At 41.7% G+C, this 121,896-nt stretch overlaps 6 protein-coding genes and 1 long non-coding RNA gene across 15 annotated transcripts; 5 read left to right on the forward strand and 2 right to left on the reverse strand.

Annotated features, from left to right (window-relative positions):
* Positions 1-4,462: 4,462 nt before the first annotated feature.
* On the forward strand, positions 4,463-22,176 carry ZNF507 (zinc finger protein 507). 3 transcript variants are annotated; one of them, XM_039327521.1, is made up of 8 exons: positions 4,463-4,581; positions 6,777-7,017; positions 7,588-9,647; positions 11,407-11,515; positions 14,369-14,483; positions 15,357-15,461; positions 16,444-16,578; positions 17,284-22,176. In XM_039327521.1, the coding sequence occupies exons 3-8, from the start codon at positions 7,593-7,595 to the stop codon at positions 17,633-17,635; spliced, it is 2,871 nt and encodes a 956-aa protein (XP_039183455.1). In that variant the 5' UTR covers positions 4,463-4,581; positions 6,777-7,017; positions 7,588-7,592; the 3' UTR covers positions 17,636-22,176. The 3 variants fall into 3 exon arrangements, with proteins under 3 accessions (XP_039183455.1, XP_039183457.1, XP_039183456.1); XM_039327522.1 differs by lacking the exon at positions 4,463-4,581 and adding an exon at positions 4,806-4,860; XM_039327523.1 differs by lacking the exon at positions 6,777-7,017 and having other exon boundaries at positions 4,528-4,581.
* Positions 22,177-24,005: 1,829 nt separating this feature from the next.
* DPY19L3 (dpy-19 like C-mannosyltransferase 3) lies at positions 24,006-51,628 on the forward strand. 2 transcript variants are annotated; one of them, XM_039327577.1, is made up of 19 exons: positions 24,006-24,107; positions 27,303-27,444; positions 29,457-29,581; positions 32,340-32,430; positions 33,413-33,534; positions 34,337-34,482; positions 36,159-36,282; positions 37,480-37,614; positions 37,893-38,024; positions 39,097-39,198; positions 39,671-39,744; positions 39,858-40,016; positions 41,056-41,178; positions 41,901-42,012; positions 43,308-43,364; positions 44,043-44,125; positions 50,002-50,134; positions 50,905-51,063; positions 51,377-51,628. In XM_039327577.1, the coding sequence occupies exons 2-19, from the start codon at positions 27,342-27,344 to the stop codon at positions 51,545-51,547; spliced, it is 2,151 nt and encodes a 716-aa protein (XP_039183511.1). In that variant the 5' UTR covers positions 24,006-24,107; positions 27,303-27,341; the 3' UTR covers positions 51,548-51,628. The 2 variants fall into 2 exon arrangements, with proteins under 2 accessions (XP_039183511.1, XP_039183512.1); XM_039327578.1 differs by lacking the exon at positions 24,006-24,107 and adding an exon at positions 24,199-24,723.
* Positions 51,629-51,970: 342 nt separating this feature from the next.
* Positions 51,971-63,694, reverse strand: LOC120300979. 2 transcript variants are annotated; one of them, XR_005554792.1, is made up of 4 exons: positions 63,589-63,694; positions 60,525-60,622; positions 57,813-57,886; positions 51,971-52,968 (listed from the first exon to the last, which is right to left on the reverse strand). It is a non-coding gene; the product is annotated as an uncharacterized LOC120300979 (long non-coding RNA). The 2 variants fall into 2 exon arrangements; XR_005554793.1 differs by lacking the exon at positions 63,589-63,694 and adding an exon at positions 63,523-63,584.
* A 50-nt stretch (positions 63,695-63,744) lies between these two features.
* PDCD5 (programmed cell death 5) lies at positions 63,745-70,178 on the forward strand. The gene is made up of 6 exons (XM_039327580.1): positions 63,745-63,944; positions 65,229-65,269; positions 66,028-66,089; positions 67,336-67,427; positions 68,176-68,247; positions 68,953-70,178. The coding sequence occupies exons 1-6, from the start codon at positions 63,879-63,881 to the stop codon at positions 68,992-68,994; spliced, it is 375 nt and encodes a 124-aa protein (XP_039183514.1). The 5' UTR covers positions 63,745-63,878; the 3' UTR covers positions 68,995-70,178.
* Positions 70,179-70,575: 397 nt separating this feature from the next.
* ANKRD27 (ankyrin repeat domain 27) lies at positions 70,576-109,482 on the reverse strand. Of its 5 annotated transcripts, none has more exons than XM_039327572.1 (29): positions 109,395-109,482; positions 105,176-105,310; positions 103,750-103,860; positions 102,636-102,792; positions 101,942-102,096; positions 101,225-101,284; positions 101,076-101,129; positions 100,918-100,983; positions 100,117-100,193; positions 99,392-99,513; positions 98,084-98,162; positions 96,092-96,224; positions 90,896-90,988; positions 89,467-89,594; positions 88,800-88,882; positions 87,061-87,176; positions 85,123-85,215; positions 84,148-84,345; positions 82,843-82,902; positions 82,613-82,735; positions 81,629-81,673; positions 79,386-79,508; positions 77,720-77,917; positions 77,101-77,220; positions 76,275-76,436; positions 75,296-75,395; positions 73,658-73,739; positions 72,626-72,698; positions 70,576-71,994 (listed from the first exon to the last, which is right to left on the reverse strand). In XM_039327572.1, the coding sequence occupies exons 2-29, from the start codon at positions 105,275-105,277 to the stop codon at positions 71,737-71,739; spliced, it is 3,171 nt and encodes a 1,056-aa protein (XP_039183506.1). In that variant the 5' UTR covers positions 105,278-105,310; positions 109,395-109,482; the 3' UTR covers positions 70,576-71,736. The 5 variants fall into 5 exon arrangements, with proteins under 5 accessions (XP_039183506.1, XP_039183505.1, XP_039183507.1 ...); XM_039327571.1 differs by lacking the exon at positions 109,395-109,482 and adding an exon at positions 109,241-109,328; XM_039327573.1 differs by lacking the exon at positions 109,395-109,482 and adding an exon at positions 105,699-108,860.
* Positions 109,483-109,503: 21 nt separating this feature from the next.
* Positions 109,504-110,642, forward strand: LOC120300977 (regulator of G protein signaling 9 binding protein). Its single transcript, XM_039327579.1, has one exon. The coding sequence runs from the start codon at positions 109,912-109,914 to the stop codon at positions 110,623-110,625; it is 714 nt and encodes a 237-aa protein (XP_039183513.1). The 5' UTR covers positions 109,504-109,911; the 3' UTR covers positions 110,626-110,642.
* A 6,346-nt stretch (positions 110,643-116,988) lies between these two features.
* On the forward strand, positions 116,989-120,183 carry NUDT19 (nudix hydrolase 19). Its single transcript, XM_039327539.1, has 3 exons — positions 116,989-117,645; positions 118,410-118,617; positions 119,231-120,183. The coding sequence occupies exons 1-3, from the start codon at positions 116,989-116,991 to the stop codon at positions 119,434-119,436; spliced, it is 1,071 nt and encodes a 356-aa protein (XP_039183473.1). The 3' UTR covers positions 119,437-120,183.
* The last annotated feature ends 1,713 nt before the right edge of the window (positions 120,184-121,896 follow it).

Below are 121,896 nucleotides of genomic sequence, written 5' to 3' on the forward strand. Positions count from 1 at the left end.
ACACTTTATTTTCACTTGCTTCTACCCAGCTCATTTTAGTGACACGATCAAGTGCACGTGGAGAGGCCTTGTGAAAATATCTTGCCTTAAAAAATGTCAAAGCGATTCTGCATGTCTGCTCAAAAAGATGGGCTTATTTTATAAAAAGCACCGTCCTGACTGCTGGAGAATGGATTCTAGGAGTTAAGATAGCAAAAAGGAAAATATATTTAAATTAACCAGAAAAATGAGGTAAGATCTTTTTTAAAATCAGTTGGAGACGTGTAGTGAGTTGCAATAAATTCTAGGAAATTAAACCTAGACTGCTAGTAAAGTCCAAGGTTTCTTTTCTCAGAGGCTGCTAATAAGTCACAAACAGCTAATGAAAGCAATTAGGGATAAATAAAGAAGAGATGGTGACAGTATTTCTGCACCTATTTGCAAAACTATTTCACTGCAGGAACATTGTGCTAATAGTGTATGAGGAATACTCGGCACAGTGTTAGGAAGTTTTTTTTTTCTCCAGTAAAATATTTGAAACAAAAAACAAATCTTCCTTTATGCATGCGTTCATATATACATACAGATGCACCTGTACTTTTTTAAATAGCATTTCTGAATTGTTTTTTTTTTTTTGCTGCAGGAGAGTTTAAAATGCTGTTCTTGTTTTTATTTTTCTAGTACGCATCGGAGAGATGCACCCACCTCCCCTCCAGCTGCTCAGGACTCCTGATCTGAAAACAATCCATAGAATGAGTTACAATGTCTTCAAGAATTTCCTTCTAAAAGAAAAGCGAGATGCCACTAAAGTGGCAGAACCTCAGATTGTTATGTAATTAAAAAAGGCAACACAGGTGCATGGAAATTTTGGCCACTTGGTAACTAAAATTAATGCAAAGCCTCCTACATCCATAAGGTTCTTGTTAATTCTATATCGTTTTCCTAAAGGATCGTTTCTGTTCAATTAAAATGGATGGTAGAGAAGAACTGGAAAAAGGGACATGTTTGGAGCAATGCCAGTGAACCTCAAAAATCCTAGAATTAAAGCTGAGTTATCCTCACTCTGAGTCCAATCTCTGCAAGAAAAGAAGGAACAGGTAATCCTTGACTTACAACCTTTCATTTAGTGACTGTTCAAAGTTACCATGGCAGTGAAAGAAAGTAACTTATAACCCTTTTTCAAACTTAAAACCATTGCAGCATGCATCCCTGTGGTCACATGATCAAAATTCAAATGCTGGCAACTGGCGTGTATTTATGACGGTTGCAGTTTCCCGGAGTCATGTGAAGCAAAGTCAATGGGGAAGTCAGATTCATTTAACAACCATGTTACTAACTTAACAGCGGCAATGGCAAGAAAGGTTGTAAAGTGGGGCAAGATTCACTTAACAGCTATCTTGCTTAGCAATGGAAATTTTAGGTTCAGTTGTGGTCATAAGTCAAGGACCACCTGCATTACCCCAGTTGTGTTGGGTGCATGGCATTCAGCCTTTATCTGATGGGCCTGATCCTCTAAATACTAACTAAGCCCTGGAAGTGTTTCAAACATCCTAGCACCAGCTCAATTAGGGCCACTGCACTGCAGCAAGCTATGTAATATGCCACGAAACAAATTTATGTTTGTTGGGATGCCAATTAGATGTTCCATTTAAAATAAAGAACCTGTAATTAAAAGGCTGGAGGGGTTCCAATGCACTCACATTCCCACTACACAAAATGTGTAGACTGGGAAAATTTACAACCCAAATGCTACATAAAATATTCTGCATCCTTTATGCTTCTTGAGGAATTCACCACTACTTATCTCATTAATAACACAAAGACAACCCATTCTTTTTAATCATTGAAAAATATTTTGAACCTGAGCTACAAAGAATAAGTAGAAGACTGGACCACTGTGGGGTCAACAATTCCAGAGGTCTTAAATGCATTTGAGAGCTTACGGAAAGATTTACGATCATGTTCCTGAGAGGCCATTCTTTTTGTAAAAAAAAAAAATTAAAACGTAAGTAACAGCATTTTAAAAAACAATTACATCATCTACTCTTTTTCATGCCTTCAAAGCTTATTTTGCGAGCAGTTAGGTTGATATTGCTGTTTTGAACCTAAGGTTATTGTTGTTACATAAATGAATCTATAGCTCAGAATCGTTTCCATCAGCAATTGCAGCTCAGTACAAAAAGTGAAAATTGTAGCTATGTTGATTACTGAGGGGGGGGGGGAGAATCCAAAAGACCTTCCCTCTGGTAGCTAACTTGAAGAGTTTGTAAAATAATTACAAGGTAAGAAATCTTTATTAGATAAAATGAAGAAAAAAAGACATTCATACAGATGATGATAATGATGATAATAATAACATTGGAAGGGACCTTAGAGGTCATCTAGTCCAACCCCCTGCTCAGGCAGGAAACCCTATACCATTTCGGACAAATGGCTGACCAGTCCCTTCTTAAACACTTCCAGTGTTGGAGCATTCACCGCTTCTGGAGGCAGGTTGTTCCACTGGTTAATTGTTCTAACTGTCAGGAAGTTTCTCCTTAGTTCTAGGTTGCTTCTCTCCTTGATTAGTTTCCATCCGTTGCTTCTTGTCCTGCCTTCAGGCGCTTTGGAGAATAGCTTGACTCCCTCTTCTTTGGGCAGCCCCTGAGATATGGGAACACTGCTATCCTGTCCCCCCTCGTCCTTCTCTTCCTTAAACTAGACATACCCAATTCCAGCAACCGATCCTTGTATGTTTCATCCTCCAGTCCCCTGATCATCTTTGTTGCTCTTCTCTGTACTTTCTAGAGTCTCAACATCTTTTTTACATCGTGGTGACCAAAACTGGATGCAGTATTCCAAGTGTGGCCTTACCAAGGCCTTGTAAAGTGGTATTAACACTTCATGTGATCTTGATTCCGTCCCTCTGTTAATGCAGTCTTCTTCCTTTGCACTGATTGGACTCAGAGTGAAATGTGAGGATAAACTAGGAAACTGAGAGTTCTAGGCCTGCCTTAGACTTGAAGACCACCTTGGCCCGTCCCTCTCTTTCAACCCAACCCACCTGACAAGGCTGTTGTTGTAGGGATCACGGGAGGCCGGAGTAAAATCAGTCTTTCCAAGAGAAGAGAGAGTATCTATCATTCAGGGCTGAACGGTGGAGTGCTTGTTGCTCTCTTGGTTGTTTCATTGCCCAGTCAGACGTTTCATTACCCAGTAAGGCAGGGGGTCTTCAAACGTGGCCCTTTTAGGACTTGTGGACTTCAACTCCCAGAATTCCTCAGCCAGCGTTTGGGAGTTGAAGTCCACAAGTCATAAAAGGGCCAAGTTTGAAGACCCCTGGCCTATACTGTAAACCAAAAACCTCAGGTGTCTGGGATGTGCCTGCTGAGAATTCTGGGAGTTGAAGTCCACAAGTCATAAAAAGGGCCACGTTTGAAGACCCCCTGCAATAAGGTAACATCATCAGTACCCTGTCTTCTTGTTCAAGCAGGACCACGTAGCCCCAGCCTCGAAAACAGCACACTGGTTGCACTAATGATGTTATCGAGGTGGGGAAATGAAACATCTGCAAGCCAGCAACCGAAGTCAGAGAACCCCAAGACCTCCACAGTATTAGATGTATTAGCTTCATATATAGTTTCATATGATATATAAATGTAGTACATAGAATGATAGGAAGGGACTTTGGAGGTCTTCTAGTCCAACCCCCTGCTCAAACAGGTGTGTAATGTGTGTGTGTGATATGTGTGTATACATATATATATACACATATGCATATATAATATATATAACTTTTATACACATGCACAGAGGCAAAGTGTAAAAATATAACAAATATATAAAACAAAACAGTAATTGCAGCCCCATATGTCTGCAGGCTGCTAAACTGAGGATCACCTCTCCAGGGACAGGAAACGGTAGCTTAAAAGGGGACATATTTGTTTATTTTACGTACTGATTTATTCCACTGATATGGGCCGCCCATCTCCTCGGGGCAGAATGGAAATAAAATGGAAACAATGACAAAACTTACAACGCAGTACAAAGCGGCTCAGTGATCCGCACCGTACAAACAAGCGCAAAGAAGCAGCGGCGGCCAGATACACGCGCCGCCCCTCTTGAGGTGCCGCAAATGGACGCGGGGAGAGGCAGTTCACACGACCCAGCTGACCGCGGGTCGCTTGCGGGAAAACCTGACTCTCCCCCTCCGCCCTCCCCCCGGGCGCCAGGCTCGGATAGCTTTTAAACCGGGTCCGTCTTATGCTTCGGGCTACCGCCCTCGGCTTACGGTACCACAGAAGCGGCTAAGCTCGCTCCCGGAGCGGGTTAAGAAGGTCGCGCCAACTCCCTTAGAGAGAGCGAGAGAGCGAGAGCGAGAGCGAGAGAGAGCGCACGCGCGCGCACGCGCTTTCCGCTCGGCCGGCCGGCCTGGCGCCTTCCGATCTCTATGGTAACAGGTGGGGCGGGGAGGGCGGGGGAAGAAAAGAGAAGAAAGTCAGACGGAACTTTCACTCCCCGGTCACCTGACCCGGCCCCGCCGGGGTCACGTGACCGCCTTTCCATCGTCGCCATTTTGAAGCGGGGGGCTACCGCAGAGAAGAAGGAGGAAGGAGAGCCGGGGTAGGAGAGGGAAGGGCAGGGCAGGGCAGGGGGCGGCGGCGAGGACGGGGCGTGGAGGGACGGCCAGCGGGGCCGGGTGGGGGGCAGCCGGGAAGAAGAGGCAGCTGGGGGGAGAGAGAGAGAGCGAGCAAGGCGTTGCGGGTGGGGGGGGGGAAGCTCGAAAACCGCTCGCCTCTCTCCGCGGCTCAACCGGAGGGACCCACCAGAGGAAGGGCTGCCGTTTTGCGGGAAGGATCGGCGCTTTGGGGTCTCCCTGGAGCCCGTTTCGCCCGGCAGAAGGTGATCCTCTCCACCACCATCACACACACACACACACACACCCGAGGGCGCTTGGCGTGTTTCCCCGCGGCTTCCTCTCCCTCGGGGTGAACCCCCGAGGTTGGGCTCGCTGCAGGCAGGGCAGAGACCCAGAAAAGGGGCATATTCACTCCTGCGGGCAAGGGCGTCGTGGGAACCGACGGGTCGTGGGTGAGGGGGGGGGCTCTGAACGGTCCCATCCCGACGTGCGTTTTTCCCTTCTTTATTCACCTTTCTCTCCGCCCGCCATAAGTGGACGTGTAGAATAGTACTTTTCCATTCAAACCTTTTGAATGAAGGGTTTTCGACCTGTTTACTCGATATGACACGTCTCCAGATAGCGGAGATTACCGCTTCCTAGAATTCCCAACCAATAGAAGCGCCTGGCTGGGAATGTTTGGATTTGTAGTCTAAATCCATCTGGAGGTGCGGGGGGGGGGGAAAGAGAGGGAGACTGGTCGAGCCTGTCAAACTCCTTCCTTAATGGTCAGTTGTGAAGATTCTGTTAGGCGTTTTTTCCCACCCACCCCCCAACCTTTTGGTGGGCAAATGCACCTGGTCTCCAAGACTTTTTCTTGTTTTATAGGGTTTTTTTCCACAAAAATCCTCCCAATTAGTTTGCAATTGATGGGTAAAGATGTTGTGTGAGCAAGTGATAACTGCCACGCTAATAGAAGATTTTGAATTAAATTGGTATTCCATATTAAAAAAAAAAGAATTAAAAGCTACTGCTTTACAAGTCTGTGTTTGAACCTAACTTCAGAGACATTTTTTATAGTTCCATAAAAGGATTTTAGTTGGCTTCAGCTTCTCATGCATTTTGCATACATCCTATATTTGCCCTTCCTTGTCCTCTTTTGCCTTGAAAGCAAAACATTACTTTATTAGTAAATTAGTAATTTATTAGCCCATTATTAGCCTCAATTGAATTGTTACATATAAAAGGCTAGTATGAAAATACCTAGTTAGATTTAGGATATCTCGGGCTATAAAATTCTAATGGAGGAACTGGAAACCCAGGATTCTCCACTCTGTTGTCCAAATTTTTATTTTATTATTTTTTGACATAAGAAGTCATTACTACCACATTCCAATCCCATTTAGATTCTTTGAGTGAAGTATTATTAGAATCTTACCCTAGATGGATCAAAATATTATTTATTTGATTTATATTCTGCCTTGCATTTAGTAGTTCAAGGCAATAGACACAGCATTCCCTCTACCTATTTTTTCTGGGGGGTAGGTTGGGCTGAGAGAAAGTGACTTCCCCGAGTCTCCTAGTGATTGGCTGAAAGTGACTCGAATCTAGATTTCCCTGCTCCTGGTCCAATATATCAATGATTATGTTATGCTACCTCTTTAAGCTGCAGACAATCTATAAATTGCAGCTGGCCGTGAATGGTGGCATGGATAATGATATTGTTAGAGTTTAAACAGACTGCTGCTTACTGATTGCTTTCTGAGCTAATTCAAGATGATCAATTTGATGTGCAAAACTTTCTGTCATAGCTGAAGGCCCTATAGGTAATTTGCCCTAAATTATAGAAGACTTTGTGAACCAAAACACCCAAACCAGGATACCTTTCTAGTTCTGCTTTAGGCTCAAAGCCAGCTGGATAATCTTGGACCAGTCACCCTCAGCCATTGGAAGAAGATACTGATTGTCAAAGCCACCTCTGAACATGTGGCCAGTAAAACAGCAGGGTCTCATCCAGGCCGTTGCCAAGAATCAAGACTGATTTGAAAACGAATATAATAATAAGCTTTATGCACTCCTCGGTCTTTAGTAGATTACATTTTGTTTCTAAAATAAAATAATGTTGCATGATGCTGTAGAAAAGATGGATTTCTTTCCTCTCTTCTAAAGAGATACTTAATCAACTATATTTTTGTCCCAGATTACGGCCATGAATTCTGTCAGTTAGCATGAGGAGAGAATCCACAAGGAAGATGCAAAGGCTCAACTGACAGCTGTTCTGATGAACGATGCTGTGCACTGGCACGTGGGAATATCAGCAATAATCACCTGTAATAATAGAGCAAAAGAGCAGCTAAGAAGAGAGTGGCGGCTGGCAAGACAAAAAAATTGTCTCTGAACCCTTTCCCTTTTAAACCATCTGTTAGACTGGCAAGAACCTGGTAAGCTCATCATGTGAAGATGATGGTGATGATGATGTCCATTCAGTCATGTCCGACTCTTAGCGATTCTTTCGGCCAGGTCTCTCCACATCTTCCAATCTTGCACTATTTCTTTGAGTTCTGTGTGGTTTTCTGTGGCCTGGTTTCCTTTGACTGCTAACTCTTCCAAATGCAATTGCTTTCTCCAGTGAATGACATGGCCAAAGTAAGTGAGATGCAGCTTTGTGATTTTGCCTTCTAGTGATAGGTCTGGTGTTATGCGCTCCAGTACTTGTTAGTTAGTCCTCTCTGCTGTCCAAAGAATACGCAGGAGCCTTCTCCCAGCATCACATGAGAAAGATCATTTTTTAATTAAAGAAGCATCCTGTTCTTGTAGCTAATCGCACATACTTCAGCTTGCTGATGATGAAAGAGGCCATCTCATGCATCATCATAGCCAGTAAAATGAAAAAATACATATTTACAGTCCCCAAATATAAATCTTTTTCTTCTCTGTACTTCACAAGCTGGAAGTTCCAATCTGTAGACCCCTGCATGAATTTATTGTTTGTTTGTTTATTGCCATTTTAGGTATTATGGAAGAAGGCAGTAACATCATTGCCCTAATCTCAAATCTGAGGGAACAGGAAGCCGTCCTGATTTCCGAAGCCATCGTAAACTCATCCGCAGAGAACGCCGATGATCCGCTGAAGTGTAAACCTGATCCTCTCATCCAGGTCATTCAGAAGCTGAGCAAAATTGTCGAAAGTGAAAAGTCGCAGAAATGTGTTTTAATTGGGAAAAAACGCTTGTACCCTGACACCACCAACCTCCCAGAACTCCCATCCAAAGCCCTGGAATTGCCTGCTTTGGGCACAATCAATATAGAAGACTATTACACGATGGACAGTCCTCCGCTGAGTAAAAAGAAGGTCCTTTGCTACCAATGTAGTCTCTGCAAATCCGTGTCGCCCACCCTTGCTCTCTTAAAGGAGCACATCAAGCAACACGGTCAGCAGAACGAGGTCGTGCTTATGTGTTCCATGTGCAGTTTCACCACCCGGAGCGTAGAAGATTTTGAAAGTCACGTTCGAAGTCACCCAGAGAACAACAGCAAAATCCACACCACGTTGAAGGAACCGCATTGCACCACCGGCCTGTCGAGTACCGTTTTGCCTGAGCCAGTAGAAAAAATCACAATCGGCACAGATCAAGGGACGTCACCACCCCAAGTGCCCGAGAAGGGGAGGCGGAAATGGTACACTTACGAGCAGTATGGCATGTACCGATGCCTGATTTGTAGCTACACTTGCGGACAGCAAAGAATGTTGAAAACGCACGCTTGGAAGCACGCGGGAGAAGTGAATTGCTCGTATCCCATATTTGAGGAGGAAAAAGAACAAGCCACCTTGCCGGATTCTGCCACGTTGGACACCGTCGTCCTTTCCCTAGAAAACAACGAGCAGGGACTAAGCAACAACCAGCCTGTTCAACTTCGCATTTGTAGCCCCGAGCCGGTGGCCTTCAAAACTGAAGAACCTGTCAAGGAAGAATCAGCCCTAAGTCAGGCAGCTGCGCTTTCACCTGCAGACAAATTCCTAGAGGAGCCAAGGTCGCATGAAGATCTGGACCAAGACCATTCGGGGGCCGACAGCTTGCTTTCTTCAGCCCAGAAAATCATTAACTGCAGCCCAAACAAAAAGGGCCACGTTAACGTCATTGTGGAACGCCTGCCCAGCGCCAGAGAGCCCGTTTTGCAGAACGAAGCCATGGATAACGTCTTGCATTATTCCGTGGATGCCGCCCCTGAACACCCTCCGGCTGGACGGGATGTGTCGGGCGACATTTATCACATGGATAAGAATTCGATTGAAATTGAAGAAGTTATCATTGGGTGGAGCAGCGCGGAAAAGGCAGAAGACAACCTGAATCCCAGCCGAGCTAAAACGGCCAATGAAAATGCGCCAGCCGCCCGGAGGAGAACCAATTCGGAGTCTCTGAGGCTGCACTCGCTAGCTGCCGAAGCCCTGGTTACCATGCCAATCAGAGCCGCGGAGCTTGCCCGATCCAGCTTCCGGGCTTTCGCCGATGTAAATCCTTTAAGTTCGGAGGCTGGGCCGAGGCTTCCTGAGGGTAGCTACTTAGGCCATTCGAAACGGCTTGCCTCCCTGAAGACGGAGGAATTGAGTAGCCTGAACCAAGAGGAGCAAGCTTTCGTGGAACTGCAGAAGGACAAACCGGAGATCTCCGAAGGCCCCATCAAAATGGGCATCAGCATGTCACTGCTGACAGTGATTGAGAAACTGAAAGAGAGGACGGACCAAAATGCCTCCGACGAGGACATTTTGAAGGAGCTGCAGGATAACGTTCAGTGCCAACCTTCAGGGGATGCCAGCGTGTTGGGAAGTAGTCTGGTGGAATATATCCCCGACGCGGATCGGCCTTTCCGGTGTCGCTTATGCCACTACAGCAGCGGCAACAAGGGCTACATCAAGCAGCACTTGAGGGTCCACCGGCAGCGGCAGCCTTATCAGTGTCCGATTTGCGAGCACGTCGCCGACCACAGCAAGGATCTAGAAAGTCACATGATCAACCACTGCAAAACCCGAATGTACCAGTGTAAACAGTGCGAGGATTCTTTTCATTACAAGGTGAACAGCTGCGCCTTGGGTTAGTCAAATGCTGGGCCCAAATGGCCAGCTTGAGTGCTTAGAATTAGGCGAAAGGGGGGGGGTGGCACACTGGAGTCCTCTGCCCATTTTGTGCAGCCACAGCTTTGGTTTCTGATTGTGGTTCTGCTTGTATACAAAACACAGAAGCTTAGAATACGGGTAGTCCTTGACTTACAGGAGTCCATTTAGTGACTGTTTGAAAGTTACAACCGCAGGGAAAAAAGGGACCTATGACACGGCTGTTGCAGCATCCCCACAGTCACATGAGAAAAATTCAGATGCTTAACAACTGACTCACACTTATGATGGTTGCAGCATTCCGGGGTCACGTAATCAACTTTTGTGACCTGACAATGAGGGGAAGCTAGATTCACTTAGCCACCATGTTATTGGCTGAACAGTTGCAGTGGTTCACTTAACAATGTGGCCAAGAAAAGTTGTAAAATGGGGCAAAACTCACTTAACAAATTTCTCACTTGGCAAGATAAATTTTGGGCTCAGTTGCGGTCATAAGCCGAGGACTACCCATAACAGGGTTGGAAGGGATCTTGGAGATCTAGTTCAGGGGTAAGCAACCTTGGCTCTTTTATGACTAGTGGACTTCAACTCCCAGAATTCCTGAGCCAGCCATGCTGAGGGGAAAGGGAGAAGTTTCCAAGCTGAGCCATGCTGGCTCAGGAATTCTGGGAATTGAAGTCCACGAGTCAAAAAAGAGCCAAGGTTGCCTACCCCCGGCCCTAGTAGAAACCAGGGTTGAAGGGGAACAAATGTCAGGAAATTCCTCCTTCGTTCCAGGTGGGATCTCCCTCTGATGGGCTTCTACCTATTGCTTCTTGCTCTGCCTTCAGGTGCTTTGAGAATAGGTTGATCCCTTCTTCTCTATAAGAGCCCCTCAAGCACTGGAAGACTCCTATCAGATCATCCCTAGTTCTTCTCTTCATTAGGCTAGACATACCCAGGGCCTGCAACCATTCACTGTAAGGTTTACACTTGGTGTAGCTTGGCAGAGTAATGGAGCAGGGAGCAGGCAGTACTGCAAACAGACTTTATTCAGGTTGTCAAAGAATTGATGTCTTCATTAGATTTCTGTATGAGTGCAGTCATAAAATTGGTGTTCTTACGTTTTATTGACTATACCACAATTGCCTAAGTTCCCAAATGCACTGAGTCAAGCAAATATAGTTCATTTAGATCAGTGATTTCCAGATTTGGCAACTTAAAAGTTGTGTGGACTTCAACTCCCAGGATTCAGGGAATTGGCTGGGGGAACTCGGCATGCTAAGTTGAGGTCTGGGATGTTGGTTGGAAAATTCTGGGATATGACGTCTATACATTATAACAGTTGCCAGGTTTGAAAAACACTAGCTTAGATTGAAGATGATCTCCAATTATCTCATAGGATTTCCTACAATCCATCTCACGATATGCAATAATTGCGCCCACATTCTCTCCTGACTAGGTGTTGACCTAGGTTTACACACTGGCACCTCATGCTGTGTGAACTGAGCTGTTTTGACTTTTAAACCATGACTGACAACCCTAGCAAGATGGAAGAACCCAACCAATTTGGGTTTAGTTATCGAACTGCTGTTCAGTTGTGGCTTTGAGTCATGCATTGACATGATCAGCTCACTCACTGTCATTAATGCTCATGGAATTAAAGAATGCCCAACTGGACAAACTTAACAACATTGTTTTAACGTGACGGTAACACTTATGCAATTGTTTTGTATTCCAGAGTCAGCTGCGCAGTCACGAAAGAGAGCAGCACAGTCTCCCCGATACGTGTGCAACCCCGACGTTTGACGGGGCCTTAGTGGCCTGCAGTGAAGCAGATGAAAGAGTTGGTACTGTCTATCTCGTTGGCTAGTTTTGTGGATTGGATTGGGTTCCCCTTGCACGCCATGGCTCTCAGCTGGGTGATTGTGAGAATGGCCAGGGTGCACCTTCCCTCTCTCTCCTGGCGCCCTACTCAACTACTTGGCTCTGCTGGCTGGCAGTTTCAGGCATTATAACCTGGTAGATCCAGAGCAAGGGTCTTCAAACTTGGCCCTTTTATGACTTGTGGCCTTCAACTCCCAGAATTCCTCAGCCAGCGTGCCTGGCTGAGGAATTCTGGGAGTTGAAGTCCACAAGTCATAAAAGGGCCAAGTTTGAAGGCCCCTGATCTAGAGCAACATTTCTCAATCTCAGTTGACTTTAAGAGCTGTGGACTTCAACTCCCAGAATTCCACAAGTCTTAAAAGTTGCTGAGATTGAGAAGCATTGGTCTGAAGCACAGGGCTCTCCCAACTTGGCAGCTTTAAGACTTGTGGAGTTCAACTCCCACAATGAATTCCCATTCAACTCTCAGGCTGGCTGGGGAATTCTGGGCGTTGAAGTCCACAAGTCCTAAAGTTGCCAAGCTTGGAGACCCCCCTGCTCTAAAGGGTGCCAGGTTGCAAGTAGGCCATTGTAAACTCATCCTTTGCTCCCCCAGTTGCAAATAGAATCTGAATTCTCTTTGGAGAATTGAGAGAGAGGGCAACGTTTCTCAGCTATCCCTGTTTAAGGCCTCTTGTCATTTAATAATGATGATTTATTTGAAGATGCAACCCTGGGTAGAGATTCTCTTCGCTAATTCCTTCATCTGGGTGCAGAGATCAGGGTTTGTCTGCCTTGTTTCTTGATTGCTGGTTGCTCAAAAAAAAAAAGGAGGGGGCGTTTCCTGCCCTGCCTCGTATCTTAAAGTATCTTTTTATCTGAAAACCTCATGTTAGAAGCCTGCCTTCACTTGATACCATTTCCTGTTTAATTGTATTCATTAAATGAGAATGCTAGCTTTCCGAAGCATTTTGAAAGCCCTTTGCAATCAAATTAAGGTACAATTGCAGGAAGGAAGCCCTCTTGTCAAACAGATGCCACCTCTATAAAACCCCCAAAGTTTATGGCGCAGCATCTGCTTGCCTGTCAGTTGCTTGAGCAGGAACATACCTTCCCTGCTTAGAAAAATCATCAGTGTTCCTGTTCACCATGGCTGTACTTGTAACATTAAAGGGATCCCCAGCGCCCAGGATCAGAGGGGAAAATGTTGGGTTGCTACGGAAAAAAAAACCGCAGCTAAACCGAGATTGTCATACTTTCTTCCCCTTCTGAGACGTGTATGCATGAAAGCAGGCCCTAAACCCACTAGCTCAACTAAATCATTTAGTAAAAGGGAATGGGTGTGTAGCGCTTTGTCAAATTAACAAATTTAATCGGAGAGTTTTGTAGTGCACAATGCTGGTGGGGGGGGGGGAGTAGTGACTACAGACACCAGCATCAAGCAGAAGTAACCAGGAGTAGGAGTTTAGTTCAAAGCACTTCAAGTTTATTACCTCTTACCTATACACAAGAATCTGATCCACTCAAGGTCAAGGCAAATTTGCCCTCCATAGGAGTCAAGAGAATTCAAGGGAGGCTGGACTTAGGTCTGTTATGGGAGCACAGCGACTTCAAACTGATGACATGTTTGATCCTGCCCCCTGAGGGCTCAGCCTGGTCATCTCCTACCTCCAGTCAATGATACATCCTTTGCCAGGCTTCTTCTTCTTCTTCTTCTTCTTCTTCTTCTTCTTCTTCTTCTTCTTCTTCTTCTTCTTCTTCTTCTTCTTCTTCTTCTTCTTCTTCTTCTTCTTCTTCTTCTTCTTCTTCTTCTTCTTCTTCTCTTCTTCTTCTTCTTCTTCTTCTTCTTCTTCTTCTTCTTCTTCTTCTTCTTCTTCTCTTCTTCCTTCTTCTTCTTCTCTTCTCCTCTTCTCTTCTCCTTCTCCTTCTCCTCCTCCTCCTTCCTCCCTCCTCTCCTCCTCCTCCTCCTCCTCCTCCTCCTCCTCCTCCTCCTCCTCCTCCTCCTCCTCCTCCTCCTCCTCCTCCTTCTTCTTCTTCTTCTTCTTCTGGAATGATTTATACTCCTTGCAGTCATCTGATCGTTAGCACTCTTTCTGAGAGTCGTTGAGGCCACTTGGAGGTTTATCTGTGCCCTTGGGGGTCCCCTGAATAGTGCAAATGGGTCCGTGTGTGTATATTACATTGATATATCCTACCCTCCGGTTACACAAAGGGTGACTGTGACCACAAACGGTAGTACAAAATGTGTCCAGTTTTGATCACAGCAATTCAGAAATGGTATTGTGATCTAGAAACATCTAAGGACAGGAGCCCAAATTAGCCCTCTTTTTTTAAAAAAAAACACTGGAGAAGGAACGGTGATTCGAAACAATTGAAATGCAGCATCCCTTAAAAGTTGTGGTGTGAACGCTGCCAATCTTCGTGATTGGAAAGGGCGAAGAGGCAAATACCGGAGGATAAGGTTTCCAAGGCCAGCCAGAGTTTCTCTCGATAGCAAGATAGGCAGCATATAAATTTAATAAATAGATAAGTGGCTGGTCGTCAGCATGGTTCAGCTTGTCTTCCATAGTAGGAAAGTTATGATGCCTTCCCTGTGTTTTATTTACAATTTAGAGCAGTGTTTCTCAACCTTGACCATTTTAAGACATGTGGACTTCAACTCCCAGAATTCCACAGCCAGCATTGCTGGCTGTGGAATTCTGGGAGTTGAAGTCCACATGCCTTAAAATGGTCAAGGTTGAGAAACACTGGCTTAGAGGGTTCTCAAGGATATCTAATTAGCCCTAGTAGAAACCAGATTGAAGGGGAACAAATGTTTTCTGGTGTTCTTATTATAGGGGACAAGATCTCAATTCAGAAACTTTACCGTTGCGACATTTGCGACTACACAAGTACAACGTATGTTGGAGTGAGGAATCACAGACGGATTCACAACTCGGATAAGCCCTACAGGTGAATATATCTGCATTTTGATTATCCATGGAATTTAAGCCGATTTTGTTTTGTTTGTGTTTGTTTTCACGGCTCCTTTGCAGCAGCCAGTGGGCCATTTGAAATATTCTGATTTTGAAGGAGGGCATAAACGATCAGGGGTTTGCTCTTGAAATGTACTTGGAATCCTCCAGCCTGTTTCCTACGCTTCTGCTTGCCATAAATATAATCTCTTTTCATTGGCAGAATTCAAACTTAAATTTTTACCCACTAAATTATCAAAGCGAGTGGATTAAGCCCAGGGTTTTAGAGAGTGACGGTTGCCAGCCCAAAGTCACTTTGAGGAACATTTTGGAGATTGCATTCCAAAGTAATGCAAGGGTTGAAATATAAATAAATTTATAACTGTTTTTTTAAATAAACTGTTAAATTCAGTTACAGGGCTACAGTCCATATTTAATATAACATATATTTAATATTTTCCCCATTCTGTCATCTTAAACAATTTAGCGATATTTTTGCAAAGGCTGTGGGGTTTTCAGTGTCCGGTAGTCATCTGTCTCTCTGCTTCCTTGTTTGAGTAGGTTACCAACATCTGGAAAGGTCTTTTGACTTGTGACTTTGCTATTTTAATGGCAGCCATCTTTTGATAAACTTGACCAGCCTTTTGCCGATGGTCACTTCCAGAACTCCCCAACCAGAATTTTCCTTGTATCCCAGCAAAAAATGAGTTTGGAAGTCAAGGAGGTCCATGTTTGACTATTGGATTGCAAGTGATCAAACCTAGAAGCATTGCGAATGTTCCGAAACATTTTTATTTTAATTCTGGGGCATTAAAATACCAAGGGGACACCAAGACTTCCGGAGTCAACCCTTCCTTTGTTTTTTGTTCAGATGCCGCGTCTGTGACTTCGCCACAACGAGTATGAATAGCTTGAAGTGTCATATGAGACGCCATCCACAGGAGCATCAGGCAGTGCAGTTAATGGAGCAGTTCAAGTAGGTAACAAATAGCTCAGCAAGACAGTAGCACCGACAGCAATCTTGTTCCCTGGCTAAATAACGGAGTTACAGTTTTCAAGGTTTCTTTAGATCTGTTCTTATTGCTTGGTCTGTCCGCCTTTTTAGTCTTTATTCTGCGTTGCCATCAGCTACCTAAGAAGCATTTTGTTTGGGATGGCTTGAGTGGAGCTGCTGAGATTTGCAGTGTAGCTATATTTGGAAGACCACTCATCCTTTTTTAATCAACCATTGCATTCCAAAGTCCCTCCTTGAGAGAATGTCTCAGTCCCTTTTAACTGGAGTGCCATGCAGTTTCTGCTATTGAACTGTTCATTTGTTTCGCCGAATAATCTTTTGAAGGATTAGGAATCAGGTTTTTTTTCAATTGATAAGTTATCTGGTATGTAGTACAGATAGTCCTTGGTTTACAACAATACAACAGTTTTCTGACTGAAACGGCACTAAAAAAATAGTATTAGTAGCAGTAATAGCAGTAATAATAATAAATAATAGTAACAACAACAACAATAATAATAATAATAATAAAGTTGGAAGGGACCTTGGAGGTCATCTAGTCGACCCCCCTGCTCAGGCAGGAAACCCTATACCATTTCAGACAAATGGCTGTCCAGTCTCACTTCCAGTGTTGGAGCATTCACCACTTCTGGTTGTTCTAACTGTCAGGAAGTTTCTCCTTAGTTCTAGATTGCTTTTCTCCTTGATTAGTTTCCATCCGTTGCTTCTTGTACAATTTCTGCATCCTTAAAAATCCATTTAACTAGCTAATCTTAGATAGGAGTGTATATTTGCCCAGAGACAGACTTACTGTTAGGGAAGGTGCCCTGTAGAGATTCTTTAAAATGTTACTTAAACTGCAATTCCAGATAAGCCAAGTTTAACTGAAAATGGAGTTACAGGTCTGCTTTGCTGTCGTATGTTTTTCACTTGCAATAACTTTTGCATCCTCTTGTTGTTTCAGATGTTCTCTCTGCGGATATGTGTGCAGCCACCCGCCTTCCCTAAAGTCTCACATGTGGAAGCATGCAAGTGATGAAAATTATAATTATGAACAAGTGAATAAAGCGATTAACGATGCAATTTCACAAAGCAGCAGGTGCGTGCGTTCAGCAGTCCCTGTTTAGGTTTGTGACACCAGACTCCATTGAACACCACCACTGAAAAGATTTTAATCCTCTGGGTTTAGAAAAGAAACATCATTGTGCTGGACCAGCCTGTTAGCTTAAGAACTGTATGTTAGAACGTTTAGCATTTAAAGGGTTAAACGCTGTTTCCTTAAGAGATGGCTTATGGGTAATGTAGTTTTAGCTGTTCAGTGAATCCTATACTTACCTAGTCAGTGGGAGGTGCCACAAAGTTCATCACAGGATATCCTGGCTACCAGCCAGCTTGTAAAGAAAGCCTTTGTCTAACCCACCATGCTGCACGCATGGAGATCGTCCGTAACCACGCTAAGCTGATATGGAGAAAATACTGCCTTTTACCTACTCAAAATGGACAAATATATACAACTGGACGCATCTTCAGAATAGTAAGTTTCTGCTAAGAATTCTTGGAATAAATATTTGTTTTAAAACCATTTTCGTTGAGTTTATGTTGTCTGGATAGAATTACAAGGCATCTTAGTTCAGGTTCCAGAATAACCATCCAAAATAGGGGATGGATGGAGAATGAAAACGGATGCCTTTGCTAGCTGGCCACTTATTTTACTTTTGATTTTATTTATTTATTTATTAAATTTATATAACGGCGCAAAGAAAACTCTTCTTATGCCAAACTTCTCTTTATCTTTATCTTGTAGGCTACTGGGTCAGCTGCCTGGGAAGAAAGTAACCAAAACTTTGGACGATGATGCCAGTAGCTCCGAAGGCTTGTCTTTTTCAACTTCTCCTAAGCCGATGGAGAATAAAATAATGGGTTCAGACAACCATCAGGATCCAGCTTCTACCACCAATACCTCAAGCAGTTCAGAGAAGGCTCCAGGCCAGTCCCACCTTGGCTCAGAATACTGTGTTCTGCTCTTCTGCTGCTGTATCTGTGGATTTGAGTCCACCAGCAAAGAGAATTTGTTGGACCATATGAAAGAACACGAAGGGGAAATCATCAACATCATTCTCAATAAGGACCAGGCAGCAGCTCAAGGTATAAATTAAATCAAGGTTTCTCCATTTTGTTAACTTGAAGGATGCGTGGACTTCAACTCCCAGAGTTCTCCAGAAAGCCCTGCTGGCTAAGGATTTCTGGGAGTTGACGTCCGCGCATCTTCAAATTTGTCAAAGTGGGAAAACACTGAGCTAGACAAAGTTCCTTTCACTCCGGACCTCCAACTTGGCCTGAAAGACTTGCTAAATCAAAGAACTTAGGAACAAGCCTGTATGTATGTGTACATATTTATTTGCTCAAAGTGCAAGTCCCTCGTTCCTTCCTCCATCTGAAGCCCTCTGTCATTTTACAAGCTTTCGAAGAAACCGTAACGTGAATAATGCTGCGTTTACCGTAAAAATCCAGAAGTTGTCTTCTGCCCACAGAACTATTTTTTAACGCCTATTATTAACCCAAATGATAGTGACAGAGAGAATTGACCGTGAGGAATTAACAAAAAGGGATTTAATCTTTCTGCCTAGAAATGCATCTAGACAGCATAAAATCTGCTTCAGGTGAGTTTTAAAGAAAACCACCTTGCTACGACCAGCAAGCAGCCATTTCTGAGGATGGAAGCCTTTGTTCGTTCTTAGGCTTCCCGTCGCAACCGATTGTTTTCTGGGCAAAATTCTAGCTGCATCAAGCAACATAAAATAAGTTCTGCCTCTGGGTAAAATATTTGGCTGCTTAATTCTTTCCTTTGATGCGATAGAAAAGTAAGTATGTCCTCGGGCCCTCTTTAGCAAAGTTTTTCAGTTCTACCTGTACATAGGATAAGCAGATATTGATTAGTATTTCATTTCAGCATGCATAATTTTAGAAGGGTCACAAGAGACAAGGTAAACTGTTAATCTAACTCTGAAGCAGTGCAATGAAAGGGATCTCTCCCCTATGTCTGTCTGTCTGTCTCTTTCTCCCTCTCCGCCTCTTCCTCTCATCAAATAACATTTCAAAATCTCTATACAAAAATCCATTGCGACTCCAATGAAAACCCTGGTAAATTTAGCCCCCGAAAACAAACCGGTCCCTTCCAGTCTCAGGCAGCTTTTAATTTGTTCCATCAAAACGAGAGCAAAGGCTAATTTCTTTTCGCCGCTTGCCCCTCCTTGCTGATCTCTGGAAAAAAAAAAAATCTCAGGAAGATAAAAGACATCCCTTGGTTTTGTGCGTACTGTCTAACACCTTGTGACATTACCCTATTAGGATTTGGCAGGTGTTAACAACTTTCATCTCTTAGCCCAGGGCTCTCCATACTTGCTAACTTTAAGACTTAGGGATCCCCACTCCCAGAATTCCTCAGCCAGCCATTCTGGCTGGGGAATTCTGGGAGTTGAAGTCCACGAGTCTTGAAAGTTGCCAAGTTTGGAGATCCCTGCTTTATGCCTGGATTTCTTTCTTTGGTTGTAACCGCCAGTGGGTTTCCATGCTAATTACACAGCCTCTTCTCAATTCTACGCAGCCAGTGTTCTCTGTACGAAATGCAGTTGATGCTTCCTTTTAGCAGTTCTCTCTCAGCTCATGTCACCCCCCCCCCCCATTGTATTTTCTTTCGAGTAGCTCATTACTTATAGTGGCTTCATACGCAGTTTTGAATTATTTTGCCAGACATGCAAGGTATGTTCCTTGTCTATTTATTAATCTATTTATATTTGTATTTTAGCAAAGTTAAGTTAAAACCTCACAGTTTTTTACGGTGCTACTTGAGTTGGGCGTCTCCTTCCCCTCCTTCAACTTCGTGTAAATCATTTTCAAACTTTAAAGGCTGAATGCAGAACGGTTCTTGAAAGCATTTCATATTACCCAATGTAGAATTCCTCCTTTTTGCATTGTTTAATCCTGTGTATTGTTTCCTTCTAAATTATATGCAGCATTATATGAAAAGAGAGTATTGTAATAGTCTGGGGGGCGGTCCCCAAATTTGCCGACTTTTAAGACTTACGGACTTCAACTCCCAGAATTTCCCAGCCAGCGTGGTTGGCTGAGGAATTCTGGGAGTTGAACTCCAGAAGTCTTAAAATTGCCAAGTTCGGAGGCCCTTGTATAGTACAAATTTGAGAAAAGCCTACTGCCCACAGTTTCCTGGTACCCATTCTTGCCAAAAGAAAAAGAAAAATCAGAAATAAAAATGGCAGCTCTTTCCCTTGCCCAACTTTTTACTTTTAAATGAGATATAATCTTCTGCCAAGTTACCCATTCTTGATTTACAGAAATATGTCAGGTTAGAATTACGGTTAGATAGGATGTAGAATGTCAAGTTATCCTTTAAGGCAGCGTTTCTCAACCACAATAACTTTTAAGATGCATAGATTTCAACTTCCAGAATTTGGGGGATTCTGGGAGAAGAAATCCATGCATCTTAAAAGTTCCTGAGGTGGAGAAACTTTTTTTTAAGGAACAGAACATCTAAGACTTTAAGACTGGCTGGCGGGGGGATTCTGGGAGTTGAAGTCCACAAGTCTTCAAGTTGTCAAGGCTGGACACTCATCTAAGGGGAAACTGAGGGAATGTGTCCATTTCAGGTTGCTGTACAGTATTTGATTTTCCCAGTCAAGAAAATGGAAATGAGACTGGTTAGAATGGGTTTTAAGATAATGTCTTGATATTCATTTTTCTATTGACATTTCATCCTCCTCATGCATTTCTGATGTGCTTGCAAAGAGGAAATTTTTGGGTACTTCTTTAAGTATCTGCACTCATACTAAAAAGATCATTATTTCATCCCCTTTTGTTAGAATAAACGATCTGTTTATTGTAACCTGATTAGGCTCCGTTATAAATTACCTAGGTTAAAATTTCATTTTTAATTTTCCTTTTCAAGCCAGGGTGGCTGTTCTTTGTAAATTTTCATTCTTCATAATAGATCATGCCTCTTTAGTACACTACAAGAAAATTGTCAAAATATAAGCTTACAGTATATAACAGCAGTGAAGTTCCTATTGAAGTTAGCTATTAATTTTTAGGCATGTAATTTTTTTTAAGAAAGCACAAGGAATAAATAAGTATATTTTCTGCATGTAATCTTTAACTCACACTGTTAAGTCCCAAAAAATTAAAAAAAAAAAATTAAGTGACTAGTCCGTACTAAAAGAGTGACATTACCTTTATTTGCACAAAAAGCCAACCAATTTTAAACTGACATTCATCAATCTTGAGTCTGAAAGGAGTTTATTGATCATGTTACTTGGCTTAAGGGGGAAAAATGTTGAGGTGTACCCTATTTGGATGTCAGTCATTTCCTTTTTTTTTTTAATCAAAAAGCACTTTTCAGATATATAGCATGTCTTCATTTTTTAGATATTGGTAAGATGATGCTTAGACTCGCTAATTATACTGTATGTTTTAATTTATGTAGGAGCTGAATTCAGGGCTCTGAATTAAAAAGTCAGCTTTAGTTTCCAGTTCTTGCGGATACAGTTCCCGTTTATATTCCAAGCTGCAGTTATTTATATACCCTTGTTAGGGAGCAGAGTTAGAAAACCACCTTATTCCTTGGTAGCCTCCAGCTGTATTCAATGTATTGTATTGAATACATACTATGCTAAAAAAAAAATCAGCATGCTTCAATTCTTGTTGGAGCTAATCAGCTGAACCACCCAGATGTAAAACCCTGCCAACAACAGAGTAGAAGAATATGAGAGTGGTTGAAATCACATTTGCACTCACTGGATATTTGTGCACGACACGTAGTATTTAGGTAAGGCGCACATAAAACCCCTGTAGAAAGCAAGCCCGAATTTGCATTTTTTTCTAGTCTTTATACATGCAGATATTATGCAAACGTGGCTTGAACCTTAGTGGATGCGGAAGTAAACCAGACATCTAGGATATGGGAAGCACCAGTGCAATTCACTCTTTGCTTTCCTGTCTGAGTAGACTAAAACCTTAAGTCTGAGCTCATTCCATATGATTGCATTAAACAGCTTACCTGGAAACAGAATATTATATTTAATAGGGGCCTGCTTCCACAATTAAGTATGGCATTAACAGCTTGGACAATAGAGGCTATTTTACAGCTTCACATCGTATCCTTCCCTTGAGAGACAGTGAAGTTACTGCCAGTTTCTGAATTTTAAAGCTCTTATTTAATCACTAAATAAATGAATAAAATGTACAGTCGGTGCTCAAAGTAATGTTAAAATATATTTAATAGACTTTTGCATTTGATATTCATGAGCATGGATACATTTATATTTTTTTAAGAAAAAGAATTGTAATACGATGGCACTGTTTTTTATAGCCAAAGTATAAAACGTATCGAAAACTGACATGTAGAAAACCGCAGATCTTGGGGGGGTTTTTTCTCTCTCTCTCTCTCTCTTGCTATATCTTACTGATAGGATGGCTTATTTTGTAAGATCCGCACATTAAACTGCATGCCTTAAGCTCTCTTTAGAATTGTCTTGTTTAGAAATGATGGGCGCAGGCTTTGTAGAGCTACTTTGACTACCTTACGAGATACCGAACAACGTTAGAATAATTTATTTTACTTTTACAGAAGTTTTGTCATGTATTGACTAATTGTATTTTGGTAAATAAACTCCTTTGTTGAATACCTCGGTAACGTGCTCTTGATTTACTCTTAGATGGACCACTTTAAAAGCAAACAGAGCAAAGTGGCGAAATTCGATTTTCTGTTGATTTAAAAAAAAAATACACAGCCTTCAATCTTGTTAATCTCTGAGAACAAAAATAGATGATTTTGCTTTGTTTTATACGGAAACCTTTTCCAGCTCTTGCAACCTGAAAGGCATTCTATGAAGAAAAATGAATTGGTCACGGAAGATTAAAAGTACAAAGGAAACCGGATCCACCATCCGTTGTTAGTTCTGCATCTGGAGCCAAGTTGCACGTAGAAACCTTACAACGGTTCTACCTACTTAAGAGAAATTATGAACTCTGGCAGTTTAGTTCAACATGGGACGTCCATGCCAACCCCTGGCTGAATCACAGGTGGTTCCATAAATCACAACTAGGTAGGTTCATTCTAATCCTAAACTGAAGCACCTATTTAGTACTAGTTAATAATGGTTCCGGGAAACTGGGTTCAGTGGTGGGATTCAGCTGGTTCGCACCAGTTCGGCAGAACAGGTAGCTAATTTTTTAATGGACTTCCGGAAGCGGCATCCACACAGAGAACCAGTTGTTCACATATTTGAATCCCACCACTGACTGTGTTCGCACATCCTTCTTAATCCAGATTAGGATGTTTCACTCCTCTTTCTGTCTAGGGTGGACCTTTGGACAGCTGTCTATTGGTTTGGATATGTCTTTTTGGCAAGTCCAGCTAAGAGGTAGCACCTAAGGGCCAGTTTGGTGCAGGGGTGAAGGCATCGGGCTAAAAACCAGGAGGTTGTGAATTCTAGACCTGCTTTGGGCACAAAGCCGGCAGGGTGACCTTGGACCAGGCACTTTCTCTCAGCCCCAGGAAGGAGGCAATGGCCAACCCCTTCTGAAAGCCTTGTGTTGCTAGGCAATCTCCGAAAACTGGACAGGATTGACCAGAAGTGGGTGAAAAGGTAGTATACCTAATTCAGTGTTTCTCAACCTTGACCATTTTAAGGCATGTGGACTTCAACTCCCAGAATTCCACAGCCAGCATTGCTGGCTGTGGAATTCTGGGAGTTGAAGTCCACATGCCTTAAAATGGTCAAGATTGAGAAACACTGATCTAATTGATCTTGAGAGAGCTGATCCCAGTTGGACCTGGCTAGCATCTGCAGAGGAGACCGCCACAAATCGGCTGTGCAGATAGGCCTCGACTTACGACCCCAACGGAGCCCAACATTTCTGTTGCCAAGTGAGACATTTGTCACGTGAATTCTGCCCCATTTTACGACTTTTCCTGCCACAGGTGTTAAAGCGAATCTCTGCTGGCCGCTTTTATCAGTTAGTAACACCGCGGTTCAGCGCAGCTGACTTTCCCCTTGGCTTTGCTTGTTCAGAATGTCGCAAAAGGGGTTCCCGTGAACCCGGGACACTGCAACCGTCATAAATCCGAGTCAGTCGCCAAGGGTGTGAATTTTGATCGGGCGACCAGGGGGAGGCCGCAAGGGTCGTTAAGTGTGGAGAAGGGACCTGAGTCTCATTTTGGAGCGCCGTCGCAATGACGCAGGGTCACTAAACGAACTGTTGTAAAGCGAGGACTACCTGTACGGGAAGCTCCACCTTCCCCGGCGCAAAGGCAGCGGCCGATGCCCTCCTGGCGGATGCCGAGAAAGCACCGAGGATGCGCCCAAGAAGCCTCTGGCGGGCGCGGCGCCCCTCCACGCGTGTGCGCGACCGCCTGTTGCATCGGCCCGTCCTTTGCATCCAGCCGGCCATCCCGAGCCCAGCCCGGCTGGCTCCTCCTCTCGCTCCGGCCGCGCTCCCGCCCAGCCGCCCGCCCGCCCGCCTCCCTTCCTCCGGCGCCCAAGCAGCCGAGGCCGCCTCGCCCGGAGCTCCGCCAGCCCTGCGCCGCCGCTGCGCCCCAGCCGCCGCCGGCAGGTAGGTGGATCCCGGCGCTCGGAGGCTCCCCGGTCGGGGAAGGCGGCGGGGCGGCGGCGGCGGCCAGGAGGCGCTGCGGGGCCGGGGCCGGCCGGGCTAGGCTGGCTGCGAGAGGAGCCCGAGAAGCAGCTGGCTCGGGCCCTGGTTCGCGGATGCCGAGCCGTCTCTGCTGCTGCTGCTGCTGCTGCTGCTAAACATACGTGCGGGGATGCTGCTCGTGTGAATGCAGGCACCGGTGCCAGGGTGAATGGGTGTCCCTGTGCATGAGGCCGGCTCCGTGCAAAGGAGCAGATGCGGATCTACGTGATCCAAACGCACCAATTCTTGGGGAGGGGATAAAGCGGGGAGCCCCAGAAGACCTGGTCTCTGGGATGGGAGCCTTGGGGGATCTTCTGGGGAGTCCCTTTCGTCCCCTCCCCGAGAATCAGGGCAGAGTTCACCTAGATCCGGATCTGCCCCTTTGCACGGAGCCGGCCTCCTGCACACAGACCTGATTCACCCACCCACCCTGGCATTCACACACGCACCCTTTGTCATTGGCATCGCTCCAGACCCATCCTCACGCACGCCCAAGCTGGATTGGCACGACTGGGCTGCAAAAAGGAGAAGGATCTTGGTTGGTAGCTCAGTAGGCCCTGTGTGGGGGCAGTTTAGGGGTTCAGGCACCCCTCGATTAATTCCGTTAACCCTGGGTTCATTTAGCTACGGTGCCCTATGAGCACAGACAGGTGCATGACACAGACTAGGGAGTTTTCTATGAGAAGGTGTTAGCCACTCCACCTTCATCTTTAATTCCCCTCTTCTTTTTTTAAAGTATGTCCCTTCATTTTTAAAGAGTTTATTTTAATGTTAACTATAAGAACGTGTATATCGCATACATGCCTCTTTAGAAAAAGTAACAGGAAGGATATAAAAGAAACTGACCATATTGCCTAATATTGATAAGCACCAGTTATATTATGTATAGTATGTAATATATCTGCAGCGTACATAAAAATACGATAAAAAGTGGATCATTTCTAGATCTTTTTCTCCCCTTCTCACCTTTCCTTTAAAAAAAACCCATCTCTATATTTTTGAAATGTACATATGGTATAGGTGGCTTAAATAGCCCTTTCTGGGGAATTCTGGGAGTTGAAATCCACAAGTCAAAAAAGGGCCAAGTTTGAAGACCCCTGTCTTAAATTTAACAAACAAAATGGAGGCTGGCTAAGGAATTCTGGGGGTTGATATCCACAAGTCATAAAAGGGCCAAGTTTGAAGACCCAGTTCGATACTAGCTGGCGAATTCTGGGAGTTGAAGTCCACACATGATATAAAGGTTCCCGACATCAGTCTGCAGTTTATGTGCCCATAGCAGTTTCATGAGTTATAATAATTATTATTAATAATAATAATAATAATAATAACAATAATAATAGTTGGAAGGGATCTTGGAGGTCATCTAGTCCAACCCCCTGCTCAGGCAAGAAACCCTATACCATTTCAGACAAATGGCTGTCCAGTTTCTTCTTTAAAACTTCCAGTGTTGGAGCATTCACCACTTCTGGAGGCAGGTTGTTCCACTGGTTAATTGTTCTAACTGTCAGGAAGTTTCTCCTTAGTTCCAGATTGCTTCTCTCCTTGATTAGTTTCCACCCGTTGCTTCTCGTCCTGCCTTTGGGCGCTTTGGAGAATAGCTTGACTCCCTCTTCTTTGGGGCAGTCCCTGATCCCACTTCTGCCTGGCAAAATGCATCTTTATCCCCCAAACATTCCTGTTGTGCCCTGGACACAACTTTTACAGAGGAAGTCTAGAGCAGAAGCTTCCTTCTCTCGATCAATAATATTTATAGGACAATACTTCCCTCTCCCTTTCTATTGCACGTGCTTATTTCAACATTGAGTGGAACTTAGACCCTGGTGACTCTGTGGTCACGTCCTGTGGATTGTTTTGGCAACAGCGCAGAAGCCTGCATGATGGTTTTTGAGACTTCCCAATTTGGCCCACAGATCAGCCCTGACTGGATTTTTAAAAATCAGCCAGCTAAGCTGCTACTAGTATTGCTGAAGCCTATCTAAGAAACTGTGTAGTAGACAGGATGGTGGAAGAGGCAGTGACTGACCCAAAATAAGTTTTCTCCATGATGTTGGTCCTGCCTGTAGAACAGAACACTTTTTGGGGTGTTTTTGGAAGGTAATTTTGGTTGTTAGTCCTTGCCGTTGTAGATCCAGGCACTCATGTGACCAGACTAAATTTTTCTATCGTTTTTATGGCAGCCCGTAAGCATATCATGCAATCATGAGTTAGAATCGTGCTACCATTAAGCGGATCGTTTAGTCGTTAAGCAGATCCATTTTCTCTAATCACTGTTTTTTTAATGAAAACAAATACAAATGCTGGGAACCAGCAAAAAAACCTGAGCAAACTGTGGTCATGTGACTATAGAACTTTAGACTATTGATTATCTCTCCTTTGAAGATTAAGCCAGGCAGGAAATAATTATTTTATTTCCTTACTTGATATTAACATTTTATTTGATGTAACTTACTTATGATAATTTGGTATTTAAAAAGTCTTCATAGAATTGAAAATCCCATTTGGAAGTTTATCTTGATACACTAGTCCTATCCTGTTAAAAAAAAAATTTAGTTCCTACAGATCTAAAATATTTTTTAGCAGAAAAGAACTCATATATCAAGATAAAATTCCAAATAGTAGAAATTTACATGTTATGGATCCTACTGTTGTACCAAGCCTCAAGGAAGGAAAGAAGGAAGGGAGGGAGGGAGGGAGGGAGGGAGGGAAAGAAAGAAAGAAAGAAAGAAAGAAAGAAAGAAAGAAAGAAAGAAAGAAAGAAAGAAAGAAAGAAAGAAAGGAAAGATAGATCAAAATAATTTGCTTTTATTTTATCTGCTTTGTGCCCTGGCTGACAGATCTGAAATCTCAAATGAACTAATGTGTTTGATGATCGTGTTTATTTTTCTAATTTATTTGTGACAGGAATAAGCCAACGAGATGATTAATTGCTCTGCAGGAAAAAATATATACTTCTGTAGTGTTAATGTTCAAACCCTGCCATTCTCTGTAGTGTGAATTTTTACTTCCTGGTATACAATTTAAAAGGGAGGAGGAAAAGAAAAAAAGATTGATTGATTGTTAAATGGATGTTTAATTAACACCTTTAGTACTTTGTGTTTATAAATATGCCTATAGGAACCAGATGAAGTGTAATGTGTGAATGTTACTGACATCATGACAAGTTTTAGACAGAGAAGGGGAATAAAAAGCACCAATGTTCCACAAGATTGTCTATCACAGGACAAAAACTGGAAACTTAATGAGAAGAACATAGCTGGTAAGTCACAGTTACGTGAAAGAAACACTAAAATAACTTTTGGGTTACTATTTAACATTTTTCCCCTTTGATATCCTCTTCTTCTTTTTTTTAATCTTTTCTGTTTTTGTTACTTTGCATTTTGTCTTTCTTTGAAACTTAATGAAGTTGGGTTTTTTTTAAAAAAAAATTAACTTATAATAAGCATGTAGAGTTTCCCAAAAGTCTCAGTGCAGTTTTAAGCTTTTAAAGTTTTAAATTGCACTAAAGCTCCTGGGATACCCTGTATAAACATATTGTTCTCATTGTGCCCTTTTGTCATTATTTTATTATTCTATTATTCTACTTGGTTTTGCATTCCTTTCCTTTTGCTCCTTATTATTGTAAGCCCCATGGAGAGATAGGCAGCAAATAAATGTAACAAAGAAATAAAACATAAATGACATAAAGGTATTCTGCTTTCATCTCTCCAAATCCAAAGATTTTTTGTAAAAGACAGGCTTGAAAATAGCTGAACTCTCCTGATAAAAGATGCATCAAAGAATTTCCAGATGCAAGATGTTGGTTGTGAAAATAATGTTGAGCTTATAAAGCCTGCCATTATTGAGTCAAGAATGCTTTTTTAGCACTAGCAATAGCACCTACACTTATATACCACCCCATAGTGCTTTACAGCCCTCTCTAAGTGGTCTACAGAGTCAGCCTATTGCCCCCAGCAATCTGGGTCCTCATTTTACCAACCTTGGAAGGATGGAATGCTGAGTCCACCTTGAGCCAGTCAGGATCAAACTGCTGGCAGTGGGCAGAATTAGCCTGCAATACCGCATTCTAACCACTCAACACCATGGCTGAAATAGAAATAGCACTTTACAGAATTTACAGAGTCAGCATATTGCCCTCAGCAATCTGGGTCCCCATTTTACCGACTTCGGAAGGGTAGAGTCAACCTTGAGCCATTCAGGATCGAACTCCTGGCAGTGGGCAGAGTACTGCATTCTAACTACTGTGCCACTAGGGCTCCTTATTTTTGAACAACAAACAAAACAAGAAATGAATTATTCCATGCATAAGTAGCAGTTTAAAGAAAAAGCCATTAGTTATTCTTTTTTTCAGTATTCTGTTACATTAAGCCACATGGTTCCCCAACAACCAAGCTCAGAGGGCACAAGAATTTCCACCTAAATGAAGATCTCTTTGGTCCAGTTTTGCAAAGAACATCTCTGATTTCAGTTTGCCTCTAGCATGCAATACAGGTGATCCTTGACTTATGACCAATAACTTACTGACCGTTCAAAGTTATGAAGGACCACTGCAAAACAGGGCCTAAAATCAGGTTGGTTCCATGGATGACCTGCTTTATGACCGTCGGCATTCAAACCGGTCAGTCCTAGAAGAGATCAACCTCGACTGCTCTTTAGAAGGCCAGATCCTGAAGTTGAAACTCAAATACTTTGGCTACCTAATGAGAAGGAAGGACTCACTGGAGAAGAGCCTAATGCTGGGAAAGATTGAGGGCAATAGAAGAAGGGGACGACAGAGAATGAGGTGGCTGGATGGCGTCACTGAAGCAGTAGGCGTGAGCTTCAATGGACTCCAGAAGATGGTAGAGGACAGGAAGGCCTGGAGGAACGTTGTCCATGGGGTCGCAATGGATCGGACACGACTTTGCAATTAACAACAAACAACAACAACATCAGGATAAAACAACCACAATCTTCAGCTGACCTCAGTAGTTTTAGCACAGCTTTTGTTACAGGTCTCCATTTTCTATGCTGTGTTGGAAAGAAAGAAAACAGTCTATGTGTATATGATAAATTGGTATTATTTATGTTTTTTATTATTAAAATGTTATGCCCACCATCTCCCCTATAAGATGACTCTGGGCGGCTTACATGTTATAATGTAAGTAAAAAAAATAATAATTAAAATATTAAAGCGTTAAAACTACACAGATTTATGGATGGAGCATGGACAATAACTGGAGAAGATGATTGACTTTGATTCAACCCTTTTAAATTTAAACTTTTAACTAGGTGCAAAACTATGGAAGAAAGTTTCACTTGTCGCTGGTGGAATTGTGGGCCTTTCCTTGGGGATACTCACATCGGTTTACATCTCCACGCTCCATGAAAACGATCTGTGGTTTTCAAACATCAAGGTAGACATCGTCGTTGCATTGTGAAAGTTTTGGTCTGTTCCTATTTTACTGTTCTTCATCATAAATGTGTTGTCCATGCTGGCTGGGGAATTCTGGATGTTGAAATCCGCCCTTCTTAAAATTGCCAGGGTTGAGAAACACATTGTCTTCCTTGCCAACGTAGCCTTGAAGCTATTAAATATGTATACCAGCTGAATATTTAACTCCCCGACTGTAGCCATATGTGTAGCTGCTAACTCCCCGACTGTAGCCATTGTGTAGCTGCTGTAATATTTTGTGATACATCAGATTGTTTTCATCTGGCAAAGTCCTGATAACGGCTAAATTGATCTTGCCGCAAATTCAATTGCAATCTCTTTGTTCACCCTTGTGGGATAAATTAGGTCCTGAGAGTGATTGAAAATCTACCCCCCAAAAGTGAGAATTGTTCCAGTAACTCAGCAGTTTGAACATAAGATTCTTCCTACCGTGAAACAAACAGCTCATATAGGATAAGAATAGAAATCTCCTATTAATGTTATTAATTATCTATTTACTCCAGATTCAATCCCAAGACTCTTAAGGAGCTGCAGTAATTAGCAGCAACACAAGCAATTGAATGATATGTCCACATTTTACATACTGATGCTTATAAAATAGATACCTTCTCTTCTATTAATATTAGTGTTACTAGTAAGGAAGAATCTACTTTATTTACATACTAGTGTTAATATGGCCAGAATGGATTTTACTAGTAAATTGTTATGCTCTGGCCACAATTGATGAGAGTCTAGAAAAAGTAGAAATTGTTACAGAACTGGCAAATAAGGAAAGCAGATGTTAGCTGAGTATAAAACAGATGTAAAACAGTAATGTTTACCTCATAAAGTATGGCACTTGGTAGAATACAGCTGGTACCCAGCTTACAAATTAATTATGTTTGATGCATTCTTGCTAATTGGATCCCTGTACCCAGAATGTTTCAAAAAAAATATGTTAGATGATAATGTACATTATATACAATTTTTTCCCAAATGCCTAGCAAATGTGGAGACATCAGTCAAATTAACCTACAATCTTTGTCGCTGATTGAATTTAGGGTAGAATAGTCCTATCCAAACAATTAAAGGTGCTTCGTCTCCTGCTTCCAAAAATGGTGAGACCTATCTTCAGGAATTGATTTTTGGCTGGCTAGCTGGGGAATTCTGGGAGTTAAAGTCCATATTCTACCGTATGGAATTGATTTTTTGGCTGTGGATTCAGTCCACCCTTCTTAAGGTTGCCAAGGTTGGGAAACACTGTCCTTTGTGATTGGACTGTCACTAACGTCATTAAAGTAAACATCTAGCCTTGAAGTTTTTAGTGTGGTATAAAATTTGTATCCCCACAACCACAGCAATGGGACATCACACACCACTGGCCTGAAATAGGTCCTTTGTGCCAATTGCGACCCGCTCAAATAATTTGTGTCAGTTGCACGCCGATGTCACATTGGATATTAGTCCTTCTCACCCCCATAGATATCCTTGCTAACAACATGATAAGCCTTGAATATCAGCAAGATAATAAAACAGACAAATACAGCAGATAAAACAGCTTTAAAACAAGCAGAGTCTCTTAAGTCTAAGCAACTCAGGAGATTAAAAGCTTACCGGCATAAAAGCATGTTGCAGAAGACAAGATTATTTTAAATAGAAGGACTCTATCCGATTCAAATTGGGATCAGAAATGGGATGTAATGACAGGGTGATGGCTGTAACGTACAAATGACTTTAGAAAAGACAAAAGAGCATAGAAAAGATGTTCATAAAATTTCCATTGGGTTCAATCCAGATTAGAGCAAGCTAATTGATTTTGGTGGATTATTCTAAGTGTGTGTAGTTCATCCAACTTTAGTGGGGGGGGGGCGTTCTTTCCCATGTAGGAGTAAGAATGAAAAAAAGAGAGAAAGAAAGTCCAGCTACCAATTTTAAATTTAAATTTAGCCCAAGAGTGCTTCTGTTCTTAAACATAAGGCTCATCAGTTAAGACATTTTGTTTGTTAGCGTAAAATCACAAGAATTACTGCATCCATAGAAATAACATTCAAAAAATAAAGATAGATTAAGGTTGTTTTTTTTCCTTGATTACAGCTTCTATGTGGTTATGTGAAATGTGGGTTATAGTTCCTTGCATTTCTCCAGGAATTGATATTTTGGTCAACAGACAAAATTGTCTGGAATATGTGGATGTTAGTAAGAAGAGCTTTAAGCTTTGCTGTGTCATCAACTCATAAAATGATCTTGATTAATCTTTCAACCTCAATTTCACACTGCTTGAGCTAGAAAAGTTAGTGATCTATGGCCTGGAGTAACTGTATTGAGAAATGAGATAAGTATTACAAACGGCTTTGCCTGTTTAATATATGGGTTGCATCTCGACTTAATCATGCAAAGTGATTACTTGAAGTCAGTAAGCGTGGATTTAGCCCATACATTTAAAAAGTTGTATTGTATGAATTCTTCTCGATCTTCGCTTTTAACTCTATTCTACTTAAGACTAAGTTGAAACATTGAGGTCAGACTGAATGGGATAGCTTTGGTTTTAGCGTAGACTTTGCAATATGTCAGATGTAGCTACAGTGGAGATTGTAGGCTGTTCAACAAATCAGAGTTAAACATGACCTTCGTGTGATGTGTGAACCCTGCCCGGGTGCATTAAACAGGTCAAGGTCAAGCAAAATTAATGGATTCATAGTTTAAGGTTCTTCTTGCATCTCAACTGATTTGCTTCCTCGTAGGAAGTGGAACGGGAGATTTCCTTCAGAACAGAATGCGGCTTGTATTACTCTTATTACAAACAGATGCTGGCCGCTCCATCAATTCAACAAGGTATAGTAGAGTTACTGCTTTCAGTGTTATTTTTCTGCATCAGATGCTGGCTCAGATAGGACTCAATTGTTCTGTACCTAGAACCCAATTATCCAACATTGCCTTCTGCAGTAATCCTTGACTTTTGACCGCAATTGAGATTAGAACGTACGTTGTTAAGAAGAGTGGTTCTTAAGTCACACCCAATTTCACAACATTTTTGTCATGACTGTTAAGCGAATCAATGCAGTTCTTAAGCAAATACGGTCTTTAGGCAAATCGGCTTTCCCCATTGAATTTGTAAATCCAGCTCGTAGGCCACATGCCGCCCTGGACACCTATTAATACAGTCCCACAAGATTATAATAAAAAATATTAAAAAATAAAGGTGGCTTGTTACCGTAAATGCTGGCGTATAAGGCGACTTCCGCGAGCGCTGAAATCGGCACCAAAGACGGGGGTCGTCTTATACGCTGAGTCGTCTTATACGCCAGAAATACTGGTAGTTTCCGGCGTATAAGATGATGTTCTAGGAATGCGGCCCGGCTATAAAGACGGGGGTCGTCTTATATGCCGGGTCGCCTTGTACGCCGGCATTTACGGTATTTATGCACATAAATTATGTTATATATTTTATATGCAGTGCAAGACAATTCCTCCTCATTCACTGTGGCCCAAGCAAGCCAAAAAGTTGGACACCCATGCTCTAAACCAGGGGTAGGCAACCTTGGCTCTTTTATGACTCATGGACTTCAACTCTCAGAATTCCTGGCTCAGGAATTCTGGGAGTTGAAGTCCATGATCCTAAAAGAGCCAAGGTTGCCTACCCCTGCTCTAAACCAAGAAGATAAAGTCACTTGGTTGAGATGGGTAATTATAGAAAATGAATGAATTTCAGGGTTTTTTTTTTTCTTTGTAACTTCACTTTAGCAGACGCCTTTAACATTCTCATCGGTTTTTATAGGTGGTGATGTCATGTTTTCCCTTCTTTTTCGTGGTACAGGTTTACACAGCTTGATCTATGACAATAAAACCGAATCCATGAGAACAATTAATATACTTGGAAGGATGAATGTTTATCAAGAAGTATTTCTCAGCATTCTATATACAGTGCTTCATTTGAAAGTAAGTTGTAATGAAAAATTCCTGGCAAATGCTCAGAAAAGTCTCACACACAAACACATACACACACACACACACACACACACACACAGGGCCTGAAATATAATTCAGAGCCACTTTGGTGCAGTCGTTAAGACATTGGGCAAGAGACTGGGAGATTTGGAGTTCTAGTCCCACCGTAGACACAAAACCAGCAGAGTGATGTTAGGCCTGTCACTCTTTATCAGCCCTGGAAAGGAGAACAAGACAAGCCACCTCTGAAATCTTGCCAAGTAAACTGCAGGAACCTGTTCATGTAGTTGTCAGGAATCAAGACTGACTCAAAGGTATATTTCTTTTGAGAGTTGGTTTGGTATAGTGGTTAAAGTCCTGGATTGGGAATTATGGAAACTTGAGTCCTGCCTTAGGAATGGAAACCGGCTGGGTGACTTGGTGCCAACCATTTTTATCCAACCAAGATTTTGGCTGGCAAAAACCCTCCTCTAAAAATCTTGCCTACAAAAAATGCAAAGATTGATCCTTATAATCCAAGAGTCAAGATTGACTTAAACAATATATATATATATTTGCTCAGATGTAAATATTACTGTGTTCAATGAGGCCAACTGCCCCTCCCCCCAAGGGTACACGTAGACTTAAAGAATCATAGGGCGTTTTACTTGAACGATGAAGTCATATGTCAAATTTCAAAAGGGCTCCCTAATAAGCAGGATGAGTTTTACAGAAATGCTTTTGGATATGAACAGTTGATATGCTCGAAATGAATTGTGACCACTTCACTAATTGATTTATCCTTCTTTTGCAGAAATTTTTAGAACCCGTTTATTTTTACATCTATACACTGTTTAGCCTTCAAGCCGTATATGTCATTGCTCTATATGCAACTAGTTGGCTTCTTAGCGGAACGTGGCTTTCGGGTGTATTAGCTGCTGCCTGGTATATAGTCAACAGGTGAGGTTGTCTTCTCCTACATCATAAAGACTTTTTTCCCATGGGGAAAGTTTTACCTGGAAGGATCAGAATGCTTCCATTAGAAGAGCTATCTTGAGGTAAACTAGGTGTGCAAAATGTTTGGATGTATAAAGATTGTGGGAATACAGTTCTAGTCTGTGATAGTTGGGGCTGATGGTAAGTGGAATGTAACCACAATGGAAGGATCAGCCCTTCAAGACAGATCAGACTAAGAAAGCAATGTCATGCAAGCTAGTGCTAATTTTACGGTAAAGTCGTATTGTAAATAATCTTGAAACTCGGAAGGCACTTCCACCCACCCTCCTTCCTTTATCTTTGTGCAAATTAGGGAAGGACTTGACTGAGGTGCTTGTACACATTACATTCTTGTTCTGGACTCAGGTTCTTTTTATCTAACTGATGGTCCTGCCACCTATCCCTCAAGATCATTTCTTCTGCTCTCCAGAAAGGGTTATAGGTTTTCCATCCTTGCTTGGATCTCTACCATTGCTAAGAATTTGTATGTGAAAAAGACCTTGGGGAAGGAATGTAAGAACTGCTAGGACAATGGTGGCGAACCTATGGCATGCGTGCCAGAGGCGGCACTCAGGCCCTCTCTGTGGGCACGCGTGCCGTCTCTCTCCGCACACCCTCCTCACCACAGCCCTCTGGAGGAGAGTCGCCCCCGGGCATGGCCCGCATGAAGCAGTGCAGCCAAGCACATGGCAGCCGGACAGCAGGGTCAAAACTCTGCCCTTGCGCCCTGTCGCATGCAGATGATGCTGTGGGGCATGGGCAAAGGGAGTGGCCGCCATGGCACTGCAGGGCTGCCTGGGCAATTGGCGGGCCATGGTGGGGGTGGGGCAGGGGCGGGGTGGGTTGGGGGTGGGGCATATTTTGGGCACTCGGTCTCTAAAAGGTTCGCCATCACTGTGCTGGGAGAAGAGAACAGCAACTCCGTCCTGGGGAAGTAGGAAGGGTTAGAAAGGGACTCAAAATAATTTCACCTTGATTCTGTTTGGTATAAGGTAGGGCAAGGAAAAACTGTTGCAGGCTTTCAGGATTCTGTTGTTATACCCTGCAGCAATAAAGTAGCATTCCCAGAACGCTTGCAGTATCTGTCTCCTGATCTGGCCTATCAAAGGGCTGGCTGGCCTCAAGTTTGGAAAGCATTTTTAGCATATAATGTTTACACGACACTATGAACTTACAGAAAGCCAGTTTGGCATTCTGTAGTGGTTAAGGCATCAGGCTAGAAACCAAGAAACCATCAGTTCTAGCCTCACCTTTGGCATAAAAACCAAAGGGTGATCTTGTGCCAGCTACTCTCTCTTAGCCCTAGGAAGCAGGCAATGGCAAATTGCCTCTGAAATCTTGCCAAGAAAACTGTCCAGGCAGTCGCCAGGTGTCAGCATCGACTCAAAGGCAAAAGCAAAACAAAAATGAACATACTACCTAAATCTAGATCAGAAATTTCATAATTTCACCAAATTCCTCTCTGTTTGAAACTGAAAAAAAAAAACCACCTTTTAAACATTCATCTGATTAGCCTGTAACCTTTTTGCCGTATTTCACAGTTGGCAAAGAGTATCCCAAGTATGTTTTAATTCCCCCCCCCCGATTGAGGAGTTTCCCCATCTTAGCCCAGAACTAACATTTGCTTCTGATGTCCACAGAGTAGATACAACACGAGTGGAATTCACCATCCCGCTAAGAGAAAACTGGGCACTGCCATTCTTTGCCGTCCAACTCGCTGCAATTACTGTCCTTCTCAGACCACATTTGCGACCGGCTCACGAAGTAAGTCTCGGTTTCCCTGTCCAAAAGAAATCACCTATAAAACGCATTTATTTAATGATTTAATGTACGTGCTCTCCGTCTCACTATCCAAAGTGACTCTGGAGGGTTAAAACTAAAAAGCGGTTAAAACCAGTAGCACTTTTGCGCCATTAGGACCGCTGAGAAGATCAGAGGAAGCCCGTTATTCCGGACGCTGCTTAAAAGCGCTGCGTGCTTAGAGCTCCAGGCATTGTTAGAAACCCCCCACGCCCACTTCGTAGTCTGTTTCTGTTGCTCCCCTTTGGGAGGACGTCTCAAAGTATTTCCATCAGACTACCAGATTCTGCAGCAGTGTTGCACCCTACACCATCCGTCTGGTAAACTTGCAAGATTCGTTTTTCTCGCCATGTATATGTATACATCCGAACTAGACTGTTGTTGTTTCTCTGGGTCATATATATGTGTGTGTATGTGGGTATATGCATAATTATTTATTTGGCATGTTTATGCCACCTTGGAGGTGGTTACCCTCTGAGAGCTGTATGCAACAAAATCCCATTTTAGTGTATGCTGATTGAGGTGCATTTAAAGTGACAATAAAGTTATTATTCTGTTCTATTCGTTTTAGATGGGAAATACCCCGTGAAGTGTAAGCTCCCAAGCCACAGGTGGCTGTTTTTTGTTTTTTTTTAAAAAAAAAATCCTTCTGCTAGCTCTACAAAGGCTACCCCACCTACATATCCAATGAGGCACCATCGTCTTGGCAGCCCTAGACCCCTCCCCAGATAGTTATTCAGCTTTATAAACTGTAACGTTGTTTGTTTGCTATAATGCTATAATGTGAGGTATGATTGGATTGCTCAATGGTATATGTGAACCCTGCTATTTTGTCTTGTTAAAAAAAGTGCGTTTAAAACCCTGGATTAGTATTAGGAGGAACTGTCCCCATGGAGACACACAACTAGGTTGTTCCAGACTGGGTAACCTGTTTGTTCCTTTGCCTTTCTTTTTTTATTTATTTATTTATGGTATTCTTTCAAACAAAGCTTCTGACAATATGTGCTCTGGTGGATTAAAGAGAGAATATTTTTGTAGATGCTAAGAGTTGGATGGTTTATTGCTATATGGAAAAGTCCAATCTTTTCTTTTTTTAGCTATTATGATCTTTCCCAATGTTTTTGTTTTTCATTTAATTGTTTTTCTTCTTGCCTCTTGCAGAAGTTGACACTTCTAGCCGTGTTTATTGCAACCTTCCTCTTAAGTTTGACTTGGCAATTTAATCAGTTCATCCTGTTGATCCAAGCAATGGCTTTGTTCACCCTCGACTGCCTTGACATGATTCCTAAAGGGAAAGTAAGTTAATTTATTGGATGGGACACTCATTGATGCAGACTTAAGCCATGTTGAAATAATAAGAGACTCTTGTCTCGCAGTTGGCGGTGCCTGATACTGTCCCACTCTGCACAATATACCACCTGAAAGGGGTGGGGTTATTAAAAAAAATAATGGATTTAAACCGGGCTGGATGTAAAGCAAAATGAGTCATGTTAATTTAAGTCTCTTTCATCCAAACATTAATATCGAAAAAACTATAAGCTGTGTCTGGCAACATTTCTCAATCATTTTTGCAGGTTATCTGGCTCTATATCATACAGATGGGCAGTCTGCTGATGGTTTACATCTTACAGTTCTTTAATCCCATGATAATTGGGTCGTTGCTTGTAAGCTTTAATATGTCAGTCTTGTTAGCAGGAAAACTTCAGGTACGTATTCCATTTTTGCTGTACCGAAATAATTAGTTAATGTGAAAGCTGTTGTTTACCTGCTCTTCCATCAGTTTGATACCATTTTAAAGGGTAGAGAGCAAGCACAAATAAATATTATTTAAACCACATTTCTTCCTCTTCTCCTCTCTGTCCTTATGGTTTACCATTTTAATTAGAACTCAAATATAACATTTCCATGGATGTTGCTTTCCCTGTCTTTTTCAATTTACTGGTACAGTTAATCTTTAACTTACAACCACTCTTTTCGTGACTTATGACCGTTGCAACATCCTCCTGGTCATGTGATCAAAATTCAGACTCATACTTACGACCGTTGCAGCATCCCGGGCTCATGCGATGCCATTTCACGTCCTTCTGCCAAGCAAAGTCAATGGAGGAAGCCCAATTCACTTAACAGCTGCAGTGATTAGCTTAACCACTGGCAAAAAAGGTCGTAAAATGGGGCAAAAGCTCTCTTTAGCACCTGTCTCGCTTAGCAACAGAAATGTTACGCTCAATCATCGCGAGTCGAGGGCTATCTGCAATCCTCGACTTACGACTGTAACTGGGCCTGGAATCTCAGTCGTTGAATGAAACAGTCGATAAGGAAGATGCTCACGTGACCACTTTGCTCGGCAATCCTGGCACTTCTAATGGTGACGTTAAGCAGTCTCCCTGGTCGTTAAGTGGAGTAAGCAAGAGAGCTACCTATGTGTCTAAACCCTCCTAGCAGGAAAGCCCTTCCACTTTCCAACGTTCCTGCAGTCCACGGAAGGACTTAAGCTCCCCAGTGTCCAGTGGTTCATAAATGCACAGACACCTGGTGATAAGTGTCACTCTCTTCAGTGCTGTTGCGGTTTCGAACGGCTCCTAAAAGGCGGCTTGTAAGCTGAGGACTACATGTATGAAGCCGAAAACGTCCTTTCTTTGACAGCCGTCAATGGTTAATGTGATTCGTACAACTTTTCATTAATTGATATTATTAATTAATAATCCAGCAATGCCAAACAATGTAATTTGTATTTTCACGGATGTGTTTTAAGTACAGTTAACTGCTTGTGTTTTCCAGAACAACTTGAAAACCGGCGGCTTCTTTAGCAAAATTGGGAAACTTGTTCTCCACGTGCTTCTAGTGCTGTGCTTGACATTCCTTATGAATAATTTTATTAAGGTGGGTAAGGTTTTTCCCCATCGATATAGCATCAATTTAAGGTGAACATGGGACGTTCCTTATAAATAATTTTATTAAGGTGGGTAAGGTTTTTCCCCATCTATATAGCATCCCTTTAAGATGAATATGGGAGATTTAAGCCTCCATTATAGAGGACTATACCTATTTATCTAGAAGAAAACCTCTACAGCTCCACAGCTCCAATTTCTCTTCTGGTGGCTCCTCCACACTTCTGGAACAAATTTTGGGGTTCACGGAAATCTAGAAGGAAAAGAAAACCTTTTTCTCTTCTCCTTCTTTAGAGTACTTTTCTTCTAGATTTGAGTCATATGGAATACTGCACTGCTGTAAAGAATACTCATGTAATCATTCATGTGTCAGGAAGACAGGAGGAGTGGCAGGAAGAGACTAGTTGTACAGTCCTTTCCAAAGAATATAAATGCTGTGATTTTTTTTCCCGCTTTTTCCATAGAGAATTTTAAATCTGGAATCAGATGAGCACATCTTTAAATTTCTGAAAGCAAAGTTCGGATTCGGAGCAACGAGGTATGGAAAGGATTGTTTTCCTAAAGTATTTGCTTAGAAGGAAGATCTTTCCACGTATCAGGTGGAGTCGAGTTCTATTAAATAAATAAACACTTTTCTTCTTATTTCTCTAGAGATTTCGATGCTAACCTGTACTTGTGCGAAGAAGCTTTTGGTCTTTTGCCTTTGAACACTTTCACAAGACTTTCAGATACACTCGTTTTTTGCGCTTACTTATTTGTATTGTTGATCACAGCCACAACAGCTGCTGTTGTCTCTTTTCAAAACCTCAGGTACGTCTGTTTCTAAACTGTTGAGTTTTGTTCTGGTGGTGAGGATATTTCTTTTTCCCTCCTGACTAAAAGCAGGAACAGATTTAAAAAAAAAACCTGGCTCTATATATATGCCACTGATTGGAGATACGTATCTGAAGCATTGTTGCAAAATTACTGGGTTTACCTCCCCACCCATCTTTGTGATACACACAGTCCTCAACTTACAACTGTAACGAAGTCTGCCCATTAAAACCTTAAACTCAGGAGAGCAGTAAAGCAGGTCATCCAGATGACCGACACAGTTGTATGACCTCTTTGGCAGTGGTTATTAACAAAGGCCACTGTGGTTAAACGAACCAATTCTTCTCTAGGGAGCCATTTTGCTGAAAACTGGAAGTAAATGCCAGTTTTTACCCAAAATGTTGTAAAAATGTCATACGACTGTGGGACGCTGCAAACTGTCGTCAGTGCGAGCCAGTTGCAAAGCACCTGAAATGCAGTCATGTGACGGGGGGGGGGAGAGCAGAACTTCAGAATCTTCAGGTTTGTAAGTACTCATGTGGGGGACCGGGGTGTCTGTCATAATGTCAAATGGTCATTTAAGCAGCCGATTATAAATTGAGGACTATTTGCAGTCCCTGTCTAAAGATACTGCAGTCCCTGAATATCCGTGCTTCCCACTGGATATGAAAAAAACATCTACATGTCTTCCAAAGAAACTGGTCAGGTAAATATTTATTTGCACAGCGGTACATACTGCCCCCCTTGTCTGCCAAATTATCTCCTGCAAATTAAAAAAGGAATGCTTCTATATGTTTGACCTAGTATTGTATTGTGTAAAAGTGAAAAATCTCACACGGGAACATTTAGCACATTCAACCCATAGAATCCATTACGGTTGCATTAAAATGCTTGATTGTCTCTCTCAATAAAGCGTCAGTAAGTAAGAGGATGCTCTGAGCTGCCTACAAATGTCCTCTTTTTAAAATAACTTTAAAGTCTTCTTGCTGGCCATAGTATAACCAACTTCTTATTTCCTCCTCCTTCATTTACTCAGTGGTCATGCAACTATCAAACCCGTGGAAAAACAACCCACGTCCCCCACCGTGTTCAAACCTTACGTGGCTTACCACTTGATGCACACCATTTCATTCGGGCTCCTGGCTTTAAGCACCATGAGGTACATTTTATCTAGTGTATCTGTCGTGAAAACCGCAAAAAAAAAACCCAGTCCATAAAGAAGAAACAAAGAACCAATCAGGCAGACGCGAAGTGATTCTGCTGATCGTTCTCCCTTGTTCACAAGCTGCATAAACTCGCGGCATTGTCCTTCTATAAAACCTCTGGCACATTAGAGGCTGCTCATTTATGCTTTTTTCCTGATGAGCGGTCAGCTGTGGCTTTTCTTTAACTGCCTGGAAAGCTGCTTTTAAATAATTTCATGGCCAGCAACAATATAAAAACTATTAGGAAACCACTTCTGGATTTTGTGCTTGAGGTGGGAAAAAACGGAAGCCTTGACTTTGGGTTTTGCTGATTGGATGAGTTCGGGATTATAGAAATGGCTAGGACATACTAAGTATATAAAAGTAAAAAAAGTTGAGACTGTGATGTTACTTATTCTGGTGTGCTAAAAGGAGGCAGAAGTCAATGCTTCTCTTTTCATTTTTTTTCCCCTTTCCCCTGCATTTCTTTTTCTTCCCTTTTTCCCCCTCTCCCATTTTATCACTATTTTCACTTTCTTTTGCGTGTTACACTTCGATAAGTTTAATTTAAAAAAAAAAGTACGAATTAAAAAAAATACAAGAGCTATGTTTCGCTTTCTAGGGGTGAACAGATAATAGAAATGGCTTTTTTTAATTTTCCTTTTTCCTTTTTTTTTTTTTTTTTAAATTCCTGCAGGATGAAATATCTCTGGACTTCCCACGTTTGTATGTTTGCAGCTTCTGGCCTGTGTAGTGATGATATTTGGGGGCTGATTTTGAAATGTGTTCATCTTCACACTCCCAAACGGGTTAGAGATTTTTTGGTTTATTTAGTTATGTAAGAGAGGTATACAAATAGTCCTCAACTTAAAACCGGTCACTTAATGATCAAGTTAAAGTTCTGACACACATGAAAAAAATTTACTTACAACTCACTTTCAAAGTTATGACTGTTGTACCCATCCTCTGTGATCACAGGACCACATTTTGGGAATGTGGCAGCTGGCTCACATTTATGACCAGTTGTGCCATCCCACGGTCACATGATCACATTTTGCAATGGTTTTTTTTTTTCATTTTCAAGCAAAAAAGTCACCCATCGGATAGGATGGATTCAGACTTCTGATCACATCATTCGCTTAACTGAAAGTGACTCATTTAATGACTTTGTAAAAAGTGTCGTAAAATTGAATCCGGTCATGTGTAACTCAACTTATAACCACAACAACGTGTGACCAAAATTCTGTCTTCAATTGTAATTGGAAATTGAGGATATCTCTATGGACACCCAACTCATAAAGTTGGAATACTGGATGGCATAAAAAATAAACAGACCAGTACATTTAAAGACAACAGCAAAAATTAATAAGCGATTAAGAACTTAGATTCAAATTACCCCCTTCCATGCAGGAATTTAAATCATTACATTTTGATCTTATTTCAATAAATTCTGGTTTAGTTTTCATGATCTAAGCAGATTTATGATATGGGTGGATGAAAATAGATTGAATACAATTTAATTAGGTATTTGGGAGGGATTGCATGTTTTATTTCTAACTTTTTTGAGCTCAAAACTCATAAAATATTCTGTTTTCAGTACAAAACCTCAGCTCTCAATGCTGTTTTTAAGCATTTTAATGTATTTTAAAAAGCTTCCAACACTTCTCAAAATGTCAATTTTCTGCTTCAAATAGCCATTTGCATCGAAGTAGAATGTTTACAATGTTTAGAACTCAAAATGTCATAATAAAACATTGACACATTCCTAGTAGTCTGTTTAGAATGCATTTAGAAGCATACTTCTTTTGAAAATGAATGCTATTTAAGTCCACTAGATGGTGATGTAGTAGAAGCTATGAAAAGCATAAACAAGGTAATGATTTTCATGAATTGTGATTGCTCAGGTACAGCACACTAGAATTCAGTACAATTCACAAAAACCTAATGCATAGTCTACGCTTAATATTCTTAATAGAAACACTTCCAAAGAAAGTCATTCTGTGACTTCAAAGCATGCAATATTTGTGTGATAAATTTCTTATGAATTTGGTTTAAATTGGGTTTTCTTCTTTCTGTACATAAAATTGTGCCTTTTTCCTTATAGGTATCTGTGATTAGATATTTAACACCAATCCTCATACTGCTTTATCTGTGTTACAAGGTAAGATCATTTTTAGGCTTCTTAAATTTGGTTTTTTTTTTCTCTTTTCTTAGAATAGAAAACTTTTCTATCAAAGATTTACCTGTTTGAATTAAAAATAATTCAAGCTTTAATTGACACCTTATTTGCCCTGGTCAGTTCCTTGATTAAATTGTTGTTATATCAACTACCAAAAAGAAAACAACAGTCCGAGCACTAAAATTGATAATGTTATCTAGTTGGGTAATGTAATGTCTGCAAAAAAAACCAACCAAACTCAGAGTACCAAGGAACCCATAAACAACAAACCTACGCAGCAGCCTTTTCACAACAGGTAAAACAAAAGTTGCAGCTTTACTAATGAAGCCCAAACCATTTACATGCACATCTTGACGCAAACACATGCACAAAAAGAGGCAAGGCTTGAATTGTGATAACTGTGGCTGCCACCTCAGATGTACACCCATCTTAAGTGGTACCTTTCACCAATCTCTTGTTCTGGATTTTATCCTGGTCCATGTTTTTCCTGGTATATGTTTTAAAATGAGAACTCGCCATTGCAGGTGGGAGCCACAAAAAAATCCAGCAGAAATATCTGCTGCTAACTTTGCTGCCCAAGCTTTATAAACAATGGCTGAAGAGCTGAGCTCCTTTGGGTGTCTATCCTGATTTATTTTGCTGTGTTTCTTTTCTTCTTAGTTCCTGCCTGGAATAATGGCAGAGCTATCAGAGCTGAGAGAATTTTACGACCCCGATACGGTGGAGCTCATGAACTGGATTAAGTAAGAGGAGCTTTATTCTTTTCAAATCACATGCTAGAAAGGGTGAATCAATGTCTTTTGTGACGTTACTTAAAAAATTTTAAATCTAAAAAGTGAGCTAGGTAACTGGGTTTAATACGAGCACTAAGATCAATGCCCAGTGCCAGTTTTTCAGTTCTATAGCCTTCAGATGAGTTGGGACTTCACTCAGTTTTGGCATGGCAGTCACAACAGAACAGTTGGGAAGAGATAAAGACTCTTCTTGAAGCACCTACTTAGACATTTTTCTTCCATCGAACCAGCAGCTGAAATTTCGTCATTTCTTACCCTGGTTTGACAACTTTGAAGACGTCCTACACCAGTATGTCTCAACCTCAGTCACTTGAAGATAAATGGACTTCACCTCCCAGAATTCCCCCGCCAGCTTGCAGTGTTTCTCAACCTCAGCCACTTCAAGATGGATGAACTTCAACTCCGAGAGCTGGGAGAATTCTGGGAGTTTGAAGTCCACCCATCTTCAAGCGTGACTGAGGTTGAGAAACACTGTCTACACCAGTGATGCAACAGCCCAGGTTTGAAACAAGTGAGAGAAAAAAAGCATAAACAAACTATTACAAATATTTTACAAAATGGCATACAAATTTAGCATGTCACAGACTGGTGTGTGTGTGTGTGTGTGTGCGTGTGTGTGTGTGTGTGCGCGCACATATCTTGAGGATCCAGAAGGTGTTACCTTTTTATCTTCTTTCTTAAACTATTGTCTTTATCATTCTTAAGAAGCTTTGGCTAGTTGGCTAGTATGGGCCCATTCAACATGTCCTCATTGGCGTAGGTCTCCACAGTTGAAGAAATATAGGTAGTCCTCGAATTACGACACACACAGACACACACACACAAAATATTACTTACTGTTCCAAAGTTCCAACAGATTTTGGGCGCTTGGCAACCATAGCCACACTTTATAACATCTTTGCCAAAAGCCGATGTCTACTTCTGGTTTTTGGCAAAAAAAAAAAAAAAAAGTTTAGTCTAGTGGATAAGACACCAGGTGGAAACTGGGAGACTGTGAGTTTAAATCCCGCCTTAGGCGTGAAAGCCAGCTGAGTGACCTTGGGCCAATCACTCTCTCTTCAACCCAAGTCCTCTTACAAGGTTGTTGTGGAGAAAACAGGAAGAGGAAGGAATATTAGATACGCTTGCTGTCTTAAGCTATTTATAAAAATGATGGAGGTGAAATACAAATAAATGTAAAAATACCCCATAGGAAACAATAGGTTCACTTAATGGCAGCAGGGTTCGTTTAATGACTGTGGGGATCACTTTATGCTGGCTGGGGAATTCTGGGAGTTGAAGTCCACAGATCTTAAAGTTACCAAGGTCGGATATCCCTGATTTAGGTGTTCTCTAGGGATTAGTAGCATAACATTTGTTCTTTTTACTACTTCATTCTAATGTCTCTCTTTCTGGAAATAATAATGAATAGTGTAATTATTCATGAGTAAAGAGGTAATATATGTCACTGACAGCGTCCTGGAAGCCAACTAAAGTGATCTCCATCCCTCTGCTTCCTTATTGACATATCCCCATGATAAATCTTCGCCAGCAGAGGCCTTTAAAACCACTTCTATATTAAGAGATGCTAAATGTTTGATAAACCTGGTCTCCCGAGTGCAATATGCAGTGTTTTATATATAGATTTAAATATAAAATATGGGTTCAGCCACGAGCTGGATTTGATCGGTTGTAACGAGCACCACTTTTCAACCCAATTCTAGGCTGGAGAATGCAGAAGTGTGGCTTAGCCTCTTCCTTTTAAATCAGCTTTTTGTTGTGATTTGTTAGGTGGGATTTATGGGCGTGGAGGGGGAACATTGTGCATGGAAGAAGTTAATTACTTTTGCAGAAACAGCAGTTGGCAACCAATTTATGCCTCTTACCTGAAGTTGGGAGTCAGACTTAACAAGATCTCAGTAATTCAGTGGGACAGATAGTTCGAGAGAGAGCCAGCCCGTTATAGTGGTAATTCATGACGGTCGTAAAAAAATTTTTTTGCCGGCAGTCATTAAGCGAAGGCAGCGGTTGCTGGCCACTGTGGTCGTAAAACAAAACAGCTGTGGTCATAAAGCAAAGCCATGGTTCCCAACAACGGGGGGGGGGCGTTTTGCTAAAACCAGGAAGTAAGTGGTGGCTTATAAAACATGATCAGGTGACTTTATAGACATTGCAAATGGCCGTAAACGAAGCCATGTTGCCAAGCGCTAAGAGTTCAGTCATGTGATCACAGAATGATCCAGGCCATGGGAACTTTATAACCAGGTTTAAGTAGTGTCCATGTAGATCTGTCATGACTTTGAACAGTCATTAATCGACCCGATTGTAAGTTGAGGACTACCAGTATTTCATGCAATCCTTCTGAACAGCTTGCCTTCAGAAGTTGTAGGTGCTTTATCACTGGAAGTTTTTAGGAAGAGAATGGACAGCCACTTGTCTGAAATGGCATAGGGTCTCCTGCTCGAGCCGTGGGTTGGACTAGAAGATCTCCAAGGTCCCATTCCAGCTCTGTTCTGATTAATATAAGTTCCAGTCAGACTTTGCCTTGTCTCATTCAGCATTTCTGTATACAATCCTTTTGACTTTCAATGAGCAGTTTTTTCTATCTTTCCAGCTGTGTTTTTCCTTTTTTTTTTTTTTTTAATCAAAAGCTTAAGCTTCTTAAAAAAGATTTTTTTTTCTGTTCGGTATATCCTGACTAATCTGCATATACAGCATATTTTGTTCTTTCAAGCACCATCAGGAAACATTCCATCTATGTCAAGGTAATGCCAAATTTAGGAGAATTTAGGATCGCAGTTACTTACATTAGTAACACTGGCGATTGAAGTTTGCCAGATGTGCACAGAAATATGACTTCTTTCCTCTAATTTTGAAATGAATCTTTATTTTTGCCAAGATCAAAAGGAAGGGAAAGCTCTGTCTTTTCCCCCAAATTCCTGTAATTCCCATTGAGGCTTTCTCTTTCAACTGAGCTCTTTTGCAATAATCCTATAATACTGGAAAGCCTACATAAAGCAGAGGTTCCCATTTTATACTATAGTGCACTCCGCTTACCCCATTAGTTTAACAGTAATTAACTTGTTGAAGCTTGGAGCTTCCAAAATAAATGAGATTATTTGTTCATAAATGCCATCAGGTCTGCTTGGAGTGACATTTAAATTACATAATGTAAATCAGTTTGACCTCTGAGTCCTTGTCATTATTTAGTGGCATTTCTTGCAGAATAAATTGCGTGAGGGTTGAGCAGCCTGGATATGAAGCTTGGCAGGAACCTATAAAAACAAATTATCCTTTCATTTTATACATCATTTATCCAGACATTTGTAAAAATTGCTTCGTCTTTCTGTAATGGGAAACTGCCGTTTGGTCGTTTGAAGCACATTAGCTGAGGAAGACTCCAGTTGAGCATTCAGGGGGCTGCCTCAGGGAGAAAGATCTGAGGAGAGAGAGGCAACTTCTGTCAGGAATGCTTGATCTGATTCCCCCCCCCCTCCCTTCTAGTGGCCATCGTGCCTTGAGGCAATTTTATTTATTGGATTATTTCTATCCCTCCTCTACATACGAACACAATCAAGCCCAACATTTCCATGGCTAAGTGAGACAGTTGTGAAGTGAAATTTTGCCACATTTTGTGACCTTTCTTGCTTTAGTTGTGAAGTGAATCACTGCATTGTTAAGCTAGTAACACGGTTGTTAAGCGAATCGGGCTTCCCCGTTGACTTTGCGTGACAGAAGGTCGCCAAAGGGGATCGCGTGACCCCCCCCCCGGGGACGCTGCAACCGTCAGAAATATGAGTTGGTTGTCAAGGGTCTGAATTTTGATGACGTGACCATGAAGATGCAGCAATGGTTCTAAGTGTGAAAAACAGTCATAGGTCATTTTTTTAAATTGCTGTTGTATCTTCAGATGAATGAATTGTTGTAAGTCGAGGATTGCCTGTATTAATTTTAGAAATAACTCAAGGAGGCAAACATGTAATAATAATAATAATAATAACAACAACAACAACAACAACAATTGTCGATAAAGACAAAAAAGTCTGGATAGTGGACGTGGCAGTGCCTGGAGAAAGCAGAATAGAAGAGAAAGAACTGGAGAAGATAACAAAATACAAAGACCTACAAATAGAAATAGAAAGACTGTGGCAAAAGCAAGCAAGGGTAGTACCAATAGTCATAGGCTCCTTGGGTGCAATCCCAAAACAACTGGAGCACCACTTGAACACCATTGGCATTGACAAATTCGCTATTAGTCAATTGCAAAAGGCGGCCTTATTAGGAACTGCTTCCATCCTGCGACGATATCTGTAATACCATCAAACATCCACATCTGCCTATCCCAGGTCCTGGGTAAGGACTCGATAGGTAGACAAAATGCCAAATCCAGTCTGAACATCTGGCTGACTGTGCGATGATCCAAAGTAATAATAATAATAATAAAGTTGGAAGGGACCTTGGAGGTCCAACACACCTTCCCCCTCCTTTCTCCATAACAATCACCCTGTGAGGTTGAGCTGGGCTGAGAGAGAGTGACTGGCCCAACGTCAGCAGTTGGCTTTCATGGCTAAGGTGGGACTTGAACCCATGGTTTCTTGCTTTCTAGCCTGGTGCCTTAACCACTAGACCACACTGGTTCTCTATTGCTCCACTGCTTCTGGTACAGGTACTTACTTACGACCGCAGTTGACTTACAGCCACAATTGGTGGCTAAGCAAGAGAGTGGCTAACTGAGTCACACCTGATTTTACTACCTTTTTGCTGCAGTTGTTAAATGAATCACACAATCGTTAAACAAATTCAGCTTCCCCCGTTGACTTTCTTTGTCAGAAACTGACCGGGAAGGTTTCAAATGGCGGACCCCAGAATGCTGCAATCATCATTAACTACATCCCAGTTGCCAAGTGCCTGAATTTTTATTATTTGATTGTGGGGCTGCTGTGACGGTTAGAAGTGTGAGGAATAGTCGTACATCCCTTATTTCAGTGCCACGATAACTTCAAATGGCCACGGAACGAGTGGCTGCAAATCAATGACTTAACCACAGTTGTTCATAACAAATTCATATATCAGGAAGTTCCAAAGCGAAATGAAAAGGAATTCTTCAAGAGAGGTGTTTTTGTTGTGTGTGTGTTTTTAAAAAACGTGTATCCTTGAAACATCTGCTGAGCCAGATGACTGGCAGAATATATGTGGGTGTGTGCTTCATTTTACTGTGCCTGGTTATTTGGCAAGATTGTCCTTTGGGAATTACCCCAGATCAGACAGAATTTTGCAAGGATTTCTCTCTTATTTTTTCTACGTGCAAAAAGCTTGGAGGAGACAAAACGGCGAACAGATGGCCAGGTGCTACGTCTGTCTTTCAAGTGCATTTTTTTCCCTTGAAGGAAGAACACGAAGACAAAATAATAGCCCTTTTCACTGATATTCATTTATATAAGAATCTCTCTCTCCTGCTTCTCTATAGATTTCCAGACCAACTGAATTTAATTAACGGTCGTAGAAGTGACATCATGAGATCTGATCATTGCAAGTGAACACTGATATTTTTATTTTAATCATTTGATTTTTGCCTGAAAAACTTGCCAGCTCTTGCTGTAAGCTATCTAGTGACCTGAATTTCCTTGAACCAACTTGGGAAGTAGGCGTAAAACCTTCTGGATTCTGCAGGTTTCGGATCTCCTTCATGATTGCAGCTTTCGTAGGTTGTACTGGTGAAGACAATAGTGAGCCCAAAATGCAATGTTACACCATTATTCACTCCTGGACTGTAAGCTGGTAAAAGTAGCAGTGAAGGGAATAGTATCAATGTGCCCTTCATGAAGTAAATCTAAATATTCCTTCAGGTCCAACACTCCAGAGAAAGCAGTAATTGCCGGAAGTATGCAGCTCTTAGCCGGGGTTAAGCTTTGCACTGGAAGGATTTTAACAAACCATCCCCACTATGAAGATAAGAGTCTGCGAGAAAGAACAAAGGAGGTAAAAGGATCTGATTTTCTCCAGCTAGGTTGGTCTTGATTTTAGCAGTGGTGCATAAGTTGTTGTTTTTTTTCGCTCCTCCCTCAAATTAAACAAATATCACACACATGCATATCCTTTCTTTCATGTTCATTGTGATGAACACAAATTGTATAATACAAAAGCTGTTAACACTAGTACATTGACCGGGGTGTTAGAAACATTTGGGTCCCTAAAATCCAGAGTCAATACAATCGGAGGCGTTTTCTAAAACCGATGAAGCACTGACTTCTTTTTTTATATTCTTTGCCTTTTTTTTTTTCAATTATCCAGCATGCATCCGCAATAACGTCCCATCTTCCTTGGCCTTTTCTGGAAGCCACCTTGAACATCGGGCATTGCTTCCCCCCCCCCCCATGTAGGGCTATAATCTGGATTGGCTGATCCTAAACAGTATTTTTCTAGCAAGTGATATTAAGGCTATTGATCAGGGGTGGACAGTTAATTTTCTCATGAGGCCATATGAGATATTGGGACTGTTCGGGAGAGTCGACGCCCTACCCCCCCAGCCACTGACGCTGTGCCGTTGTCCCGCCCTCTGCAATGCCACTTTGCCCCCTCCGCTGACGCCACATCGATGCCCCGGTCCCATAAGACTGTTGTGACTAATCATCATGGCTGATCTCTGTTAGTGTGTATGTATAGCTTGTTCCTTTCCTTTCACCCGCCTTCATTCCCACGTTTAATTAATTAATAAGGCAATTAAATCCAGTTCATTCACTCATTTGCAGGTTTATCAGGTGTATGCCAAAAGATCGCCTGAAGACGTTCATAGGGTCCTCAGATCTTTTGGCACTGACTTTGTGATCTTGGAGGACAGCATTTGTTATGAAAGAAGGCATAACAGAGGTTGTCGGTTGCGCGACCTTCTGGATATTGCCAACGGCCACGTAAGTCTTCCCAAAACCGGTTTTCAGGCCCAAGGAACCAAGAACGACAGGGAGAAATATCTCAGAGTATTTTCTTTATTGTTGCTCACCTGTAGACAGGAATGTTGCCAGACTAAAGCACTTAATTATTAAATATACCCAGTGAATTCTAATCAATCAATCAATTTCTCTCTCTCTCTCTCTCTCTCTCTCTCTCTCTCTCTCTCTCTCTCTCTCCCTCTCTCTCCCCCTCCCTCCCTCCCTCTACCAATAAATAAAATAAAAATAAAGCAGTTTCAAAATAATTAAAACAGCCTTGCATTTTCCGTTACAGGTGATGGATGGTCCTGGAGAAAACGATCCCCATCTAAAACCTTCACCATTCCCTCGCTTCTGTGAGGAAATCAAAAGAAATCTGCCCTCGTACACCATGTATTTCACTAAAGTCTTTCACAACAAAACATTCCATGTTTACAAACTGGCTCAACATCAAAACGTCACATAGCTTTGCTACAGCAGTAGCAGAAAGTGTTGGTTTATAAAAATGGCTCTTTTTTTTTTTAAAGGTGAAATTGTTTTACATCAAGTGAAAGTGTTTAGTTTTTTAATTACTCTGACATTTCAAGAATGGTCACTTTTATAACATTTTACACATCCCATAATGCAGTGATGGCGAATCTTTTAGAGACCGAGTGCCCAAACTGCAACCCAAAACCCACTTATGCATCGTCGAGTCGGTGGGTGTGGCCCATTGGCGGGGTGTGGCCCATTGGGTGGGCGTGGCTGGGATGGTAATGGCAGACTGGGTGGGACTAAAAAGTTTAATCAATCAATTCCAACTTTGCAAGATCTTTTTTTTCCCACGAGAAGTTGAAATTGATTGATTGAACTTTTTTTTTTTTTTTTGCACACGGCGGCGGAGGCCTAAAGCAAAAAGGGTTTATAAAACCCAGCTGAAGGCCTAGGACTGGGGCGACGACGCACGTGTCCACAGAGAGGGCTCTGAGTGCCGCCCCTGGCACCCGTGCCATAGGTTCGCCACCACTGCCATAATATATGTAAGTTATCAAAAACTAGTTGACAAGAGGCTGCTCGTGAAAAGCAAATATTTCATAAGTTCTATCCCAATATTCTATGATTTTTATAAAAGATCTAAAGATAGGGGAAAGGTCTTTTATGCCGTCTACTACTCATCTACATCCTATGCACCAAGGGTCTCTGGGGGTCTTCTCTTCCCATTTAGTCTGTCAGAGTTTGGTATAATCATGGGCCTTATAAGTTGGAAATCTTTTTGACATTTTATGGTTCCCTATCTTCGTTAAGGACTGAGAATAGGACTGGACTATTTAGAGCAGTGTTTCTCAAATTGGCAACTTTTAAGATATGTATACTTCAACTCTCAGAATTCCCCTGGCTGACTGGGAGTTGAAGTCCGCATGTTTTAAAGTGGCACGGTTGGGAAAGACTATTATACAGGAAAGTTCATTTTTCAACTGTCAGTTCCTTGGTCTTCAGTATCCGCTGCAGTGTGGTCCATTTTCATCAAAGTTTTAGTAGGGGAGGTGTTATTAACAATTAAGCTCCCGATCCGGCAAAAAAAAATCAGGGACACCCAAGTGCTTGTGGTCACTGCACTCCTACCCACTTTCTGTGGTTTTTCAAACCATCGTTACTGCCAAGGCTTTTTACACAGTATTTCAATTCCATTAGTAGCAATTTGCTTTCTTTCCTTCCATGCTTAATTGTTGCTTTGTCTGTGCATAGAATGTTGTAATTGAGATTTGGTAGAGTGCAGTAAAGCTCAACGAGCTGTATTTCAAGGCGTTAAAAGAAGTGTTGACATGAAAATGTTTCCCAATTGCTCTGATGTGAAACCATGTTCAGTTTCTGTGGTTTGCTTCCGCCTCATTTTGAGTGTGTAACGTCCTAAGGAGGAGAAAGAATACCATAAAGAATTCTCCTAAAAAGGCCAGATACTTGGTTTTTAATGGAAAATATAATTTCAGCATTCCCAAAACTCTTCCTACCTTGTCCAGAACAGACCCTTTGTAAATCATGTGCCTTACATGGATGTATGAGTTCACATTTGTGCATATTTTGAAGTTTTGTGAGGACAATAAATTTGGGGTCCTTGGTGCTCTCCGAGCTTCGCTGTTTTCCTGCAGATGTTTCATTACCCAACTAGGTAACGTCATCAGTGCTTATGGGAATGGGTTCTGCTTTCTGTTTATATACAGATGGCTTGCTCTGTCAGTGTGAGTGTGTTCTTGGTGGTTCCTCTTTTACTGTTTGTTTGTCTCAGCTGGTAGTTCCTTGGCTGGGATATTGTTACTTAGTTGGGTAATGAAATATCTATAAGAAAATAAGAGTGCAGCAAGGACCCCACCATGCAACCCTGAGCTACAAATATTCTATTTGCACCATTAACTTTGTAATGCCTTGTTTTTTAAAAAAAGTCCTAGTGGATAATCACTTAAATATAAGCCAGCCGTATACTGCAGCTGCCAAAAAGGCCAACACAGTGCTGGGCTGCATTAACAGAGGGATAGAATCAAGATCACGTGAAGTATTAATACCACTTTACAAGGCCTCGGTAAGGCCACCCTTGGAATACTGCATCCAGTTTTGGTCACGATGTAAAAAGATGTTGAGACTCTAGAAAAAGTACAGAGAAGAGCAACAAAGATGATTAGGAAACTGGAGGCTAAAGCATATAAGGAAAGGCTGCTGGAATTGGGTATCTCTAGTTTAACGAAGAGAAGGACGAGAGGGGACATGATAGCAGCGTTCCAATATCTCAGGGGCTGCCACAAAGAAGAGGGAATCAAGCTATTCTCCAAAGCGCCTGAAAGCAGGACAAGAAGCAACAGATAGAAACTAATCAAGGAGAGAAGCAACCTAGAACTAAGGAGAAACTTCCTGACAGAACAATTAACCAGTGGAACAACCTGCCTCCAGAAGCGGTGAATGCTCCAACACTGGAAGTTTTTAAGAAGAGACTGGACAGCCATTTGTCTGGTATAGGGTTTCCTGCCTGAGCTGGCAGTTGGACTAGATGACCTCCAAGGTCCCTTCCAACTTTATTATTATTAGTATTATTATTATATAATGGACTAATACCACTCTATAAAGTGAGAGTGCTATTAGTCCATTATTAGTAAGACCACACGTCGAATACTGCAAACAATTTTGGTCTCCACACTATAAAAAAGATGTTGAGGCTCTAGAAAAAAAAAAGTGCAGAGAAGAGCAACAAAGATGATTAGGGGACTGGAGGCTAAAACATGAAGAACAGTTGCAGGAACTGGGCATGGCTAGTCTAGTGAAGAGAAGGACCAGGGGAGACATGATAGCAGTCTTCCAATATTTGAGGGGCTGTCGCAGTGAGGAGGGGGTCAACCTATTTTCCAAAGCACCCGAAGGCCAGACAAGGAATAACGGATGGAAACCGATCAAGGAGAGATTCAACCTAGAAATAAGGAGAAATTTTCTGACAGAACAATCAACCAGTGGAACAGAAGTTTGCCTTCAGAAGTTGTGGGAGCTTCATCACTGAAAACTTTCAAGAAGAGACTGGACTACCATCTGTCAGAAATGGTGTAGCTGTGGCGTCTTCTGCTTTGGGGGGGGGGGTTTAGACTATATGACCTACAAGGTCCCTTCCAACTCTGCAATTCTAATTCTAAGAACGAAATTATTGCTAATTTGAACATTGTTTACAGAACTGAAGAAAAGTTTGCTTGGTGCAGAACTTCTCCACGTTTTGAGTAGTCGCCCAACCGCTTTGGGCACAACCTCTCTTAGAATGTCCTCTTAACACAAACCCCACTGACATAGATGGAAAGTAAAGGAAATGGTCTCTGTCTTCCTGATTTAAGCACTAAAAGTAACTCCCAGTGGAATGCAGCCGGTGTTACAAATTGTGGTGGCAGCTACGTGCTTCTGGAAAGCCATCAAAGGATCCTTAGGGGTATCTTTGGCTGATTCAAGTAATGCACGTAAGAAAATTGTTACCATTAATTTCTAAACACAAGAAGCGGGGCTTCGACTAGCACTTCCCAAATTTAATTAAATCAAGATGGGTAAATGAGATGAAAGCTCCCCAACAGAGTTCTCTTCCATTTCCCAATTAATGAAAAGACTTTCTCCCTGGGAATACTGCTGCAGGGATCCTTGAGGTTCTGTCAACCACCCATCAAATAATTTCACATTCAGGTAGGCAGGATTTCCTGCAATCAAAAACAACAGGGTGTCCTTTAAGTCAAACCTGGATCTGGACCGTGTTTTCTGTGCTAAGGGTGCAAAAGTCCCTCAATAATTTGGTTTCCCTTAATGAGGTTGGAGTCCCTTGCCAGTTCAGCAGAATTCAATAATAAAGTGTTTCAGTTAAGTTCTAAAAGTTTAATTAAGCCTGTAGGGATGCATGCTTGATCTGGCCAAGAAGACGGGTCTCTAGATCGGTCAAATTTAATTCATGCTAAGTTGAACGGCTGACTCGGTGATGCCTACATTTCTCTCCCAAAATACAGGTCAGCTCGGCAGGGTTCACCTAATACATTTAACCCTGCTTATTAATAAACCCATTTCCCAGCTTCTTAAGAGAGAACATCATTTCGATCAGTGTATGGTACCTTAGCCCAGAGGTCCCCAACCTTGGCAATTTTGAGATCTGTGGATTTCAACCCCCAGAATTCCCCAGCCAGCCCTGCTGAAGTCTACAGGTCTTAAAGATGCCAAGATTGGGGACCCCTGCCTTAGCCAGTGCTTCTCAAGAGGAGTGGATAAAACAAGAGTCCCAAGGGGGCTTGGGGACCCCTGCCTTAGCCAGTGCTTCTCAAGAGTGGATAAAACAGATTCCCAGGGGGGGCTTAAAAGCAAGCCACTTCGGCTTTTTAACATCAGACACAACTGACTTAACATGCTTGATAACTGCAAAGCATGGATACAGATAGTCCTCGACTTAAAATCATACATCAGCGACTGTTCATAGTTAAAGCAGCATTCATAAAAATGACTTGTAACCACTCCTCACACTTGAGACCAGTGCAGTATCCCCGCGGTCCCATTTAAAGGTCTGGGCACTTGGCAACTAGCATGTATTTATAATGGTTGCGGTGCCCCAGTGTCACGTGATCACCATTTGTGACTTTCCATCCGACTTCCGACCAAGTTAATAGGGGAAGCCGGATTTGCTTAACAATCACACAATTCACTTAACAACTGCAAGATCCATGGCAAAAAGGATAAAATTGGGTGGTGGGACTCACTTAGCAATGGAAATGCAGAGGGTACCTAATTTTTGTTAAGCCAGAGCCAAAATTTCTTTTTTTTAAAAAAAAAAAGTAGCATGGTCCTCAAAAAGAAGTGAGCGAGGCCTGGGCAAAAACTAAATTTAATTTCAGCCCAATTGCAGTTCATTAAAATGTAGAGTTACTTCGATGAACTTCCAGTCACGGGTTTAATAGTTTCCTCCCTACTGTACAGCTAAATACTACAATTGATTAAAAACATATTTGGAAGTCTCTGACCTTCCGCAAGCCTTTTGCGGTGGCGGCAAGAATATTTTTAACTACTTCATGTCTGCTGACATTGATCAAAAGTGATGGTGTGTTTTGTTTTTGAGAGGAAAAGAACCAGGGCTGGAATATTGCTTAATTAAAAGCAGGCATTAAAACATGGAATTGTCGTGGGAAAAAAAACATTTCCCCCGATTGACTAACATGGGAACGTGAAGAAAATCCCCTTCAGAAAACATCCCCTTAAATCCTTGAGCAGCGACTTTAACTGACAATGCAGAGGAATTGAAGAAGGCAAATTTCATATCCAGATTTTTATCTGCATTGGGGAGGAAGGCATACAGAATTTGTGTAATAGCTGTGCCAAATGTGAAAGAAACCTCTGTGCCAAATGTGAAAGAAAGCTCTGCGTTGCTACAATCAATCCTGTCTCAAACCTTGAGAGGCAATTGTAATGTAAACACAGCGGCAAAAACTAGCTACTATGGTGAAACACCACTGATTGTTGAGCCTAGAGCACATAATGAATTGAAAATAAAAATTTAAAAAGAAACCCCAACTGCAATCCCATCTTTGTACATATAACACAAACAAGAAAGGGTTTTTGTTTTGTTTTTTAAAAAAACAATTACAGACACATAAATACTAACTATTACTCCAGTTGACACCAATATATTCCTTATTTGTGCATTATGTTTCTTTCCAAGGCAAATGTTTTATTGTCCCAGACATATCCTGATCAGGCGCAAACGCTTCTGCAAGCACCGCTGGGGACCGTTTTTTCTGCTAAAATAAATGATACTAAATCTGCATTAATTTCTCTCCTTTTTCCAAAGAGCTTTATATTCTGCAGGATTTATCGCCACCCTTATCCTTTTTACTGTGGCTTAGCGTTTCTCAAAGGTTATAATCCAAGCCGTTTTCAGCAACGCTGCAAGAAATCCCTGCTTTTTTTTTTTTAACCAAAGTAGAGATAAAGTTGAGTTCACTAATGCCATGTACAGAATTGCCTTAAATAAAGGCAAATAGCTACGCCCATGATTTATTTGAGAAATTCAGCCTCAAGAAAAGATGACTTCTGCAGCCTGAATATGTTACTGAAGATGAGAAGAAGTGCCAGCATTTTCTAATCTTGTCTGGATTTTTTTTTTCCAGTCTTCCAATAAAACTTGCAATTCCCATGTTCGTACATCAATATCTGATGTCTCCAATTAAAAAGAATCTTACACAGCAGATGTTAGGAAAGATACCTACGTGATCTCTAGACAGATGCTCCAAGTTTCAGGAGATCCTCCTGTCAACGTGTTTGCTTCCTCTCCATTGTTTTCCTAAGATATTATTTTTAAAAAGAAAAAAAATACAAATGGAATTAAAGACGGGGAAGGTGGGGTAGGAAAAGGAAAGGGAAAAGAGATGTGAAGGGAAGAAAAAAAAAGAGATAAAGGCCGTAACTTCCAACTTTTTTCAGTACAGTAAATTACAAAGTAAAATTATTACTTTTGTATAATTCGTAGCTACTAGCCATTTCTATAACAAAAAGCTAATCTCATCATCAAAACCCAAAATCAAGGTTAGTGGGATAAATGTCCTTGATTAAGACTGGTACTTTTGCCATTCCTGACAATTCCACCGTTTTTCCCTATCTGTGGTGCAAACTGACAGATCTTTCCATTTTTGCACATATAAAATCCTCGCTGCACATAGTTTTCCTACGATTTTAGGCGACTGCATGGACTGAGCTGAAAGGATTCTTACGAGCCTTTCTTAAGTCTGTGGGGATATTTTAGTTTCTCTTACATAGATCAATGGGAATTGGAGGAATTCTACAAGATCTTTTCTGTAATTCTCCTGTAACAGCTCAAAGTTCTCCTCTGTCTTCTCCAAGTCAAATGAACATTATAGCACAAATGTCTTACTATTCTTTAGCTGACCATATCCAGTAACTGAGGAGTGAAGATTGGGACCTCATACACTTCTTCTCTTACATTCCATCATATTTAATAAGTGCAAAAGTTATTCACCACAGAGAATGACATAACCCTCCCATAACTCTTCCATTGTCTGTCAGAACCCAACAGGCTTGGGTCTATTTGATTATCAGATAGGAATATTTGTTATTTAATATAATATTCTTATTAAATAGGGATGGGAAAGCTTATAACTATTTGTAGACCTGTTATGTAAAGGGGAGGAGAATTCATCATCTTTTTTCTTTTTTTCAACATCCAGCAGAGGTGGATTCTATATGTTTAATGTTAAATTAATTTATACTGGGGTCATATTTTTTTTCTTTGTTGTTGTTGTTGTTAGTGCTGGATATATTTTTTATTGTTGTTTTTCTGTTTTCTATTTTTGTTTATAAAACAAAATAAATATATATTTAAAAGAGACTCGTGAATCGGGAAGATGACCCCGGTTTCTATTTCAGCTTCAAAGACTCCTCCAATGTTTTCAGTTATTAGGTAGAACTTTGACTTTATGTTGATTGTTAGAACTGGGGAAATGGGAAAAATATATTTTATACATGGCCAATGTTGTTACTATACTGCTACCTGTGTTAGAGATTTGTCAGGATACGCAGAAGCAAACAATGTCAAGTGGAAAAGGAGATGAATCTGATTATTATTAATCAATATAATTATGATTAGTACTTATAATCAACCATCTACATTAATTCAACCAATACATTTCTATACTTATGAAAGCACCTGTCTATAGTAATGAAGTTTTATTTCATTTGCAAAGATGTATTGATTGGCTGCCAGAAGGTCATAACAGATCTGCTAATAGTGGGCTACATTTATTGATCTACTTAACTATTCAATAAACGTATGTGCTAACCCATCCAGGTACTGTCGCTCTCCGCTGCCCACAAAAATGCAGAAACACAATAAATGAGTTAACCTTAATCAGTATAGAGGTGGGCAACCTAGAGCCCCTTTAATGCTTCCATTTTTCCATCAAATTTTAAGGTAGTTTATTATTGAATTATATTAAGAGAGAGAAGCTGCCCAACTCAAAATCTGCTTAAGACATAGCTTGTATAAATCAGAGGGGACTATGCAGGTAGTCCTTGACTTATGACTGTAATGGTTGTAAGTCATGACAGTCGTAAAGCAGGTCACCCACCTGACCGATCCAATTTTACAGTCTTTTTTGCAATTGACATTAAGCAAACATAGTGGTCCCTAAGTGGAACCATTGTTCGTTCTGGGGTGCTTTTGGCAAAACCTGCCAAAACCTAGAAACATTTGCAAGTTTTCAGAAAAAAAAAACCAAATTGTAAATCCCGGTCACATGACTGCAGAACATTGCAAATTGTTTTAAACGCTGGCTTGGTTGTCAAGCACTCAAAAATACAGTCATATGACCAAGGGGGTGGGGGCATCTGTTGTAATTTTTGGAACCAGGTTGTATCTTTTGTGTGTGAGGGGGGGGGTGTCCATCGTAACTTCAACTAGTCCCTAAATGAGCAGTCATAAATCAAGGACCATCGCATATGACAAAAAGACAAGACAGGGCAACCGAGTCAAAAATTCTACCTATTTTTATGAGCATCGCGATTGGTGCAAATAAAGTCCACCCACCTTTTACATTAAAAAAAAATGGGCGGAGCTTCAACTGCACTGTAGCGGTTGGCATCTTGGCTTTTTTTTTACCCACCCACCCTGTAAGCCTCCCCCCCCCCAGTTAGAAAAACCTATGGTTCTCCTCTGTAAGCCCTCACAGGCCTCTTATGAAATCAATACTTATAAGCTGTCAGGCGGAAGGGAGAGAAATGCTTTTAGATAAAAACGGAGACAGGAAAGCATCGTTTTTTCTCTCCTTCCCGACGCTCTTAAAATATGATCTTCTGAACTCTTGAAAAATTATTTCATTAATATTTCAAATGGCGCTCTCGGGGACACGAAAGCATTCCTTTTCTCTTCATCATTAACCCTGACAGCCACCAACAATAAAAGCTACCTCTTATTCCTCATTCTGATCGGCAGAGGAGATGCTTGTCCCCAGACACATCAGCTGTCATTGCCCTGGCTGATAAAAAGATGCTCGGGGGCCGCCATCTAGAGAGAGACAAGGAACACGAGATTAAAATACTTGTGTGTGGAACTTCTGTCGGCTGTAATTCCTTAAACTGTCTTCTTGCCCATTAAACGAAGACGAATAACTCAGGTAATAGCAAAACAAACCCTTTGGCTTACGAGCCATTTATAATACTAACATCACTCAAAAGAGAAAGAAAAAAAAAACCTTCTAACCGTTTTTGATATCAAGTCAATGTCACATTAAATTTGTTCAAGCAGATAATATCTGAATAACAGATGCCCAATGCGGCTGCGGTACAGTTGGGTGTAACTTTACTATCTCATTCTTCCTTTCCAGGGCTTGAGCTGGTAGCTAAAGCTGGTGACTTGAAGGATGGCTTGGGGAAAAAAAAATCAGTTCTTCGAGGAGTGGAAGGGATTAAATTGATATAGAGAGACGTAAGGCCAAAGTTTGTTATTTTATTAGAACTATTCCAGGTATGTCTAGTTTAACGAAGAGAAGGACGAGGGGGGACATGATAGCAGTGTTCCAATATCTCAGGGGCTGCCCCAAAGAAGAGGAAATCAAGCTACTCTCCAAAGCACCAGAAGGCAGGACAAGAAGCCATGAATGCAAACTAACCAAGGAGAGAAGCAACCTAGAACTAAGGAGAAACTTCCTGAGTTAGAACAATTAACCAGTGGAACAACCTGCCTCCAGAAACGGTGAATGCTCCAACACTGGAAGTCTTTAAGAAGAGACTGGACAGCCATTTGTTTCAAATGGTGTAGGTTTTCCTGCCTGAGCAGGGGGTTGGACTAGATGATCTCCAAGGTCTCTTCCAGCTTTATTATTATTATTATTATTGTTGTTGTTGTTGGTTGTTATGGATCATTGCAGTCAGCCAGATGTTCAGACTGGATTTGCCACTTTGTCTACCTATTGAGTCCTTACCAAGGACCTGGGATAGGCAGATGTGGATGTTTGATGGTATTACAGATCTCGTCGCAGGATGATGATGATGATGATGATGATTATGTCACTTTTTTCAGTGTTGCAACTTTGGACATTCACCCACAGAACAGTTTGTAAGTCAAGGACCTCCACTCCATTACCTTTAGCAACTGGCCATTCTTTCTCACCTCCACCTCACCTCCCACCCCTCACGCGCGCCCCTCCTGCATTTCAGCTTCCATCTTTCCCCTCTACCTGCCCTCTCCAGGATCTGGCCCGCCTAGCCAGCTGCGCTGTCCCTATCAGGTGCCTCCAGAACGCCAGAAGAGCTGGAACGGCGCAGGGTCCGCATGGAGAGGGCAAGGGCCACCCGAGACGCGCAGGCGACAGGATCGCGGGCACAAAGCCCAACGCTGATTTTGGGGCAGAGCAGCGCAGCGAGGATCGCGCCTTGGCCAAAGGGCGCTCAGCGCCAGCATCCTGAACGCCCTTGCAGCGCCTGGCCGGGCACAGCTGGAGCTCCGAGCGGCGCTGGATTTCCCTGGGGGCATCGAGGCTCTGGGCTCAGGATGCTGAAGCCGCTAGCCCCTCGAAGGCAATTTTTCCGGGAGGGGGTGGCGAAAAGACAGCCAGTCGCCCCGCTTCCATCCTTGCCAGCAGCCGCAAGAGAAGATGCGCCGCCTCCGCAGAATCCTGAACGGAGCTGGACCAGAAGACGGCCCTGGGGGGGCGGGGGGAGATCGCTGGGGCGGGGCGTCGGGAGGGAGATTGACCAATCAGCGGCGAGGCGGGCGGCTTCAATGACTGCGCACGTGGCTCACCGCGGCCATTCATGAAAACTGTGGCCGGACTAAACACGGTTTTTAAAGCATTTCTCAACTTACTGCAACAGACCCTGCTGCCTTAAGTCTCGGCCAAAGCTTATTTTTCTGGCTCTCCAAATGGAGAACGTTCCTGTCTTTGCAATGCGTCGCCTCGCATGTATTTCCAAGATTCTCAAACACAGTCAGTTTGTGATGAATTATTCCCGGGCAGGAAAAGAGCTAGCATTTTTTTCTCAACCTTGACAATTTTAAGGCATGTGGACTTCAACTCCCAGAATTCCACAGCTTCTGGGAGTTGAAGTCCACATGCCTTAAAATTGTCAAGGTTGAGAAACACTGAGCTAAACGATAGGATAAAAGAGCTTAGGTTTATTTCAAGGATGAGTGGCTGTGCTAACTCTATAATTTTATTTACAAGCAAAATGAATCTCAACCGTACACAGATTTGCAGGGTGGGCACCTTGTGTCCCAGGTGAAGTTTTGTTTTAAAACCTGCATCTGTTATGTCCTGACTATATCACGGGGATTCCTACGGTAACCGTAAGACGGGAGCTCCATAAAGTGTTTGCAACAGAGGCAGGTGTTGATCTCCATTCTTCTATAAATCCTGCATAACAGAAACGTGCTAGGTTCTTTAAAATATGGAAGAAGCCTCAATAGCACTGAACGAGACGCGAAGCTATACTTCTGAAATAAAATACCAAGAGAAACTGCTGCGTGTTCAGGGAGAGCCGGAGCACATGGCCACATAAGGAAGCATAGGTTTACAGCCTCACAAATGTATGCTACCGATGCAAACTGCTGCCTAACAGCACAAAAACCCGAAAAACTGCATTCGTTCCTTCCTGTCCCACAGCAGAAAAATAATAATTTTGGATAGAGCCGGCGCTCCCTCTGGTGGTCGCAACCCAGCCGTTTCACCAGATGGGTTATAAAATAGGGGGGGGGTCGTCTCTACCAGAACCAAACAATACAATTTTTATTTCTGGGGCCACTCCGCAATCCTACACCCGTCTCCCATCCATCCGTTCTGCTTGAAGGTTACAGCTGACGTGGCAAATGATTAGCAATCCATTTCAGGGGCAAGAAAACCCGTTAGCTCGCCAGTTGCAACAGTACTACAAAACCCATCCTTGCGCGTATTACAAAGTCCATCCTACCTGGCCCTCAAGCCTGCTTCCCTTCCCAAGATCAGCCAAGCGCGCCCACCTGCCACCCTATCTCACCTTCCTTCCTTCCAGGATCCTGGTGATCGGCGCTCAACTCCTTAGGCCTGGCAAGCGGAGTCCATCGAGAGACGCGGCCGGAGGGCCCGTGGCGCGTGCGTTCGCTCGCTCGCTCGCTCGGCACTCGACTCCCTCAGCCGAGCAGGAGGCGGCCCCGCGCATGCGCAAAGAAGGCGGCCCGAAAGAGGCGTGAGAGACGCGGCGGGCGCGGTCGGGGCTGCTGCTGCTGCTTGTCCGTCTCCCTCACGCGCGGCGGGGCTGCTCCGGCCCGTCTCCCGGCCTGCGAGGCGATGGCGGACGAGGAGCTGGAGGCGCTACGCAAGCAGAAGCTGGCCGAGCTGCAGGCCAAACATGGGGTGAGGCGGGCAGCACCCTCCCGACACGCGTGTTGGCTGGCTTCTCACGACGCCCCCCCCCTCAGCCCCGCTTGATGGGCCCGCGCGTCTCGTCAGAACGGGGCCCCGCAGCTCCCCAAGAGGGAAGGAGGGAGAGGGAAGCCAACACACCTAATTGTGGTACCTTTTCCACGCCTCAACAACACTGTGAGGTGCATTATTAGACTGAGAAAGAGTGACTGGCCCAAAGTCACCTAGCTGGCATTTAAGAAAAAAAATCTTTATTCTGCCTTTATTTTTTAATCAATAACTCAAGGACCCAGATTGTTGGGGGCAATGTAAATATATATATACACATTGCTTACTGGTGTACACCGCTTAGAGAGTGCTTGCACTTAAAGCGGTATATAAGTCTCATAAAATAAAAATAAATAAAAATAAAGGTGGCGAACATATCTAGCACGCCTTCCTCCTCCCGTTTTCTCCACAACAGTCCTGTGGGGTAGGTAGGGCTGAAAGAATGGGAAGGGCCTAAGTTACCTAGTTGGCTTTCATGCCAGAGCAAGGACCAGAACTCACCGTCTCCTAGTTTCTAGGCCAGTGTTTCCCAAACTTGACCATTTTAAGGCATGAGGACTTCAACTCCCAGAATTCCACAGCCAGCGTTGCTGGCTGTGGAATTCTGGGAGTTGAAGTCCTCATGCCTTAAAATGGTCAAGTTTGGGAAACACTGTTCTAGGCCAACGTCTTCACCACTACGCCAAACTGGCTATTACTTAATGAAGATACTGCCCTTTGTTTTCCAATGGAAGAGATTTGAGTTGGCTAGTTTATTTTTCCATTTCTGTGTAGGAAGCGCCAGCATTTCTTCTCTGGGCTACCCCACTTCAGAGAAGTACCAAAGTAGAGGATTTTCCAGTTGGAAAGCATATTTGCAGATAAGCTGAGAACTGGGTATATACAGCAGTTTTGTTTCTGTAGACAATATGAAACAGTATGCTTTTGACATAGGAAGCACTGAAGATTGTATATATTTGCAATTTACGTATTCTAAAAGGGTGAGAGGCTGGGCAGTTCAAAACACCCAAATAAAATGTTCCTGTGACCCTTAAGTTCTCTTTTACTAAGACACCGTAATAGTTGTGCGTATAACAGCCATTTGATGTTGAGCAGTTCTGCCCTTGAAACCCTTGTAATGTTAAGGTGACAGCATGCATAATTTAGCATTTCGCCAATCAGACCTCAGAAGAAACATCTTCAGTTTATTCTTCAGTTACAATAACCTGATTATTTCTAACTTTTTAGGATCCTTCCAGTGAAATTGCACAACAAGAATCAAAACAGAGGTATTGCGGTGTTAGTTAAGAATTTGTTACTGGAACTTTTCTTTTTTTTTTTTCTAAGAGCAGTGAGGCACATCCCAAACCTAGCACATTCGATAGCTTATGAACATTCAGTTTCGTATCTTTTGGCTTTAAGAATATTTAGATCATATAAATATGATTTTATGTGCTTTTGAAATCATTCATTTCATGGTATATATTTTCTTTCAAAAACATGCATTGCAACATTTTAAATAGAATATTATTAAATATTTGATAACCCTTTCGAAAGTTCCACCTTTCAAAAGAGAAAGCTGTAATAATTAGTGTGCACTAACTTTTGCTACTATATTTTAGTAGCAACGGTTATAATTGATCAGTATTCTGTTCAATGCTGGAAGATTGATATGATCAATAAAGTGGTAAAATAAATGGATTTTAGATTTTTTCAATTAATTTTTTATTAGGATACAAGCTTTCTGGGATAATTTGTAATCTGTCATCCTGATTAAAAAATTTGCCCTGGCAATTATTTATAGATGTAAAACTGATTTGATTTTCAGTTTTTGGAAAACTGTAGAAATTAAACTGTAGAAATGCTAATGTTAAGAAATTAATATGCTGGAATAATTAATAAAAGAAATACCAAAATATGATACATAATTAAGTCATGCATTGAATTATAAAATTAACAGATATTATAATTAGCGTTTTAGCAGAAAGGTTAACATTTTGGGACCAATTTTTATTTTCTGCTATGTAAAATTATTTCATCATTACAGGGAAGCTGAAATGAGAAATAATATTTTGGCTCAGGTTTTGGATCAAGCAGCACGTGCCAGATGTAAGTATTTATTGTTTGATTTATATGATCACTCAATTTGCAAAAAGCAATTTGGGGAAAATAGAATACAATAAACTTCTTGAATGGAAATCAACAGAGCAACAAAACTAACAGATTCACAGGCCAAGCACTGCTTATCTCTTTCAAGATTTTTCAGTCAAGATGCGTTCATCCAACATTCAGGCCTAATGCCCAAAGAAGAACCAGGTTTTCAAGGGTCTTACAGAAAGACAGAGGTTGTTGTTGTTAATTGCGAAGTCATGTCCAACCCATCGCAACCCCATGGACAACGTTCCTCCAGGCCTTCCTGTCCTTTGCCATCTTCTGGAGTCCATTTAAGCTCACGCCTGCTGCTTCAGTGACTCCATCCAGCCACCTCATTCTCTGTCGTCCCCTTCTTCTATTGCCCTAAATCTTTCCCAGCATTAGGCTGTTCTCCAGTGAGTCCTTCTCATTAGGTGGCCAAAGTACTTGAGTTTCAAAAAGACAGGGGAGTCTTGGCATTAACCTCTAGATAAAAGTCTTACTTAATTGCAGGGAAGCATGTCATAGGGTGTAATACTATCCATGCCTAAATGGCACTGACATTGTACACATACTCAGAATTTCATTGGTCAGCAGTCCTCCACCTCATCAGTTTTGAATTGCTGTATCTTATTGGTATCATCCATCCAAAAGCATGAGAGTATGCTATATTTAGTATCCTTAATTATAGCAATATTTATATATTACCTGTAGGTATTTGATTTTGTCTTGATTATAGCATCCTGAATATTCACAACAATTACTTCATCTCGTTACTTGAAAAAGTGGTGCACGCATAACCTAAAGCAATCATTGTACTAAGATCAGTTAGAATACAAACCATTCCTTAAACTTTTGTACCGTTCTCCAGTTGGTCAGTTTTTACAAACGTTTTTATTTAAACACGAGTACGTATACGGGTTGCTTTTCTTAATTCAGTATTAAGGTCTGGGATAGATGTAATAATTTTTTTGTTCTTGAATATAAAATTGTGGGAAGCAGCTTGGTGTTTAAAGTATTGGACTAGGGTTGGAGAGATAATCAGCCTTGGAAATTTATTTGGTGATTTTGGGCCTTTCTCCCACCCAGCCAAGGCCAGTTTTGCTGTGGTGTTAAAATGAAGGGAGATTGCCTTGTAGTCTTGAGCTCTTGAAAGAGCAGCCCAGATATATCTCTTAACGAATTATATTTAATTAACCAAATATTTGTTTTCCTCTTGCAGTAAGCAATTTAGCACTTGTAAAGCCAGAAAAGGCAAAGGCAGTTGAAAATTACCTTATACAGATGGCAAGATTTGGACAGCTAGGTGGAAAAGTAAGTTTCTTTTCTTGTTCTTAGTTCCCTGCAATATTGCTCTCTAGCGAAGTATTCAGAAGTGTGGAGCAAAGTATTCAGAGGTGTGGTTTCCCAAAGTACATTTGGTTGGCTATTATTTGAAAAGGGAATAAAAATCTGGTGGTTTTTTTTTTTCCTTGTTTGGAATTCGGATGGTGTAACAGCCTGGCAAAAACTTGTAAAATGTTCACTGCAATTAGAATGGTCCTTTATCTCTCTCCTTGGATAACTTCCTCTCTGGTTTCAGAGAACCAAGAAACTGTTTTATATAAAGGAGAGTATGGATGGACCCTTAAAGAACCACCTGCTCCAAAAGAACTTCCACTGGCGATGTTGCTAAGCAGGAGTGTTTCCTGCCTTTTTAAGAACTTGCTTCAGTGGGGGAAGAAGCAGCCTGTCTCCCAAGCCCTCTGAGCATTCTGGATATTAGTGACTTGAACAATTAATATAGCTAGCAAAGCAAGCAGTTAGCTATTCATAATATTTTAACTGTTTTCCCATCTTTGTTTCTGCTTTTGTTCTTTGCTACTGTGCTACTGTATGTGGAGGACACAATCACAAGTATAGTTCGAACAGTGGATTGTTGCTATTTGTATCTTAATAAATCAGGTACCAGTAATTCAACATGAGAACTGTAAATATTTTAAAACCCTGCGTTTTTCAGCTAGAGCTCTGTGTACCATTCTACCAAGTAAATATTCTTTCTATTCTCCTCCTGACTACTTAGATATCAGAACAAGGGTTGATAGAAATACTTGAAAAAGTGAGTCAGCAAACAGACAAAAAAACAACAGTAAAGGTAAGATATCTTAAAACTAATTTAAATTAATGAAATCTGGTTTGTAAAGAAAGGAAGAAAAGTAGACACAGCATAGTTGGCAGTGAGTATTTGATGTAGCTCTTCAAGTAGAATAGAGCAAATTACATCACTGAAACTGGCAGCAGATAATTTATGGATGTGAAAGGCTTCCTATTTATTTAATATTATCTGCTCAGTACCTTGCATTTTTTTATTAGCCCCTTTTAATGTTTTGCCCCTTCACTTTTTTATCTTTGAACTGTTCCCACTCTTTTAATATTCCACAAACTGTTCTTTCAAGCTTAGGGTTAGGATGGCTATTGAACCCATTTGTGTGTTTTGTTTTTGCTATTTGGTTCTTTGGATTTTGACCTTAGTCAGTTGTCTTCTTCTTCTTGATATGCCTTATTTTCTTTTAATTTTATCTGTAAACTGTGCAGATTCTTTCTTCTACCTCCCTCCCCCCCCCATAGATGCTACAGACTTTAAGTATATAGGTTTTAAGAGTACAGTTTCACTTTGTGCACCTTCAAAATTGTATAGGAAGACTACCTAGCAATAATATGGGATTACACATCAGTGCTAGAATTGCTGTACATGTGTGTGTCTCATAAACATTTGATATTGTTATTATAAATCAACTACTGACAATTTAGCCTCAAACTATTTTAAGCCTGATTCACCTGTATTCTATCATTCTTCTAGTTCAATAGAAGAAAAGTGTTGGATTCCGATGAGGAAGATTAATTAATGAAATATGAAAACAGTTGCCAACTGCTAATTGTCTGGAATATGTCAAGGAAAGTATGTTCTATCATAGATGAAAGTTTACACAATGTTCTCTACACATTTTTATAAAAAGTAAAACGGATAAGCTTGCCTTCTGTATAATTAAGTGAAATTGTTTTCTTAGATAGGTTTTATATGAGCTTGAGAAATAAGGATTCATTCTCCATTTCTTAGGTTTCAGCTTTCCTTTGACACTGTGTAGTTAAATTTACTGTGCAAGTGGCAGATGTAAAAAGCCCTGACTCTTCTATAGGTACTTCATGTCCCATAAGAAATGAAATTCTACCTTACCAACAAATACCAATTTGTCTACAGGCTAAATTTTCATTTTTATATTTAAGTGGGGGGGACATACAATATACCCATAAAGTATTCATTTCTTATCCATGAGTAAAAGTTGAGGAGCCATCGAGTTTATTCTCTCCCCCATGTAAAAATTCTCACCTCATTTTCAATTATCTTAGCTGTGATTAATGCCAAACAAAATTCCCTGATGGCTATGTTTTTGAAATTGGCTTTGAAGCCTGATTAGCATTACTACGGTTTCAAAGGATCAGAAATACTAAGTGTCAGAACACTTCCTGGAGTTTGATAAATCTGGTTTGGAACCAAGCAAGGCAGGCTGGTTCACACAAATATGGCTGCATAATGTATTGTTGACTGATTTGCTGATTGCAAATTCAGGATGCTTTGCTTAGAACATCATGAAATTTAATTAAAGTCTGCTTGGGAAAAGAAAACCTTCAGTACGTTGTTTTTATACAGAAGCGGATTAATAAATGCTTCAATGTTTGAACATAATTTAGCCAAAGTATAATTTTAAGGTTCTTTTTAAAAAGAAGATTTTAATGTTTGCTAAAATCAATTACAGGCTAGTTTCTGTATTTTGTCTTGGTGTAATTCACCACCACATAAATACATTCTATTCTACTGAAATTATTTCCCAATTTCAGAGTTGTAAAGCAGCTCAAAGACCACCTTTCATGCATGATGCCACTGTAAACAATATGCCTTTTTGTTACTGAACATAAGTGTTTGATCCATGCGTACAATCTATCCTATGTAAGTCAGTGTTAAAAGACAAGATCTTTTTCTGGCTTGTATGGGCTCTGAAATGTATTAAAACCTTTCCATTAAGCAAAGTTAGCCGTGACCAATTCTTGTCTATTCCTATTCCACAAAGTATTTTTTTCTTAATATACATTTTGTACAACACTGGAAGTCTTCTCTCTCTCTTTAGGATAGTGGCTGTAAATAGTTTTGAGGACCACAGAACTGTCTTCATTGTCTTGAGACAATTGAATTAGATTGTTGAATAAGCACTATAGCTGGGTTTATATAACACATTAAACTGAACCCAAGCATAACCAGGCAGGTGGGGTTTTCATCCTCTGTTCAGGTATCTAATTGATCCTCAAGAAATATCTTGTGTTCCCAAAATATGGGTTTCAGCAACACTCTGAACATTTTAGGAAACTGCTTTGATGCTCACAGATTAGCTTACAAATTGTGATTTAAATTAAAGAGTCGGACATTAAGAACACATAACTGTTAATTTTACTACTTTAGTTTACATTATTTGGCACAAGTCCAAGGCACATATGAAAATTAGGTGAATTACTTAGTAGAAAAATAAACTTTTTCAGCAGCAAACTAAAGCTCAGTTTTTAAACCGTAATATTAATGTACAGAGAAATTCTAAGACAACCTTACTACCTAAAACAAGTTATTAAGACATATTAAACCAATTTAAAAAGCAGTTTTGTATACAAACATTACATAAACACAAAATATGAAATGAAAGTATTGCGCTATTCACCATAATTGACTTGGAATGTTCACCTAAAGTTGACATTCTGTTTCTAAAAGTGCACAACAGACCAGTTGGAAGTGCCTTTGAAAGTAAGGGCAATGAAGCTGCTTTTCGAAAATTGCAACTTAAATCAGATGTGCTCTGCTTAAGTAGGCCTGTTTTGTGTGCCACAGATACATATTTAAAATAGCTAATGTGGTTGGGCTGCTCAGTTATGTGGGCAGTTCATATAATACAAACATACTGAATAGAAGTTTCAACTTTGCTCGGAGGGAATTCTTTTTTAATGAGGGTCTACTCTACTCTCTTCTGCAGGATGCAATGTGTCTTTTGTTAAAAGCCATTACTCTTAATTTCCCTGTTCCAGCCTCCACTGCAGTCAATTTGGTGAGCATTAAATGAGCTACACAATTTGGCCTCTTTAAACTTTTAAACACACCTCATACTGTTGGGAGGGCTGTAAGCATTCCGGCCATCAGCAGTTCACCAACTAAAACCACTGCATTTTCAGAATAAAAATAGAACAATCCTTCAAAATGCCATAAAAGGTTTTTTTCTCACACATATCTATTATTATTAAAATTGATTAGAGAGTGCAATACTATATAGATTCTGAGATCTCGATATATTTCTAGGTTTTTTTTTTTAAATATAGATCTACTATATGGGATTTTAATGATTTATTCAAAAATAAAGAGTAGTGTCCGTCTCCGGCAGTGCAAACTCCATGCCAAGTCAGAGGGGGAAGCTTCTCTTCCTGCTGAACGTCCAATGTAATTTTGAAAACTTTGATCCCACGTAGCCTCTTCAATGTTGAACCACTCTACCTGAATCTCGTGTTCCTTACACAAGACACCCAGATTTCTTATTCATTTTGTTTTAGAGCATCAATTCTCAGGACAGTTGTCAGTAGGAGCAGCATTTGCATCTCTGGGTAAACTGTAGAAGTCACTGATATCTGTCGTTGAAAGTCCCACACTAATAGTGTGACTCCGATGTACTTCTCTTTTTCTAAAAGGCGCTATCCCTGCATCGCCTTCAGCGGTTACAGGTCCATCACAGCTATTGGCATCAAGATTATGAGTCTGGATTTGCTCTAACACATCCACTGGATTCTGCTTGTTATTAAAGCTCTTGATAGGTAGCTTAGAGAAGAAAGGAGGGAAGAATGCTAGTTTTTATCCTGTTGAAATGCAAAGAAGTCCATCTCAAAAAAAATATATATCCTTTCTGACTGTTCCACTTCTTCCAAAACAGTGTTCACTTTGTACTCGTTTTATGGATTTCCAACCCACTTCTCCTCTTTAAAGAGTTTTGTTTCAAATTGCTCTTGTTTCTTACGGCTAAAATCTTTGAAAAAGTGTCACATTGTGTTCCAAGCTTGAAATAAGTGTATACCCTAATCAGAGATACATTTAGAATCTCTGGTTGGAGACTATCAAAATGCCTTGATAAGGTTTTGCAAGGCTGACATTAAAATTTCACACTGAAAGAGAATTCAGTCTTCCCTGCTGATGCTAGCCACCGTTCATTTCCCCTTTTTTTTTTCTACAGCAAAGAGAAAATTGGCAAATCTTGCTCTAGGTCCTGGCAGCCACATAGGTTTCTGCCTTCACTATTCAAATCTCGTTTCCTTTCTACTTTTTCCTCTCCTCCTTTTTCTGCCCCAAATGTTCATGTTTTTATTCTATAAAAAAAATAGCTAAAAGTTTTACCTCGTGCAGAATTTATTTGTGTTTTAAAAAAACAAACAAAAGTGCATTACTGTATACCTACCTGGCGCAATAATTCTTCATCAAAGTTAGGCACACTTTTATCTTTTGTTATTGCTTTGCGCAAGTCTCTTGATCTAAGAGAACGCAAGAGGGAAAACTAAGTTACTCCAGTCTATGTCACTTGGTTCCTCAGCCCAGCCACCAGAGGGCAATATTTCAACTGAGAAAGGACTAGTTCAATGGCCAGGATATCCCCTTTGAAGTTTGTTAAATTTAAAGCTCTGAAACCAAACCATTTAAAGGTATTCTCCGGACTATAAACCATTCTTCCAAATGTCTAAATTAGAAATGGCTTCTCATGGGTGTGTCTATAATCATGCATGTACATTTGTAACGTGTCCTTTCCTGGTTTGGATGGATTATCTCAAATTCAAGATATCTTTCTTCTGAGTTAAATTCAGTAATCTTGAAATGCATAGACACCCAGCAGTCCTTCTATTTTTAGAACAGCCAATATAAAACATTGATAATACCGATTACAGATAGTCCTCAGCTTACAACCATTCGTTTAACGACCAAAATTATGGCGGTGCTGAAAAAAAGGTGACGTCCGACCAGTCTTAATACATATGGCTGTCGCCACGTCCCTGTGGTCACATGATCAAAATTTGGGCACCTGATTAGCATGTATTTATGATGGTTGCAATGTCCCAGAGCCACAGCATTGCTATTTGTGACCTTCCCAGCTGGGCTTTCGACAAGCAAAATCCATGAGGCAACCAGGATTCATTTAACTACCATTCGATTCACTTAACGGCTGTGACCAAAAAGCCTGTAAAATTGGGCACGACTAACTTAACTGCATCGCTTAATGATGGAAGTTCCGGTCTCAAATTTGGTCATAAGTTGAAGACCATCTGTAATTAATAACTGATTCACTATAACTTGTCCCCATAATTCAGGGGAGATTGTCAAAAGATCCATTCCTTACTAGATTCCAACATCTGAGGTAACATCAGCTCTTCACATTTACTCTGGCAATATCTTTTTAGAATCGAGCGTTTTAAACACTTCACAAAAATTTGAAGCCTACTTGTTAAATCGGTGGATTGACTCGAGTAGTTGAAGGCGCCGGGCAATGAGATCGTCCGTTGTCTCCGGAGTCTTAAAACTGACTGTAGATTTAAAGTACAAAATTCATGAAATGGGCAGTATTCTTGAGCACTTGACTAGGCAATCCTCCATTAAAATGAACAGCATAATCTGCTTTTTTGACATCCTAAAGAAAGGCCTGAGTAGGTTCAGCATCATCGTGACAGTGCATCTTGTAATGCTGACTGGATTATGGATGGATCAATACTTCAGGCAGAATGAAATCTGGAACAGACTATAGAATTTTAGACAGCAAGTACAGGATGCGTTTGGATGCTCACTTTCCAAATAAAATTGCTTATAGAAAACAAAGTACAGTTAGTCCTCATTTAGCGACTACAATTGGGACCAGTGACTTGGTCATTAAATGAAGCAGCTGCTAAGTGAAACTATAACTTGTGCTTAATCATCTTCAGCTTTCTTTTGCTTTAGACCTGCAGTAGTCATAATGCAAAGACAGTTACTTTATCACTGTCGTAACTGCAAATGATTGTTAAAAGAGTCAGTCACTAAACAAGGACTATCTGTAGAGGTTTCTCACCACTATGTTTGTCTGCAGCTGTAGGTACATGTGCAGGCACAGAGATCACTCCTATGGGAAACAGTTTTAAATACAGCAACTCTGCTTATTTGTCTCACATAGACCAAAGAATCGTCAATGATTCTGCCAGCTTTGCCATTTGCATTTTGTTAGGTGCAAGCTGAAAACAATGCCATGTGGAAAGAAAGTTTTGTGCAGAAATCACAACAATCAAGGGACAGTCTACCTTGAAATAGGACCCCGGACAAGAACAGCTGTATAAAGATTGTAACGTGAGTTTTCTAGAAGGCTCTTCCTGGCTATGTTAGAGAGGGTTCACCGGAATAAATGCACTTTCAATCTGATTTACATATTGCAAATTCCTTAAATGCACCAACCAGGGGTAGAGACCAATTTGCAGGAGGACTGAGGGTGGGCAATTGTTCTTATTCTGAGTAATGAAAGCAAGTGACATGCAATTTGCAATCTATGTTTTCGCAAGTCAATGGTGAACAGAAAAGTAAATCTTCACCCATTTTCATTTCTAGATTCTCAGAGTGGGTGTCGGGTTTTAAAGCTACGAATCATTAACCCACAGGTAAATGACCTTGCTTATACAATGGGAAAATAAAAAAGGTTAGCTTTTCTAGAGCCAAGTTCACCCTTGGTCTTGGCACAAACTCCACTACTTAACATCTCAGCATTACCACACTATTCAACAACTCAGCATTAAGCAAAAAAATAAGCTTGAGGCCACAGATTAAGATCCAAAATCACTGCTGTTCACTTTTGTTTCAAAGTAATAGCCAGCCTCATTGGATTGCATCCACTTAAACGTTATCATTTGCAAAAACTCCAACAACAGTCAGGCAAACACTGACCACTAGCTTCTCTCTCTCTCTCTCTCTCTCTCTCTCTCTCTCTCTCTCTCTCTCTCTCTCACTCACAGAGAGAGAGAGAGAGAGAGAGAGCAATCAAAACAATATCCCTGTGTTCTACCTGCTTTGGAGGACTGTCTTATTCTCAATAAGATTTCACTAGTCACAATGGAGCACTCACTTTTTTTCCTGATCTTCCGCGTTATGCGAGCTTTGCAAAGCGTCTGTCCGTCCTCCTCAGAAGATGCTGCAGCCTGAAGAAGCTTGAGGAGGTCTGAATTCTTTAAACACGGTGGAAGAGAGAGGATAAACAGGAGGATTTGCTCTTATTAAAAAGATTACTGAATCCCACTGGTGTTGCACATGTCACCCAACCGTAACATCTTGAGATTAAACTGAAACCCATTGTTCCATCTTTAAATCTGATATGCTCTATTAATGCAGAAGAGGAAAAGACTTCACTGAGTGAAGAAAGAACAGGTTTGCAGACAAGAAGCCCCCCGATTCAATGCTCAGTATCTCCAAGCAGACCTGGCTTATGGGATGAACTGGTAGTTCCTGGTTTACTGATTAGGCCACAATGGATTGACTTTGTGGGACATACGTATCAACTGTGGTTTAAAAAATTCAGCACGAGCGATCATACCACAAAGACCTGAATCGAGCATAAAGTGCAACCCAGTCATCCTAAGCAATCCTGAAACAACGGCCTGGTTTGGATAAGGACATTTTTGTCTTCACAGATAGTCCTCACTTAAGGATTGGTGTCTTCATTAAGCCAAGAAGTCATAAAGCATACTGTCAGATGACTAGCTGCTCAGCAACAGCAATTCTGGTAGTTCTGGTTACCACCCTTAAATAAATCATCGTCGGTTGTTAAGCAAGGACTTCTTGTGACTTCGATTTCCTGCTGGTTTCCCCACTGACTTGGCTCATGGGAAGCCAGCAGGAAGGATAGCAAATCGCAATTACATGACTGTGGATACTGATGGCCAGAAATCCAGGCTGGTTGCCAAGCACCCAGATCACGATCGCGTGATTCCGAGGGCACTACAAGAGCAGAACTTTGAGGATTGGTTGGGAAGCATGTTGCGAGCCCTATAAAGATTTAAGCATTTCTTGGCATATATAATGATTCTGAGACTTCATGCGCCACTTACAGGTTCAGCGTAGTCAAGAGGGGTGCATTGCCTGTAGTTCCTAAGGTGCACCAATGCGCCATGCTGCAGCAGCAACTGAACCACTGCTTTGTAATTTCCTATCACCGCTTTGTGAAGAGGTGTGTTGCCTTGGTTATTGGGAAGGTTAACTGAGGCTCCATGCTGGAAAAGCAAAAACAGAAAAGGAGAAAACAAACTTCTTTTAGAAGCCGTGCTTGCCAATTTCAAAGTCTTCTGATTTTAATTGATTCATTCATGGACAACATAGTTTAATCTACCAGGGCCCTGCAAAAAAAGAATTCAAAGAAAATAATATACATAAGACTTTCTTGATAGGAGCATTCAAGAGTTTTAAAAAGTTCCCATCTTCTTAGTATATCTCCTAAAAAAAAAGTTTATGTAGCAGTTCTTTATTAAAGTCTGAAGAAAAGGCTTTTCCTATGTGTGCTATCTTATCCTTTGAACTGGAAATGAAGAAAATGATCTTTTTCTGCAGGGTTACCATGCAGCTAAGTTGAATTCCACCCCAATCCTTTACTTTCACACATTTCTTCCCTTGGATTTAAGAGATGATATGCACATTTTTGTGCCTTCTCTTCAACACAGTCTTAAAAAGACAAAGTGAGAAAACAGCTTGTTTGTTTAAACAAACCCCATATTTCTGTAACTTCCAAATGTGAGAAGCAAGCTTCGGTAAAAATGAAAACAAAACATTTTCAATCTCAGTCCTTGCTACCATGAAAAAGGAGTAATTGATTCATAAGTACCAAGGTGAAAAAAATAGAAAAACAGGTAAAAAAAAAAACACTTGATAAAGATCTCTCACCTGTAATAAAATGGCTGCTATCTCCTGATAGCCTTTCAAGCAAGCATACATTAAGGGGGTATTTCCATAAATATCCTTTTTGTTTAGCTTAGCAGTGCACTCTATCAGAAATTCCACTACCTGTTGGAAAAAAAGGGCATTATAGCTAGTTTAGTTTCAACACAAAACAACAAAAACCTTCCATTTCCACACACTCTTGGGGAGGAAAAGTCTGAAGTCTGCTTTAATTATTGATTCTGATTATGTGCCATCAAGTTGATGTTGACTTCTAGTGACCACACAGATGAGATGTTCTCCAGATGTACTCCATGAAAAACTGTCCCTAACCTGGTCTTTGGGGTCCTCCAATGGTGTCTCCATCACCACTAAAACTGAGTCTACCCCATCTCTTCTTTTTCCTTCCATCCTTCCCAGGAACAGCCTTTTCCAGAGAGCTAGATCTTTATATAATATGTCCAAAGTAGGTTAATTTGAACAGGATCGATTTGTGCTTCAAGTGACGCCTCTGGACTGAGGTTTACTTATTATCAGCATGAATACAAGTGGTGCCACAGGCTGTCTCTACCCATGATCTGAAGGCCAATGTATTCATTCACAGGCTTCCCATCTGAGGCCTTACCTGGAAATGGCCATTCTGGCAGGCAAAGTGGAGAGGTCCTGCTTGGTTCACATCTTTGGCTTCCATGTTTGCTCCATGTTTCAGTAAGAGGGCTACCAAGTCCACATGTCCATGTAGAGCAGCAATGTGCAGTGACGTCAGACCAGTTTGATTGGTAACGTTCACTCCAAGGCCATTTGAAGGCAGCCTGAAGAACTTCTGGTGGGAGAAATAAAAGCACACAGGACATCAGCCCGGCATTTCTGCATTCCCTCAACCAGCTGAGACCAACATATAACAATCACAAAACGCACCACGTTTTTATTTCAGACTTTTTACGTGTTACCGTGAGTGGGGCTAATGCAAAATGCACTGGCATGAAATCATACTGGTTGACCTGGAGCTAAGGAGGACTTTCCAGACAATAATTAATCAACCTCGAAGTAAGAAGCCCTTGATCTGCAAATTTACAAATGAAAAATGGAAGGGGGAGGTAAGATGACAAGAAAGACACCAGACCGTTGGGAAAGGAAGATCTCAGCTTACTTGCACAGGTACAAAACTTTTCTGAAGCAGAGGACTAGACCAGGGATTTTCAACCAGTGGTATGGGTACCACCTGTGATACATTGGCATCTGGCAGGTGGTACGCCAGCATCCTGGAAAAGTAGGGGGAGGGGAATGAGCTGAACCGGTGGCAGCACCGCACAAGCCTGAGCGAGAGACAGCTGGAGCTGCAGGGCTGTCAGGGCTCAGCGGAAGCGCCAGGAACAGTGCTGCTTTCCAGCTGATTGGCGTTTCTTTGGGACTGTCAGGGCTCAGTGGAAACGCCAGGATCAGCACCAGGCTCCAGCTGGAGCTCGGTGCTGATCCTGGCGCTTCTGCTGAGCCCTGAAGAAGCACCAATCAGCTGGAATGTTGCAGCATCTCCAGGATCTTGTGATTTAAATTCAGATGCATGGCAACTGATTCATATTTATGATGGTCACAGTGTCCCCAGAGTCATGTAAGTGACCAAAACCTGCTGCAACCACCCAGCAGACGGGGGGAATAAAAACCACACACACACCCCACCCCCGCTGCCAATCCTCAACAGAAATGCTCACAACAATGAAAACCTTGGACAGGAGGAAGAGCGCCGCCAGGTGGGCAGGCAGGTGTCTTGCTCAGCTGTGGCTTGGGGGGGCACTTTTTAAAGTGCCATTGTAACTTCGAACAGTCACTAAGCGAAATGTTGTAAGAGGACTACCTTACTTCATCACTTTTTTCTTTCTTTTTTCTTTTTTTTCTTTTTTTTCTTTTTTTTCTTTTTTTTTTTTTTTTTTTGGTCATCAAGTTTTTGACACCTTGCTACGCGACTGGTGGTACTCGGATATTGCCGTATCCTAAAAGTGATACAATGGGTGAAAAGGTTGAAAAGCCCTGGACTAGACAACACCCAAACGAGCTGTAGAAGAGGCAGCTGAGTCATGGCTATAAAGCCACCTTCTCTGGAAAAGCTACTCCTCTCCTTAGGAGTGAAATGAATTTCCCTCCATCAGCCACTCAATCCTTACAACAAGTCCACTTAGTGAGGAAAGCCGCTTTTTCCCCAGCAGTTCATGGGAACATCTTTAGAAGACAAGTGTGATTAATCACAGACTTCTCACAAGCCAAATCAACATACCCAATAGGGAGCAGCCACCAACCTTTTGCAGAGGGCTACATCTCGAACACTGACACAAAGGATGACATAATTCTGGGATCCTCATATTGCTGATTTCTTTGGGATCTTCCAGATCATCCTCTCCCCATTCCAAGAGATAGCGCACCTACAATAAATGCAGAGGATTGGAAAATATGTGGGTTGTTCAGGTCGCCTTCCCTACAGTTAATCCATCTTTATAAGCTCTGCACCCTTTCGTAAGGAGCCTCGCAGCTTTCCTACACATTAAAAACCAGCCTAATGGAAGAAGCTTAGACTAAAACAGTTGGCTTTTGGAAATCTCGTTTTATGCCTGAAAGGATTTTTGCCCACCTGGACATACAGAAGCATTTTGAAATCTTATCAATCTGCATGTTTGCAATTCTTCAGCCCAGGGGTAAAGATGTCATCTCAGCAAGAACAGAACAGCTGCCTGGTTATTTCCCCAGAAATGGGCAAATTAAATGAGACATGCCAGAAAACGTAACGGTGGCCCCTCGTGACATTTCATTTCCTACCAGGCAAGCAATAAAACCGTTAAATGTTCTCACTGCCAAGATGAATTTGCTAAGGAGATGTGATCTAAATTGGAAAAGACATCACCTCTTTATCTAGACTTTGATGTTCCTCTCTGCTCAATCCTTTTAGCTGGGATTGCTGGGGATTAAAAACCAGAAGGCTTTGCACCAGAATAGGCCAATGTCTTTCCTCGGCTCTTGCTGCTATTTTATTTATCTTTTCAATACGGTTCATGTTTGAAGCCAGAATGCTAACTTTTATCTAGAAGAAACTTTGTTTGCAAAAAACAGCACTTTGTTCCCCCAATCAGAAATGAGGGAAGCATAAGGAAAAATTCTTGATTACGAGCATTGTACAAAGGAAAAGCTCTTTTTTTTTTTTTTTTTTGCAAGCACTGCTATTTAAAACTCAACATGTGCTCCATCTAGACCTAGAAGAAAAATTCACTGGGATCAGATGTTTTAAGTGCCCTTCACCTCTGGCGAGGAATCCACCTTCTTCTTGGCATTTTAAGTAATATAACTTATTTACATGCCTTCTCTTTAGGTCCAGTCAACGCCTCCTAAAGCAGGTTCCTTGTCCACAATTTACTATAGACTTACATCATACATGCTTACTGAGAAACCACAATGGTTGCATTCATATAATTGTGAAGACAACCCAACCCAATCATGGATAGACCAAAGCAATGTGTGAGAATTGTAAATCAGGGCTCTCCAATCCTGGCAGCTTTATGACTTGTAGATGACCACTCCCAGAATTCTCCAGTCAACACTGGCTAGGGAATTCTGGGAGTTGAAGTCCACAAATCTTAAAAGTTGTCACAGTTGGGCACTTCTGCTCTAAATATTCACCTTTTAGCTCCGAAGAAGAAGAAGAAGAAGAAGAAGAAGAAGAAGAAGAAGAAGAAGAAGAAGAAGAAGAAGAAGAAGAAGAAGAAGAAGAAGAAGAAGAAGAAGGAAGAACGAAGAGAAGGAGAAGGAGAGGGAAAGGGAGAGGAAGAGGAAGAGGAAGAAGAAGAGAAGAAGAAGAAGAAGAAGAAGAAGAAGAAGAAGAAGAAGAAGAAGAAGAAGAAGAAGAAGAAGAAGAAGAAGAAGAAGAAGAAGAAGAAGAAGTAGTAGTAGTAGTAGTAGTAGTAGTAGTAGTAGTAGTAGTAGTGGTTGGAAGGGACCTTGGAGGTCATCTACTCCAACCCCCTGCTCAGGCAGGAAACCCTATACCATTTCAGACAAATGGCCATCCAGACTCTTCTTAAAAACTTCCAGTGTTGGAGCATTCACCACTTCTGGAGGCAGGTTGTTCCACTGGTTAATTGTTCTAACTGTCAGGAAGTTTCTCCTTAATTTTAGGTTGCTTCTCTTACTTTGTATGACTTGGTTGGCTTTTAGATTAACAAAAGAGTAAATCTTCAAGACCCTATAAATACATTCTCCTACTATATTAAATTGGGTCTATCTAGAATTAGATTTTGATTGACTTAACACATTGCACAAATTCAACGATTTTCACTAATTAGTGAAACTGATATACCCAGCCAGCATCCACCTTTTTGCAAAGAAAAGATACTATGGGGGGAAAAGATGGAAGCTGTCCGGAGAAGCTTTGAATATGAGACCGAGTGGCAGCATCATCTTTATGCTGGGACACTCTACTTAGCACCATCATCAATGCATGTGCCCACCAGCATCTACAGTCTTGCAAAGCACGAATCCAGTGAACTGCTCTTACCATCTCCAAGTCTCCATCAGCAACTGCTCTTAGAAGTTTGTCCACCTACAGAACAAATAACACCAGAAAGAGAAAGCATTTTACCTGCATTGGCATCTATTACAGAAGTGATATACAGTATTGCAAAGTGGGCTTCTGCTCTTAGGACTAGCCGAGAAGGTGCAACACAGACAGAACAGGCCACGAAGATGTTAAATGGTTGCTAGAGCTGAAGGTTTGGTTTGACATAAAAGGACCCTAAAATTTAGACACCAGGATAGAAAGTCAATTTGGTCTATTGATTAAGATACCAGACTAGAAAGCAGGAGACTGAGTTCAAGCCCCACCTTAGCCATGAAAGCTAGCTGGGTGATCTTGGGCTAGTAACTCTACAACTTGAGAGGGTTGTTGTGGGGAAAATAGGAGGAAGGTGTATCAGATATGTTATTTGTAAGAATAATAAAAGCAGGATAGGAAGGGAAGGAAGGAAGGAAGGAAGGAAGGAAGGAAGGAAGGAAGGAAGGAAGGAAGGAAGGAAGGAAGGAAGGAAGGAAGGAAGGTAGGTCTTACAAATGTCCTTTCCTGTTACAGATCTAGTTGCTTGCTAAGTGCAAGAACCATGCATTAAATATCTTGTAAGCAGGCTTCTTAGTAGAACCCCCTTCATTCTGAAATACCTTCTCTTTTAAAACTTGTGAGATGCTTAAAAATTTTGAGTTTCTAGGCTCCGGTTAAAGATCAGCCTCTTCCCCCACCCCTTCCCTGTATAAATCTATGCAATCATCTCCTCTATCTTCTATATTTCATCATCTATATTCATCTACTTCAATATTCCTTCTGCAATCTGAAGTTTAGCCGCACATAAGGGAATGTATGCATCTTCGGTCTCCCGAATCTGCCAATCAAATGGATGGAGCCTGATGCTATTTAAGAAAGAGGGACAAAACAGGAGTTATATTAGAACTTGGACTGCCCTGCCAAATGCTCACCAGATCATCAGCTTACCTCTTTATAATTAGATTTGTCTTCTTCTGGTGTCACCGTTGTCACTAGTATTATGGAAGATAAACTGGAGGTGGATGATACTTGGCTGATGGTGTCCTCACAACACGAAGATCGGACTGGTGACTATTGGACACCCCATAAAGAAAGCAAAAGGAGAAAGAAATTATTTAACAGCTGATCAGCAGGATAGCTGTATACAAAGAGAGTTAGGACCAACACATTTGAATTACCTGAGAAGCATGTTGTCCTTTTTCAAAAGTGAGGTAGTTCAGTTCCATTAAGGATACAATCTGCAGAGAGATTAAAAGCCAATGAGCAAGCAAGTGCAGATCCCAAGAAATTACCCACCTGGATATCAAATATTCTACTAGCAAATAAATTAACTGAGTTCACAGATAGTGCTAAATTATAATAGTCTGCTTTCTTGTGGCTTGTAAACCATTTTTTTTTTTTTATTCAAATGTTTTCTGCAAAGACAGCCAACTGTGGGTGATTCAGGGAACGCCAGTTAAAGAACAATGGCCTAGCCATAATATACAGAAACTTAAGAGAAGTTAGTCAAATGCATTTTAAAATCATATAGGGTTTTTTTGTAGCTTCACGAAATAAATCTAGCCAAAGTGAAAAAATAATTAAGCCAAACAGAGTAGCAATAAACTTGAACTGGTTAGGTTTTTAAGATGTCACAAGACTGCTTGTTTTTATTAATTTGTATTGAAGATGCCAAAAAACAAAGAGGAAAGTTTTGGGAAAGCAAATCTAAGAGCACACAGACAGAGATTCTACATTTCTCTCACAGCTCTTCTGTGTGTATGAGCATTCATGAAACACAACTGTGACCTTTCTCCAACATTATAAATCAGAAGCTATTTTTAAATGGCTGTGCAAAGCTGTGAAGCATCTACAAGAAATCAACCAAGCTTAGAGAGCACTAAGGACACCACAGAAATAATAATCATGTGTTAATTATAGCAATAGCCATAGCAAACTTATATACCACTCCTTAGTGCTTTACAGCAGCGGAACTGGGCTGCACAATCAGCAAGCTGGTGCAAGGCAGGCTGGCACGCACGCATGCACAGTTCAACTTGCACATGATGAGCTATGTGCACATACGTGCCAGCCCACCGCTCGCCCAAGGCAAGCTGCACAGGCACACGTCCAGACCGGCCCACTGCTCGCGTGGCCCGATTCCGAATAGGCCATGGCCCGGTAGTGGGGACCCTGCTTTACAGCACTCTCTGGGCAGTTTACAGTGTCAGCATCTTGCCCCCAACAATCTGGGTCCTCATTTTACCAACCTCAGAAGGATAGAAGGATAGACTAACCTTGAGCCAGTCAAGATCGAACTCCAGGCTATGGGCAGAGTCAGCCTGCAACACTGCATTCTAACCACTGCGCTACCACGGCTCTTTAATTACTATTGCTAAGGCCTCTGCCCTCTCTGTAGTCAAACAGTGAAAATATGCAGGATGCCTTGGCTTCAAAGTTATTGAAAAAGCATGCTAAGAATACTTTAGCTGGTTAAAAAGTACCGTTGAATTTAATGCACATTGCATGGGTGTCTCTTTCATCCGGTTGAGAATGCCTGGGTTGGCTCCATTCTGCAGGAGAACTTCGATGATCCCTTGGTAGCCCCAGCGGGCAGCTATGTGAAGAGGCGTGTCTCCTTTTTCGTTACCAATGTCTAACTTACAAGAATGGACGTCGTAATAAACCAGAGCCTTGACACACTACAAAATTAAAAAGAACAACCAAGATAAGAACTTTGCATGAAGGCAACGGCTTATACACAGCCTAAGGGAAGCTGCTGTTTTGCATTTTATCCATCCAGATTAACCCTGCTACGCCATAAATAGCAGACAGCACAAACAACAGGGTTAAGCACACCACGCATTTCACACATTTTTCCATATAACAAAAGAAAAAGGAGACCCGACTGTTCCAAACATTGCCCTTGAGATGTTTACTTTCCAAGAACCACAACAGCAGCAGACCCACTTTCAGAATACACCCATGTCTTCATCCAGACTATTTTTTGGATTTTTTTCCCGTGGAGTGTTTTAATTACTGCAATTTTATAGTAACATGCATTGGATTTAATGTGTTTCAGAGAAACCTTGAAAAGTTAGTAGTGATGCCTTGAGCTCGGGAAATGGAGAAAAGATAGTGTAAAAATAATAAAAATCAATTAATAGCACTTTCAATCTTCATATGCGCAAGAATAACTGAAAATTGGAGAGAGAGAAAAACTTAAAACATTTCAAATTTGCTTGCCCCTCAAAAGAGATGGAAAAGAAAGTTATGGTCCAAGTGACACTTCATCAACTACCGCAAGGGTGTACAATCTTGGCAACTTCAAGACTTATGGATTTCAACTCTCAGAATTCCTCAGTCAGGAATTCTGGGAGTTGAAGTCCACAAGTCTTGAAGTTGCCAAGATTGGACACCCCTGAACTACAAAAGTGAAGGACACTTCTGAAAACTGCTGTTTTAAACTATCTACTTACATCCTCGTGCCCGTAAGTGCAGGCTAAGTGGAGTGCAGTGTTGCCATTATTATCCTGAGCTTCTGTGCTTGATTTATAATGTAGCAAAAGGAGCTGAAAAGAAAAAGGCAATGCGCCGATCAGCTGGAATGTTGCAGCATCTCCACAGTCTTGTGATTTACATTCAGATGCTTGACAACTGATTCATATTTAGGACGGTCACAGTGTCCCAGGGTCATGTGAAGTGACCAAAACCTGCTGCAAGCACCCAGCAGATGGGAGGAATAAAAACCAAACACCCCCCCCACCCCATCCCCGCTGCCAATCCTCAACAGAAATGCTCACAACAATGAAAACCTTGGACAGGAGGAAGAACGCCGCCGGGTGGGCAGGCAGGTGTCTTGCTCGGCTGTGGCTTGGGGGGCACTTTTTTCAGTGCCCCTGTAACTTCCAACAGTCACTAAGCGAACTGTTGTAAGTCAAGGACTACCTGTACTTTTATCACTTTTTTCCCCTTTTTTTTGGGTCATCAAGTTTTTGACACCTTGCTAGGCGACTGGTGGTACTCGGATGTTGCTATATCCTAAAAGTGGTACAATGGGTGAAAAGGTTGAAAAGTCCTGATCTAGGAGGCACGTGCACAAAATGGCTGACTCATGTGTTTATCCAAAGGTTGCCAAAGGAGAAATGACCAGCGCCAAGACCTCTGTTTAATAAATAAATCAGTCCTTCTTCTTAATGAAGGCCCAACGACACCGCTGCCAATAAAAAGGATTCTAAAAGCTGGCATTTTGCTCTGATGTATGGGAGCTTTCTCTTTCTTTTATTAAAAGAACTTTTTTTTAAAAAGTTAAGAGCATCCAGAAACCTGACGGTGGACAACAGCAGAAGTGGCTGGAACAATATGGCAATGAGCGACTTTGGAAACATCTGAAGCACTTTTCATGGAATATAAATTTTACAACATTGAGTTGTTTTCTCCAGTCCACCTCCCCACCCCCACCCCCCAACTCCTGAACCCAAAAATGGTGGAAGACGCAGCTTCATCAATCAAAATGTTTTATTCATGATTGGCTTTTTATGGAGACGTTATTGTAACCCTTGCAAAAGACAATGGGAAGCGAGTACAGAAGAACTTAAGGCTAAATGCATCAGTTCTTTGGGCTGCAGGCCAGCATCAGTATAAGAGCGTTTTCCCCCCCATATACAGGGCCAACATCTCCATTAGGTAGAGTGGGGCAACCAACTCTAGGAAGAAGGGCAACAACAGGGATTAGAAGCCAAAGGTTAGCAAAGAATCCTCCAGCTAGCAAGACCATGGCTGAGGATTCTGGGAGGGGGAATCCACCCAGCTGAGATTGAAGAAGGTTACAGCTTCTGGTGTCTTCTAGTCCTTCACTCAACAACCATTCATTTAGTGACTTGTCAAGGTTACAACGGCACTGAAAAATGTGACTTGTGACCGTTTTTCACACTTAACGACTGCTGCAGATTCCCCGTGATCACGTGATCAAAATCCAGAGGCTTTGCAACTGGCATGTACTTACGACGGTTGCAGTGTCCCGAGGTCACGGGATCAACCTTTTGAACCTTCTGACCAGCAAAGTCAGTGGGGAAGCCAGACTCACTTACCAACTCTGTGACTAACTTAATAACTGCAGTGATTCACTTAACAACGGTGGCAAGAGAAGTCGTAAAATGGGGCAAAACAACAACTTAATCACTGTCTTGCGTAGCAATGCAAATCTGGAGCTCAATTGTGGTCGTAAGTTAGCTACCTGTATTCTAACACACACACACACACACACACACACACACCAGTCCGCTATTAAAGAAACTGAGCCCAGATTTTCCTTTCAGGAGAACTCGGGGCTGAAAAAAAACCTACATGTTCTTTTTGTCAGTCTACAAATAAAAATAGAAGGACACGTAGCGCAACGTGGTTCACAAACGGCTTACTGTGACATTCTGATATCCTTTTTGACAGGCGAGATGAAGTGGGGTGGACCCGTGGTAATCCGTGGCATTGACAACTGCGCCTTTGGAGACTAACAAGTCAATTAACGAGGCTTGCCCTGGGGGAAGAGAAACTTGCTCATTAACACCCAAACGATAACATTTGGCTCTTTTTTTGTTTTTGTTTTTTTTTTAAAAAGCCTGTTGCATTTTCAGAGTTGGTTCTGAGAAAGGTAATAATTTTCTTTTTATCCTTCGTATGCAAACTGTACAATATCTCTCCAAGGGCCCGCAACAGCAGATTTTTCGATACACGGCTTGAGCTGCAGAACATCCAGCAATTATAAATGAGGTTGATTTATTCCTGAGGGTCAGAGATGAAGACCAACTGAAGGCCTACAGCAGTGTTTCTCAACCTTGACAATTTTAAGGTATGTGGACTTCAACTCCCAGAATTCCACAGCCAGCATTGTTAAAATTGTCAAGGTGGTGAAACACTGGCCTACAGCAAAAAGCATCCTTTATTTAGGAACTTGGGGGCAAGCTAACTAAGCAACCTCATTATCACCAAATAAGGAATCTGCCCTCAAATATTCAAATGACTTTATATTGCCAAGGATATCAATGCAAGCTTTTAGGACAGGGGTCTTCAAACTTAGCCCTTTTATGACTTGTGGTTCAACTCCCAGAATTCCTCAGCCAGCATGCCTGTAGTCCACAAGTCATAAAAGGGCCAAGTTTGAAGACCCCTGTTTTAGGACAAGGCTCACACTCCCTCAAGGCAAGGCAAGAAACTGGAGGGACCAAAATGATTTTAAAAACCTGTTCCCTGCCAAGTCAAGATAAACTACTATCTATTTCCTTCTGGGAAAACCAAAATAATCAGAGGATGCAGTTCAGAGAAAAGCTCCTATCTTGCAAACTGTCACCTTGAAAATTACATCATATCATTGGGCAGACTGTGACCTTCATAATGTTGCTTCACATCCGGGCTCCCAGCATTATCCATCATCCTAGCTGCCTAATCACTTGCCACTGCAGTATCTCATAATTCAGGGCTTTTTCAATATCTTCCTGTAATTTTCCTAGCTCTTAACATAGGTTGTTTAATCTTTTTTTTAAAACGCAAATAATCCTTAGCATTTTTTTCCTTTCTCACGTGCAGTTCTCCGATGTAGGCTTTTAAAATGCAATTCTCCTTTTTTCCAAGTTCACTTTTTACATGTCACTCCTGTTGTTTACACAGAATGTATTAATTTTTATATAGCATTTAAAGTATTTTTTAACATTTATCAGAGACACTATACCTATTTTTTATTGGAGAAGGTGAAATACAGATGGACTTGGTATTTGCTGGTAGTGTTATATCCCAATTCATTTCGAGCAAAAATATTCCTTAATGAAGGAATTTTTTTATTTTTTTTTGCAATCCTACTTTTTTCTTCTCTTGCTTTATTTTGCAAATGTATATAGTTGCCCATCTCAACAAAATAACTCTGGGCAGCTAACCAAACATAAAGCAAAACCAAATATAACAATATTAAAAATAAACTTCAAAAAAGACCAAGTAATAATTTTTCAAACAGCGTAAAGATTAGATTAGACTCTGCTGGCCTCTTTGCCCTAAAGAGTTTGAAACTTTCAGAACACCCAACTAACAGAGCTAAAGGATTTGTGATTGTATCAGAAAAAGGCTATGTTACAACATTTGAAAAATGAAAAAAAAAAATTGCAGCGCTCACCATAAATAGCAGCTACATGGAGTGGAGTAAATCCCTGATCATCTCTAGAAAATGGTGTAACAATCGAAGGATCATTCAGCTTCCTTAAAGCAATAATAAAGGACATAATCAAACTGAAATAGAACACAAGTATTTTAATATCCTCACAGCTTTTTCTGTCCACAAGAAGTACTACAATATGGACCCTATTGGGACACGGTGGTTGTAAGGCTACAATTGTGCCATCCTCTGAGCTTGCTAGCAACTCTTCTGTCAGCTTCAATCCTTTTGTCCTAAAAATAATGGCATCAGCATTGACAAATTCACCATCCATCAATTGCAAACGGCAGCTTTACTTGGAACAGCTTACATCCTGCGATCGATATCTCTAACAGCATCAAACATCCACATCTGCCTATCTGCCCTTGGGAAGGCCTAGATAGGTAGATTAAAAACACCAAATCCCGTTTGAACATCTACTATAGCTGACTGTGCGACAAACAATAATGCTGGCCTATTTTATTCAGCCTTGGGAAGATGACTGAATGAGTGCCTGAACAATCCTTATGCACATGCAGACCATAATCTGGTATTAAATCTAAATTAAGCCACTGAAGACAGAAGCAAATGTCTTAACTTTCTTTCTGAATCACTGGGGATAACTCCTGGAGAAAAATATGACTCTTACCCAGAAACTAGCTTCTCACATTTGTCACAGAAGCAGAGCGGATGGCACATGTTTTGCAAAGCGTCCTTATCGCTGTCTCCTTGGCTCAACAAGCATTCTACTTCTTCTTGGTTGCCCGAAGCCACGTGCTGCAAAGAAGAATGTGAGAGAGACACATCTGGGCAGGTTCAAAACCCAAACAAAGAAGAAAGACACCACAGGAGAAGAAAGACCTTTGCAGAATCATAAGAAGGATTCAAGGTCAGTTCTCACATCACAGCAATTGGTAGAAGAGCCAGTGTGTTTCCCTCACAAGTCACTGCTTTATTGTCTACCATCTCTCTAACAATTCCAGTTCTAGACTGCATATCCACTGTGACATCTCTGTAACTGTTAAACGGTAAAAATGAATGGGTGTCTATTCGAGTCTGCCAAGAATACTACATCTTAATCTCGCTGAATAGGTATAAACAATTTTCTCCAATTGCTATATTACGTCCTATTGGAACTGTGGTTCCAATACACCTGGGGAAAAAACAGGTAGGAAAAGGCAGGTGTGAGATTACAAACTTAGCTGTCCAGGATACATTTCCATAAGCTATTTTAAAAATGTAAGAACTACACCACTTAACAAGACAGGAGTGAAGTCCAAACAATACTGATTATTTGGATATCAGAAGCTTTTAAAAAGAAACTGGACAGTCATTTGTCTGCAATGGTATAGTCTCCTGCTTGAGTAGGGGGTTGGACTAGAAGACCTCAAAAGTCCCTTCCAACTCTGTTATTCTGTTATTTGTGATAAAAACATCTTTTACTATCGCAGAACGGGTTAACCAGACCCTTTCTTAGGATCGTATAAATTTATTTGAAAATGTGGATTGAAGTGTGGAGTCATCTCTCCATTTACAAGCATTCCTAAAGAAGCGGATATTTTTTTTTTAAATAAATTTAAAAATCGTACATACAACTTCAACAGCAATAAAAAAGGATAACATCAAACTGATTCAGCAGCTTCTCTGTGCCAGCAAAGCCATAATCTGCTCCAAACAAACTCTCAGCGCATTAAAGTTTAAATATTTAACTGAAGAAGGAATTTTAGGAATGTGCCCAAAGAAATCACTTCTAGAAAAGCTTTCCTCCCAGCATCACCTCTCCAGTGATAGATGATTAAGTGGAAGGAGAAATCACCGCAGGCACTGCTTAGAAAATAAATACAATTCAAGCCATATTCCACCAATGCTGATGCTACTCTGATTAAAGCCTCCATAATTATAATTTAAAAAGCCAATAAAAATGGCCCAGGAAAGATAAGCTGTTCTTTTATCAATTCCAAAACACCCAATTTCAGTCCACAGATAACAGTGGAGACCGTCCTCCAACAGATTGCAAGGGGAAGCATAATATTTTGCTAATTCTTGCAGCGCTAATCCAACAGCTATGCAATCCAAACCTTAAACAGGCAGTCTATCGGAGTGGTAGACAGTTGAGAGAGAAGATTCATTCTTTGTCTTAAGAATAGCTTTTCACTAAATCCTTCAGATGCCTACAAAAGGAAAAGGGAGAGAGGGAAGCTATTAGCAAGGAGAAACATTTAACAGAAAACAGGTATTTGTAACCCTCTTTTTTCCCACTGGTTTAGCAGACATCAGATCCATTTTAAACTGGTGAATTCCATTTTAAAGCCCAACTCTCAAAATTGGACACTACCGATTTTTCTAGCACCAAAGGGTGGATTTTCAGTTTCAATTTAACGAATGAATAGAATGAATTCCAACTTTCAACCAAAACCTTACATATAGATAGAATCCTAAAAAAAAAAAGGGAGCATAAAAGAAAAATAAAGAGAGAATCACAATGTCATACAAGAAAACTTCTGTACTTTTACCAACTATGTTACTGATTGATGTATATCCTGCCTCTTAGAGAAGCTCAACGTGGCATCCATAAGGAGTCCTTTTTATCTTACAATGCAACTCGGCAAGGTGTGTGTGATAGCCTAAGGATGACAAGTATTTTTCTGCAGTAGATTGGCAGCTGTCTGGGAATGTTGCAAATGATGATCATGTGACTCTGGGATGCTGCAACTGTCATAAATATATGGTGGTTGCCAAGCACCTAAATTTTGATCATGTGATGATAGGGATGCTGCGATAGTTGTGTGACGACCAGTTATAAATCATTTTTTTTAATGCCGTTCTAACTTTCTTACTAAATTACTACTGCTAATAGATTTTTAATGCCCTTGTCTACTGCCGCTTATTTTATCATAAAGGTGATTTTTGGCTGAGTAATTCTCTCCCAGGAAGGTAAAATGTAAAGGGTCAACTGTGAAGTGATATGTTGAACAGGTAAGAGAAAGAGAGCTGTTAACAATAATTAGAGAGTGGAAGTCTCTAGAGAGAAGATGCATCACGCAAAGCTGGAATACCTTTGAATTCTAGATTGGTACTTCACGTGTGAACTTATTGTGGTTTGCAAACCATCATAAAATATGAACTTGACCACTGTTGATTCAAGGCTCAAAACGTTTTATAATCGGCTATGCTCTGATGACAGAGTTCATACATATTCTAAGCTAATATGCTTGTCTATAAAGCAAGGCTTGATTTGTTCTGCATTAAGCTAAATGCAGATAAAATTATTGTGCTCCGCACATGAGGTCAACTAACCAGTGTTGCTATAGATTAGGGGCGTCAAACTGCCGGCCCGTGGGCCAGGTACATCATACGGAGGCCAAGCCCACCTCAGCTCCAGCAATGCAAAAAAAGTCACAACACATCACGTGACATGGCGAGTTTGATACCCATGCTACAGATGGTGATCTCATCTGCTGAAGACTTCCCACCCGTTTTACATTGGAACAGGCAACCTGGTGCCATTCCAGAAATCCTTGGGTAGAAGATCAACAAAAAGATCAACAAAACACAGGAGTCAAGGATGAGAAACTTGGTCCTTTTAGGTGTGTCATTAACTCTCAACAGATCTTGACAGCACAGACCATGCAGAGCAGAAGTCCCAACATCTTTGGTGAATGCTTGACTGGAGAAGGCAGTTTTTACATTTTATAACCCAGGAGATTATATTCCTATCCTTTTTTTTCCCTCTCAAATCTCAGAAAGAATTGCAGCCTGTATCAAGACCGACTGCAGTCCAGTTGGTAATGAAGCAACATTAGCGAGTCAGTTTAGAACAATTCTAGTTGATAAATAATATTACTTATTCCCCTTTCTTATACCACCCCACCCCAATCCAGTTCAGATTGAGATATATACTTTGCTAAATGATTTTGACTCTTCACAAGATATCTTATTTTCAAGCAGTAAAGGGGAGAGCCAGCACCCCAAGCTCCCAACATACATCTTATCAAACAATTTCCTTACTTCCTAAGCCATATAGCAAATAGGTTGAGTAAGCTAAAGTTTGGTTTCCCTGATTAAATCTATCATGTAAGCACGGCATTGGGGGTTTAAATGCAAGTTAAGCCAAAGAGGTTGAAGCATGAAACTCATGGAATTGATACACTGCAAATCCAAAAGAAACATGCATACAACCATTCCTGATTTGCCCTCCATATTCTAACATCTGAAATAAGAAGTTTTTAAAAACTGAGGGGTAGACAGCAAAAGTACTAAGAAAAAAAATTAAACAAGTACTGGGAAACTGGGCATCTTTTACTGACTCATTTTACTTAAAAAAAAACGGCACGCAATTCTCCAATTTGTCAATGTATTTTATTTTACAGAAGGCAGCAAACACCTGCATCATCCCAACACATTTTTGCCTTCAACTTCTTCAGACGTTAGCAGAGTAACATGTTATGAACAATCATCAAATTAGCGGCAGGCAAACTATTAAAAAAAGTGCAACCATTTAATTCTATTCCACACATCATCTTCCTTTTTTTCTTTTTCTTTTTTTAATTTAACATGGCTTCGAGATTTAACAAGCAACAGTTGTGGACCAACTTCTGTCATTTTAAAAAGGAAAAGACAAGTGGCCCAAGATTGCTTGAGAAGATAACCCATCAAGAAGCGAAGTGAAAGCCTTGCCCAAGTGATTTAAAGTGCAGAAGAGGAGTGAAACCTTTTCCAGAAAAGAGCCCCCAAGGCCTTCAAACATCAAGTGATCCAAACCAAGCCATTAAACTCCACCCCCAAGTTCCATTCTTTTCTTTGTAGATGTCTCACAGGTACAGCTTTGATTCAGGAACCACGTCCACCTCCTCCAGCTTCGATTCAGATCAGGAGAACCTAAGGTTTTGGAAGTTTCTCTTGTCAACAACTTTGTAGCAACTCTATTGTCTTAAAGCAGAAATGAGGTACCTGTGGCTCTCCCAAAATTGACCAAATACAGCTTCCAACCTATGTATTTTGGACCACGGAAGAGGGTCTTAAAAGACCTGTTGCTTCATGTCATGGAAAATTCAACACTAGCTTAAACTCCAGAATGCTAAATATCCAGCATTCTGCATCCAGGGTGATTAGTAAAACAGGCAATCTAAATTAGAAAGGGCACCAGGCTAACTGACTTGGGAGAGGAGGGGTGTCCTACCAGTTCAGGGACAAGACATAAGCCATATTCCAATAGAGGCCAGGTCCACAGCCCACCTGAGGTAGACATTTCAGTGATACTGAAATGCGCCTTAAGCCTCCACATGATTTTAAGACACGTGTTTTATTCAATTACAGAAAAGGAGGAGGAGATCATGATTTTACTGCTGTAAGAATATTTCCAGTCACAAAAGGAACACTGGCCGGTCAATTAAAGCCCAATCAGGGGAAAACTATGGCCATCCAGAGTTGTTCATTGACATGGGCTGCCATAGAAATTGAACAAATAAATAAAACTTCACTGTGCCTTCAAACACTGTGAAAGAGATCCTTGGCATTTTCAGGGTATAACTGTTGATGCTTTATCACGCTGCATCCAACTTTCAAGTTAAATGCAGAGAGCAACGGAAGCGGCTAGGTTTTTATTAGACGGCATAAACTGAACGAAAAGGCAGGGCGGCCTACAGTAACGAAGCCATCTAGCAGCACTTGAAGTTAAAAATTAATCGTTATTATGGTTAAAATCTGCCAGCTACCCCTATATTTGTTCCAGAAAAGACCTTAAGTTCCCTATCCACCAGTTTTTTTAAATTATCTCCAGACAGCCTTCAAAGCATTAGTGCTTTCTAAACTATCTGCTATGCTTTTTAGTGACATGTGACAACACTTTGCACAAGCCAAACAGTTTACTGCTGGCAGAAAATCACTGTAACTTGGCTGTATGTTTTGACATACGAAAGTTGTTGGATTTAGCGCTTCACTCTCACTCACTCAGCCCAGAATGTAAAGCTGTTCAAATATATTCCACTTAATGCATCAGCATGGCTCTATATGATTTGGCTACGCTAGGCTCAGAAAGCTGAAACCTAAAGGTGACTGTTTTAAACTCTAAAAAAGGACTAACGTAATCCTAAATCAATGGCACTCTGAAATAATCCATCTCTCAAAGGCCCTCCGTGAACTGTTGACACAGGCTGATTTTTGGTGTCACCGGAGGAGACAGATTTTATTAAATGCATGCCAGATTACCATCCCAGCACAATCTCAAATTAAGTCGGATTCTATATATTCAATCAAAACCTATTCTGTCTTGGCCCCGTCTATAGGTAATCCTTGACTTACAGCCACTTGTTTGTGACAATTTGAAGTTAACAACGGTCCGGGGAAAAAGTGACTTATGACCGTTTTTCACACTTAGGACCGTCGCAAGAGCCCCATGGTCACTTGATCAAAATTTGGACACTGGGCAGCTGGCATATTTTGAAGAGAACCGCAGTATCCCTGGGGGGAGGGTCACGTGATCCTCTTTTGCGTCCTTCTGACAAAGTCAACGGGGGAAGCCGGAGTCACTTAACCACCAGGTTACTAACTCATCAACTGCAGCGACTCGCTTAACAAAAATGACAAGAAAGGTGGTAAAGCGTAGCAAAGCTGACTTAACGAACAGCATCGAAGGATTTTTGAAAGGCTTATTGCTTTTGGGAAGGCCTTTGCTTTTCATCCTTTTTCTACCTTCCCTTGACCAGCTGAGTCTAATGACGACATAACAGCAGCGCTTGCACAGTTATTGCAAAGATACGATACCACTTTTACCGTTGTTTTTAAAATTGTAATACGGTAACTGTTCTGGGCTCACTTGTGATTGTTAAGTCAAGGACCACCTGTATTGGAATGCCGGGCAAAAATAATAAAAATAGGCTCCTGCCTTAGGACCTGATTTGTGCTAAGTACACAAAAGCCTACATCTACAAGTGAGACGAAGGGAACAGCAAAGCCACATTTACGCAAGGATATTTCCCCCAGCGTAGAATTTCAGTCTTGGTTTGTCCTTCATGCTCTTTGCAAGCACAAGATCAAAGACGGGGTTTATTTTACCTCAAGCCTTTATAGTCTGCCAGCCTAAGGCTTCAGTTACTAAAATGCTTGAGCGGCCTACACAGGATAATGACCCGCTTTGACAAATGAAATACATTTGAGAGCTAGCTCTCTGGGCTCCTTTGATAAACATGGCTAGAATCCTGCAGACCTACAAAAAGGGGACACTGTTAGAGAGATTGTCAGGCTGGGATAGGATATACAGCATTACAGGGGCTTACCGGTGTCCTGTCAGAAAGATTTCCTTGACGGATATATTCTATTGCAGCCTCAACTGAGGTCAAGCAATAGCCCAGTTCATCCTTTGCTGAGCTGCAAAATCGGAAGTTTTTGATGTAGCTCAGGTTGGCCATCCTAGACAAGGAATAAAACTACATAAGCAGCTGTCAGGAAGCAAAAAAAAAAAAAAAAAAAAAACCAATTTGCGCAACTGGGAACCCTATTTCTATCCATTAAACAGACATGGGCATTTTCTGATATTTGTTTTTTAATTCTGCTCGAGTCTTCAGTTACGAACAAATAGTTCAACTCGGATAAGTTCTGAGCTTACTCTTTGCAAGAAACCAAACTGTTCTTATTTCTATTTCATAAGGTCCTCCTGATTATCATGGTGATCCAGGAGAGATTAAAGATAGGTTCACCAAGGGCACAACGCCAAGATATTCTTAAATCAGTCCTACTGGCTGGACTTGCACATTTTGCTAAGCTATATTTACTAACTCTAACAACTGAGTTTGTACAACATACGAAGCCAAAACCAAACCACACTATGGCTGTGTTTAAATTTGATAAGCCTTTCATCAATTTTTACTGAATAGTTGGGTTAACCCAATGGGCTCATCCAATGATCTAACCCAGGGGTCCTCAAACCTGGCCATTAATTCCCCATGCTGGCTGGGGAATTCTGGGAATTGAAGTCCCCAAGTCTTAAAGTGGCCAAGTTTGAGGACCCCTGCTCTAACCTGTATATTACGGGTCTCAACCATAAGCAGCTGGATTTTCAGAACACTGTCACATGCAAAAAAAAGCAAACCACGCTATGGCTTAATGGAGTATGTGAACTCAACTGGAATGCAGGAATCCAAAATGGCAACCTTAAGTTTTATCTTATCTATCATCAACATTTGGGATATACTTCAATCTTTGAGACCAAACGTTTGCACCCAGATTAACCAGAATATGAAATGGTACAGTAACAGAGTTTGCCTAGCCAGGAAAAACCAACGCAGAATTCAAGTACTAACAACATTTCTGCATATTTTGATTATATAATCTATTCTGCAGTTAAAGAAAATATGCTCCAATTATGTTTAGCTATTGAGCTTTATTTTTGCCTAGTATCACCCTGCTATAAAACTCGCCACAATACATTTAGTACAAAACTCTGAAGAGGTACCACAGAATATTGTGTGGTGCACATGTACAAAAATGTGTGAGCTTTTAATCCTTGGTTTTGACAGTCAAGACACAAAGAATTAAAAATCAGTTTTAAGTTATAACTGACATCCAAGAACCTGAGTATATTTCTAATGTGCATAATCCATGTAATCCATGGAAATACAGCAGTTAAGCAGCAGATGTTTCGTTTCTATCTGCACATCACGCCGAATAATCATGAAGGTCTCTTTCATAATATCCTTTACACATTTCAAAAATCTGTGACCAAAAATACATAATGTTTGAGCTGGAGGAATTGCTGATGCCCGAAAGCAGCAAAAAAAACGTATGTGTACTGTTTAGTATTCAGAAGATATTGGCATTTTTAGATGATGCTGCTGTTAAAATATTATTATTATTATCCTGGGGATGGATGACCTTAGATCATCAGTGCTACAGCATCATCGTCACCACCATCATCTAGCACTGATGATACTACCTAGTTTCAGTAATGAAATGTCTGCAGAAAAACAAGCTCAGAGAGCATCAATGAGCCCTCACTTCTGGACCATTTGAAGGAGCTGAGTGGCTTTCAGAAGCCACATGTGGAACATACTGCAATACTTGAGCTCTGAGACTCAATGAGAGTATGATTTTAGGTAGTGTGGTTGTAATGTCCTGTTCAAGGAGGATTCTCTAACGATGTTTCACCAGAGCGCTGATGATGTTGCCTAGTGTGGGCAATGAAATGTCTGCAAGAAAACAAGCATGCTCAGAGCTTTATAGGATTTATAGCTTTATAGGATTCTTTGAAACAGGGAAAGCAGTCTACATACCAATTAGGAATTTCTGTTTTCACAAGGAGATAGAGCAACACAGAAAGAAGATCATCGGCACACATGGTCTCCATGTTCACTGAAGGGGGAAGAGAGAAGAAAAGAAATGCAGCCTATTTAGAAAGAATGTCTCAATCGTTCTATTTAGGCATTTTAGAAATACGCTAGGAGGTTTCCTAAGACTATAGATGGACAATGCCAAATCTAAATAAAATGATAAATTAATGACCAATCTAATAACACTTTGTAGCGGTTTTGAAATGGCTTGATTCAAGAGCTTTGTTCTCCCGTGAAGCTACTGCACTGTACTTTACTCCCTGTAAAATACTGTTTCTCGGCCGTAGCAATTTGAAAATGTGCAGGCTTCAACTCCCAGAATTCCCCAGCATCTACTCAAACCTTCACCATCAGGCCAAGGATTAAGAGGACTTGGGCGCAAAGTCCAGGGGTTCAACCACTACTTGTGAATTATAATTTTCATTCCAACTCTCGCATTGCATGTCTCCCTATAGCAGACATGTCAAACACAAGGCCCGGGGGCCGGATTCTTAGCGATGGTAGAGATCCAAGCAACGATGGAAAACCTATAACCCTTTCTGGAGAGCAGAAGAAATGATCTTGAGGGACAGGTGGCAGGACCATCGGTTAGATCAGACATGTCAAACACAAGGCCCGGGGGCCGGATGCGGCCCGCGAAGTGCTTTCATGTGGCCCAGGAAGCCATCCTGGAAACAATGAGGGAACGGCCCCTTCGGCCTTGGCCCTGGCCCAGGCCAACCAGGAGCCAATGTACAATTTTGTGGTGGCCATTTATGCTGAAGCGCATTCAGTCATAGCTCTATAAGCCTTCCCACCCCCGGCATGGCCTGAGAGGAACAGTGAGGCTCCTCCAGTGGACCATGCCTTGGCACTTGCCCCGGTCCCACCCCCTTCTGCCAGAGACTCTCAGATCTGTCCCACTCCTGCCCAGGCCCCCACAGGCACCTTTGATGCGAACAATGTAGAACTGGCCATGCCCACCCAGTAGGCCACACCCACTCCATCCACACTCACCCAGTAGGCCGCACCCACCTGGCCCCCTGAGGGCAACCGCAATGCTGATGCGGTCCTCAATGAAATTGAGTTTGACACCCCTGCCCTATAGTGAAAAGTGACTTCCATGCAAAGGTTGTGTTCAGTCCTCTGTTTTCCATTTAAGTAACGCAAAGCACAATCTGGACCCAGATTTAAAAGCTCACGGACGATACTTTCAAGAGGAGAGAGAAGCCACTCCTTGGAACGGTGACTCCATTCCCCGCAGTGACTCACCTCTCTGACTTGGAGACTGCATGATGATTTGGACCACTTTGCGCAAGCACAGGAGCTTCTGTTGTGGAGAGGTGCACTTGTTCAGCTGCCCCAGTTCTCGCTTGGCACGCGGGATGTTGAAACTGGAGACGGCGCGGTCAGAAAGAAAAAAGGCTTAACGCACAAAATAAAAGGACATAACTTCTCAAAAGACATACAGGTTGTTCTCGACTTAACGACCCAAATAGAGCCTGTAATTATGGACTTATGTCACGACGGTCATTAAGCAGGTCATCACGTGACCATGCCCAATTCCATAGCCTTTTTGCAGTGGGCGTTAAGTGAATGTAGCAGTTGCTAAGCAAGCCCTTTGTTCACTGTGGGATGCTTGCTGCCGGAAACTAAAAGCAAATGCCTGTTTACACAACAGTTTCAGTGTTCATATATCCAAAATGAAAAACAGCCCAATGTTGCCATGAGCGAAAGGTTGGGCCAAGATCTATTTAAGGCAGGAATAGCAAATTGCATCCTTTGGGTCATATGATGAGGTCCTTTTAAAACCAGTGAAACTCTCTGATAAAAATTCATGAAGCCTTCCATTGTTTCTTTGAAGAAGCAAGACGTTGGCCTCAGAGCTGCCTCTTTTCCCAGGTTTGTCCATTTTTTCTTCGCTCTTCCCGGGACGAAAATAAAACAAAACTCAACTGTGCTAGGAAAATCCTTTAAAAAAAGAGTCGAGAACTCACCTGAACTCAGGCTTGATACCCAGGTCTTTCTGCTGCAGGTCTTGTAAACTTCGGGTGATTTTGTTGAAAGCTGCATCCTAAGCAGGAAAAGCATCACTGTAAATCCTGGCAGAAGAGGCTTTTAACAGAACTTAATTTACCAACCTAGTACCCCTGAATAGGGATAGGTCCAATGACTCTACCACTCAACCTACATTTTTTTCGACAAAAAGAAAAAAAGCTAACGTAATCCAAAGCTTCGAGCGGAAACTGCACTAATATCACCAAAGCGGGTACAGCAGACTAGCTCAGCTGCTTTGAAGGCATGCCACCATGCAAGCAAAAAGTGACCAAACTATTCCTCAATGGCTTGAAAAGCTGGTAGATGGGCATCTTTTGGCACATGAATGTGTATTACTGCCTTCTTGTAAGAATGAAATTGTCCACCGCCCAGAGCCCCTCTCCAAGTGGTGGGCAGTTAGGAAATATAAAATATAAATAAGGACGGTGTCCTCTCTAACTTCTAGGACTTCAGGTAGAGTGCCATTAAAGGGTCTAGGAAGATGCTTTAGATCAGATTTACCCCTTTAATTCTAGGATCTTTCGTCCCTGGTTTACCAAGTTCTCATGCAAAGTTCTCACTCCCAAGTTGTCACGTCGAAAATCCCACATGGATTTTGCAAGGAATGTCCATTCAGTGCAGTGAGGACCCTCCCTAACAACGCAACAATTCTTATATTCCAGCCTGGAGAATACTACACCTGTTATTTCCCAAAGTAACTTTGGCACCTGGAGGAGCGCCTGGCACATCTGGGTACCTACCTCACTGGCTTCAATGGTCCCCACGTATTTGAAGATGACATCATAGAGAGAGTGATGGATATACATCTGTACCAAGAGAGAAAAGCAAAGAAAGGATGCTGAAGGTTTACTCAAAGAGGAACCAAGATCCTACTGACCCCCCCCCCCAGCATACTCACATCCACAGCTTGTTTCATCAGATTCATCTGAAGTTCCTGCTTTGCAAGCATTCTCTAAATTATTTGCGAGAAAGAGAAAACAAAATGAATCTGAAGGTTTCCTAAGACACACATAGTCCACATCGGTACATGCCCACATCTGTACTTACAAGGTGGGAATCTCTCAACAGCTGCTGGATGCATTTGGTGTAGAGGGCATTCACAGAATCCTGAAGATCAAAGCAAAGTGCATTGAGAAAACTAAGGGGATGGGGAGAGGAATATTCAAGCATTTAACCAGCCAAGTCTCATTGGAATAATTAAACAGAGTGATAGGACAATTATAAAAAAAATTGTTGCAACTGTGTACATCAGTGGTTCTCAATCTTTTCTTCCCCATGGACCCTCTTTAAATACCTTTTATGGCGACGGACCATCAAGACTTAATTCAAGATTTAAATTATAACATTTCTTCAAACCTTCGTGGACCCTCCTGTGACACTGTGTCCACCCCCTCAATCTGAGGACCACAGATTGAAAACCACTGGCGTACATTATTTAGTGATTCATCTGAGGCACTCTCAAAAAACTGCCCACAGACATTTTTCAGAGATGGATGGTATATCTATTTAATAAATAAATAAATATGTAACATTGTGGTAACACCTAGAGCTGCACCCCGATTCAAACGATTTGCAAACAAACGTCTTACAGGATTGTTCTACTTACACAAGCCAACATATGACTAATTCATTTCCAAAGAAAGCAACCTATTTTAGGTGGCACGCATATGACATGGCCAGAATTTTCACATGCCTAATTTGATGTTTTTAATCCTTTGTCATGTGCAGTTAAGTATTAAATCCATTGGAAGTAGAAATACTAACTATATAGTGTCGCAGGATTTTCCTGTCATGCTCCTTGAAAGTCCTGTGGAAAGATGCAATAGCTTTATCAAATTTTTCTGCATGCCTTCCCAAGAATTCTTTCACATCTTCCATGTTTTTCAAGGAGTAAGAGTTGGAGGCCGTTGAGGATGGTTCTGAAATGGGAAGGCACTTGTCAACAAGACAGAAAGATCCTTGGTTACTCCAAGAAGCAGCGGTAAATTCACACAGTGAAATTTATAGAGGCAGATATTAAAGAAGGATTAAGAAACTAGGATGGTTCTATTGACAAACTTCTTCCCGGAATCCGAGAAGTCCCCTCTGCTCGCTTTGTGACTTGTTGACACATTATCCAAAGTCATGATTTGTTTAAACATAGCTGGTTGATTAAGCCACAATTAGCTGGATTTCTACAGCACCAAACAAAATTTAGAAACCAATATGGCTGGGCTCATTCAGGACGCCAAGCCAACTTCAACGAAGCCATATTATGATCTAGTGCAGTGGGTGAACCCAGCTGCAGATAAATTGTTCCTCACAAGTGTGTGAAGAGGATTTAAGCTTCGCTCCTGCAGGTTCATTTTTTTTTTTTTAATGATTTCCTTTCAGACTGAAAAAGTAGTTTACTTGTGCAGAGATGAGGCATTTAAAAACTGATCAAGCATCTGCAGTCAACGCTGAGAAAAACCTTTACCTTTATTGTCATTTTTTTCCAGCGGATGAGCTATACAAAGGATGTTAAAGCTCTCTTCCCTGTCATTATAAAATGTTTCCTCAAAGAGAACAGGTATTGAACAACGCTGGTTAAATTCACCCCCAAGGATGATCATATTTCCTTGTATAAAGACTTCCTATATAGGGAAAGAGGGACAAAGAAAAAGAAGAATTCAGTAACTGAGCAGACAGTAACAACGTAAGACCTGCAGGCTCAGAGGCACCAACCATATTCCCGAAATAGTATCTATAGATGTCCAAAATTAAATTAAGATTTAAAAATAGCCAAACTCCACAAGATCAATTGTTCTCATGAGGAAAGAGAAATAAATAATTGCTAAAAGTCTCATTAGATTTCAGTGAAGAAGATTGAAACCACTATGGCTATCGTACCTGGTTTGCCAGTGTTCAGGTAGCCAGTAAATCAGTGGTTCTCAACCTTTTTAATGCCGCGACCCCCAACCAGTCGTAAGTCGAGGACTACTCAACCGGTCGTAAGTCGAGGACTACTCAACGGGTGCAGCACCGTTTGCAGAATGGGACTTTTGGCAGGCTCAGCAGGGCAGAGACAGTCTGGACAATTCCTATTCAAGAGAGTCTATTCAAGAGAGTCTATTCTATTGGCTTTCAAAAGCCAATAGAATAAAAGGGAGTAGCACAGTTAAGGAAAAGGGGGAAAAAATGGCGGACTGCGTTGTTTGGCGACTCCCGTGAAATGGTCGTTCGACCCCAAATGGGGTCCCGACCCACAGGTTGAGAACCACTGCACTAAATGCAGCAAAGAGTACCCCAAACGCCATCTCTTTTGCCATCGCATGGACCTTCAGAACTTTACAGCTTAAATATGTTAGCCCTGGAAACCACCAGCCATGGAAATTACCATCCTTACAGATAAACATGTCTACGTAATGCAGTCTAAACAGATTAATAAATCCTTTAATCGAACCTTGCTAGTTTATCGCATTTCTTAGAGCATCACAAATGAATTTGTTTGCTGCCCATTTTATTCTACAAGTGAGACTGCAGAAAAACTATGGATCCAAGTCTGAACTGCCTCTCCTCCCCCCCCCCCCCATTATTTCCACTGTCCATACCTTTCCATTCAAAGTGTGGAAATTGTTGTCTGCTGTTTTAAGAATGTAAGAGTCAAACTGGCAAGCTGAAATGATGCTGTTGGAAAGACTGCCTTTACAAGGCACCAGTATCTAGGAAAAGAGTTACAGGATGTTACTGCACATAGCACATCTCAAATCCATCATGTTTTTGCTAACTACAGTATTAGAAATCAAACTATGGCCTAGGGTTTCCTGCTTGAGCAGAGGGTTGGATTAGAAAATCTCTAAAGTCCCTTCCAAGTCTGTTATTTAACTATGAAAAACAAGCAGGGCCTAGTACCCCCTACTGGTTTGTCTCCAATTTCATCAAAAATTGAACAAATAAAAGGTTGAGTGCACATTCTCCAAGAAGAACTAAACAAAGAGCACCAAGGAATAGATACCAATTATTTTTAGATTATCAATAAATCAATCTTTATGGCAGCCAAAGACCAGTATATATTAGATTTGTGTTTGTCCACCTTGGTATCTTGCAGATGTAATGGACTTCAACTCCCAGAATGGTGAGTTGGGCTAGGGAATTCTGGGATTTGAAGTCCACACGTCTTCAAACTAACAAGATTGAACACAGATTAGATTATACTGTACTGAATTAATCTGAGAGTCTTTTAGTTGCTCCATATGGGAGTTGCTAAAGAAACTTCTCAAATTATTCCCATCGTAGAAGCTATGCTCAACAGCCCTGTGATACCTCAATTACATACAGTGTCACCTACCCAGTTCCTTCACCAGAGAGATCAGACATAAAAGTATCCTTTTGACATTATCATGGGAAGTGGTACATAACTATTTTAAATAAGCTTGTCTCTGTTTGGTCACCATGATGTAAAAAAGATGCTGAGACTCTAGAAAGAGTACAGAGAAGAGCAACAAAGATGATTAGGGGACCGGAGGCTAAAATATGAGGAACGGTTGCTGGAATTGGGTATGTCTAGTTTAATGAAGAGAAGGACGAGGGATATGATAGCACCCTTCCAATATCTCAGGGGCTGCCACAAAGAAGAGGGAGTCAAGCTATTCTCTGAAGCGCCTGAAGGCAGGACAAGAAGCAACAGATGGAAACTGATCAAGGAGAGAAGCAACCTAGAACTAAGGAGAAACTTTCTGACAGTTAGAACAATTAGCCAATGGAACAACCTGCCTCCAGGAGCGGTGAATGCTCCAACATTGGAGGTTTTTAAGAAGAGACTGGACAGCCACTTGTCCAAAATGGTGTAGGGTTTCCTGCCTGAGCAGGGGGTTGGACTCAATGACCTCCAAGATCCCTTCCAACTTTATTATTATTATTATTAAAGTTCACACATCTTAAAGTGGCAAAAGTTGAGAAACACTAAGCTAGCTGAATCCTATGCTCACTCTTGGCCCTTCTTGAAGACAATCCTGGCAGCTGTTATAATTTACTTACCGTTCCATGGAATTCAGCAACTTTCCTAAAGAGATCAGGCCGTCGTTTCTGCATGGTTAAATAGAAGGGGTTCCTCAAGAGATCTTCATCATACACAGCCATAGGGGCCACCAAAATAACCAGCCCAACAGCTTTCTGTAAATTAATACATAACCCCCAAGAAGAGAGTCAAATCTGAAGCAACATAATCAAAGAAAATAGTTACTAAAAAAAATAATTTACCACTATCCTTTTAAGAAGTGCTGTCTACTTTATTCTACTATTATACAGTATCTGCCTTCTTGGGATCCAAAATATGTTTTGCTACAGCATGTTGTTGGTAGTAAGTAAATATTATGACTTCCTTGAAGCAAATTCAATTGCTCAATTCCAACTGACAATACAGTCATATTCGTGCAGGATTCTTTGGTAATACAGAAGCTCCTGCTTCTGAAATATGTTTTTTTTTTCAATTTCTCTGTCCATTCTAGAACTTCAGGATTTTCTGGTAATTTCCCAACTTATAACCAGATCCGACTCTTACATATTTTTTTAATTACAGTAGTCAAGTTGCTGGGTGTTGCCTTCTACTTCAAGAGTGATCTCCTCTTTGAAGATTGTACCATTACGTCTTGGTGGCATTCTTGAATTGCCACAGAGAAAATTATTGGTGCAATTGCTCCACCGACATGGGACCTACACAATTTCCTGTCGAAGCTTTCCCCTTACAAGAAAATTTTGGTGGATCAGGATTCATTCTCTCTTCCTTTCATGAGATACGCTTTGGTTCTATATTCTCCAACTCATAAAAGCAGATCATTTCAGCAATGGAATCTTAATTCCCAGATCAACGAAAGAAACCATCCAACGGAAGGATGCCACAATTGAGTTGCTCTTCTTGTTAAAATAAAAGCAAGATAACCGAATATGAGCCAGGATCTCAGAAACTCCTAGAACTGGGTCACTTCCTTAGGATTTCCTGCAGAATCCAAATCCAGGCCCTACTCTTAATTCACAAGAAACCATTTAATATAGTCTTCTAACCCAAACCTATAGACTAATTCAAAAGTTGGGCCAAAGAACAAATACACTCTTACCTGGCTTCTAATACCTTCACTTTTTTTATAGCTATCTGGTAACAGTACAGACTTTCTAGGCAGCTTATTACATGAAATAAACTCATAAATAATTGATTGTAGTCAGAACTAGGATGGAAGAGAATTATCTGTAGCTCAGGGTTAAATTGTGGAGTCCTTGATGCTGTCTAAGCTTGATTGCTTGCCTGTAGATGTTTCATTACCCAACTAGGTAACATCATCATGTTACTTAACTGGGTAATAAAACATCTGCAAGCAAACAACCAAGATCAGAGAGCATCAAGGCCTCTGTAATAAGAACTAGAATGCAATTAGAATTTTGCCAAAAAAGAAGGAATCATCTGTTGTTTAAAAAGCCACAACACTTTTTGTCCTCCACCACCATCACCTCCAAGAAAGTTTTCTCTGAGGGAACTTCTGCTCTTTTCAGGAACTTCTCAAATTTCCACACAATTTGACACACACACACTCATGCAGCAGGCGGCCTTAATTTGGGGTAGATACACATGAGCAAAAATTGAAGCTTTTTTCCTTAACAGTCATTCAGACAGCTGATTACAGCCAATTATTATGAGATAACAGAATCTATTTATTGTAGTTGGATAAGATAGGGAAGAAACAATGACTCTCCACCAGTTAAGAGAAGTTGTATAAATATTTTGACACCAAGCACTCAGCGTGAGTATTTTGCACACTATTTTCCTCAGATAAAAAGTGGACATTCATACATTCATTAAAAGTGCCAGCACCAAGCCAGCTTGTAAGCTCAGAATCTAACTGCAATTAAGTCTGGTTAGTATACAGAAGGAAAATAACTTGACTGGGAATTTTTTAAAAAAACAAACTCAATGGAAAATAATTTCTGTATGGTATGCAAGATTGAAATCTAGTTAATCTAGTTCAGTGTTTGCTAATCTTGGCAATTTTAAAATATCTGGACTTCAGCTCCCAAAATTCCCCAGCTAGTATGGGGAAAAGCTTGGGAAACACTGAACTTCTTGTTCCAGGATAATATCTGTTCAGAAGCTATCCACAGTATTATGGTAAACCTGTGTTTCTCAACATTGACAGCTTGAAGATGTGTGGACCTCAACTCCTAGAATTCTCCAGTCAGCCATGCCAACGTTGAGAAACACCGCTGTAAATAATGGCTACTTAAATGTGTTTATCATGCAGCTAACACTGTTATGGCATAGCCTCAAATGTACACTTGTTAACATCTCTGCCCAAGAAAGTTAGCTGATAAAATACAGTACAATGCTGTTTACATATACCACAAGCATATGACTTGATACAATTTAGTTACTGAGAAATATCAATGCATGTTTGAATGTCCACTTGAACAAATTTGAGTTTGCTACTTGCTTGCAATCAACATCCAGAGTTTGCATAGTTTATTTCCCAGGAACTGATCCTTTTTAAAACACACCGGTTTTGACATTATTTCTACCTATCTAATCAAATCAAACTGGGTGATCAGAATTGCACCGGAAAATTAAAACATTAACCATAGATAATGTGCGAGAAACAGAAACTAGACTAAAACTTTGCAGTAAAAATAAACTTAAAAGAGGAACCATACAAGCAATTGTCACACACTGGATGGTAAAGTTAATGCAGTTTTCTGCAAGTTAGAACATGTCAGCATTCTTCATTTTTAAAATGCTTAGGTCTCTTGTAATTTGAAGAGACTCCTGAGGAATAACTAAAACATTGCAATAATATGTCTCTAGAGAACAGAATCCATATTCCAGGCAAAACACCACTCAGCCTAACACCATGCTCAACCAGTGGGGATTAAATTATGTGGTACATGATTGGGCTGGGTTCCTGCAATTTCTGGTTTTTATTAGAACCCAGTTCTCTTAAGTTCAGCGGGAACTAATTTGAAAAGTCCACTGATACTTCTTTTTAGACCAGTGTTTTTCAACCTAAGCCACTTTGAAGTTGCTCGGACTTCTGCTCCCAGAATTCCCCTGCAAGCATGGGATTCTGGGAGTTGAAGTCCAACCAATTTAAAGCTGCCCAAACTGAAAAAAAAAACCGCTTTTGGATTATACTACTGAATTAATCTTGAGTGTCTTTAGCTGCTCCATTATGGGAGTTGCTAAAAACAAAAAAACCATGTCAAATTATTCCCAGCGCACTACTGAAAAACACTGCATAGACAAGTCACTTAAAGTCACTTCCTGGGTCAGCCAGACTGAACTCCTGCATCATTTACTTCTGAGTAAGTAAGTTAAATTGGAGGAAAAGGCCGGGGCACCGATTTTTCAACGTCCGGGCCTTTTTCCATCGCAGCGTTAGAGACGCATCGCAGTTTAACTTCCACGCGTCCCAAAGTTGCCCCACACAGCGGCCCCGGGGAGCTTCCTTCTCCCCCTCTAAAGAGGAGCCCGAGGCATGCACAGGAAAAGGCCGGTGCAAGAAAACCACGCAGCGCGAGAAGCCCTCGGATCCAGCCTGGGAGGGTCTCCCCGCGAGAAACCAGCCCGGAACCTCCCCGCGTCTCTTTGCAAACGAACGCGAAAGGTTTCGGGGTTTCGTTCGCCCGCCTGCCCCGGTGGAGATCCTGCGCCACCCCTTCTCCTGCAGCCGGGGCAGCCCCGAGCCTGTCCCGGAGGACTTTTTAGGCCCCGATAACCCCACCCCCCTCCCCCATCAGGCCAGGCACTGCGGCTCCGCAGCAGGAGGGAACCCTCCGGACCTTCGGTACTCCCGGCTTCCCAGCAAGGCTTGCAAACTCGGCTCCCACCGGGGAAGCAGCACCTTTTGGAGCAGAGGTTCCGAGCAATTGCACGCTTCGGGGAAGGCGCATGGAGGCCTGCAAACAGGCAGGCAGGCAGGCTCCGTTCTGCACCGCTTCGAAGTTCCCTCCCGGCCGCCCCGAGCAGACCCATCATCGGGAGAGGCCCGGAGGGGAAGGGGCTCCCCAACGCGGCACCCCGGTTCCCGCAACCCGCGTCCCCGGGGCCAGACGGGCGCTCACTTTCCTGCGAAGTCCCCGAGGGTCTCCGGTGCGCCCCCTCCCCACAGCGGCGACGGCACCAGCAGCAGCAACGGCGGCATCCCCTCTCCTCCGCCCCCCCCCCAGTCCCGCAAGCACCGCCCGTTCCTAGTCCGGCCACCGAGGCGGGTCCTACCCAGCGGGCGAGCCAATGAGCCCCGGCCTGCGCGCAACCGCCCCGGCGCGTCGGCTGGCTGGGCAGGCGGCGAAGGTGGAGCTTGGCTGGCTGGCAGGCAGGCAGGCAGCGGCGGGGCGGGGACCGGGCCAGCCCGACAGCGGCAGCGGTGTCAGAATCCTCCCGGGGCGGCCCCGTCGGCGCCAGCTGCGCGCTATTTAACCCTAAGCGCCCAGACCGCGCCCGGCCCGGAGCCTCGGCGGGCTTAAAGGAGACGGCGCTCCGCGAAAGCCGCCTGGCGCTCGCTTTCCCCCCCGGAGGGGATGCGCGCAGGGCGAGCCGGGCAGCCTCGCCTGGCCGGAGCTGCGGGGAGGGCTGCTAAGGAGGCGGAGGCGCCCTCGCGCTCCAGGCGGGGAGGGCGCCGCCGGGCTCCGGCCATGCGCGCCCCGGACGGCCGGGGCTGCTCGGAGCAGCGCTCCGCTCGGTGGCGTCCTCTGTGTTGAGCAGCCCGCCCGCCGCCGCCTCCTCCGCCTCCGCCATGGCCCGAGAGGAGTGCAAGGCACTGCTGGACGCGCTCAGCAAAGTCACCGCCTGCTACCGGCACCTGGTGCTGACCGTCGGGGGCGCGGCGGACTCGCAGGAGTTGCGCGAAGAGTTGCGGAAGAGCCGGCGGAAGGCGCAGGAGCTGGCCGGCGTGACCCGCGCCAAGCTGACGGCCGCCCTGCGGGACAAGGCGCTGGCCAAGGAGGAGCGGGCCGACTTCGAGCGCCTCTGGGTCATCTTCGCCGCCTGCCTGGAGATCCTGGAGAGCGACATGCGGCGCGCCCTGGAGCTGGGCCAGGCCTTCCCGCTCCGCGTGCCCAAGAAGCCGCTCATCCGGACCGGCCTGAGCGGCGGCACCTCCGCCCTGGCCGCCCGGGCCATGAGCGTGCAGAACATGAAGTACGAAGCCGAGCCCGACATCGATGTGGCGGACCTGACCGACCTGGAGCAGGAGATCCACCAGGTGGGCGAGATGATCTACGAGATGGAGATGAAGGTCAACGTGCCCCGCTGGACGGTCGAGGCCAAGCAAGACCCCGGCGCCGAGCTGAACTCCACCGTGAGCGGGGGCGCCTCTTCCCTGGGCGCCACCTCGGGGGCCGAGAGCAAAACCCTCTGCGATCCCAGCAGAGTCCTGGCCGGGATCATTTTCACCGCCGTCCTCCTCATGGCCATCGCCCTGGCCGTCTGCGTGGCCAAGCTCTCCTAAGGCTGGGCGCTTCCTTGCAACGGGGGGGGGGGTAACCTTTTGCCATCTACAGCAGCCACAGCGTGGGAACGGGGGGGGGGGGCTGGAGGGGCTGAAATGGGTGCTTTCAAACGCTCCGCGACGGTGGATCCGAGAGAGATCGCCACGGGTATATACAGTATATTTATATATATGGATTTGAAAAGCCTGCTGGCTGGGCCTTTCACGGTTAATAATATGTGGGTATTATAACTACCACTGGTAGGGATTTGACTGCTATTTATAGAAGACCGTCCTCGGGAACTGGAACACAAATGTGGTTTGTGATTAAGCTGGGATGGGGGGGGGGATTTTCATGTTTACAAATGGGTAATAATTTGCCCAGGATGCAGAGAGGGCTGTGAATGAGAGGTGAAGATGAGAGAGGCGCGTATATTGGTTTATCTTTGATCCTGGTTGCAGCCTCAAACGCAGAAACTTGGGTTTGTGAATGAAAAATGGAACTGAACTTTGTTGCTATGTGCAGTATATAAATCCACATTTAGGGAAGAAAACTTTCAGCAGCATTTAGAGAAAAATGAGTTATTTTCAGCTTACTACTGTTCCAGGTTTGTTTTGCAGGGAACAGGAGAAAAAAACACACACTCCTTGTCCATAGGTTCTTAGTTCCACATTAGCTCCAACTTTAAACACTTTACACATAAGTGTAAATCATTGTTTGAAGTCTACTGCTGTACCACGGAATCCCATGGAATTCAGTGAGATTTAATTCTGAATGTGCATCAGATGATCGCAGTTTCTTTCAGGTTACTTTTTGTGTACTGATGCTGGGACTGGTGTTGTATTTAAACTAAAATATGATCTTCAGCAAGTTCTGGGTTTTAGACAGGACTTTTTCCTCTGTGTTTAGGGCTAGAGACTTAATCCTAAAGGAAGTAATTCTATTTAAACAGACAGGAGGAGATACTGAAAACTATTCATTCTAAAATAGAGACATGAGGTTTTAACAACATCTCAGGTATACTTATTCATTAATACATGAGAAAATTATGGGACTCTTGAGTCAAGTTTCTATAATTGTATAGATGAAAATAATTTAAAAGATGATGTACAGCTTGAAAATTGAAGCTGTACCAGTCAGCAAAGACACAAACCTTAAGATTAACCTAAAATCTCTTTGAGTTTGGATGTCGGGCCAATTACGATGATTACCTTGCTTAATTGAAAAATTATATTAGATGAGTTCCTGGCATTAATAGATAAAGGTAATCCGGCAGCATAGAGTAATTCATTATATCTAAGCTAAATTTACAGGTCAACAGCAGCCCTTCTACAGGTATGGACTACGTGCAAGTTACTATGCAATTATTAAGAGATAAACAGGAAAATAAAGTGTCTAAAATTCTGTTTACCAATCTGTTAAGTCCGTCATATTTTATATTTGTGCATGGCTTTAGAATCAGCATACTGATCCCATTACTTGCAGTTGGACGGATGCAGTCTTGTTTTATATAAGCTTTACAAGGGAAATCACCAGATTCAGTGGGTGAATTTCTAAAAATTGAGGTTCAGTGGAATGAGTGGCTCTAATTCCTGAGAATACTTTGAGCTATGGAGCTGACACCCTATAGGTATCTTTTTAGAAATAACATTTGTTTACGGGTAGTCCTCAACTTACAGCCACAATGGAGCCTAAAATTTCTGTTGTTAAGTGAGTCGTTTAAGTGAGTTTTGGCCCATTTTATGACCTTTCTTGCCACAGGTGTTAAGTGAATCACTGCATAAGTTGGTAACCCGGTTGTTAAGTGAATTTGGCTTCCCCATTGACTTTGCTTGTCAGAACGTCACAAAAAGGGATCCCGTGAACTTGGGACACAGCAGTGAACCAGTCATAAATATGAACCAGTTGCCAAGCATCTGAATTTTGATTGCATGATCATGGGGATGCCGCAAAGGTCATTAACTGTGAAAAACAGGTCAATAAGTCAATTTTTTTCAGGGCCGTAACTTTGAATGGTCACTAAATGAAATGTTGCAAGCCGAGAACTCTCCGTATTTAATACATCCGCTTTTTAGCTCCTGAATCAATATGCAAAAGAACAGGGTTGAAATGCAGAACATAAATAATTCAATTTACACTTTGAGTGGCTAGCGCTAATGGATGCTGTGTGGTCAAACAAGATTCTACATTTGCAACCAAGCAAATCTAAGTATGTTACCTCAGAAATAAATAGTCCTGCGTTCAGTAGGCAAAGAAATGCTGCATTCCCAGGTACTCTTAAAGCATCAATATATTTTGACAGTTGATTGTAAATGTCTGCTTTTTTAAGACAGGGCCGGGTGTCACAAGGATGTCAAAACTGTATTCTTTTTGGTGCTAAAGTACCCATCTCTGTTTACTGTAGTGTGATTCAAACAGCTGCTATTGTATTGTTCCATTTCACTTGAAGAGAACATTCCTTCTTTATTGAAAAGACCCACATTTGCTTTAGCAAGGGCTAGATATTTCTCTTAAATGCGTCTCATATATTTTATGGGAGAACACCTAGACTTAAAGTGCTCTTAATAGGCTGCATGCAACACTGTTATAGGATGGGAAGAAGAAGCTGCAGAAAAATAATTGCCTAGTTGGAATGCTCCCAACACACCTTTTTAATTTGGAATTAAAACAGTATTCTTTGCACATTGAGAACTCAAGTCCAGATTAAAACCATAAATACGTCATTGCAAAATACTTATTTTCCTGAGAGTTAGGTTACTTTTATGAAAAAATTTACATGGAAACAGTTCCTAATTCTAGTAAGATTTATTTTCCTAGCAGACCTGATTTAGAAAGGTGCTACTCAAGTCTGTACATCAGTTAGCCGTCTCTGCATTGTTTTTCTCTCTAAGCTATTTCTAAATTACATCTCATCAAGTCCTGACACAGGATTGTCACCATCTAATTAATTAATATCTTCACTCAGCTCTCATCACATCTGCTCAGCACCATTGACTGTGCAATATGGTTTAGGGATAGCTGCTTTATCTCGTGTGCAAAGCTGAGCAGATGAAAAGGAGATTAAGACTGGTGGCATCCTTAAATGATACTATCTTCATTTATGGGATGTATGTGTGTCAGATTGATCTGCAGGAACTGGTGAAATAATCTAAAACATGATATGCTTCTGTTCATCCACAAAAATGTAGGAAGCTGTTCACTTTCACATCTGCTCAAAGGTACATAACATAGTCATTGTCTTATGTTTCTTTCTGGAAGAAAATATCTAGAAATCTCATGTTTAGGCCACAGAATTTTATTGCTGATAAAAACCTAACCCACATGGAGGTTTTCTTTTAGCTAGGTCTTAAAGCCTTCAGACTCTATATAGATGATTAAATCATCAGCCCTACAACCATCACGATTACAGTGACATGATTGGAATTATGTATTTATTTAAAGTTTATTTAAAGCCAAGTTGTTTTACTCTCTTAAAAACAAACTTGTTAACTGTCTTGTGTTTACAGCCATAGATACTTTCATTGTAACAAAAGTGTATGTTTTCATTGAAAAGAAAAAAAAAGAAAAGTCCCTTTTTAATAGGATTCTTTATTTTAAAAAGTCAAATTCTGCCATACTTTACAAGTATGATGCAGTTGGGATTACGACAGGAATGGTAATCGAGTTATTATGAACACTGAATGTTTGATTTTTAAAAAGTGTTAATTTCTTGCATACCAATGGTTGTTGGGTCCATGTTAAAACTATTGTTTCAGTATTAATGTGAACTGGCATTCCATGATTCAAGGGTATTCTTTTATGCTCAGGATAAAACCTATTGCTATTATTTATTTAAAATAAAGCCTCTTCTATTAACTTGCCAGTCTTTTGAACAGATTACTTTTAAAGATAAATTGTGTGTGTGTTTGTGAACTTCCTTAGCAATATTTATCTCTCACATATTTTCATTTTATAAAGTCATTTGGCAAGAATGCTGAATTATAGGCCTTTAAATCTTTTCTTTTGCTATGTTTCTAAGCTTACGGCACCAAGCTGGGACAAAAATGCACTTTTTGCTAAACTCAACTGCGGTGTGCAGTATATCCCAAATGGCCTGTTGTACTTATTAAAAATTCTAACTTCACTCACAAATTAGGTTCCAATTGAAAGATGGCATTAAAAGAAACATTGATCCATTTTACACTTCATTCCATTTTTTCCTGTATTCCAGTAATTCCAAATGGAGTTGGATTCTGCACATTAAATTTTCTTTGTCAAAAGTTAATAGAGAGTATTCAAGCGAAGCAAAGACTACAATCTTGGACATTAAGATTGAATACTTCTGAACATCACTGTGTAGATTCAGTCAAGTAATCGGGAGAAGCAACTTAGAACTCGGGAAAAATTTCCTAACAGAGCAATCAACTAAGGAACAACTTGCCTCCAGAAGTTGTGGGTGCTCCATCACTGGAGGCATTCAAAAAGACTGGACAATCATTTATCTGAAATGGTATAGTCTCCTGCTTGAGCAAGAAGTTGGACTAGAAGACCTCCAAGGTCCCTTCCAATTCTATTATTCTATGTTCTAAGTATCTATGATACAGAAGAATATAAGACACTTTCAAATTCCCCTTTGAAAAACGACAAAGCGTTTTGTACATTAAAATTGTGAGCCATATGATTCCCCTGGATATAAGCTCAATGATGGTGTCAGTGATTTAAGCGTAATCTTGCAGAACTAAACCATGGCATCCATGTTTCATAATTGCTCAAGTTTAAACATTTCTTGCTTAGGAAAGAGCTACAAGGTGTATAGTCGACAAAAGACTCTGGCTTTTTCATCTGCAATGTTTGAATTGCCAAAATGTCTCTTTTAATATCTCTCTGCTGAAAATTAAGAGTCATTTTTCCACCTCTATGGTATGTACCAAGTAGGTTTTCTGACCCTGAAAAACAGGCTCATCACAGAACTGCAATTTATTTATTTATTTTAATATCAGCGAGCCCAGAATAAACATTCATCTGTCCCAACTGCTACCTCTTCTGCATCCCTATTTTTATTGAGTGGTTCCCTGAAGAGTTAGGCTCACTTACGTTCACTTGTTTCGGTGACTTAAGACATAAGATCAAGTTAAAAATAGGTAAGGTTACATGACAAGCTTACCTACAATAATCTGAACGTAAGCTAACCAAATTTGCCGGATTTAACAACACTTGTGCCAGTCCTGTAAAGTAGACGAGCTCCAAAAATCAATTCCACAGGAAGCCTAAAAAAATCAACTTTATTAAGACCGACTAGAATGACAACTGGTAAGTTTGCTTCTGCTTTATCTTCGCTCTCTTTTATTGAGAGACCAATAACAGTAAAGATAAAGGCTTCCCCTGCCCAGTTTTGTCTGATTCTAGGAAGCGATGCTCGTTTCTTAGACGAGGGAGCCAATGTTATACAAGATGTCCCGGGGTCATGTGCCCAGCATGACTATACTCCAAGACACACACAATACTGTTACCTTCCCACCTAAAGGCATGCTGCATAACTGCAGCTTCACGTAGATGAATGAGCTGGCAGCTGAACTGTAGTCAAGGCTTTATTTGACATTTGCCAATCTATTAAATCCCTCCACCCCCACACAGGAGTTTGCAAGAATGCAAACAGCCTTTGCATCTGGGAAAAGCCTCCCATGCAACTCAAGAGAAGTCTGTCCTGGCTCTGCCCTTCCATGGCTCCCCACAGAAAAATAAATAAAAATCAGTGTTTCTCATCTTGACCACCTGAAAGATCCCCAAATTCCACAGCCAGGATAGGGTAGTCCTCCATTTATGGCAGGAACTGAACCCAGAATTATGGTCCTCAGTTGTGGAAGTCGTTAAGTTAAGTCACTCACAGGACCACAATCAACTTTACAAACTTTTTTTTTTTTTGGGTGGCGGTGGTGGCCGCTAAGCGAACCCCAAAGTCGATAATGAATGCCTCAGTCCCTAAGCAAACACAGAGCAGCCCTCCACTTCTGAGCCCAGAATTAGGGGTCATCAGCTGCGGAGGCCATTAAGCGAGTCCTAGAGGACCCCAATCCATTTTTGCAAACTTGGCTCTCACCCCACCCATCAACTCACCTGCCGCCCTTCCCAGCCCAGGAGGCGGCGCGTCCCCAGCCTGGTGTCCCACCACCGCCCGGCGGCTTTCCCAGCCCCGGATGAAATCTCCCAAATCCCCGAAGGGCTGGGAGGAGACGGGAGGGGCAGCGCCAGCTTCTCTCCACCCAGCCTACCTGGCAGGGCTGTCGCTGCGGGGACTCGCAAGGGCAGGAGACGCGGCCACCTCCGCCCCGCCCGCCCGTCCGCGTGCAGAGCCCGGCCGAGCCGAGCCGCCGCCCTCGCCCCGCGGGCCCCTTCGCCCTCCCGGCATGACTTCGCGGCCCTGGCGGGAGGCGGCCACGCTGCTCCTGGCGGTGGGCGGCGGGCGGCCTCGGCCCTCGGCCGCCTTCGACTACCAGGTGCTGCTCCTGCAGCGCAGCGCCCGGAGCGCCTTCATGCCCAGCGCGCAGGTCTTCCCGGGCGGCGTGGCCGAGCCCGCCGACTTCTCTCCCGCCTGGCGGGAGCTGCTGCCCGAGGGGCCGCGTTGCGGGCTGGGCGCCGAGCCCCCCGCCCGGCCGCCCCTCTTCACCGCCGGCCGGCCCGAGCTGGGCGAAGCTTCGCTGCCGGCCGACGTGGCCTTCCGCATCTGCGCCATCCGGGAGACCTTCGAGGAGAGCGGGCTGCTGCTGCTGGAGCCCGCCGCCTCCCGGGCCGACGCGCCGCCTCGCCTGCTGCCCTCGGCCGCCGGGCTGGAGGAGTGGCGGCGGCGGGTGCAGGGCGACCCGGGCAGCTTCCTGGAGCTCTGCCGCCAGCTGGGCTGCGCGCCCCACCTGCGGGCGCTGCACGAGTGGGGCAACTGGCTGACGCCCGTGGACCGGAGCAGGCCCGGCCAGCGCCGCTTCGACACCGCCTTCTACCTGTGCTGCTGCCCCGGGCAGGAGCCGCCCGCCGTGTCGCACGACCGGCAGGAGGTGGCGGGCTGCAGGGTGAGGATCCCCGGGAGGCACGGCTTGCAAGCGGGGCTCTGGCTGGTTGGCGGGGCCTCCTGCAAGCAGGGCCGGGACTGGGCAGAGAGGGGAGCCCCAGCCTGGGATCTGATCAGTTACTTGCTTCCAGAAACCTGGTTTGCATCGTGGCTTGGCCGGACGTGGGGAAGGGAGTCCAAACGATTGAGTATTTCTCATCTTAGCCAGGTGAAGATGGGTGGACTTCAACTCCCAGAATTCCCCAGCCAGCATGGGGTAGTCCTCCACTTATGACCAGAATTATGGTCATAAGTTGTGGAGGTCGTTAAGCAGGTCACTGGCTGACTATGGTCAATTTTACAAATTCTTTTTGTGGTGGTGGTGGTGGCTAAGTGAACACCACAGTCTATAAACGAATGCCTGAGTCACTAAGTAAACTTAGTGGTCATTATGCGTGAAAACCCTGGAAATATGTTCAGAAATGTTGATCCAAAATTTCAGTTGTCTATTTGGCACTCTCGAAATATATTGTAATATCTTTTGTTACCTTCAAATGATATTTAAAACAATTTATTTCTGAACTTGCTAGCTGACATATGGCATCCACTGTCAGATTGATATGTAATAAAAGAGCTAAAAATAAATACTAAAATAGACTAAAACTGTCACTAGGAACACCAGGAAACAGAATTAAGAGTTGTACAAAATACATATCTGCAGAATATCCCTTTAATTGGGAATTTACATAGCCTGGAGATTGACTTTAAGGCTTTATTCTTTTACAGTGGTCAACCCCTTCAGAAGCTGTTGAACTTTTTAACTCTGGAGACATCTGGATAGCACCACCTCAGCTTTATGAGTTATGTAGGCTCTGCCGTTTTTCATCCCTTCATGATCTGGAGAGGTTTAGCTCAGGACGAGCTTTAGAAGGTTGTGAACGCTGGATGCCAGTTCAGTTGATGGCTTCAGATGGCCGCATAAATTTGTTGCCAGGTAGGTAAAAATAAAGAACTGGCCTTTTTTAAAAAAAAAATAAAATTAAAAACCTGGTTTATTGATGCACTGAACACTAAACAGAAGCTGCAAAATGAATCTACTTCTCCAATAAGTGGGTTGCTGGGACCATACTCCAGAAAGTGGATTGTTTAGGACAAAAGATAAATAATGTTATGAAATTAAAATTTAAATTTCATAATTTAAATTTCACCTAGTACACTTACTAGGATTAATGAACAGATATTCGTTAATCTTCTGTTACAATGAATTTACAGTATATTAGCTATAAAGTTATGTACTTGGTTGTAGGAGTGCTGTGTACTGTGAAAGCAGTAATCGTGGTTTGTAAATCTTAGATCATTGCTTAACATGTTTATGAACCCAGTAAATAAAAGGTAGAATGATTGCATTCATACCTTCCTGTGCACCTCTACTTTAATATTTCTGCTTTTGGTATGTTGAAACAAAAACTTCTGTTAAAAGTAGTGTCTCCTAATATTATGTCACAACTTTTCATACCACTGTTTAGACTGAAGGTATTATTAGTATCAAAAATTTACATTTATACCTGTAACTATACATATAACCGAGAGAAATAATTATATTTTAGGTGACGATTTATATCCAAAAGATCCCGATTTTACTGGCGAAAGGAAACCTGTGTTGACAACAAATAAAAACATTGAAGAACTAATGAAAGAGGTCAAAAACCTTCACCGGATAGTGATACGAAGCCTTACTAATGTAACTATCCATATGAATATTGAATCCAAATATAAACATATAAATCCAGTTACAGTGGCCTCTAAAATGTGAAATAATGCGGATTGCAACTGTCAGTTGTAGTATTTCTCATACTGGAATTACTAAATTTTGAGAGATGTTGGAATAACGAAGAATTAATACACTATGCCATCTTGTGGACATACCTGAATATTTATGTAAATTATTTCAGTTTCAAGTTGTGTTGATCAGTATAATTCTGGTCATGCAAAGGTGCCTATTCTGGAATAGAGATCTATCTTCTATGAACCCAAATTTAATTTGTTTATTTGTTTACTTGTATATTATAGCTATACTGAAATATCCTTAAAAGATTTGAAGTAGTTTGCAACTTAAAGTTCAGTACTGTAAACAAAAGCTTATCAAATTATATTTTAACATATTTGAATTATTATTACAGTTATCATCAATGATAAGTAGGCATCCAGAGTACATGGATCAAGAGATTGAAGCTCCACCCCTTTTTAATATGCATTTAGTGCATACAACAAACATTAAAAAGGGTGGAACTTTGATCACCCATGTGCATCTGCTGTTTTAAAGGCAATAACTATTCCTGCAGATGCTCCTGTTGACTGATAGATCATTTGCCAAAATTGAAAAGAACTGAGTACTTTTGAATGTATCATAATAGTATTGTTCTCTCTACCTGGAAATAAGTGCACTGCAGATTGTAAAATTATTAAATGCATATATTCAGAACTGTATCTGGGAAGCACTGTTTTAGACTAATTTGTTTAGGCTGACTAACCAGGGAATAAATTCCACTGAAGGCTTGGACCTCTGTTCTTATTTTTTGAAATGTCACCTGTTGTGCCTTTACATTAACTGTATTATGTAACCCTAATGAGTGCCTGTTAAAAATACCTTTAACAGTGTTTTTATGGATCTTTTATTAAAAGTTTTATAAATTTTACAAAAAAGAAAAAAGAATACAAAACAAGAGACAACATATACAAAAAAATAAAACTAAACAATACATATATATAAAAAAAAAACCCCCACCCCTCCCAAAACCCCCCCCTCCCTTCCCCCCCCCCTGAGCTCCCAGAGCAGAATATAGGCTTAAGAAGTAAAAATAAAAATTAAATTAAGAACTTTATATTTATATATATATAAAGATTATCTATAATATATATAAAAATAAAACTTATGAAAAAACTATATAATATTTTTGTATACCCAATCTAAATTGTATAAATTTTATCCATTTATCCCAAACAGCAAGAAACTTCTCTTGCGTTTGTTGCTTTAAGAAAGCCGAAATCTTTGCCATTTCCGCCAGATAAGCTACTTTAAGAAACCATTCCTGCAATGTAGGCAAAGATTCCTTCTTCCAATATTGTCCTACTAACAGCCTAGCGGCTGTAATCAAATTTAACATCAAAACAACCTCCTTTGTATCACAATCTGTAACAATACCTAACAAAAATAATTGCGGAGTAAATTTTACCCTCCTTCTAAAAATTCTCTGGATATTCCACCATATTTTGATCCAAAATGCTTTTATCTCTCTGCATGACCACCAAATATGATAATAGGAAGCCTCCTTATAACCACATCTCCAACATTTGGGTTGCACGTCAGGGTACATATAAGACATTTTTTGTGGATCAAGGTGCCATCTATAAAACATTTTATAAAAATTCTCCCTTAAGTTCTGTGCTTGTGTAAATTTGACATTTCTCACCCAAATATTTTCCCAGGTGTCCAATGAGACTGGCTCACCAAAATTCTGCGCCCATCTTATCATACAATCTTTAATTAGTTCCGTTTCTGAATCCAATTCAACTAAAACCGCATAAATTCTCTTAATGTGGGTTTGTCTTGAATCCTTCACTTGCTTGATAAGATTTTCATCTTCTCTAAAAAAACCCACCTTACAATCCATCTTCCATCTGTCTAATAATTGCCTATATTGGAACCAAGAATAAATAAAGTTTTCTTGCGCTAACTCTTCCCGTGATTTTAATTGCCAGTTTTGTCCATCCCATTTAAGTAACTGTCTGTAAGACACCATATCCATTTTAACCCCTCTTTTTATTGCTTCTATCGCATGCCAAGGTATAGCCCATAATGGTACTTTGAAATCACTTTTATAATATTTTCTCCAAATCCTAAGTAAAGAAATTCTTAAGATATGAGATTTAAAAGCCCAATCCATTTTTTTATTGAATATTAAATAGGCATGCCACCCATAAAGTAAATCCCATCCCTCTAGATAAAGTATCTCAGAATTTGTCAAATTTACCCAATCACTGATTAGTGTTAAAACCACCGCATCATAATATAATTTCAAATTTGGTACCTTAAGTCCACCCCTCTCACGGAAGTCTTGCATAATTTTAAACTTAACCCTTGGCTTTTTCCCTGCCCAGATAAATTTATTAAGACCCTTCTGCCACTCATTTAAATTAATCTCATTTTTCAAAATTGGTAACATTTGAAACAGAAAAAGAAACTTGGGTAAAATATTCATTTTTATCACTGCAA

This window comes from Crotalus tigris, unplaced genomic scaffold (assembly GCF_016545835.1).
Source record: "Crotalus tigris isolate CLP2741 ecotype Arizona unplaced genomic scaffold, ASM1654583v1 scf7180000024362.2655971311:6658466, whole genome shotgun sequence".
Classification (NCBI taxonomy): domain Eukaryota; kingdom Metazoa; phylum Chordata; class Lepidosauria; order Squamata; family Viperidae; genus Crotalus; species Crotalus tigris.

Bases quoted from the DNA above. Each gene is read 5' to 3' on its own strand.
- ZNF507 (XM_039327521.1), top strand. From the start codon at position 7,593: ATGGAAGAAGGCAGTAACATCATTGCCCTAATCTCAAATCTGAGGGAA. The intron at 11,516-14,368 runs GTACTGTCTATC...TTCTTATTATAG, and splicing joins TGAAGCAGATGAAAGAGTTG to GGGACAAGATCTCAATTCAG. The intron at 14,484-15,356 runs GTGAATATATCT...TTTTTTGTTCAG, and splicing joins AACTCGGATAAGCCCTACAG to ATGCCGCGTCTGTGACTTCG.
- DPY19L3 (XM_039327577.1), top strand. From the start codon at position 27,342: ATGACAAGTTTTAGACAGAGAAGGGGAATAAAAAGCACCAATGTTCCA. The intron at 32,431-33,412 runs GTATAGTAGAGT...TTCGTGGTACAG, and splicing joins CGCTCCATCAATTCAACAAG to GTTTACACAGCTTGATCTAT. The intron at 37,615-37,892 runs GTAAGTTAATTT...TCATTTTTGCAG, and splicing joins ACATGATTCCTAAAGGGAAA to GTTATCTGGCTCTATATCAT.
- PDCD5 (XM_039327580.1), top strand. From the start codon at position 63,879: ATGGCGGACGAGGAGCTGGAGGCGCTACGCAAGCAGAAGCTGGCCGAG. The intron at 66,090-67,335 runs GTAAGTATTTAT...TTCCTCTTGCAG, and splicing joins TCAAGCAGCACGTGCCAGAT to TAAGCAATTTAGCACTTGTA. The intron at 68,248-68,952 runs GTAAGATATCTT...TCATTCTTCTAG, and splicing joins ACAAAAAAACAACAGTAAAG to TTCAATAGAAGAAAAGTGTT.
- ANKRD27 (XM_039327572.1), bottom strand. From the start codon at position 105,277: ATGGCTGTGTATGATGAAGATCTCTTGAGGAACCCCTTCTATTTAACC. The intron at 99,514-100,116 runs GTGAGTTCTCGA...CGCCGTCTCCAG, and splicing joins GGTATCAAGCCTGAGTTCAG to TTTCAACATCCCGCGTGCCA. The intron at 81,674-82,612 runs GTAAGCTGATGA...TTTGTTCTGTAG, and splicing joins ACAAATCTAATTATAAAGAG to GTGGACAAACTTCTAAGAGC.
- LOC120300977 (XM_039327579.1), top strand. From the start codon at position 109,912: ATGGCCCGAGAGGAGTGCAAGGCACTGCTGGACGCGCTCAGCAAAGTC.
- NUDT19 (XM_039327539.1), top strand. From the start codon at position 116,989: ATGACTTCGCGGCCCTGGCGGGAGGCGGCCACGCTGCTCCTGGCGGTG. The intron at 117,646-118,409 runs GTGAGGATCCCC...ATTCTTTTACAG, and splicing joins AGGAGGTGGCGGGCTGCAGG to TGGTCAACCCCTTCAGAAGC. The intron at 118,618-119,230 runs GTAGGTAAAAAT...ATTATATTTTAG, and splicing joins CCGCATAAATTTGTTGCCAG to GTGACGATTTATATCCAAAA.